The sequence below is a fragment of the Trichosurus vulpecula genome, chromosome 5, assembly GCF_011100635.1.
Source record: "Trichosurus vulpecula isolate mTriVul1 chromosome 5, mTriVul1.pri, whole genome shotgun sequence".
NCBI lineage: Eukaryota > Metazoa > Chordata > Mammalia > Diprotodontia > Phalangeridae > Trichosurus > Trichosurus vulpecula.
Genome location: NC_050577.1, coordinates 209,785,365 through 209,919,157, shown reverse-complemented (window position 1 = coordinate 209,919,157; position 133,793 = coordinate 209,785,365). Strand labels below are relative to the sequence as shown.

Genomic DNA, 133,793 nt, shown 5'->3' with positions numbered 1-133,793 from the left:
GTAGTAATGTAATGAAATAAAAGAAGCCTACGATATCTTTTAATTTTGGGAAAAGTACTCCTTACTACAGAGGAAACTGCTTATTTCTAATATTTACCTTTCTCATATAACAAAGCAAGTATTCTTTAATGACATTAAAATAGAGTGTGTTGTATCATGGCCTACTAGTAAATAAATTGTAAGTTAAGTGACCAAGATACGTGATGACTACCATGACTACCACTAATGGCCTTTCTAATACCAATAAAAAATTAACTAACCCACTCCTTATCTTTTCTAAGACAATAAAATGAAACAGTATTGCTGAGTAGAGATCAGTTGTTACTTTTTCTGGCCAGATGGATGTTAACACATCTCAGCAACTATTATTTGAAATCACAATTCTCCTGATTCATGATCCAATTAATAGTTTTCATGAGTTCTAATGGTAAGAAATATGCCAAATAAGTGTGACAACTGAAAGATAGAATGAGAAATTCTCAAGTGAATTTTTTAAAAAAACTAATGGAATGTAAAATGCTATAGGGTCCTACCCAATAACTGCCAGGAGTGGAGAACCTGCAACCTTAAGGAAGCAAAATAAAAAAGTTATGAAGAACCTGAATATGGAATCCCACCCTTAATGTAGCAGGTGGTATTGTGGTGATAAACTATTAAGGCTAGGAAGTTGCCAATCAGAGGCAGGATCTGATCGCGTTAAAAGTGCTAATAATTTGAAAAGACAAAAAATATTAACATTGTACTTCTCTTTTCAGAAAAAACAGGAAAACCGACAGAAAAAAATAGCAGATAGTGATGAAGAGAATGGCAGGGTCAGAAAACACAAGAGATTCAACAATATAAGAACAAAAACTCAAAAGTTAAAATTCATGAAAGTTAGGACATTAAATCTCTAAAAGCCAAAGCAAATGACACAGACAGCTTGGCATGAAAATGACAATCACCCTCCTGCACCCAAAAGAAAAAAATGAAACCATGCAAGAAAATGAAGTGTTGGAGTTGGAGGTCAAAGTGAAGGTCACAGAACATCATCAGAGAACCCCCATGGAGTAACCAAGCACTAGAGCTTTGGGTGTAGAGCCTTACAACCATGCCAGTGTATACTGCCTGGGATTGCTCATTAACAAAAAAATGTTTACCAAAAAGCCAAGATGGATGATCCCAAGGGATTTAAAATCTGACTGCCAATTATCCCTTCTGAGAAAGACAAGTGTAGGGGTTCTCTAAAACGCAAAACCAATAGGCCATTTCCTCTGGCTGCCAAGAAACAAAAAAGACCATGTGCAATACAGAGAAAACATCGGCCATGACAAGTCCCACCTTTTCTAATAGGGTATTGATGCAAAAGGGTTGAGCTAAGTTCTAGGAGAATGGATGTATCCTAGAGAAAGAAAGAAGATAGGATGAATTAACTTATTACTTCTTAAAACTTGTTTAAAAACTGAGGCACTAGAAGTAAAGATGCTTTAAGGTAGAATCAAGGTATCAGGAGTCAGGGCTGGGTTGAACAAGGAACAGGGCAGATGTGGTCATCATTGTTTCATATAAAACAAGATGTAGGAAGTCAGGGCAGACTGTAAAGAGATCTGAATATGGAATTGGAGTGGAGTGGGGATGTTCACAAAGGGTAAGGCCATCAGGTGTTTCAACTGATCATGAAGAAAAATTAATAAATTGGTAGGTTCAAACTATCAGGAATATTTTTTCATTCAACAAAAAGCTGCCTTCTGTCCAACAATTTTCTCCATCCCAGCTGAAAACAAAGTCAAACCAAATAGGTTCCCTCACTGGCCGTGCCCCCACCAAAAAGTCTCATTCTGCACTGAATCTTTGGTCACTATCAGGAGGCTGAGTAGCGTGTTTCATCATTATCCTTCTGGAATCGTGGCCAGTCATTCTGTTGCTCAGAGTTCCTCATCTTTCCCAATCAGCATTTACAAGACTGTATAAACCACTGTATAAACACTATTCTCACATCACTCTACATCAGTTCATATGAGCCTTCCCAGGTTTCTCTGAAACCATGTTTTTTATTACAACAAAATAGTATTCCATCACATTTATATGGTCAGTCAGTATTTGTTAAGTGCCTACTATGTACTAGACACTGACCGAGTGCTAGAAATACAAAAACAGGCAAAAAACACTCCCTGCCCTCAAGGAGTTCATAACCTAATGGAGGAGATGACAAGCAAATATGTACACACACGCTACATGCTAGAAAAATGGGAAGAGGGAAGCACTACAATTGAGAGGTTGGGAAAAGCTTTCTGTAGATGAGATTTTAGTCAGCCATTACCCAAATGAACGCTCCCTCATTTTCAAATTCTTTGCCACTGCCAAAAAGTTTTGTAAATTCTTCTGAGTTTGTTTTGCTTAGGACTACTTGCTATCATCACCTCTTCTATTTCTCTACTGAGAGGTATTTCTGTACCCAATTACCTATTTTTCTTTGGCCATTTCAGAGGAGTGCAACTCATTCCTCCCACTCCTTTCTTATTTGTATAGACTTCTAACTTCATGCCCTGATTATAATTCCCCCGCCATTCTTCCTCCCCCTCCACCACCACTCCTCCCGTTTCCTTCTCTCCCCATTCTTAAGCCTATCAAAATAGAACTGCTCCCAGATCCTGTGTGTAATTATAGTTACTTTGTGACCCTTTATAGGGTTCTGAGAGGACACATGTATCATCTTCCCAGTTTATCCTTGTCCCTTATGTTTACCATTTTTTATGTTTTTCTTGACACCTGTGTTTGTATTTCAAAGTTCCTATACAGCTCTAGTCTTTTCATCAGTTATGTGAGAAATTCTTTACAGCTGGGTCCCAATTAGTGTGAATAATCCTCTGAAGTGGTCTCCTGTATTTGAATTTATACTGTATAAATAATATAAAATATTGTAATTGGTGCTAGTCTAATGGATATATGCAATGTGAATTCAAGTAATATATACAGCTGCTTCAGGGGACGGTTTGAAGTAATTGGAACCTAACCATATCTCATTAAAGGTTCATTTCCATCACATAGGATTATACTCAGTTGTGTTTATATCCTTTGCCTTTTGAATTATGATGTTCTAAGCTCTAGTTCTTTATATGCTGTCTGCTAAATCATTTGTGATCCTAACTATGGCTCTACTTGATTTTTTTTTAACCTGTTACAAGCTCTTCCATTTCTAATATTTTTTCACTTTTTTGGCTGAAAAACATTTTTAAATTTTTTTAATTTTTATTTTAAGAGTTGCTTCATCTCTCCTAGGAAACTGAACTTCTGCCCAAGCTATGCGTTTCTGAGGCTCAGCTAGTTGATCTTTTTGGAGTCATTCTCTTCAGTATTTGTGTCTTGAGTGTCACGGTCACAATAACAGCTTTTTATGTTTACTCATTCTTTCCAGCCCACTTCTTGACTTTGAACTTGTCGGGGCTAAGTTCTACTCATTTCTGGATAAAATGTCTGGGTTGATCATACTGTTTTCATCTTGGGCTACTGAATGCCGTCTTTTTCTAGCATCTCAGCAGCAGCCTGGGGTAGGGACCGGCACGCTTCCAGTACTCCCAAAGTGATCTGAGCCAGGGCAAAGCCTGTTCTTTGACCGCCTGGTCTGGGCTCCGCAAGTTCTTGGACTGGGTTTAGATCTAACAATATAGTTGTGGACGTGCCCCATTTGGAGTTTCAGTAGACTGCTATTGGACTTAGCTTCTCTTTGATCTAGGATTTTTACCCGTTATTCCTTTAGATGGGGTTAGAAGTTGGAATTGAGTTCCTCCTGTGTGCCCAAGGTCAGAGCCACAAAACTGCTTCCTGTTTCTGAACTTTCTCCTCATAAAGGAGCCTAAGGTCCATGATCACTCTGCACCTGGAATGCTACCCCGAGGTGCAGGTCCCCTCCTCAGTCTGCCTCAGATCTGTGACCCAAGACTGAGTGGTGAGCCCAAGAGAGTTGCTATTTGGTGCATGTTCCTACAGCCTTCAGAAGTTTAGGCCCGTCCGTGCCGGCATCTCCTCTTGCCTAGATATACAGCCTCTATCCAAGATAGATGTCTTCATTCAGCAAGCTTTTGGCTGATGCCTGTCTCCAGTGTCTGCAGACCTCTCTATCTCCCTATGCAGATCTGGGCTGGAAAAATTACTGAAAGACTTTTTCCTGAGTTTCCCAATCATGACTCTGTGTGGTGTGTCTTCTAGATCTGAGTGGAGGAGTTTGACTGCACTTCTACTACTTTACTACCTTCTGTTCTACCAGATTTATACCAAGGACCTATAAGATGGTCATGGCACTTATCATTTGTATTGGCAAAGGACTGGAATAAAAGTGTGCTGTAGCTGTGACTTACAGCAAGTATGTGGAGTTCAGAGAAGCATGAGATGACTAGTATGAAACAACGAAATCAATCACAATAAGCATTTACCATTAACGTGAATAGGGAGAAGATTTTGAACAAGGCAACAAATGCAAAGAACAAGCTGACTAAGTTTTTGCTCATTCATAATTGAAGTATGTGTAATATAAATTATCCAAGGAAACGCATAGTAAGAAAATACACTTTATTAATTTTTTTTTTACAGAAATATCTGACACAAAACTATTCCCAACAAATAGACAAGTGTTGTTTTTGTTTTCCCCCTTAAAAGAACATTCCCCAAAGCCAGGTCACCAAACCTACCTAATGAGAGGAGGGAAGGGTTAGAGTAAACACTTACACATTGTCAACTTTGTGCCAGATTCTGTGCGCTTTACAACGACTGATCGCAGAATCCCATATTTAGAGCTAGAAAGTCATCCACATCCAGTCCTACCCCCAAGTGAAGTCACTTCACCCCACACTGAAGAGAATTTTTTTTAAAAAATGCAGAGGGTGAGAGGAGGAAAGATAAATAGGTAGTATTTGACTTGAGCCTTGAAGGACATTTTAAGCATAGAGAATGCTATCAGAAAAGGCACTGAAGGGGTAATACTATAAAGAGATCTGAAATCATAAGATCAGGACTTAAATCAGTTTGACTTATTGAACAGTTTCCTTTTCTAGAAAATTAAACTAACCCTATATGTCTTCTAAGGTCTCTCTCAGCTCTAAAATTATTTTCTTGTAGTTCAGGGAATGTTTAAGAGACAAAAGTTGTCCAGTTTACCTGGAATACTGAATATATGGAAGGAAAAAGATTCAATGTTTAACTAATACTAAATATTATGCTTATATGCAAGTAAGTGTGCAACATGCTGGGAATGCAAAGGCTAATTAAAACAGTCCCTGCCCACACCAAATTTTACTGAAGTTTTCTGAGCCTTAGGAAGATAGATGAAAGATGGACTGGAGAAGAAAAAGACTGACAACAAGGAAACCAGTTAAGTGATTACAATAGTCTAGGTGGGAAATGGTGAGGGCCTAAACTACGGTGATGGCCGTGACCCCCAAAAGGGACTATATGTGGAGTTAATTCAGCAAGTAATTAGATGAGAAAAAGTGAAAGTTTTAGTCTTAAGAGACTCAACTATGAGTTGACTGTCACCAACTGAAATACAGCAGTTTGTAAAAGTACAAGGTGGGGTGGGTAAGGATTAATTCAGGTGAGGAAAATCTTTGAAGTGCTCTTGAGATCGAGACATAGACATCTAGAAGGTACATGGAAATACGAGGTTGGAACTAAGGGAAGATGAGGGAGTTGTGTGAATAGAGAAGAACGAGATCAGAAAGGCCCAAGAACTTTGGGAATATAAAACGAATAATACAACAAAGGCAACTGAAGTCAGTAATAGTTAGGAAGAGAACAAGGAGAGAGCAGTTTTACAAAACCCAAAGTATGCAAACAGACATCAAAAATTACAGAGGTGAAGCAGGATAAACACTGAGGAAATAATATTTTTCCCCCTTTGGAGAAGCGTAATTGATAGTTTGGAGAAGTCAAGTTGATAGGAATGTAAGCCAGATTGTGAGTAGACAGTTAAGTGGAGTCAACAGGCATAGTTAATTTTTCTGGACATAAAAAGTTTTGGAGACAATCTATAGGTCAAGTTATGTTTTGTTAATTTTTAAAAGAGTTAGGAGCACATGCATAGATAGCAGAGAATGAGGCTTTTTGTTTTTGTTTTTTTGGCAGGGCAATTGGGGTTAAGTGACTTGCCCAAGGTCCCACAGCTACTAGATGTGTCAAGTATGTGAGTCTGGATTTGAACTCAGGTCCTCCTGACTCCAAGGCCGGTGATCTACTCACTGCACCACCTAGCTGCCCCTGAATGAGGCTTTTTGCATAGGGAAAGGGGAAGGAAGACAATGGGGCAAATTACTGAGCTCCAGAGGAGAGAGCTCACCTTTTCCTTAAAGACTGAAGCAGGAAATTCACAAATAGTAATTATAACTTTGAATGAGAATGAGATACTCACAGCAGCTCTCTTAGTGGTGGCAAAGAACTAGAAATTTCAGGAATCCCCACAGGAAATTGATCTCAGAAAGGAATGGGAAAGACTTCCACAAAATGATGAAGAGCAAAGTGCAGAACCAAGAGAATGTTGTATACAGTAAGAACAGTATTGTTTTAAGAACTTTGACTAAGTCGTTTTTACTATTTTAAATATATAAATCAAAAATAAATCTCATGAAAAGAAATGCTACCTGCATCCAGAGAAAGAACTGATAAATAGAAGTATTTTTTGAATAATTTTACACAAAAATACACACATTTGTGTCTATTGGTAGTCATCTCTAGGGTGAGGGGAGTGGGAAAGAAGGGAAGGAAAAAAAGAAATTTGCACAGTAATTTTGTTGTACTTTGTTGTATTTTTGGAGGGGATAGCAAGTTGCACGTCAGATTTGCAATTTCAGGTGCAAGCATCCTTTTTATTGTACTGTTATGCAAATGCTTGTTTTGTTGCCTGAATTGAAAACAAAATGACATTAAAAAAAAAGACTGGAGCAAAGGAGGAGAGATAAAGCTCTGATATACATGGAAGAGAAGGGAGACAGGACATATGCTGAGCCTGGTACTAAACTTATTAAAGCGGGAGTAACCTAGAAGTTGGTAGCTAATAGAGACATAGGTTGACATAAACCCAAAAGGTCCAAAATGGAACTCATTTTTCCTGTTCCGTAAACCCAGCCCTTCTCCAAACACTTTTCTTTCTATTAAGGTGAACACCATTCTTCCAGTCACACAGCATCAAAACCCCAGAGCATCCTCTTTCCTTTCTCAAACCTCCCCTATATATAATCATTACTAATCTTTGTCCTTTCTACCTCCACATATCTCACAGCTGTCAATGTCTCTCCACCCTAACTCAAATCAAAAAACATTAAGCACCTCCTAAGTGCCAGGAGCTGTGGTAAATGTTAGGGATACAAAGAAAGGCAAAAGGCAGCCCCTGCTTTCTAGGAGTCTATCAATCTAATGTGGAGAAAGCATGAAAACAACTATGTTATAAGATAATATACAGGATAAATGATGATCACAGTAAGAAGGCACTAGAATTAAAGGGACTTGGGAAAGGCTTCTTGGAAGAAAGTCAGGAGGTACAGGTGAGGGAGAGAATTCCTGGCATCAGAGGTCAGAGAACATGGACAGGAAGATGGGGAGCACCATCTGTAAAGAACAGCAAGGAGACTTGCATCACTAGATTTTAGGACTACTGACAGGGGAGTAAGGTGTAAGAAGACTGGGAAATGTAGAAAGGGTTATAAGGGTCTTTAAAAGTTAAATATAGGATTTTATATTTGATCCTTAAGGTAGTGAGTCACTGGAGTTGACTGAATATGGGGAGGGACGTGGTCAGTTTAGGAAGAACAACTTGGCAGCTGAGCGGAGGACAGACTGAAGCGACTTGAGACACAGAAATGAACCAAAAGACTATTCTGTCCAGCTTTAAGGTAATGAGGGCCTGAACAAAGGTGGTGGCAGTGTCAGGATGGGCATGTTGTGAAGGTAGAACTGACAGGACTTGGCAACTTTTTGGATACGGGGTGAAAGAGAGCCCAGATGAATGAGAGAATGGTGATGCCCAAAACAGTAATAGGGAAGGCAGGAAACAAGATTTAGGGAGAGAATTCAGTTTTAGACATTTAAAAGGTCTATGGGATACCCATTTCAAAATGCCCAATAAGCAATCGGAGATAGAAGACTAGAACTAGATAAACAGACCCTAGAATCATCTGCATAGAGATGATTGTTGAATCTATGAGAGCTAATGAGATCACCAAGTGAAACAGTATAGAAGGAGAAGAGAACATCAGACAGAACCCTCGGGATAACCATGATCAGGAGGCATGATCTGTGAGATCACCAAGTGAAATAGCATAGAAAGAGAAGAGAACGTCAGACAGAACCCTCGGGATAACCATGATCTGGATGAAATCACCCAGGAAAGGAGACTGAGAAGCAGTCTCAGCAAACAGCAGTATCACATGGAATCCTATGAGGAATAACTCCTTCCCATAAGGAGCTATGTGGAGTTATTTAGGCAAGTTACATATGGATTTAATTCAGCAAGTAATTAGATGAGAAAAAATAAGTATCACTGAAGTTTTAGTCTAAGAGACTCAACTACGAGTTGACTGTCACCAAGCGAAAATAAACAAGTTTGTAAAAAGGCTACCCGCTGTAGGATGTTTGAGTTAGGAGTTCAAAAAATTTCACCATCTGTTATATACATCACTTTCCCTTTACATACTCTGTACTCCAGCCAAACTGGCCTTTGTGTTCTCTATATACAGCATGCTATTTCCTACTCCCCTGCCTTTGCACAGCAGTCCCTTCACACATGGAATTAAGATGTCCTTTCTCACTTCTGCCTCTGAAAGAAGAGCTCCCTTCAAAGCTTACGTAGCTCTAACAACTTTCCAGAATTGACAGTTCCCCTACCCCCCAAAATTACTTTTTATTCATTTCATGAATACACTGTATCTTCCCCCAATAGAATACAAGTTTCTTGAGGAAGCATCCCTTTCCTATCTCAATTTTTAACCCCTACTATATGCTGCCAGATACATAATAAATACTTAATGCTTGATTGCCTGATAAAGATGTGAATGATGCAGATACAGAACTGGCTAAAGGAATGGTACCAAAGTAAGACCAACCTCAACTAATCGGCTGACGTCAGCTTGAATGTTACTAATGGACTGTCCTACGTTCTGTCCACAGTTCTATGCAGCTCAACATTTTAAACAATAAATTGGTTGAACCTGTTGAAGGTACACTTGTTAGATGTGCTGGGGGGGGACAGCTAATACACTGAATAATGGGTAGATATAAAAAAGATCCTGACAAGTCACAATAATGGACTACATTTAATAGGGATAAATATAAAGCTGTAATCTTGTGTTCACAAAAATCAACTCTGAAAATCTAGGAATGAAAAGGGTAAGGCTAAATAATAGTTAACAAAATCTGGACAAAATCTGCAGGATTTTGTGGACTGAAAGCTCAGTGAGCCATGAGTATGACATGAATTGCAACCAAAAAAGCTTACGTTTTCCACTGAGGCATTAATATGCTTCAATCAGAAGTGTTCCTAATGAGGGCTCTCTCAGGACATATTGGCAGTACTGTAATCAGTTCTGAGTGCAATATTTTAGAAAGACACTTACATGCTGCAGCGTACCAAAGACTATTACCATAAACTGCAACTCATTATTTTAAATAATTATCACTTAAGCATCCAACATATTGTGCCAAGTGCTAAAGGAGTAAGAATTACAGTCAGAATTTGGAAAAATCTGATATATGAAATACATGTATTTAGAATGATAACCTTGTTTACCCTGGGTGTTACATGAAAACTTGACCTTAACTATATAGTACCAAAGCATTAAATACATGATCCCAGGTATAAAAAGATAAAGTTTACTAAACTGAGACAAAAAATATTAAAGACAGCATTTATTTTAGTCAAAAGAATTTATTAGAAAATATTATACACTACATAATTTGTTTAAGATAGTACTGTTTTTTAGTAGGCAGCACTCCAGCCATATGCTACAAACAATTTAACACAGACCCTGGGGCAGCCACTGTGATCCTGACAAGACATTCAAGCAGTAGGCACAGTGATCATTTCAAAGAGTATAAGGGGGCAACCCAGTAATTAGCAGAAAGGTACACAAAACCTTTATAATTCCAAAAATTAATGGTCACTGTAACTCTAGTTTCTAAAAATAATTTTCTTCAAAATCTTGGGAACTTTTTGGCCCAGAACACTTCCTAATAAACACTATTACATTTTGTTGTATTTAGACCAAAATTATAAAGATGAAATCTTAATACCAAAAGGAATCAGGAATTAATGGTGATGGGGAATGCACATCAGATATGCGCAACGTAAATTTGAATTTCTGGGAAAATAAAGGGCATATAAGGCAATAGATTTTGTTAAAAATATACATCGTGCATTTTCTGATAAATTCTTAAATATTTCCAAGAAAACAAGGAAAAGCTTACTCAATGCTTTCTAATTTATAAGTCATTCTTAATCAGGAACTACAGATACAGCAGAGCTCCAATGTAACCACTGCCCCAACTAGAGATGGCAGCTACCCTTATTACTTCCCCAGCAGGGTACAAAAACACACACACACACAAAAACAAAAACCCTTCTACCCTAAACCTAAGTTTTATATCCTTACCATACCTGCCCTTCTGTTAAGCCCTTTTACAGGTGTGTAAGAGTCGTCCGGCAAAGAGACTCAAATATATAAAGCAAGAGAGAGGGAAAATGTTATACCAACAACTCCAAAAACTCCTTGAAGGAAAATGCAGGAAAATACGCACAGCGTGTGTTTAATCAGCATAGGCATAGCAATTTGCTACAAATTTCTTCAAAGTGCTAACCAGTTTTAGTTCAAAATAGATTGAAAGTTCACACAACTGCTGCCACAGGTCAAAACTGAATTGGGGGAGAAAGAGGGCACTGTGGAAATCTTCAAAACATGGTTTGAGTGTGCTTTAGGGAAGGAAAAAAATCAGTATCAAACTCCACATCCTGTTATACTTTAGTTATGATGAGCTTTTAAACAAAAAAAAAAAATCAAAAGAATGAAAAAATAAAGCTATCCAAAAAAACAATGCAACAGTCATTATTTTTCAATGCCTCAGGATTTTCCTATTAAAATCTGACAACAGTGACATAGCATTAATTAGATCCTACACATTTCAAATAACTGTTCCTACCAAAGCTAGGACCAGGAACATACTCTACACCTAGAATTGAAGAAATGGAAAACCTTTAGTCTAAGACAGCATAGTAATAAACAGTATTGCTCAAGCTAAAGAATTTAGCAAATAAAAGGGTCATATTTGACTCAGTGAAACACAATCTTGCCTTAGAATATAGGATTGTTTGTCTAAATGCCATTTATGTTGCTTGATTTCTATCCAAAGCTGTTCCTGGTTGGAAGTGGAGGGAAATTTTGCACTGTACCCATATCATCCTTTAAAGAAAGGAAAGAAAACTAGTCTTTAAGCCAGTATTTCCAAATCAGCAGGTTTTATATCATTTTCTAAGACAATAGGTCTATAGTTCCAAAGAACATTATTAAAACTGTACTACTCTCTTCCCTTACCACATAACAAAATTTTACGCCTAGGACTTTACAACATGTCTAAGTATTTCACTCACTGCGAAACACTTTAAAATTCCACAAGAATGACAATAATACCATTTCTTGACCTGTGTAAGCCAAGTTACCAAAAGGTAAATTTATATTATACCCTATTTCCAAGTAAAAGGTCAACACAAAAGTCCTACACACAACTATAGATCTTAGGTGGCACAATCTGCTGCCTCTGGCCAGTAGAGGATGTGAATAAAGAGTGCACGATTTCTAAAGTGTTCTCTGGATTGTCCTTCCAACAAGCGCAGTCAGAGACTATGGACTGCTAAAATACTAGCAATCATAAAATAGTTATGCTATTTCATACTAATAACCCAAAAGTGATGGGGGTGGGGGAGAGCACAAAATAAAAACAAGCAGCAAAATCTTTATTTGGTGTTGAATAGTATCCGAAAACTTGTGGAGTTGAATAGTAGTATTGTTGTCTATGATTTTTCTTTCTAAACATATTATCTGTTTTGACAGTCATGTGCTTTTTAAAAATACATAGGCATATGTATGTGTATGTACACACACACACACACACACACACACACACACACACACACACACACACACAAACATACAATGAATCCAGCAACCAGTCTGTCTAGTTCAGGGGTGGGGAACCTGCAATCTTAAGGCCACATGTGACTCTCTAGGACCTCAAGTGCATGAATTCAAACTTCACAATACAAATTCCTTTAATAAAAGGATTTGTTCTGTAAAACTCGGACTCAGTCAAAAGACTGCACCTGAGGACCTAGAGGCCACATGTGGCCTGGAGGCCACAGGTTCCCCACCCCTGGTCTAGTTAATATTAGAAATATTATCCATGGCAATACATTATTTTAATTTTACCACAATTAAAGGGGGATAGACATAAGGAAGAATATCCTACCTTAATATATTTAGGCTTATAGCCTACATGTACATACCTCCTCCAAAATCAATGTACTTGTTTCTAATTTATGTACTCCACTGTTCAAGTCAAAATGCTGTACATCTTCCAGTATCCACACGATAGCACCTTCCTAATTAAATGCACTCTCCTTCAAACCTTTCACTTTCCTTTCATTTGTTTTTGAAAAAAAGAGATAAAGAAGCTGCAGTGCAGAACTCTATTCATTTAGAACAAACCATTATATTCTACATTGAAAAAATTTTTTTTTATCAAACCAAATTTCAATCACAGTTATGTAATTTTCAGTTAATGGTACATGTTGAAATTGCACTTTGCAGATAATCTTGATAGTGTTCTTAGCATTTCCTATTTCACCCTATTTTTTTCTCAGTCGATGCAGGTTCTTCTGGGTTTTTCTTTTGGCTTCCCTTCCGCGAATGTTTGTATTTGTCTACATAGGCTTTAACCAGATTTGCCACTTTAGCAGAATTCACTTCTCCACTCTTACTATGACAAACCTACAGCAGGAGTGAGGGGGGGGAAAAGATTTTTATTTGTAAAAGGTAGTAACACTTATCTTTGACCTGAACACCTAGAGCCAACCAAGCTTACTGAATGAAAAGTAGAAGGTTTCCTGAAAAATAAATGACTTCAAAGTATTACCTTTATAATTTAACTACAATGCCCCACACTTATCTGGAAAATTAGCTACAAAAGGATCTAGCAGATTTTAATACTTATTTGTTAAACTACAGATGGCTCAATCTTGAATGACATAGAACTACAACAAGGGTATAACTTACTTTATCTACTGCCTTCCGCACAATCTCTTTATATTCTTCCTTGGTAATATCTTTATTTTGGTAAAATGGCTTAATGGCCAGTTTTACCTCCTGTGCTGCTTTTTCTTGAATCTGCAATTTCTAATAAGAGAAAAAAAAATAACTGGTTCAATTATATGTTGCCAAAATTACACTTTTAAAAATATATCTCAAAACACTGCAATCTTACAATATTAAAAGTTCTCTTCAAAAATTAGTTTTAACAAATACAATATTTCTAAAGATCCTAATAAAGCATTAATATTTGTTCATTTTTATTAAGCACTAAAATAACTATCATGTACAAAATAACTTTGAAGGTTCAAGGATAGGAAGTTGACATAGTTTAACCTTTAAAATTTTTAGTATCAAAGAATTAAGTATGCGTTGCTCTCAACTTTGAACTTGCCTTGTCTGTCTTCGAGCTATCTGCGCTGGCTTCCACTGTAACACTTACTTTGCTTTCTGCCAATTTTACAGCAGCATTAGGAGCTTTGCTGTGACTTGATGATGAAGCATTACCAGAACTTGGTCCCTGAAATGGTCCCATATTTCCAGGGGTTGCTGTTGGAGTAGGCAAACTTGGTGTACTCGTGTTATTACCTACATGAGAAGCACTAGGAATACCCTGTTTTAAAGAGTTAACAGCAGTTAATGAATTATTCTTCATATATTTGAAATTTTAAAACATATCTTAAGTTATATAAATATCAACAACATAAAGTGTAATATACATTTAATTTTAGAGTCTCATAGAACTTAGAAAATACATGTTTGAGGACATTTTATTACCTATATGTAAGACTTCCTGAAGACAAATAAGTAACCTTCTGAAACTAGCTCACAGCAAGGCTTTATTTACATTTAAAATGTTCAAAATTATTTTAAAGATGTACCTGCATTGTCATGTTGTAACAACACTAAAACAACTTGCTTAGTATAAAGAACAGTATCTTTTACGCTAACATCTTTTAAGAAAACTAACTCATCACATCTATGAGTGAAAATACTCCTTTTTTTAAATGAAGGAGATGAGGCATCAAGGTCAAATCATCTGAGTAGTCACGAAGATAAAAAAAAAAATCCAATACACTCTGAAACACCTAGTCCTCTTCTTCCCACTAAACTGTGCTGAATTATTGTCAGATTTCTAAAATTTCTAGAATGCAGACATAATATTGAATTTTTATATTATAACATAGTATGAACTATTTTATTCTGTAGAAGCAGCTGCATGAAAATAACAAGAGTACTTATATCCATGCAAACCTTTATACAGGACATTAACTGCAAATTTCTTTTCACCTTCCCCCTTGTTTTCATGTGAACATGAAAGACAGACGTTAATGGATAATGAACATATTTTCCTAGAGTTTGTCCGAACAAGACAACACAAGCTTCATCACATTATTTCATCACCAAATGTTTCCCCATAATGTGGAGACAACATTAGAATAAAATATGGAGAATTTAGCCAACTTGATTGCAATTTTTAATCAAAATAATTGTTATTTTAAAATATGATTATCAAATATCTGTGTGAATAGATTTAAATTTTGGAGCTCATCAATTCATTTTTATATCAAATATTGTGGGAGAGAGGATGGTTGGATTAGTCAAAACAATTTTTGGTATGTCAAGAAGCTGTTTCTTTGACATCTGACACCTTTAGCTAAATTTTGTTTCAAAGTGACTATGCTGATTAAATCTTAGTTGCTAAAAAAACATACCTGTGATTGCTTTCCATCTGTCTGTGAAGCAATGTAGTTGACTTGTTGGGATGGCGGGGGAGGGGGTGGTGGTGGTGGTAATCCCTGAGACACATTGGTAGGAGCAGCTACCTGCATGAGAGGCACTCCTGTATGGAGATGCATGGGTAGCTGAGAATGAATGTTAAATGGATTACGTTGGATGTTCATCAAGGGGGCATGAACACCCACTGGATATGGGAAGATATTCATAGTTTGGTGCTGTGCATTCATTTGTTGTTGCATTACATTCATTTGTTGCGGCATCATAGTTATAGGAAGCTGAGTACCATCACCTTGTTGGTTGGTTTGGTCTTTGAGGTTCTGATCTATCAAAAAAAAGATTCCCTTTTTAAAATGTCGTAGATACATTTTGTTCCACAGATGTATCCCAACACACATATAGTTCCCCCACCCTCCTCCCCCCACCCTTACCAAATACACTCCCTGAATAATAAAGCCTCCCAATAGATCATTTGCAACTGATAAAATTCAAAATTATAACTTCCTTTAGACAGTTAAGAACCACTAAATACTACATTCAAACCTCATTTTAAAAAAAAATTAATCAGGAATCCATTAATGTTGTTAGAGAAATCTAAACTTCAGTCACTACTATGACCACCACCAACAAAAATCCTACTAACATTTGTAATTCCTGCTACAGGATGATTCTCTGACGCCACTTAACAATAACAAACAAAAAACAATATTAAGAAACAGGTTCACGTAGTAGTGGCCCATAAATGCTGGATAAGAATCCAATAAATTTATTTTCTATGAAAATATATGATCTTATTAGGTTTTAGGTTAGAATTCAAAATGATCAATTCTGATTTTAGTCAAGTGTTTTTCTCATATTTCTCACACAAAATACAAAAATGAATGTTTATTAATAAAGGCTTCCTAAGGGGAGAAATGATTTCACAACTGCCTGGCATTTAATAAATGCTTGTTGATTGAAATGACTTCAAAACAGAGAATATATTTTCAACAAACATCAGTTTGAATATAAGCTATAACCAGAAATATTTTTAGTACACCCATCTGAATAACATATAGGTTAAATACTGTTTAATGAATTTCACAAACTTCTCAAATTTCTATTACTTTAAATGGCAAATTCTACAAGAATTAGAATTTAGTATTATTTTGTTGTACTGAATATTGCTAGAATTAGGTAGGCTTTTCAGAAGATCTGGAAAATATTCTGTTAATTAGAAATTTTTAAAAATAGAATTTAAATATTTCCTAAACTATAAATGATGTTCCACTTTAGTTCACCCTCATAAATAAATATGTAGGGGGAAGAGGAATGATGGTAGATCAAATTTTTAATTATCACCTTCTTTTAAAAACTAACAAATTATTAGAGAACAAAAACAAATAATATAAACTACCTTGATCAGGTGTTTCCTCTTCTTGCCTCATCCATCCAGACTGTGGGCCTGAAGAATTCCTCCCTCTTCTTGAATAGTAATTCTGTACATCAGCAGGCAAAGTCTTTCTTACAGCCCAACTAGATGCAGAAGTCCACCCTGATCTATCGGCAGGGGTATCAAATGAAAATTCTTGCTCACTTTTCCGCCTGTAAGGCTGCTGTTCAACAAACTTTGATGACTCATTCCCTGAACTATTTGAATTCCCTGAGAGGGGTTTTCTGTTTTGCCATCTATTTTCATTCTGTTCAACATGTCCAAAACCTGCTCTGAAGGTACCTCTGCCCCGGCTGCCTCTGCCCCGGTTGGACATCCAACCAGAACCAAAATTTTTATTCCAAGATTTCCCCGCATTATCATGTCTGTTTTCTTCCCAATGAGAATCTTTAAATTTCTCTGTATTTCTAGTCCTTGGGTCAGGACCTGAATTTATTCTTTCCATTATCCAATCTGGACAGTCATTTCTATGTTTGTCAGCAGAACCCTGTTCATCAATATCTGGATTAACCTCATTTTTTTCTTTTTTCAAATTTTCATTCTGTTTGTCTTGTTCATTCTTTCTGTACCTATCGTTTCCCCTGGGAAACCTCCAGTTATCATTTGTCCATCTTTCCTTCCATCGAGGAGAATAATTGTCTCTCTCATTTCTACTGAAGGAGGCCTTAGTACTTTTTGTTCTAGATCTTGAACACGATCTAGAACGAGATCTGGACCTGGACCACCTTCTAGCCCTCCTTTCCCTAAGACGATCTCTCCTCTGCCCATCTCTATCATTTTCTCTTTCTCTGCTTCTAGACCTAGATTTCTCTCTTGGGGGGGAGTCTTTTGCTCTTGACTGAGATCGTCTGCTCTCTCTTGAAGTGTCTCTCCTAGGAGACAGGGACTGAGACTTCCTGCCTTCCTCTCTTTTTGGAGACCAAGACTGAGATTGTTTCCTCTCTCTTGCAACATCCCTCTTTGGGGACCGAGACTGCGACCGAGATCGCCTCCGACCTCTGGTAGTTTCCATTTTGGGTGATTGTGAATGAGATTGTCTGCTTTCTTTTCCAACGTCTTTTTTAGGAGACCGAGACTGAGATCGTTTCCTTTCCCGTACGATGTCTTTACTAGGAGACCATGTTGTAGATGGAGAGTGAAATCTAGACCTTCTAGTTCGAGGTTTTTTAGCTTTATCTACTGAAAATGCAGAACTTTCAGTCCCTTGAGTAGGCTTTGTGTTCTTTTCACTTACAAGATCTTGTAACTTATCTTGAGAATTTCCCTCCAGTTTGGTCTCAACGCTGACAGTCAGTTCACTCTCAGATTCATTTTGGTCACCGCAAAATGAGTCACATTCCATAGGTATTGTTTCATTATTGTCTTCGTTAAACTGTTTGGTATCTAAGTTAGACACATCTGTATTTCTGTTCTCTTCAGTAAGAAATTCAGACTTCTCTTCTAAAGACTTGTCTACTTTATCACTGTCTAGTGGAAGGTTTTCTTTTAATAAACTTTCAGTATCGCGAATACTTTTTAAACTCTCATTATTTGAACAAACTGTTGTACTTTCTTCATTTCCAGAGCAAGCCGGCTCAACAGATTCTACATGATCAAGCAATTCAACCTCTGGGCTCTCAAGGGTGTGATCTTCTACTGGTAATGCGTCTTCACACTCAAGGGATTCAGCCTCAGAACTCTCTATACATAGCACTTTTATCTCAGAATCAATATGGCCAAGAGTACTCACTTTTAGACTCTCTCTAGATTGCTCTTCATTTACCTTTGATTCTGTACTCTCAAACAACTCATCTCTGAGACTAGCACTAACCTGGTGTACATCACCCTCAGATTTTGTATGTGCAAACAATTCATTTTGAGGATTTTCTATGGGTGCACTTGCCTTTAACTCAAATTCTAAATGTTCAGGTATTTTAACTGGAGTTTCTATTGGTTCATCTATTTTCTCAGTAATATTCCTAGAAAGCTGATTTTCAAAGTACAAAATATCAGCTTCAGTACCCTTGCTCTCAATTTCCTTTACTTCTTCTTCTTCAATTAGCACAGAAGGTTCTTGGCTACAGGAATCTGAATATGACTTCTCTATGGTATCTAGTTCTTTTCCACAATTTTCTTCAAGTTCCTCACTGCTTGCCTGTTCAATGAAATTTCCCAAGCCATTAGCAGATTCTTGTTCTATGTCTGTTTGCATAATAATACATGAGTTGGAACTTTCTGTATTTGAGATATATTCTTTATCCAACACAGGCAGTGTGTCAGACTCTACAACTTCTTCATCTGCTGAATCACTAGAAGATGACTTTTCAGGGACAGATGATGAACTTCGAAGCTTCTTTTTAACTATAGGTGCCTTTCTAGTTCTTCTCTTAGGCTTCCGTTTTGGGACTGGTCTAATCTGCTTTTTTGAATCTGCTGAAGTGGAAACATTTATAGATGAATTATTGCTACCTGGGGCATCACACTCAGAGTTATTTGAAATCGGTGAATTCTGGGGCTGACTGACAGTTTCGGTTTTCATATTACGTGTAGATCTTCTCCTAGGAGTTGTTTCTGCAGGCTTTCTTCTTGTTCCTCTACTATTTGATGTGCCAGAAGTTTGCTTCTTCTCCTCTCCCCCTTGTGTATGTGCTAGCACATGTTGCTCACAAGAAGACCCTAGTAACAAAATTTTTAAAAATTATGTGCATATATATAATAATATTTACTGAATAATAGATACCTGTAATAAATATACCTAACATAATTTACATAATAGTTACATAAATATTACATAGCAATAGATTTTTTTAAAGTAAAATACTTCAATAGTAATTCATTAGGCATCATATTTTATCCCAAAAGCACAACTATATATGGGAAAACAAATGTTTAGTATGGATCACTGGCTTTATGAGTTATGAAGAAGAGACCATGAACACACAGAAAAAGTTATAACTAATTTACTCAAAAGTAATTAAAAGAAGAAAGTAATCCTGGAGGCCACCACAATTCCTGTTGTGTGAATACTGAAACAATGAAAACAATGAAGGCATTCAATATCCTTTGTCAATAAAAAAGGTAATGGAGGTGGCCTGAAAATTTTGAATTCCAACTTATATTGTTATATTCTTAATGAAGGAACACTCAATCAGAAAAAGTCTACAGTCAATCTTTAAATTTCTTCAGAAGCAAAATTCACTGTCAAAAAATTCAGCAAATGGTGTTTAAGATTCAATGTAACTCCCTAGGACCATTTTCTCTCTCTTCTCCTCTTTCTTTCTTTGTTTCCTTCCCCAGGTCTCCTTCTCTTGCCCAGACTGAAAATACAGTGCCAGCTCACAAGCCAGATCCCACCACTGATCAGCACGGAAGCTTTGAACTTTTCCAACATGGGTTCATTTGCCTTTCCTTAGGCAGCCTGATGGGTCCCTACTTCCCGGGGATCATAATATTGGTGCTAGACTCAGTGCAGACACCTGATTGGCTTTAGCCCTACTACAACTCGAAATCTGCAAACTCAAGTGATCCATCAGCTTTAGCCTTCCCTGTCACAGGGATTACAAGCATGCACCATCACTTCTGGCTATTTTTTCATAATTTATCTATTTTTCCACGCAACTGAAAGTGAAAAGCTTTTTTTTAAAATAAAAATTATTTTAACACTTTACCAAAATCTTCCAAAGAAATAGTATTCATTGGAAAAATTGTTCCTGGTAACATAGGGGAAACAAGAGGAAGGATTTCAGCTCCAGCCATCCAGGGAATGAAACCAATTCTGAAAAAATTGAAATACAAACAAATTGACATTAACATTTCAAAAAATACACCAAAATGTTTTAAAGTAAAATTTATTCAAATCAAGATGACATATATAATTATTCAAATATAAATGCCTGAAATACAAACATACGCCTAATGATAAGTGATCGATAAGCTCTTCATATTTTTAAAGTTATTTGTCAAAAGGCCACAAATAAATTAACTTTAATAGTAATTAATAGATATAGCAGTTTTTGTTTTTAGAAATATTTAAGTTATAATCATCTGTACACATTTTCTATGTGCAAATTACTTGGTACCAAGCAATAAATCCAATATGGCTTCATTCTCTGATGGTAATGGCCATGCATGTGTGCTTCTACTGATACTAAACTTACGAAGAATGTTTGACTGCATGAAACTAGATCCAGCTGAGACTGGATTTAATGTCATGCAAACATGCTTCATTGATCTCTTTTGTTGTGTTTTCTTTGATTTTAAAGAACAGATATTATATCAATAAATAAGGTGGTCCTTCTTAAGGAGCACACTTCATTGACTGTTAAAGTTATTGCAGTGGCTATTGGTGTGAGGAAATCAAATGTTTCAAAAATAATTAAAGCCCATAAAGAAACTGATTGCATTGTACAAACTGAAAAGTGTGGTCAAAAACTAAAACCAATGCCAAGAACTAACAAACCATTGTTTTTTAATAGCCTCAAAATTCTCAGGAAATAAGGAAAGACCTTCAGAATGACCTGGTAGCTACAGAGGTTATTACTGATTCCTATACCCTGAACCACAGATATCTTGAAGTTGGAAGAAAAGTAAGGGCAGTTTTGTCGCTCTTGTTGCTATTGTTTTTAACTGCTTGGAATCAACCAGACAATTTAATAAATTGGAGTTGCAAGGACAAGAAATCGGTAATTTTTACTGATGAAATTCACCCTTCCTCTGAGCCTACACCAAAACAGTTCTCAGAATAAGTACAGGTGACACAGTAAGGTCATCTTTCTCAGACTGTAAAACATTCATACAATAAAATGTTTCTTGGATTTTTTTTTTAATTTCCAATGTGCCTCAAAGTCTTCTCCCCACTGAGGGAATGATGAATTCTGATGAGTATATTTTTGCTGAGGAGAAGAACTGTTTCAGAATTACAGAAATTCTCAAAAGTAGATAATATACATAACCTTGTACCATGCCACACATCGCAAATGGTTAAGAAATTTATCTAAGAGATGGAGATAAAGAGGTTTCAATGGCTTAATAGGGGTGGGGAACCTGCAGCCGCAAGGCCCTCTAGGTCAAGTGTGACCCTTTGATTGAATCCAAACTTCACAGAACAAATCCTTTTATTATGGGGCTACAATCAAAACTAGAAATGGAAAAATGAACTGTTTGTCCAAGACACTGAATATTCCACATGATAAAAGTGTGGTTTCATGATGAAGTATTGAATTTTGAGTGTCAAAAATTATTAAACTCCATACCAAATCACATAAAACAAGTGATAGGAAAAAAGGGATATACTACGTATTAAGTTTTGCAAAGTTATAAAAAGTTCTAAGACTTAATATACATTACTTAATTTCATTATTTCACTTTGTCCCAGTTATTTAGCACCCTTCTATAAATGTTTTGTTTAGCTTATACACCCAAACTATTCACTCACAGGTTGACTAGATCCTCTAATATTCTTCGCATCTTGATTGGACCAACCAAATAATTCACAGTTGTTGACTCCAAACAATCCATTTTGCCTTCTCTTTCTGCTGTATTGTAATGGCTAATTCTGATCTCCTGATTTAAGACTATGTTTCTTTCAGAACATATAGATTTGGTATTTGGAAGGATAGAGAATGGCTCAAAAAACAAATTTTATACAACATTATGTATGTACAGAAATACAAAATGACATATAGAACAGAATTTATTATAAAGAATGTTTTAGCTTCTCTACTTATTTAAATTTAATTCACACCTTCCATAAATGTGCCAATACTTGTAACAAGACTGTCATGGTTCTATGCAGTACTATAAGAAAACTGGCAAATAAAACTAGTTCTTGAGCATATTTCAGATATATAATAAGAAAATAACTGACTTGGAAGCCATTAATTTCATTTGCTTTGGCTTTTAATTCAATATTACTAAAAATTTAAGCACTATGCTTAGACACAAAAAGACAATTTTTTTTCCTTGCTTACGCAAGCATAAAAAAATGATAAAATAAGGACATCAGTGGAAGAAAGAATCAATGTCTATTTTAGTTGGATCTTCATGTATGTCATGTCTATTAATTACGAAAGTTCTCTGACTTGTGCCCTCTACTCTTTATTCTCTATATTCTCCTTATCGGTGATTTTACCAACTCCCATGTGTCCAATTATGACCTTTGCAAATGACTCTCAAACCTATATATCAGGCCCTAGTCTCTGTTTCTCTTGTGCTCCAATCTGACTTCACAAACCTCTCACTAGACATTTGAAAGCAGATGTCCCAGAGGCATATCAAACTCAACATGTCCAAGGACTTAAAAGTGGGTCTTGAAGGATGGATATGTGAACAATGTATTTCAAATAAGGAAACATTGTGGAGAAAGGCATAAAAATAAGAGTACAAACTGTGGTAAGGACAGATTAAACATTGGAGACAAAGGTAGATAGAAAGACTAGAACCAGTGGATAAGTTTGAATTTGGTTCCAGTAACCCAAGAAGAAGCTAAGAATTCCACCTCTGACTCACCCCGTCCCCCAAGTTGGTTCCCTTGCATCCATTTTTTTTTCACTGCCATCACCCTCCTTACCTTGTCTTTTACTCCAATTTCATCCCTTTCCAATTTATCCTCATATTACAGCCACTGTAATGCAGAGGCATGACTAAATTATTCCCCTACTCAAAAACCTTCAACTGCTTCCCACCAAATAAAAGCTCTTTAGCATTTCAGTACCCTCCATGTCTGAATCTCAATCTAATTCTTCAGTCTTATTTCACACTATTCCCCCATTAGCAATTGTATATTTTTCCCAAACTGGATTACTTATAAATACTATTCCCAATGCCTGGAATGGACTCCCCAAATACCTCTGCCTATTGAAATCTGAATTTACTTTTTTTTTTTTAAAGTTGTTACCCCCGGTAGAAAATAAGCCCCTTGAAGGTAGTTCACTTTGGACCTTATCTTATAGCTTTGGAAAGATGAGGGGCACTGAGAGAGTAAGTGACTTGCCCACTCTTATACAACAGGAGAGACAGAACTTGAACCCTGGTCTTCCTGACTCCAAGGCTGGACCTTTATCCACTACACAATGCTGTCTCTCATCTTACATAAAGCAAGCATTTAATAAATATATTTTTAGAAATTATTATTGAAGTGAAATACTTCTCATCCTTTAAGTCCCAGTTCAGTCTCAAAGTCTTCCATAAAACCTTCCTACCCTTTTTAAGGTCTACTTCCAAAGATGATTAGAGAAAAAGGAAAAGAACCCGTATGTTCTAAAATATTTATGACAGCTCTCTTTGTGGTGGAAATTGCAGGGATGTCCACAATTGGGAAACAGTGGAACAATTTGATACATGATCATGATGCAATACTACTGTGCTATAAGAAATGATAAGCTCAATGATTTCAGAAAAACATGGAAAGACCTGCATGAAATAATGAAGAGCAAAATTAGAACCAAGAAAAGACTGATCACAGCAACAGCAAAACTGTTTTAAGAAAAACTTTGGGTAAATAAGTTATTTTGTCCATTATATAGATAGATGCTATCTGCATCCAGAGAAAGAACTGATGATAGAAGTATGTATACAATAATTTTACACGTATTTGTATCTAATGATAGCCATCTCTAGAGTGGGGAGAGGATGTGGGGGTGTGAGGAAAAAAAAAATTTACATGCTTACTTTGTTGTATATTTGAAAGAAAGAGCAAGTTGTGCACAACAGATTGTACAATGTATAATCATCTTTTTTATTGTACTTATTAGAGAAATGTTTGTTTTATTACATAAATTAAAAATAAAATAAGTTTTTGAGAAAAAAAGATCTCTTCCTCTTTGAATCTTTTATGCCACTCTCTTTGATCTTCCTCTATCACATTTCAATATGTATAATTGTTAGTTATGAGCCTTTTCTTTCCATTAATAGACTGTATAGTCCCTGTAGAAGCAGAATTTTTTTTTATGTTTGTATCTCCAGCACACTGTGCCTAAATAAATGTTTGAATTGGATTTAATAGGAAGGCATTATAGGTTCTGAGTAATGAAGATAAAAACTATGTTAAGCAAAATTAGTCTAGAGTTAGTATCTAGAATGGACCAACAAAGCATAGCTCACTAAACAAAAACTAAAGGTAGAAAGTGGGTGGTTTAGAGGCTATTGCAGTAATTATCTATGGGTGAATTTCACCACCCAATTGTATGCCACACCAAAAATCCAAAAATCTTCTTAAACAAATTATTTAGGTGACTAGCAATTGTTAAAAACATCAAAGAGCTTTTTAAGTAACAAAACTAATCACTGGAGTGTTACCTTGAACGGCAATGGTCTTTCCTGCAGTTAAAACTATGATTTATGTATAACTTTTTAAGATTATAGTTGTCTTAAATTCCTTGAGTCACTATCAACATTTAATTACCACAGCAAAATTTTTTATTTTACCTTGCAATTCCAGGTAATGTATCAGGAAACCATGACAACTGCAGTTCCTGTCTCTTTTGCCTAATCAATGAATTAATTTCAGTGACTTCTGTAAATCCTGTACTAAAAGACAAATTTGAGACATTTTAACATTATGAAAAATAAAATTAATTTTGCCAAGCACTACAGAGTAGGAGAAAATTTTTTTTCATTAAAACATTGCCAAAATGAAAGGAAACCTTTAAAGTACAATTGATTATACAAAAAGATTTAAATATTGCATATTAACAGCATATGTCAATAAAAGTTTCTGACAGTTAATGCAAATAATGCAATAAATATAACACTTGTATTTCTATCCACCACAAGACAGAGATAGCAAGAATAAGTTCTGTAAGCAGACAACCTCACAGAGAAGTACAATTGAAAAAAGATACGTAAACCCTCAAGACAACTTATTTTAAGAGAAATGGAATACCCAACTGTTGCCTGTCCCCAAATTCAAAAAATCAAAGTTCAAACAGTAATTTCACCACAATAATTTCCCAGCTCAAATTAAGTAAGGCAAAAGGAGGCATGCAATAGAGTCTACTGTTTATTGTTATGAATTTAGCATAAACTTTTTAAAAGTCACTCAGAATTCTTTGCTTTTGTGACAGTGTCAAAAACCTAGGCAGACATGCCCTATTTTGACACAGTATTTGAATTGGTGCATCCTTGTTTACCACTACAAACAGAACTAAACACTTAATCTCTGACAGAATCCCTCTTGATTTTTATTCTTTTATAGATTAGTCTCTAGAATAAAGCATATAATCTACCTTTCATATCACATGAAAAAAAAATTCCACATGCAACAATAACCCACATTTTTTTTTGCCATTTCTTTAAATTAAAAAAAAAAGTTACAAGCTCAAAAAATGCCTTTTATAACTACATTAGACACAAATAAAAGTGGCTTCAAGATCAATTTAACATGAAACAACAAATGGCAGAGGCAAGTTGTATGCTTTTTTTTTTTAAACTGGAACCCCTAATTTAAAGTTATGCAAAAACTTGTTTAACATTACTGAAACATCACAGGTTATGATCAATGGAAAATACTAACCAGTAACTTCTAAAGGTACAAGAAGATTCTCCAGTGTGATTATCAGAAGAAAATACACTGGAAAAATAATTTCGGAAGCAGTGATTTGGGCAGTTCTGTCTTTGAGGCTAGAAAAGTAAAAAGTTAATATTATAACAGAGTCAAATAATAATATTTATATTAAAATTATTTTATATGCTCAAGAGAAATGTTTCATGTTTTTCAACAGACCTTATTTATCTTAATTGATGTGGCTTTCCTTTTCATTATTTCACCATTTGAAGTGTTTCCTGCATAAAAAACACAATGGGGTTGGTAACCTTTTCTAAATTTTTATTTTAGGACAACGGTGTGGTAATTTACTTAAACTAGCTCCAAAGATGAAAAGTATATATAACTAGGCCAAAGTTACAATTCAATATAAGACCTTCTTATCTGTATTAGGTTTCACGGTTTCCAACCTTTTGACTGACTATGAGACCGAAGGTACAGAAGGAAACACATTTTTCAGACACAATTAATGGATTTGGTTTGTATGGCTATACCAACAGCAGAGGTGCCAGAACAACCATGATAAAATTTAATATATACCTAAAAATTTTTTTTAACATTTTTAAAGTTTTGAGTTCCAAATTCTATCCCTCCTTCTGCCTTCTCTGAGATGGTAAACATCAAATATAGGTTATACATGTGCAATCCTATAAAACATTTTCATATTAGTCATTTGTGTAAGACTTAAATAAAAGGAAAAAAAATGAAAGAGAGAAAGAAAGAAATCAGGAAAGAAAGAAAGAAAAAAGGAAGGAAGAAAGAAAAAAATAGCATGCTTCAGTCTGTATTCAAACAATATCAGCTCTTTCTTTAGAGGGGGAGAGTATGCTTCATCATTAGTCCTTTGGGATTGTCTTGGATCACTGTATTGCTGAGAATTGCAAAGTCATTCACAATTCTTCACAGAATAATATTGCTGTTACTATTTACAGCATTCTCCTAGTTTTGTTCACTTCACTATGCATCAGTTCACGTAAGCCTTTCTAGGTTTTTCTGAAATCATCTTGCTTGCTATTTCTTACAGCACGATAATATTCTATTACAATCATACACTGCAGCTTGTTTAGCCAGTCCCCAATTGATGGGCATCCCTTTGATTTCCAAACCTTAGCCACCACAGAATATTTTTTAAAAGCCTACAAAGCAGTCACCATGTAGCATCCATGCCTCTTTTTCTATTCTTCATTATGTAGGAAACATTCGTGTTGAGGTTAATCAAGTCTACAATAGTAAGCGATTTTCTTGAATGGAAGAAAATAAAATTTTAATAGAACAGAACTGTATTATTAACATATTTAGTTTTTTGGCTAATGTTAGTGAAGTTAGCCCTCCACCCCTTTAAAAAAAACTTTTCCTACAATGTATTATGAGTAGGATAATTAGTGTAATTCCATCACGAATTATTTTTTAAACAAAGGAAGGCAAGGGCCTAATTTTTATCTGTTATTTTTAGAGATATCACTACACAGAACACTCTTAGATTTTTGTAACCTACAGACCAAAGTTACTACTTTTCTATTAAAAGATGGTGTCACTAACATCTCCACTATCCTCAACATGCACAAGGATAACATTACAAACCAACAAGCGACTGCTCAAAACAGGTCACTCTCTTACTGCTAGACTTGTATCCTTTTATTGTTAAAACTACCCACAATAGAAGAGTGTTTCTTCTATCTGACTGGTTGATAATAAAGCTGTGACTACTCAAAAGCACTAACTTTATATCTTTTTGAGCTGATCACACATAGCAGCTGCTTGACTTTCTTTTACCAATTCTGCACAGATACAGTATACAGAACCATTTGTAGAAACATTAAATGTTTGAGTTCCTGAGTTGCAGTTAGTTATGTGATGTTAAATAATGTTTTCAAGTGGTATTGACAAAACTGTTCCAACAACTAGTACGTTAACATCTGTGACCAGTCAAATCTCCAAAGGATTACACTATATGTTTAAAACTTATCTGGTAAATCAAGATTCTCAAGAAAATAAAGAAAAGAGGTAGGAACTATATTAATAAGTAGTCATCATCAGAAATACCTGGTACATTAAAAAAAAAAATTGATCAGTGGAATTCATTAGACCCAGAAGTCAAAAGACTCAAACCACTGGGATAAAAATTCATTATTTGACAAAAACAGAAATTGAAAACTAGTCTAACAGAAATTAGCTTTTGAACACAGGGAGAGCCTGAAATTTATAAAAAATATTTCAACAATTATGCTCCTTTGTACTCCTATTTTTTTTGCATTTGGATTTAAAAGCAAAAGAGAAAAATGATGTATGCATACAAATTGCAGAAAGAACTGGAAATAAAATATGTTCCCATCAACTAGGAAATGGGTCAACCAATTATGCTATTAATATAATGGATCATCACCCTAACGATAAGAAATGATGAAAGACAGACTCCAAAAAAGCCTAGGAGGACTTCCAGGTGGACTGCTAAGAACTGATACAGAGTGAAATGAGCAGAACCAGAGAACAATTTAATGGCTAAAACACTGGAAAGGGAAACAACTCTGAAAGACTTAAGAACTATGAGCAATCATGACTCCAAATGATTAATGCTGAATCATGGTTGTTCTCCTTGGCAAAGAGGTGACTAATGACTCAAAGTACAAAATGACACATTCTCAGTCACAGCCAATATACTGATTTGTTTTGTATGACAAGTGAGGGCTTCTTTTTTTGGAGGAGAAAGAGAAGGATTAGGGAAATAGTGATAGTGTTACTTTTTGTTAAAAAAAAAAAGAAAAGAAAAAGTAAAATAGCACCAACTAATCATTTTAAAAAATAAAACTGGCGAACAAAGGGATGTTCAAAGCGGACAGAGAAAAAACTGGACAGTGTTGAAACTACCATGTTAAATTTAAAGTGCCAGGGGGGAGAAGGGGGATATAAAACCAAGCTGCGATTCATATTTTTCAGCCAGTTGTGTTAAGATATAGATGTGATCCACTATGGAACATGGCTTGTAAAATCCTGCCTATTCCCTAATAAATATTATCATTGAAGCTACCCTTGCTGCATGAGATTATTCCTATATGCAGTGTATGTAGATTTGTAAGTAGGCATATGGGTTGGCATTTATTATGGAATCACAGAGTTTGAGAGTTAGAAGCTTTTTAGCAGCCATCTATTTCAACACATACACAAAGGGAATCTCTAGACCAACATACTTGATAAGTGGTTGTCTCATTTCTTCCTGAAGACCTCCAAGGAGTAGGAACTCACCACCTCTTAAAGCCTGTTCCCTCTTTGGGTGTCTCTAATTGTTAGGAGATTTTTTTGCTGACATCAGGCCTAAATTTGGCAAACAGAATAGAGCTAATCTTTATTCTACATGGAACAGTTATATTTCTTTTTCAGCTCTATGCTTTTTGCTCTTTGTATTGATGGTTACAGAGGGAGCTAATAACCAAACAGTTTTTAGGCTATCTATGAATATTAACTTAGCTGTTGGCAGTATAACTTGGTTTGATACTCCATTGGCCAACTAGTACTTAATTGTGCTTTTTCAAGTGACAATTCTATATATAAGGAACCAAAAGGCAAACATCTAAAGGACTTAAACATTACTAGTTTGCTCACCAAGGAGAATACAGTTTTTGAAGGACCTCTTTATTAGACCTTTAAACTGATCTTGAGAAAATCACCTAGCATATTACTACATGCCAATGATTTCTAGAATTATGGAAGAAACACTTATGAAAAGACTTTGGGACTAAGTTGTAGAGTAAATATAGTACAGTGAGATTCAAATAAACCTTGGGTCTTATTCCAGCCTTTATTGGAGAGATAATTATTTGTTTTCATCCAGAATGGATTCCTAAAAGTTAAAACAATATTATACTAAAATGATAGCAGTATTGTAACATACTATTAGACCAAGAAGTAAATTAATGTTATGTCCATGATAGATATTAAATAAATGCTTATTGAATAAATGTAACTTAAAGGAGAAATCAGTATACCTTTTAGGGGGAGTACCAATATAATGTTAATTCAGTCCTTAAAGGATGATAAATAAGTCATTATCCAACCACAGGACAGCTAAATCAGGCACCTGCAATTGATTTTTCTAAATCAAATTTTCTTTATTATTATCAACTTGACAATCATAAAAAATATGTTCACCAATGTAATGAAGAACAGTAGAAGATTGCTGGCACATCAGGGCATGACTTTTTGTTGCTTTGCCCTTATTTGGATCTAGGTCTCAGGCCTAGGTCTCAGTGCCAAAGAGGGGAAGAGCACCAGAGCTTGCAGCCACAGGGGAATTAGAACCCAGGTCACAGTTTCAAGGCAGAAAAGGATGCTTGTGGTCACTCACAAAGCAGAGAACAGGCAAGGAGAGTAATAAACACACCTCTCCCTAGATCATACCACCTTAGAAGAACTGAAAACTTTCATGTCCGCAGAAATAAAAACAGCTACACAAAAACCTAAAGTTTGGGGCAGTACCCTTCCACTCTGGAAGCAGAGCCCTACCTTACCATAGTCAAGAAAACAGACTCAAAAAGTGAGCAAACAACATAACAAAAGCCTGACTATAGAAAGTTACTATGGTGACAGGGAAAATCAAAACAAAAACTCAGAAGAAGACAACAAAGTCAAAACTGCTACATCCACAGCCTCAAAGAAAAATATGAATTGGTCTTGGGCCATGGAAGATCTCAATTTTAAAAATCAAATTAGAGAGATAGACAAAAAAAATTTGGAAGACAAATGAGAATGATGGAAGAAAATCATGAAAAAAAGAGTCAATGGCTTGATAAAGGAGGTATAGAAAAAAAATACTGAAGAAAACAACACCTTAAAAAAAAAAAAACCAGAATAGGCCAAATGGTAAAATAGGCACAAAAATCCAATGAAGGAAAAGAATGCCTTAAAACGATGAATTGGCTAAACAGAAAAAGACATACAAAAATTCACTAAAGAAAACAATTTCTTAAAAAGTAGAATTGGTCAAATGGAAAAGGATATATATAAGCTCACTGAAGAAAATAAATCCTTAAAAATTGGAATGTTAAGTGGAAGCTGATAACTATGAGACATCAAGAAAAAATGAAAATTAAAAAACCCAAAAGAACAAAAATATAGAAGACAATGTGAAATATCTCATTAGAAAAGCAACTGACCTGGAAAATAGATCCAGGAGAGATAATTTAAGAATTATTGGACTACCTGAAAGCCATGTACAAAAAAGAACCAACATATCATCTTTCAAGACGTTATCAAAGAAAACTGCCCTAAACCAGAGGCTAAAAGAGAAATGGAAAGAATCCATTGATTGCCTCCTGAAAGAGATCCCAAAATAAAAATTCCCAGGAATATTAACCAAACTCCAGAGCTCCCAGGTCAAGGAGAAAATATTGCAAGCAGCTAGAAAGAAACAACTGACATATCATGAAGCCATACCCAGGATTACACAGGACTTTGCAACTGCTATATTAAAGGAACAGGTCACAGAACATGATATTCTGGAAGGTAAAGGAACCAGGACTACAAACAAGAATCACCTACCCAGACAACCTGAGTATAATTCTTTGGGAGAAAAAAATGGACAACAGAAATAGAGAATTTTCACACATTCCTGATGAAAATAACAGAGCTGAATAGAAAATCTGACTTTCGAATACAAGCCTCAAGAGAAGCAAAAAGAGTAAACAGGAAAAAGAAATCATAAGGGACTCAATGAGGTTAAACTGTTTACATTCCTACATGGGAAAATGATCTTTGTAACTTCTAAAAACTTTCTCATTATTAGAGCAGTCATAAGGAATATACTTAGGGGGAACAGATATGAGTTGAATATGATGGGATAATTACCTAAAAAAAAAAATAAGGGTAAGAAAGATAAATACACTGGGAGAAGGGGAATAGGGTATAATAAGGTAGAATAGGGTAAATTATATGACAAAAAAGAAGATTCAAAGAGATTTTATAAAGGAGTGGAATATGAGGAAGTGGGGGGGGGGCGGAGCATGTCAATGTTACTCTCATCGTTAACTGGCTCAAAGAGGGAATAATACACATTCAATTGAGTACAGAAATCTATCTTACCACACAGGAAAGTAGGAGGGGAAGGGGATAAAAGAAGTGGGGAGGAGGATGACAGAAGGGTAGAATGGGAGAGGCCAAAGTTAGAAGAAAAACATTTTTGAGAACAGACAGGGGGAAAGGAGAGAGTAGGATAATCAGGGGAAAATAGAATACAGAGAAATACATAGCAATCATAACTATGAAAAACATTTTATACCAAATTTCTCTAATTAAAACCTATTTCTGGGGGAATGGGGGGGGCGCGGGGGGTGGAAGAAGGATGGCAGCTGGAAAGAAGGGACTTGCTTAAGCTCTCCCCCAAATCCCCCCAAACAACTGTAAAAAATGGCTCTGAACAAATTGTAGAACGGCAGAACCCACGAAACAGCAGAAGGAAGCAGATCTCCAGCCCAGGACGGCCTGGATGGTCGCTTGAAAGGGTCTATCGCAAGGTGATGGGAGTGGAGCACAGCCCAGAGTGGACCCTGCCAGGACAGACCAGACTGGGACTCAATCAGAACAGGCCTTAGGGCCATGAATCATTGAGCTGTGGCAGTTACCAGACTTCTCAACCCGCAAATGCCAAAGACCATGGAGTAGGTTGGTGGGTAAACTGCTAGATCGGGTAAAAGAGTGGTCGGGCCACCAGCCCTGAGGGTGGCGGAGGTGGTGCAGCAGTGGAGCTCCAGTGTCAGCTGCTTTTGGAACCCCTGGTTCACACAGTGGAAGGAATCAAGCAGCAGACTAGAGCAGGAATGCAGGGCTTGCTTTGCCCTACTTGGATCTAGGTCGCAATCCAGGTTAACAGTTCTTGGGGGAAAAGGAGTGCTGCTGTGGCAGAGCTTGCAGTGACAGTGGAGTAGAAGTAGCTCTGAAAACAGCAGTGTAGCCCCTCAAGATTGGGACAAAGCACATTCTATGCTACAAGCAATCATACCCTGACAAAAAGCTCAAAGGTCAAGTAGTTGGCTGGGAACATGAAAGGAAGTGAAAAAGGACGCAAACTCAGACTCAGACACTAGAATCTTTTTTTTGGTAACGAAGAAGATCAAAACATACAGCCAATGAAGTCAACAAAGTCAAAGAGCCTACATCGAAAGGCTCCAAGAAAAACATGAATTAGGCTCAGGCCATGGAAGAGCTTAAAAAGGATTTGGAAAAGCAAGTAAGAGAAGTAGGAGGCAAACTGGGAAGAAAAATGGGAGAGATGCAAGAAAACCATGAAAAACAAATCAATGACTAGCTAAGGAGACCCAAAAAGATACTGAAGAAAATAACACCTTAAAAAATAGACTAGTCCAAATGGCAAAAGAGCTCCAAAAATAAGGAGAAGAATGCCTTGAAAGGCAGAATTAGCCACATGGAAAAGGAGGTCCAAAAGACCACTGAAGAAAATACCACCTTAAAAATTAGATTGGAGCAACTGGAAATTAGTGACTTTATGAGAAATCAAGATATTATAAAACAGAACCAAAGGAATGAAAAAACGAAAGACAATGTGAAACATCTCATTGGAAAAACCACTGACCTGGAGAATAGATTCAGGAGAGATAATTTAAAAATTAGTGGACTACCTGAAAGCCATGATCAAAAAGGAACCTAGGGATATGGCCGTGATCTAGCCCCAGGCCTCTCAGCCCAGGACAGGAGTGTGCTGCAGTACAGAGCCTGGGGCCAGGGGAGCACCTAGCCTGGAGAGACCTCCAACCCCAGAAATGCAAGGGCACCAGACCAAAGCAGTCGTAAACAGCAGAGAAATCTGGTGTTGGTCTGGGACAGCGCTGGGTAAGCAAAACGCCCAGAGCTGGAACAGGCCCAAAGCGGAAGTACCAGCTACCACGGAAATCGAGTCGCAGGCCTCTCAGCCTAAGACAGGAGTCTGTGGGAGCACAGAGCCAGCGACGGTGGGAGCAGCTATCCCGGAGGCCTCCAACATATAGTGTAAATGTTTGAAACTTGCCTTCTTTAACTTCTGGGAGCCATGATGTGCAGGTAAAATAGCTCATATCACTCCCTTGAATAAGCCCAGAGAATAAAACCTCAGGAGAAACAGAGGAGCAAGAAGGATGACTCTATGAGACATCAAGAATCAGTCAAACAAAATCTAAACAACAAAAAAATAGAAGAAACAGTGAAATATTTGATTGGAAAAACAAACGACCTGGAAAATAGATCCAGGAGAGACAATCTAAGAATTATTGGTCTACCTGAAAGCTATGATGAAAAAAAGAGTATCTTCCATGAAATCCTTAAGGAAAACTGCTCAGAGGTCCTAGAACCAGAGGGTAAAATTGTCATCGAAAAGAATCCGTCGAGCATCCCCTGAAAAAGATGCCAAATTAAAAACTTCAAGAAATATTATAGCCAAATAACAGAACTACCAGGTCAAGGAGAAAATCCTGCAAGCAGCTAGAAAGAAAACAATTCAAATACCACCAAACTACAGTCAGGATCATGCAGGCTCTTTCAGCTTCTACATTAAATGACAGGAGAAATTGGAACATGATATTCCAAAAGGCAAAGGAGCTTAGACTACAACCAAGGATCAACTACCCAGCAAGACTGAGTATAATTTTCCAGGCAAGGAGATGGCCATTCAATGAAATAAGGGAATTCCAGACCTTCCTGATGAAAAGGCCAGAGCTCAACAGGAATATATGATCTCTAATTACAAAACTCAAGAGAGACATAAAAAGGTAAATTGGGGGGAAAAAACCCTGATTAATCAATAAGGCTAACTAATTACATCTTATATAGCATTATATACGTATCAATCTTGAGAACAGTATACTCATTAAGACAGTTGAAAGGGATATTCATAGACTGTGGATATCAGTATAAAATAACTGATACAATGATAAAAAATATAATTAAGAGATATAAACGGATGGTTCTGGGAGAAGAGGTAAGGAGGTAGCAGAAAAGGGTAAATTACATCACATGAAGAGGAAGAGAAACATATTGCAGAGGGAAAGAAGGGAAGGAGAAGAGCAATATTTGAGCTTTGCTCCAATCAGATTTGTTTAGGAAGGGAAAAACATACCCTGAGAAGTACAGAAATTTAACTTGTCTACAGAAAGTAGGAGGGGAAAGGGAAAAAAAGGAAGGGGGGGGCGGTCAGAAGGGAGGAAAGAAGTAGCAAGTGGAAAACAGTAAGATGAGAGAGGGGAATCAAGAGGGAGGGTAAACTGAGTAAGGCAGCAATCAAAAGCAAAACTTTGCTGAGGAATGGAAGACAAAAAAAAGAAACAAAAGCATAAACAGGGGGGAAATAGGATGGAGAAAATGACACAGATAGTAATCAAAACTGTGAACGTGAATGGGATGAACTCTCCCATAAAATGGAAGTGGAAAAGCAGAATGGATTAAAAACCATAATCCTACAATATGCTGTTTACAAGAAACACATTTGAAACAGGACTGGAGTACAATATACTGTACTTTACCTAAAGTAAAACAAGCAGGGGTAGCAATCCTAATCTCAGGCAAAGCAAAAACAAAGATAGATCTAATTAAAAGAAATAAGGAAGAAAACTACATCCTGCTAAAAGGCACCATAAACAATGAAGCAATATCATTGTTTAACATGTATGCATCAAGTGGTATGGTATGCAGATTCTTAGAGGAGAGGTCAAAGGAGTTACAAGAAGAAATAGACAGCAAAACTATAATAATGGGAGACCTCAAACTCCCCCTCTCTGTACTTGATAAATCACACTTCAAAATAAACAAGAAAGAAGTTAAGGAGGTGAAGAGAATTTCAGAAAAAGCAGATATGATAGACCTCGGGAGAAAAGTGAATGGGGATAAAAAGGAATATACTTTCTTCTCAGCAGTACATGGCACATACTCAAAAACTGACCATGTACTAGGGAATAAAACCTCACAATCCAGTACAGAAAGGCAGAAGTAGTCAAAGCATCCTTTTCAGATCATGATGCGATAAAAATTATTTGTAATAAAGAACCAAGGAAAGATAAGCTAAAAATTGGAAACTAACTAATCTAATTCTAAAGAATGAGTGGGCCAAAGAAAAAATCAGAGAAACAATTGATAACTTCATTCAAGAGAATGACAACATACCAAAACTTATGGGATGCAGCAAAAGCACTTCTTAGGGGACGTTGTATATCTCTAAATGCTTACATGAATAAAATAGACAAAAACATGATCAATGAATTGGGCATGCAACTAAAAAAGCTAGAAGAAGAACAAATTGAAAATCCCCAATTAAATAGCAAATTAGAAATACTGAAAATCAGGGGCAGCTAGGAGTCAGGGGCCCTGGAGTGAGGAGGACCTGAGTTCAAATCCGGCCTCAGACACTTGACACACTTACTAGCTGTGTGACCTTAGGCCAAGTCACTTAACCCCAATTGCCCTGCCTTCCCCCCTCCAAAAAAAAAATACTGAAAATCAAAGGAGAGATTAATAAAATTAAACTCAAGAAAACTACTGAATTAATAAATAAAACCAAGAACTGGTTTTATGAAAAAAACAATAAAATTGACAAACATTTGGTCAATTTTATTAAAAAAAAGAAAGAAAAGAAATTACCAGGACCAACAATGAAACGGGTGAATTCACCTCCAATGAAGAGGAAATTAAAACAATAATTAGAAATTATTTTGACCAATTATATCCCCATAAATTTGATAATCTTAAGGATATGGATGAATATCTACAAAAATACAAATTGCCCAGGTTAACAGAAGAGGAATTAAAATTCTCAAATAACCCCATCTCAGAAAAAGAAATTGAGCAAGCCATCAATGAATTCCCTAGGAAAAAGCCTGCAGGGCTAGATGGTTTTACATGTGAATTTTATCCAACATTTAAAGAACAATTAATTACTATACTTTATAGACTATTTGGGAAAATATGTGAAGGAGGAGTCCCACCAAATTCTTTTTAGGACACAAATGTGGTACTAATAGCCAAACCAGGAAGATTCAAAACAGAAACAGAAAATTATAGACCAATTTCCCTAATGAATATTGATGCAAAATTTTAAATAAAATATTAGCAAAAAGACTGCAACAACTTATCATGAGAATAATACACCATAACCAGGTAGGATTTATTCCAGTAATGCAAGGTTAGTTCAATATTAGGACAACTATCACCATAATTGATCATATCAACAACAAAACTAGCAGAAACCATATGATCATCTCAATAGATGCAGAAACAGCCTTTTACAAAATACAACACCCATTCCTATGAAAAGCACTGGAAAGCGTAGGAATAAATGCAGCCTTCCTTAAAATTATAAATAGCATCTACCTAAAACCATCAACAAGCATTATTTTTAATGGGGATAAGCTAGATGCATTCCCAATAATATCAGGAATGAAACAAAGATGTCCACTATCACCCCTACTATTCTATTTGTTACTAGAAATGTTAGCTGTAGCAATAAGAGAAGAAAAATAAAATAAAGGAATTAGAATAGGTAAAGAAGAAACTAAATTACCACTTTTTGCAGATGATATGACGATTTACTACTTGAAATAATAAATAACTTTGGCAAAGTTGCAGGATTTAAAATAAAGTCACATAAATCCTTGGCATTCCTACACATCGCTAACAAAGCTCAACAGCAAGAGACAGAAAGAGAAATTCCATTCAAAGTTACTGTAGAAACTATAAAATATTTGGGAGTCTATCTGCCAAGACAAACCCAGGGCCTATATGAACATAATTATGAAACACTTTTCACACAAATAAAGTCAGATTGAAATAAATGGAAAAATACCAGTTGCTCATGGTTAGGCCAAGCTAATATAACAAAAATGACAATTTTACCTAAATTAATTTATATATTCAGTGTGATACCAATCAAACTACCAAAAACTTATTTTACAGAGCTGGATAAAATAATAACAAAATTCATCTGGAAGAACAAGAGGTCTAGAATATCTAGGGAATTAATGAAAAGAAATGCTAGGGAAGGAGGCCTAGCCATACCAGATATTAAACTATAAAGCAGCAGTCATCAAAACTACTTGGTACTGGCTAAGTAACAGGAATGGTGGATCAGTGGAATAGGATAGGTACATAAGACACAGCAGTTAATGACTATAGCAGTCTACTCTTTGATAAATCCAAAGAATCCAACTTCTGGACTAAGATTTCACTATTTCACAAAAACTGCTGGGAAAATTGGAAAATGGTAGGGCAGAAACTGGGCATATACCAATATCTTACACCATATGCCAAAATAAAGTCAAAATGGGTTCATGATTTAGGAATAAAGGCTGATTATATAAGCAATTTGGGAGAGCAAGGAATAGTTTACCTATCAGATTTATGGAAAAGAAAAGAATTCATGACACAACAAGAGATAAAGAGCATTACAAAATGCAAAATACACAATTTTGATTGTGTTAAATTGAAATGTTTTTGTACAAAAAAAGCCAATGCAACAAAGATTAGGAGGGAAGCATAAAATTGGGAGAAAATCTTTAAAACCAGTGTCTCTAATAAAGGCCTTATCTCTAAAATATACAGGGAACTGGGCCAAATTTATAGGAATACAAGTCATTCCCCAATTGAGAAATGGTCAAAGCATATGAACAAGCAGTTTTCAGAGGAAGAAATTAAAGATATCTATAGGCATATGAAAAAATGCTCTAAATCACTACTGATTAGAGAAATGCAAATCAAAACAACTCTTAGGTACCACATCTATCCTGTTAGATTGGCTAAAATGACAAACAGGAAAATGATAAATGCTGGTGAGGATGTAGGAAAATTGGAACATTGTTACATTGCTGGTGGAGTTGTGAACTGATCCAGCCATTCTGGAGAGCAATTTGGAACTATGCCCAAAGGGCTATAAAAACGTTCATACTCTTTGACCCAGCAATACCACTTCTAGAGTTGTATCCCAAAGAGATCACACAAGTGGGAAAAGGATCCATATGTACAAAAATATTTATAGCAGCTCTTTTTGTAGTAGCAAAGAATTGGAAATCAAGTGGATGCCCATCAATTGGGGAATGGCTGAACAAGTTGTGGTATATGAAGGTGATGGAATACTATTGTGCTATAAGAAATGGGGAAGATACAGACTTCATAATAATCTGGAAAAACCTACATGAGATAATGCTGAGTGAACGGAGCAGAATCAGGAGAACATTATACATAACCACAGATATATGGATTCTGTGATGACTAACCATGATAGACCTCACTCTTCTCAGCAATACAAGGTGCAAAGACAACTCCAAAGTGATCGTGATGGAGAGAACTATCTACCTCCAGAGAAAGAACTATGGAGTCTGAATGCAGAATGAGGCACACTGTATGCTCTCCTTTTCTTTTCCCTTTTTTGTCTTTTGTTTTCGTTTTTTTTTTTTTTGGTTTTGTTTGTTCTTTCTCATGATCCATTCCATTGTTCATAGTTCTTCTTTGCAACTTTACTATTGTGTGGATAAGTTCAGTGCAAAATTCTATGTAGAAGATACATCAGATTCGATGCCATCTTGGGGAGGGAGGGTGGAAGAAAATCTGGAATTCAAAATTGTGTGGAGCTGAGTGCTGTAAACTAAAAATAAAAAATCTTGATTATAAAAAAAAAGACTAGACATCATCTTTCAAGAAATTATCAAGCAAAACTGCCCTGATATTCTAGAGCCAGAAGATAAAAGAGAAATGGAAAGAATCCACCAACTGCTTCTTTAAAAAGATCCAAAAAAGAAAACTCCTAAGAATATTGTCGCCAAATTCCAGAATTCCCAGGTCAAGGAGAAAATACTGTAAGTAGCCAGAAAGAAACAATTCAAGTACTGTGGAAACACAATCAGGATAGCACAAGATCTAGCAGCTTCTACATTAAGGCCAGAAGGGCTTGGAATATGACATTTCAGAGGTCAAAGGAGTTAGGATTAAAACCAAGAATCAGGTACCCAGGAAAACTGAGTGTAATATTCCAAGGAAAAACATAGACTCTCAATAAAATGGAGGACCCTCAAGTTTTGTGGGTGAAAAGACCAGAGCTGAATAGAAAATCTGGCTTTCAAACACAGCAATCAAGAGAAGCATATATACATATGTAGATGTAGATGTAGATGTAGATGTAGATGTAGATGTAGATGTAGATGTAGATGTAGATGTAGATGTAGATGTAGATGTAGATGTAGATGTAGATGTAGATATAGATATAGATATAGATATATCTGGACAGAGAGCACAGGGCGAGTTGAATATGTATGAAGAGGTGATATCTAAAAAAATAAAATAAAACTAAGAGATGAGAAATATATTGACAGAGGGAGAAAGGAGAGACAGAATGTGCTTAATTATCTCACACAAAAGGGCAAGAAAAAGCAGTTCTGTCGAAAGGGAAGAGGGGGCAGGTGAGGGAGAATGATGAATCATACTCTCATTCGATTTGACCTGAGGAGGGAATAACATACACATTCAATCGGGTATCTTACCCCACAGGAAAGTAGGGGGAAGGGATTAAAAAGGGGGGATGATAGAAGGGAGAGCAGATAGGGGGAGGAGGTAATCAAAAGTAAACACTTTTGAAAAGGGATGGGGTCAAGGAAGAAAACTGAATAAACGCGGCCAGGACAGGATGGAGGGAAATATAGTTAGTTTTCCATAACATGAGTTATTGTGGAAGTGCTTTACATAATGCATAATGATACATGTGTGGCATGTTGAATTGCTTGCCTTGTTAGGGAAGGTGGATGGGAAGGGAAGAGGGGAGAGAATCTGAAACTCAAAGTTTTAAAAGCAGATGCTCCAAAAAAAAAGTTCTTTTTGCATGCAACTGAGAAATAAGATATATAGGGAATGTGGCATACAAATCTATTCTGCCTTACAATAAGGGGAAAGGGGATGGTGTTGGGGAGTGGAGTGACAGATGGGAGGGCTGACTGGGGAACGGAGCAATAATATATGCCATCTTGGAGTGGGGGGAAGTTAGAAACGGGAAGAAAATCTGTTAACTCAAAATCTTGCGGAAATCATTGTTGAAAACTAAAATATTAAATAATAAGATAATTGTTAAGAGAAAAAAATCCTCATTTCTGAAATACATAGAGAATTCATTCAAATTTATAGAAATAACAGCCCTTCTCCAATTGGTAAATGAGCAAAGGATGAAGTAATGAAAGCTATCTACAGTCATGTGAAAAAATTATTTACATCACTACTGATTAGAGAAATGTTTATTAAAAATAACTTTAAGTTACCAGATTGGCTAATATGACAGAAAAGGAAAATAACAAATATTGGAAGAGGTATGTGGGAAAATTGAGACACTAATATTCTGCTGGTGAAGTGGCTGATTCAACCATTCTGGACAGCAATTTAGAACTATACCCAAAGGGCTAAAATCATGCATACCCTTTGACCAAGAAAAATCATTACTAGGTCTGTATCCCAAAGAGATAAAAAAGAAAAAAAGGAAAAGGACCTATATGTTCAAAAATATTTATAGCAGCTCTAGTGATAGTAAAGAATTGAAATTCAGGGGATGTCCATCAACTAGGAAATGGCTGAACAAACTGTTGCATGATGAAATACTACTCTGCTATAAAAAATGATGAGTACACTTGCTCTCAGGAAAACCTAGAACATTTTACATAAGCGGAAGAAAACAAAATGAGCAAAGCCAGGAAAACATTGTATACAGCAGCAGCAATACTGTATGATGATCAACTGTGAATGACTTAACTATTCTCATCAACACAATGATTCAAGAAAATTCTAAAGGATTTATGATGAAAAATGCTACCCATCTCCAGAGAAAGAACTGATGGAGGCTGAATGCGATTGAAGCATACTTTTTCCTTACTTTCTTTATTTTTCTTAGGTTTTTTGGCTGTATTTTCTTTCACAACATCACTAACATGGAAATATATTTTGCATGACTGCACATGTATAACCTGTATTATAGTCTGCTGGGGGAGGGGGAGAGGAAAAGAATTTGGAATTCAAATTTTAAAACGAATGTTAAAAATTGTTTTTACATGTAATTAGGGGTAAATTAATTATAAAAATTTTAATGAATGTTAAAAAATAGAAATAAATTTTAAAAAAACAAAATTAATTTTTTTAAAAAGGGAAATAATTTACTTTCTCACATAATAAAGTAGCTCAAGGAGGAGAACAGATGATATGAGTGAATGGTCAGGTGAACAGGCAGCACATAAACCTCAATTTTACAGGACAAAAGAAGGTTGAATAGATTCACATGTATTTGAATACACCCAAGGAGTATGGTGTAGAAAGACAAGAAGGTGACAGACTGGGAGGGGGAGATAAGGATTTAGTGGGAAGATAAAGTTGTTGATAAATAAACAAACAATAAATAAACTCCAAAGTGGGAGGGCGTATCATGAGGAGGAGATTAAAAGGAAAATTCAAAAGAGAAGAAAAGGAAAGAGAAAAGGACAGGTAGTGGAGTAGAAACATTCTGCTTTGCTTAGAAATCACTATTATAAAGCACATTCCTCTTTTACCATCTTTTTCTTTCCAAAGAAGAGCACTGTGGGAAAAGGGGGTGGGGCGACGATATGAGACAGGGAAAGAGGAGAAGGAAGAAAGAGTTTAAGAAGTCCAGATGGAAGAAATATACAACTGGTATCAACAATCATGAATATAAATGAGATGGACTCACCTATAAAATGGAAAGGAGAGAAGAATCCAATATGATGTCCTTTACAAGAAACACACTTCAAACATAATGATTCATAAAGACTTAAAAGGAGGAGCTAGAGGAAAGTCTATTGTTTTTCAGCCAAATTCAAAAAATAGGAATAGTTGAGATTGACTAACATGATAGAAAAGGAAAATGATAAATGCTGGAGGGTGTGTGGAAAAACCGGGTCACTAATACACCATGGATGGAGCTGTGATTTAGTCCAACCATTCTAGAGAACTATTTGGAACTGTGCCCAAAGGGCTTTGACCTAGCAATACTACTACTAGGTCTCTTTCCCAAAGAAATCAAAGACAAGGGAAAAGGACCTATTTGTACAGAAATCTTTCTATCAGCTCTTTTTGTGGTGGCAAAGAATTAGAGATCCAGGCGATGCCCATCAATGAGGGAATGGCTAAACAAGTGGCATAAGATTGTGATAAAATACTACTGTGCTATAAGAGAGCAGGATAGTTTCAGAAAAACTTGAGAAGTTATATGAACTGATGCAAATGAAATGAGGAGAACCAGGAGACCACTGTACACAGTAACAGCAATATTGTAACACTGACCAACTGTAAAAGATTTAGCCCCTCTAATCAAGACAATATTCCAAAAGATCCATGATGAAAAATGCTAATTTATCTCCAGAGAATTGATGAGTGCAGATTGATGCATACTCTTTAAATTTTATTTTTCTTGTTTTTGTGCATGTGGATTTTCTTTTACAACATGGCTAATATGGAAGTATCTTTTATATGACTTCACATGCATAGTTGCTATCATACTGCTTGGCTTCTAAATGGGTGGGGGAAAGGCAGGAAAGACAAAAAAAATTTGGAATTCAAAAATTTTTTAAATAACCAAAAAAAAATTTTACATGTAATTGGGAAATATTTAACAAAATACACAAATTTTATGTGTGTGTGTATATATATATATATATATATATATATATATATATATATATATATATATATATATATGTGTGTGTGTGTACACACACACACACACACACACACATCTGCAAGGCAATCAGGGTTAAGTGATTTGTCCAGGGGCACCCATTAAAAATATTTTTTTTTAAAAAAGGAAAAAAGCAAAAACAAAAAAAAGTAGGAGTAGCAACTAAGATCTCAGATGAAGTAACAGTATAAAGAATATTAAAAGAGATAAACAAAGAAACTTTATCTTATGCTTAAAGGCACTATAGATAATCGAACAACATCAATATTATATGTGTGTGTGTATTTATATATACGAGAACCAAATGGCATAGCATTTAAAAATGAACAGGGAATTAAATGACAAGGCGAAATAGAAAAACCCTAGCAGGCAGCTATCTTTACCTTATTCATCTTTCTCTACTTGCTAAGTCCAACCTAAGTGGCTTTTTACTTTCAAGTTGTACCTCTTCCTAGAATTTTAGATTCATTATTCTACCCACCTTGGGAAACAATTCCAAGTAACCTATATGGGAACTCTTGATCTATAATGAGATAATTATTGTCAAAAAAGGTAATTAGCATCATGTGTAATATAAAAACGAAAGCTTAAAGGGCATAAAACTCTAGTTCTTTAGGACTGAAGAGAGGGAGTAAAATTTAGACAGTGTTTAAAAAAGTCAATAAAAAATGAAAAGATTTTACTCAGTCAAAATTCTTAAAGTTCTATTTTGATAAACGGTATGTTCTGAATAAGTTCACTGTGAAAATTCAGTTTATTACAATTAGTGTCTCTGATAAAGGCCTCCTTTCTAAAATATACAGAGACCTGAGTCAAATTAGCAAGAATACAAGTCATTTCCAATTGATAAATGGTCAAAGGATATGAACAGGCAGTTTTCAGAGGAAAAAATTAAAGATATCTAGTCATATGAAAAAATGTTCTAAATCACTATTGATCAGAGAAATACAAATCAAAACAACTCTTAGGTACCACATCTATCCTGTCAGATTGGCTAACATGACAAAACAGGAAAATTATAAATGCTGGGGAAGATGTGGGAAAACTGGAATACGAATGCATTGCTGGTAGAGTTGTGAACTTAACCAACCATTCTGGAGAGCAATTTGGAACTTTGCCCAAAGGGCTATAAAAATGTGCATACCCTTCGACCTGGCAATTCCACTTCTAGGGCTGTATCCCAAAGAGATCATACAAGTGGGAAAAGGACCAGTATATGCAAAAATATTTACAACAGCTCTTTTTGTGGTGGCAAAGAATTGGAAATAAAGGCGATACCCATCAATTGGGGAATGGGTGAACAAGTTGTGGCATAAGAATGTAATGGAATACTATTGTGCTGTAAGAAACGAGGAGCAGATGGACTTCATAATAACTTGGAATGACTTATATGAACTGACGTTGAGTGAGGCGTGCAGAACCAGGAGAACATTATATACAATTATAGACACACTGTATCTGTAATGACTAACTTTGATAGACTTGGCTCTTTTCAGCAATGCAAGGTAATAAAACAACTCCAAAAGATCATGATGGAAAAGGCGATTCACATCCAGAGAAAGAATTATGGAGTCTGAATGCAGAATGAAGCAACCTATTTGCTCTCTTTTTTGTTGTTGTTGTTTTTGTTTCTGTTTCGCTTCTTCTTTCTCATGATTCATTCCATTGGTCATAATTTTTCTTTACAACATGAATATTGTGAAAATATGTTTAGTGTGAAGGTTTATGTACAACCTATATTGGATTGCATGCCATCTTGGGTGGGGAGAGGAGGGGGAGAGGGGAGGAGAGGGAGTGGGAGAAAATTTGAAACTCAAAAACTTGAGGAATTGAATGTTGTAAACTAAAAATAAATTGAAAAGGGAAAAAAAAAATCAAATGTACAAGTGCAAAAAAAGTCCAAATATATCTTTGTTAATGCAAAGTAATTGTGGCTTATCTGTGTACTAAGCAGAGAGCAGACATTGCTAGAGATATTTAGTACATAACAAAAGTTATTTTGACTTCACAAGACAATTTAATATGAAAAAACATATCTTAAGAACAAAAGCATCTTCAAAACAAACAGCATCAGAAAATGCAAATAGTACCTTAAGTTTAAAAGATTATAGATGACACCAAGTCCAGAAAATTAAGGGAGACAAAAATTACTGGCATCTTTATTTGTCTCCATTTTATAAGATTCATATACTAATAAAAGAGTGGACTGGGAGGGTCCAACCCCTCAAGAACATATAGTCATCTCTGCTTGACAGCGGCCCATCTTGATGCTTGGAGGGGCCTAGCTCCAAAATACTGGAATGGAGCCTGCCCTCCATTTCATATTACTGTATAATGACCGAAATACTAATTATTGGCGAGAATTGAATGGATACTCAAAAGGAATCAATAAGCCAAATTTCTCTTTCTTTCTTGTTGGCCACTAGATACAAGCACTACTTTCTGCGCTCGACAGAGTTGCTGGTGTCGGGGAATAAGTACTCTTCTACCTAGTGGCTGACCCAGGAGCACATGGATTCCCAAGCAAGCCTGTGTCTAAGATAGAGCTGCCTCCTCTTTATTCTTCTTTCCTACTATATATAGCCAAATGGGATCTCAAAAAAAAAAATAAAATAAAACACCTCCCAGAATGGGACGGTCCTTGAGAAATGACTTCTTTCACCTAGCCTAGCAGTGGACTGGTCTGGCAATCAAGATACTGTTGTCAGGCAGTCAGGTGGCACAGGGAATAGAGCACCAGCTCTGAAGTCAGGAGGACCTGATTTCAAATCCAACCTCAGACACTTGGGCAAGTCACTTAATCCCAATTGCCCTGCCTTCCCTCCTCCAAAAAAAAAAAAGATATTGTTGTCATGTAAGCAAAGCAGCAATGTGTGCAAGTTATATCATACCCAGAAATGAACTTGATGATAAGAATATTCATAACTACCTTAAATTTCAAGTTTGAGCCTAATCTCCCCAAAGATTTGTGGATAGTAGAGTTTGCTCCAGTTCAAGGGGGAAAGTTTTGTAGTTTGGTTCTTCATATACTTTTAGAATAAATATCTTTATAAAACTAACTGATGTTAATTGGTCAACTGATATTCTGAAGATATTAGCTGGGTAAAATGATAGTAAGGCGATAATCAGTACTGGGTGATGTCAGAGGCCAGAGTAGAATAGGGAGCCAATATTATTAGAAAGACACCAACAGCCCCTCAGGGGCAGGTACTGAGAAGTTTAAGGTTGATTCTGCTTCATTTTCTTATTGATTCTATTATAATTAATTGATTTTATCCTATAACTACTTAAGTCACAATTCTTTGTTTCTGAACTTAATTTAGAGTTCAGCTGGCTTGTAACAAGTTACATTTAAAAATCCAGCTTTCTTGCCTCAAGGAATTTAACTGACCTTGGAGTTGGGCCTGATATCTTTACTCCACCAAGCTACCCTTCAATGTGGTCTGGTTCACTGTCCAAAAGTCTGGGCTGCTATCTCGCATCTGGACTCAAACAATGAGCACTTCTTAGTTTCATGAGAGAAGAAGGGGGATCATTGCTAGCACCCATTACCAAACTTTCAACCAATGATGTCATACCCTGTGCCTCAGCTCTGTAACCAATCATGTTGTTCTCAATCCCATGATGTCATCTACCCTGTTCTGTTCTTTATTCTGTACTCCCCAAAACCTACATAAGATGAACTGTCCTCTTGCTTGGGATCTTTGGCATAAATGGAGGCAAACTACTGACCCATTTATTGACAGGTAGGCTGCCCAGCTAATAAATGTATCTTGCTGTTAAATTCCAATTGCAACAGTACCTCTAGTATGACCTTGATGGGGAGATATCTGCTACATGGAGACCTGACTTGTCAGTGTAAGAAAAATTTAGAATAAGAGTCCTATAGTATGGTAACCAAGCATAGGTCACAAGTTTAAAACTTGTATGGTCCATTTAGCTTCACCTTGTTTTATGGCCACAAGTAATTCACAATCATTTTCTAAGTACATAATAGATTCAAGGTAAAGTAACTGATAAAGATGCTGCCCCCAGAAGGAAATGATAATCTAGTTGAGAAAGCTAGATATACGCAAGAAAAAAATAAGAAATGCTAAGTGTCTTTACAAATAAGTGGTACAGATAGTAATTCTTTTAAGAATTTGAGCAAAGGAATCACTTCAGGGTAGGCTGGTCAGTTATAGATCCACAAAGGAAGTAAGACTGTGACCAGAATGGCCTTTGTTTTCTTTGGATGGCTCAGTTTATCTCATTGGGCCTTGCTGGGTGCTGGGCCTGCTGCACCTCTTTCGGGGCAGGAAGCCCACAGACCATGCCTGGGAGCAGAGAACTTCCTGTGTGATGATTCATGGGGCTGGCTGAGGGGAGGTGTGAACTCCAGAGCCATGCCCTATTGGGTGTTAACCTAGTCTACAGATGTGAACCTCCCAGGGTCCTAGCGGGAGGGACCAACTCAAGAACCAATCAGCCCTGGTCATTCAGGAGGCGTTTGATGACATCAAAAAACTCTGTAAGAGGGGAGAAGACGGCTTGAAGATTTCTCTTTCCTTTTCCAGTTGGCACGGGAGCAGTGGCGAGCGTGACTCTGGGCCAGCCCTTGCTCTCGGGCTGAGCCCAGATGTTGGTAACTATGAATTGTATTGGGTCTGTTGAATTTGTAATTTGGTTGTGTTTTGTTCTGAAGTTTGGGGTGCTGGTTTTGTTTTCCCCCAAACTAAATGAATGTTCTGAACTTCAGGGTGCTGGCTTTTTCCCCTGAAGTAAGTGAATGAATCTGTGTTTGGTCTGTCTGTTGATGCTTGTCTGTATGCTCCCCTGAACTAACTGAATGCTGAATTAAAGAAAGCTGGTCAACCCCTTCACCGTGCTTTCCTTGTTTAAGCAGATAAAAAGAACCTGTGCTATCCCGGCGTGCTGGCAGCCTCCTGGGTGCATCTTACGCCCCCACAGAAGCTGCTAGCCAGATTGTTAAAACAAAGATCTAAAGTGAGCCTTGAAGAATGGGTTCAATATTGAGGGGAAGAAAAGAGGACATTTTAAGTGGAGGCCATCAGTGTAAGCAAAGGTAATGAAAAAGGTTCATGTAGGATAAAAGAGGAAGGTGATAAGGAAATTTAGATGCATAAGGATCTTGACCATATAACTAAGGAATTTATGGGGAGTTAGTGGGGAGTCACTGAACATTCTGAGCAAGGGAAAGATATGAAAAAAAATTATTATACAAGATGAAAATGAAGTTTTGGAAATATTCATGAGTCAAAACTGGTAAAGAAAAATCAGTTATGAGGCTACTTAAAGAGCCACAGCATAAAATGCATAAGGACCTGAATTAAGAAAACCAAAGCAGGAATGATAAAGCAAGAACAGAACACACAAAAATTACTTACTATGCATTATCTTCGTATCTTTATAAAACTTTGCACTTAACAGATCTCTTTTTACATCGGTTCTTTTTCTGTGAATATCAAGAAAGAAATAAAAACTATGAAAAACTAATAGTTTATTTTTTTCATATTAACTAACTTTCTGTGACAGGATAGCCATGTTGGAAAAATTCTGTGTATTCAGTCTCATTAATGCTCCACATAATACTCAAAATTTAAAATAGTTTTTGATCACAAAAAATGTAAAATAATTAAGTTTCTAAATATCTCTGCTGAAAGAATAGCTTTGTGTTTAAATAACATATTTCAATTTAACCATCAGATTATATAGCACACTAGGGTTTACAATATATAGACAGACAGATGTAGACATATAGATATATACAGTGGAGCCTGTTCAGGAATGCACTCTCATTTCAACTTGAACACAAGAAAAAAGTAATTATGTGCATGGGACATATGAAGAAAATTATATACCAAAGGAGAACATGGAATAGAGTAGCTCACATTGTAGTCCCTAATATAAAAAAGAAAACTTTACTTAAGTAAAATTCAGGACTGATTAGAATAAATGGTATCTAGTCCATTATCACTAAAAGAAAGAAAATGTAGTAGTACTCCCTAAATTTGGGCACAAATATCCCTGTGGAACACCCTCAGTTTATTACCTTGGGTTATCATTATCTTTTGTTGCCAAAGAGATAGAGGATATTTCTACCCACCTGTTAAGGTCATAAGTAATGTGCCTTTAAAATATCAAGGGCTTAAAAACATCTTTCTCTACTCATTGAAGAGATGGGATAATACCTAAACCAAGCTTTTCTGAACAAACTTACTTATGAAACCATGCGAACTTGGTTTTTATTTCTGGAATTTATCACTGACCTCATCCAACTTTTAATATATACGGAACAGGAATCCTGTTTCTTAAAGGAGCATTCATTTTTCTTATCATCTGTTACTTTTAATTGTCTCTCTACTTGAACCTATAAAGAAAACCAAATTCATAGCATTAGAATTCAACACGATAAAAAAAAATTGCTAACGTTGTCTATCCCAAAATGATAAGAGACACGAGAACTAGTGTTTTCATTGAAAAAAGTTGTCCAAATATTGACTTTTAATGATATGATTTGTATATTAAAAGTCAGGAGATACGAATAGGTTTTAGAGGATTCAGTCATTGTCCCTATATGAAATATGCTTTTGGAACATGAGTTACCAATCTAAAAATGGAAAATATTTGGCTTAAGTACTTAGAAAAATGTCTTTGATGTCTTTGAAAGACTGATTATTTGTGCTAAGATAGCTTTAGCAATATCATATGACCTAAAGGAATATAAAACCTCTACCAAACTAATCACATTTCAATTTTTATTTCAAACCCAGGGTTAAACCAATATGTACGAGTGACCTGTTAAATAAAGAAAAAATATTAATATTTTTACCTTTAATTTGATAAGATCATTAATTTGCATTTACGCTTGCAATTTAAGTGTTTAAGGAAGTCTCCACTCCCTTTTATCAAGACATTTCTCAACTTACACACATCCAAATTATGGACATCAAATATAAATGAGAAGACATTAGCACATTGTCTCCCTGGCCCCCAGAACATTAGTGACAGCAAATATTGTAAACCATCCATCTAGTACAGGAGTTCTTAAGCTTTTTTATGTCATGGAACCCTTTGGCCATCTGGTGAAACCTATGGACCCCTTCTCTGAATAAAGTTTTAAAATAAATGAATGTATACTAATACAAAGAAAATCAACCATAATTAGTTATCAAAATATATTTTTTTAAAAGTTCAGATGCCCTATGTCAAGAACTCCTGAACGACTATTCTTTAATAAACCATACTAAAGAGTTTCTAATGGTCAGATGACACTCTATACTTCCTTTTTCAAACACTGCCATCAAGATCTACCTTCCTTTGGAGAAGAGAAGGAGAGGGAGAGGATAAGTTGAGTTACCCAAGTGGCTGAGTGCCCATTCAGGGAGCTTGGACTACTCAGAGAGTAGCTGTGCAAGGACACAGAAGAAGAGTGCTGTTTATCAGTAGCAATAAAAACTATGATGAGACTAGGACAACTGATGGATTTAAATGTGAACAAATTAGTTGTTAAATTGGTTCTCTATGACTAAGGGATTATTTCTGTGGTATGTGATATTTGAGTTGAGGCATTTATTTCCCTCTGGATGAGAGTACACTTTTTCCTGCAGGTATATCCTCTTTACCTCAACTCAAAGGCAGATCAAGATCAGGCCAAAAAGCTACCTACAGAAGTCAATATGTAAGACTGAATTTATTTTATTCATGTTCTAACTGACCACATGTTACACAACCTATCCATCACAGGAGCCCCTACCTGCAAATAGGAACTTATCCTTGAATGCATCAGGAGACAGAAGAAACAAAGAGCTTCATATGCATTCACAAGAAATTATGTCAATCTTTGGGATTCTCTGATGATTAGAAACTGTCAAGAGTCACATACTTAATGAGCAAAGAAAAAAGTCATAAATCAGACCTATTTGATGCTGCTGCTCCCCAAACTAAAACAAAAGGTCAGATCATATAAAATGAAGCAACACCTCTTTTCCCCATTGTGTCTAATGTATTGTTCTTCAACTGCATTGATTTCTGATTTGTTTTCAAATCTTAACCAAGATTTATTTTATGTGTCTGTACACACAGAAGTATTTATGCCCTATACATGTACAAAAATTAGTAAAAATGGTATGGGTGATAGCTTTTGATCCATGAGTAAATTGGATTTAAGTGAGGCAGAGCTGCACGAAATTGTTGGCCTCACTCTCTCCTCCAGGGTTATCACAGTCTAGTTGCACTATCGGTGATGACTCAAGATACACTGGATGACCTTGATGTCTTTGATGTCTAACCAAGCTCTAAATGCTCCACAGCACCTGCTTCAGCTGCCTTCATGACCATGGTAATGGACTGCCCTCAGCCAACCATTCCATCAAAGAAGTCTTCACATGCTTGGGGTAGACACCTCCCTAACTCACCAATGGGTTTGAGACCCCTTGGTTACCCCCTCAACCTGGTTTAGCCTATCTGCCGAAACAGTTTACTGGGGTATGGCCGCTGCGCATGCTACAGCTTCTTGGAGCCACAGGTGAGAGTGGAACACTAAAGTTGGAAAGCAGCCCTGAAAAGGGCTCAGCAACCTTCACGCCAGAGGTACTAGTTTTCCCTGAACGCACCCTACACCCTCTATGTGCAAGAATATGAATTTCTTGGGGGAGTGTGAGGGAGATGGTTGATCTGAAGGCAGAAATAAATAGTAGACATTTGTTAAAATATTAAAATAAAGGAAAATAAAATAAAGTATTACTAAATAGGCTCTGTGCTAAACACAGAAAGTGTTGATGGATAAATTGAAGCTGATTGAATACTGCCATCTAGCACATTGCCTGGCACATAAGTGGATACTAAATAAATACTATTTTATCATTATTATTAGGATTATTTCTTACACTTACAGCTTTTTATGGTTATTTCAGTCTTATACTATAAACAAAGAGAACAACAGCTCAGTTTCTGGCACACCGTACATACTGAAATGTTTACTGATTAAAGTATACTTTAGTTAAAGTTCATTTTTACTACTAAAAATACCTTGAACATTGGAGACTCTTGATGTTATAATGCACTGAATGAAATGTGGTTACAATTTACATTATAGTTTTTGTGAATAGACTAGAAATCAAAACATTATTTATAACATTGTTTCCATGAGGAAATGCATGCCAAGTTACTGTCAGAGCCACCCTTTCAGCAGCAGGGGAAAAAATGACAGCAATATCTTCTAGCTTGCTTCCACTGAATTCATTTCAGCTAAAGTTTGCTAAAGTTATAAAATGTTAATTAAATGTATTCAAACTTAAGAAAATAAAATGAATCTCCCTATGAGAAAACTAGGTGGAAGAGTAGATTGTAATGCTGGATCTGGACACACAGAAAATCTCGAACTAAAGCCTCAGAAATTAAACTTCTGACTCAAACTAGTTTCTTCATCTGTAAAATGGGAATAATAACAGCACCTACTTCCCATAGTATCTGTGAGGATAAAATAAGATCAAAGAACTTTACAAACCCTAAGTACTATATAAATGCCAGGCTACAATTAAGACTACTCTGTTTGGAATAAAATATACATATGTACATATCGCGTGCGCACAACATACATGTATTCTCAAACTTACCTTAACACAACCTTCCAATACGCTGAATTTACATACTGCCTGAAAAGGTTTTCGATCAATTGGACATGAAGGAAGAGTCTGAAATGGAATTTTTAGCAAATTAAAATTTTTACATTTTTTTAACTCTCTTAGAATTAAGTTTCCTACAAAAAAAGGAAATGAAACATTGTTTTCCTTCGCATATCATCAATTTGAAATCTATTATTAGCTTCATTTCCTGCTGATAATGTGGTAAAAAATGTGGCACGATGTATAACCACTTTTGATACATACAAATCTATCAACTACACAGTGCTCCAAACAACTCTTTAAGACTTTAAATTACAGTAAAGTTGCTGACCTGAGGGAGTTTCCTCACAGGGAACTCACTGTAACTAATAAAATCCCAAGTCTGGACCCAAAAGAATTTTTTTTAAAGATCTCTTTGGTTGATAAGGAGCAAAAGTTAAGTTTCCACTCTGTGAACTGAACCATGGGACACTGACCTAGGCATCAAAACTATGACTCTGGTAAATCATTTCAGCGTTTGGGGCCTTAGTTTCCTCATTAGCAAAATGAGGTTAGGCTAGATGACCACTTAAGAATGAACCTTCCAGCTCTACAATTCTATCACACAGTCTATGACAAAACACTATAAAGAAAATGTTCAGCAGGAGATAATATATATGTACGTATATCTGTGTGGCATGTCTGTATGTGTGTATATATTACACATAAACACACACATATATATGCATATATCCTACTTAATTTCCTGATGTCTTTTATTTTCCATCATTTGTGTGTGTGTGTGTATGTATGTATGTATGTATGTACATATGCATATTAAGCTGGCCCTAACCCCCCTTGTGGTTGACATGTAACTTCACAGGCATAGCAAAATCCCAGTCAGTAAACTCCTTCCATCAATGGAGATAGGCAACCAAATCTTTATAAAGTCCCACAGTAACCTAAAGTACTGAGTAATTATTTAATTTGCCTATGTACATTCAGATACATAGTGTCTGTCAAAAGTCAGGACTTGAACACCAACCATCTAGATACTATGCTACACTGCCTCTCATTTGCTTTAAAAAGATTAAATTTTATTCAAAGGAACCTGAGAAGGAATCCAAAAAAAAACTAGATTCAAGACAGCATACAAAACAGTATTTTTCTGAATAAATATACTTTACTTACAATTTGATAAAATTATTTTCAGTAATATGGTAAAAATTCTTCAAGAATTTATTCAATGTGTGTGCTCCCTCCATCATTACAACCTTTTTACAACTAAGTAGCTGATTTTCTAAAGCTACAGTAATCCCAAAATTTATGACTTCAGTAAACCTGATAACTAACTCCCTCTCCCCACTAAAACTTCTTTGGCCTGGGGCGGAGCCAAGATGGCGGCTAGAAAGCAGGGATTTGCATGAGCTCCCCTCCAGGTCCTTCCAAAAACCTATAAAAATGGCTCAGAACAAATTCTAGAACTGCAGAACCCACAAAATAGTAGAGAGAAGCAGGGATCCAGCCCAGGACAGCCTGGATGGTCGCTGGATGAGGTCTATCGCGCATGGAGGGGAGGAGAGCGGAGCCCAGCGGGCAGCAGCAGGGCTAACTGGACAAGGAGCCAGGCAGAACAGGCCCTAGCACCCTGAATCAGTAAGCTGTGGCTGTTACCAGACTTCTCAACTCACAAACACCAAAGACAACAGAGAAGGTTAGTGGTAAAAGCTGCGGAGGAAAGAGTGAAAGTCCCCATTCGGCCACCGCCCCAGGGAAGCGGGGGTGGTGCAGCTACAGAACTACAGCTGCAGTTGCTTCCTGCCCCAGGCCCACCTGGTGGGAGGAATTAAGTGGCAGATTAGAGCAGGAGTGCAGAGCCTGCTTAAGATTTTCCTCAGGTCTGGACTGGTGGTATTTGGGGAAGGAGGAGTGCTGGTGTGGCAGAGCTGGCTGTATAAAAATAGCACTGAAATCAACAGCGCATCCCCTCAAGCTTGGAACAAAATATTCTTTACTCTACAAGCAGCCATACCCTGCTGAAAAACTCAAGGGTCAAGTAAGTTGACTGGGAACATGGCGAGGCAGCGAAAACGCACTCAGATTCAGTTTCAGACTTTGGAATCTTTCTTTGGTGACAAAGAAGACCAAAACATACAGACAGAAGAAGGCAATAAAGTCAAAGAGCCTACATCAAAAGCCTCCAAGAAAAACATGAACTGCTCTCAGGCCACGGAAGAGCTCAAAAAGGAGTTGGAAAAGGAAGTTAGAGAAGTAGAGGAAAAATTGGGAAGAGAAATGAGAAGGATGCGAGAAAACCATGAAAAACAAGTCAATGACTTGCTAAAGGAGACCCAAAAAAATACTGAAAAATATACTGAAGAAAACAACACCTTAAAAAATAGACTAACTCAAATGGCAAAAGAGCTCCAAAAAGCCAATGAGGAGAAGAATGCCTTGAAAGGCAGAATTAGCCAAATGGAAAAGGAGGTCCAAAAGACCACTGAAGAAAATACTACCTTAAAAATGAGACTGGAGCAAGTGGAAGCTAGTGACTTGATGAGAAATGAAGTTATTATAAAACAGAACCAAAGGAATGAAAAAATGGAAGATAACATGAAATATCTCATTGGAAAAACCACTGACCTGGAAAATAGATCCAGGAGAGATAATTTAAAAATTATTGGACTACCTGAAAGCCATGATCAAAAAAAGAGCCTAGATATCATCTTCCAAGAAATTGTCAAGAAGAACTGCCCTGATATTCTGGAGCCAGAAGGCAAAATATAAATTGAAAGAATCCACAGATCGCCTCCTAAAAAAGATCCCCCCCAAAAAAACTCCTAGCAATATTGTTGCCAAATTCCAGAGCTCCCAGGTCAAGGAGAAAATACTGCAAGCAGCCAGAAAGAAACAATTTGAGTATTGTGGAAAAACAATCAGGATACACAGGATCTAGCAGCTTCCACATTAAGGGACCGAAGGGCGTGTAATATGGTATTCCGGAGGTCAATGGAGCTAGGATTAAAACCAAGAATCACCTACCCAGCAAAACTGAGTATCATGCTCCAAGGCAAAATATGGACTTTCAACAAAATAGAGGACTTTCAAGCTTTCTCAGTGAAAAGACCAGAGCTGAATAGAAAATCTGACTTTCAAACACAAGAATCGAGAGAAGCATGAAAAGGTAAACAAGAAAGAGAAATCATAAGGGATGTACTGAAGTTGAACTGTTTTGTTTACATTCCTACATGGAAAGATGATGTGTATGATTCATGAGACCTCAGTAACATAGCAGCTGAAAGGAATATGCATATATAGATATATATATATGTGTATGTATATATACACGTGTGTGTCTACGTATGTGTAGGTGTGTGTGCGTGTGTGTATGTATCTATATATATGCATATATAGATACATATATATATATATATACAGAGAGAGAGAGAGAGAGAGAGAGACAGAGACAGAGAGAGACAGAGGCAGAGGGGCATAGGGTGAGCTGAATATGAAGGGATGATATCTAAAAAAGTAAAATCAAATTAAGGGATAAGAGAGGAATATATTGAGAGAGGGAGAAAGGGAGAGATAGAATGGAATAAATTATTTCACATAAAAGTGGCAAGAAAAAGCAGTTCTGTAGGAAGGGAAGAGGGGGCAGGTGAGGAGGAGGAATGAGTAAATCTTGCTCTCATCGGATTTGACCTGAGGAGGGAATACCATACACACTCAATTGGGTATCTTACCCCACAGGAAAGAAGGAGGAAGAAGATAAAAAAGGGGAGACGATAAAAGGGAGGGCAGACGGGGAGGAGGTAATCAAAAACAAACACTTTGAAAAAGTGACAGGGTCAAGGGAGAAAATTGAATAAAGGGGGATAGGTTAGGAAGGAGCAAAACATAGTTAATCTTTGACAACATGAGTATTGTGGAAGGGTTTTACATAATGATACACATGTGGCCTATGTTGAATTGCTTGCCTTCTTAGGGAGGGTGGGCAGGGAGGGAAGAGGGGAGAGAATTTGGAATTGAAAGTTTTAAAAACAGACATTTAAAAACAAAAAAAAAGTTTTTGCATGCAACTAGGAAATAAGATACACAGGAAATGCGGTGTAGAAATTTATCTTGCCCTACAAGAGAAGAAGGGAATGGGGGATGGGAGGGGAGTGGGGTGACAGAAGAGAGGGCTGACTGGGGAACGGGGCAACCAGAATATACGCCATCTTGGAGTGGGCGGGAGGGTAGAAATGGGGAGAAAATTCGTAATTCAAACTCTTGTGAAAATCAATGCTGAAAACTAAATATATTAAATAAATTAATTTTTAAAAAGTGGAAGATATCAAAAAAAAAAAAAAAACTTCTTTGGCCTAACATTCAAGGTCCACATAAAGGTAAGGCTGAAATATTATACACATATATCATAATCTATATTACACACATATACTTATAGTCATATATGGATAGAGAAAGAGAGAGAGAGAGAGCATAACACCAGGTTTTGAACTGAATTTGGAAGTAAATAAAAAATGTGAAGGCAGTGGTGAAGAGGGAGAACATTTCACGCATTATGTTAGTGCCAATGCATGAAGATGGGAGATGGTGAATAGTGTGTGTCAGAACCAGCAACCAGGGCTTTATTGCTAGATCTTAGTATATGTGGAGGGCAGTCAAATGTTAGAAGAGTAGGATGTGGGAAGGGACCAGGTTGAGAAGGGCCTTAGATGATAAACAGAGGATTTTATATTTGATTCTAGATATTAAAGAAGCCACTGGGATTTACAGAGTAGAGAGTGATAAAATGAGACATTTTTTAGGAAAATCACCAAAGTAGCTCTGTGAAAGGATTGGAGTAGGAAAAGAAATGTGAGACAGATAACAATGAGAAGGCTTTTGCAATAATCCAGCCAAAAAGAAAGGAGGGTGGGAACTAGGAGACATGTAGGAGATAAAATAGGAAATGATAAAATGGCAACTGATTGGATATGGGGTTTATGAGAGTAAAGAGTAAACGACAACACCAAGGTTGTTAACATGGGTGACTGTGAAGATGGTAGTTCTCTTAGCAGCAATACAGGAAAAGAATGGAATCAAAACAGCAGAGTAAAAGGAAGCAGTACAACTCAGTACTCCATTAAAGCTCCTCCAATAAAGATCTAAAGAATAAACTAGACCAAATTCTGATCAGAAAATACAAAGGAAATATCACAGTGAGTCACTTTTCCAGCCTAGGGTGGCTGAAGGAGATGAAGAAAAGTGCATAGAAGAATCTAGCACTCAGGGACCCAAAGAGGGCAGAAAGGATAAAGGCAAAGAGAGATCCTAGGGAAACCATATACTAGCACAGGGTGCAAGAACAAGTGCCATGTGGCAGCTCTGTAGTTTATTACCCATTTCTAGGTCACAGGTCCAGTGCAGAGAGAAGCAGGCAGAAGTGTGGGCCCTGGTTGTGTATGGAGAAAGGAAAAAGTTCTGGAAGCAACAGTAGCTGTATGGTTCTAATTACAGGAAGTGACTCAAGTTCCTCCAGTCCCACATGGAATCTTGCAGTGGAATAACCCAGGCAAAAGTCCCAGAGGAAAGGGAAGCCCGATATCAGTCACTCTGAACCTATAGTCTCACAGTAGGATAACAGTGGAGGATTCCAACAGCAATCTACTGAAACTGAATAGCAGGAACAAGTCGTTAAACCCAAATATGGGTCAGAAAATTGCAAAGTTCATACCAGGAGGACAACAAAAACATTTCACCATGGATGACATGACTTTGGGAGCACTGCAAGCCTTACAGGCCCCAGGCCTGAGTTGTGAAAGCAGCAGCAGCAAGACAAAAGAAGATATAAACTCAAATTAGCTATCCCACTAGAAATGGACAGAGTTCAGTAATAACATAAAAATCTAAAGTCAAGAATTAGGCTGGAAGAATGATCAAATAAAAATGAACCCCACCATAAAGAACTACCCATCTCCCTTCTATATTACAACAAGGTACTGTAAACAACCCATAAAAGAAAAAAAAAATTCAGACTTCTTATCTGATATGAAAGGAGGACCAAAAATTTAACACAGATTTTCCAGAGCAAGGCGGGACCATGCCACAAACAGCCTGCAATGTGGAAGGGATAACTGTATTGTGGCAAAGGGAAGGTTAAGACATAAAACCAGAAGAGAACGACTGCAAAACATCTACAAGCAAAGTCTCAAAGGAAAATGCAGCTTATACACAAGTCTAACAAGAATTTTAGAAGAGTTAAAACAGGAATTGGAAAGAAAGAGGGCTAAATAGTGATTGAAAAACTAGATGAGAACAGTAGAGGAAAAAGTGCAAAAAGAAGTGAGAGTTAGGGAAGAAATAAATGAAAAGTAATTTAGGAGCTTGAAAAAAGAGGTATAAATCCTTACTCAAGAAAATAATTCCTGGAAAATTAGAATTGGCCAAATAGAAGCTAAATGGAAGAGGGGGATGGTATGGGGGGGGCAGTGTAGGATTCGAAATAAGGACCATCTCCTAAGAAAAACAACTGACCTGGAAAACAGATTGAGAGATAATGTAAGAATCAATTAGATTATCTGAAAGCCACAAACAAAAAGAGCCAAGATATCATACTTGAAGAAATCATAAAAGAAAACTGTGTAGAAACTGAAAGAATCTACCAATCACCTCCTGAAAGAAATGACAAAAATGAAAATTCCCAGGATTACAGCTAAAATCCAGAGCTGGCAGGTCAAAAAAGAAATATTGAAAGAGGCTAGAAAGAATTTAAGTGCAAAAGAGCCACAATCAGGATCACCTAAGATTTAGCAGCCACCATTAAAAGGAGAAGGGAGCTTGGTATACAAATAGTTTACACTTTATACAAATTAGACTCCCTGGCAGGTGGGTGGCAGAACCCTGCATGGGCTCAGGCTCTGACTCCCAACAGGTGGAACAAAAGCAGAGCCAGTGTACCCCCTCACTAGGGACCCTCTGCTCTAGGCATTGAAACCACTCTGACTGTGGGAACCCCAAGCAATTCAGCCATACCAGTTGTAGAAATGGCACAGCTGCATAGGAGGCAGAACCCCACGAGGGGAGGGGAGGTCAGCAGAATAGTGTGAATTAAGTAAGAACCAGCTATATTTCAAAACAGTGGTGAAAAACTCAAACAGAAACAAAGCCTTAAGGGGTACATATTTTTATCTCAGTGGGGACCCACTCAGAAGTTTTGTAGGCTACTTGGCCTATAGACATAAGTTTTAAGTCTCTGCTGCAGAATTTCACCCTCTCATCAGAACTGGTCAATGGAAGGAGGAGTAAATACATACAGACAGAGTTGTGTACAAAAATGAAACTTACCAACAGGGAATAGGAGGAAAAGGAATTCAGGCAAAAGCAATAATCAGAGGAAGGTTAGATTAGGAGAAAAACTAGACAGAAGCGAAATAAAGAAGGATCTTAAAGAAGGATTAGGGAAAAAGAGATGGTTAAGTATAAATTTAGGTATAAAATGGAAGAGGACAGGAAAATGAATTAGAAATCAGCATCCAATAAAAAGTTATCTACACGAAACATACCTGAACTAGATTCACACGAATGGGATTTTTTGTTTGTTTGTTTTTAAAGAGAGAAAAATGAACATACAGTCAGGCACAGAAATTTATCTTACCCACTAGGAAAATAGGGAAAGGCATTAAGAGCAAAAAGAGAAGGGAGGGGAAATAGGAAGGAAAGAGAGTACATTAAAGGAGACCGTATTCAGACATACAACAGACTTCTGAAGAGGAGATAGGATAAAAAAAAAGAGAATAAAAAGCTTAAGAAATTAGGATGGAGTGAAATAAACAACTCACTCATCACTGCAAATGCGAATGAGAGGAACTCACTCACAAACCAGAAGACGACAACAGAATTGATTAGAAACCAGAATCCAAGAATATGTTGTTTAGAAGAAACACACTTAAAACAGAAAGACACACAAAGAATATTTAAAATAAGAGATTGATGTATGATCTATTATTTTTTAGCTGAAGTTAAAAGAAATGGAGAGGTAGCAATTATGCAAAAGGAAAACAGATTTAGTTAAAAGAGAAAAATAGGGAAACAGAAAGCTAGGTGCTACAGTGGATAGATGGCAGGGCCTAGAGTCAGGAAAATCTGATTTCAAATCCAGCCCCAGGAATTTACTAGCTACATGACCCTGGGCAATTCACTTAACCCTATCTGCCTCTGTTTCCCATCTGTAAAATGAGCTGGAGAAGGAAATGGCAAACCACTCCAGTATCTGTGCCACAAAAACCCCAAAAGGGGTGACAAAGAGTGAAACATGACTGCAACAACTGAACAACAAATAAACAATATATTCCTAAAAGGTACCACAGGCAATGAATGAATACCAACACTGAATATATTTGTACCCAATGGCATAGCATCAAAATTCTTGAAGAAGTTAAATGAATTACAGGAGGAAAAGGTAAAACTATACTAGTGAGGGACATTACAGGACTAGGCAACTACTGTTGTTCAGTTGTAATTTTAGTCATAAAATAAAATAGATGTTAAGAAAATGAGTAGAATTTTAGAAAAGTTAGATATGCACAGCCGTGCTGTGACTGATTTTGATAGAATTAGCCCTTCTCAGCAATGTAAGGACATAAAACAATTCCAAAGGACTCATGATGGAAAATGCTATCCAGAGAAAGAACTATGGAGCCCGAATGCAGAGGGAAGCAGACTATTTTCCTTTTTTGTTTATTTATTTTTGTTTTTGTTTTGTTTTGTTTTTTTCTTTCTCATGGTTTCTGCCATTCATTATAGTTCTTCTATACAACCTGATGATTGTGAAAATATGTTTAATAGGAAATGTATATGGAGAGCCTATATCAGATTGCAGGGCCTCTTGGAGAGAGAGTGGAGGTAGGGGGAGAAAATTTAAAACTTATGGAAGTGAACGTTGAAAACTAAAAATAAATAAACTGATTTTTAAAAACCCTAAATAAATAAATTAGAAATGATAGATCTCTGGAGAATACTGAAAGAGAAGAGAAAGGCGTATACTGATTTTGCAACTTTGCATGGCATGTTCATAAAAATAAGCCTTGCATTAGAGCATTAAAAACCCCAAAAGCAAATGCAGAAAGGCAAAAATAGAAAATTCATTTAATTCCTGAGCAGGAAATAAAATGAAAATTAAATAAAAATTACATGTAACAAAGGACTTTTGAAGCAAAGATTAAAACTTAATTGGAAATTAAATAAGCTAATTCTAAAGAATAAGTGAGTAAAAGAACAAATCATTTAAAAATGATTAATTTCATTAAAGATAATAACAACAATAAGGCAACATACCAAAATTTGGGGGATGCAGCCAAAATAGTACTTAAGGGAAAATTTACATCTATAAATGCTTACATCGATAAAAGAAATTAAGAGCAGAACAACTCATGCATTCAATTAAAAAGCTAGAAAAAGAACAAATTAAAAACCTCCAGTTAAACATCAAAATAAAAGACTCATAAAATTAAAAGTAAAAAATAAAACAATGAACTAATAAATAAAACTGGAAACTGGATTTACGAGGTGAAAAAATAGATAAATCACTGGCTAATTTAATGAAAAATAAAAAAAACCAAATTGTAATTATCAAAAATGGAAAGGGTAAATACACCACCAATAAAGATGAAATTAAATTATTATCATTAGGAGCTATATCGCCCAAGGACATTACAATAAAACTGTTAGAAAAAATAAAAGAACTACTAGATTTTAAAATTTTTGTCACAGCATTTTGATAAAAACTTACAGATAAACTTTTGAGGGGTACTAGAAACTCAAAGGAATGATCAGAGAAATCATTCAAATATCTAACAGAATAATTTTTTTTTAAAGTATCAGCCAAATAGCCCTCCTAGGCAAATTTACAAATAGGTTTAAAAAAATAAATCCATGGAGGGGGTGGAGTCAAAATGGCAGAGTAAAAGCGGGGACTGCCTTGAGCTCTCTTCCAAACCCCTCCAAATACCTGTAAAAAATGACTCTAAACAAATTCTAGTGCAGCAGAACCCACAAAATGAGAGAATTAAACAAATTTCCAGCCCAAGACAACTTGGAAAGTCGAGAGGAAAGGTCTATTCCACCAGTCTGACAGAAGAGCACAGTCCAGTGTGGGCCACGCTGGCACAGATGGGGCCAGAACAGGCCTTGAGGGACTGAATCACTGGCAGCTGTGGTAGTATCCAGACTTATCAACCCACAAACATCACAGACAACTTAGAAAGTCAATAGGAAAAGTCTGTGAGACCTGGGTGAGAGAGGAGCAAGGTCTGGCCAGCCCCACAGAGGCTGTGGCTGCTTCCAGTGGTCTCAGGCCTCAGACAGTGGCGGGGGGGCAGAATCCAGTGGCTGATCAGAGGTGTATTGCAGGGATCTCTTTGGTGGCGCTGAGGCAGGATTCTCTTGCTTTGCCTGTGCTTGGAGCTAGGTCACAGCCGTGGATGGTGGTAGCGGGGCAGCTTGTGGCAGCAGCAGCGAAGAGGGAATCCTCCTCACAGTTCCAAGGCAGAAAAGAGTGCTTATGGTCATTCAGACCAGAACACAGACCAGGAGAGGAATAAACACCTCTCCTTTCATCATACCATCTTGGAAGAACTGAAAATTTACAGGTCCTTAGAAATATCTCTGAAAACAGCTACACAAAACCCTTGAAGCTTGAGACAGTACACCCTCCACACTGGAAGCACAGCTTGATCTTAACAAAGAGCTAAAAAGTTGTATAATTGGCTGGAAAAAAATGAAAGAACAGCGGGGGGGAGGGGGGAATCAGACTATAGAATCTTATTTTGATGACAAGGAAGATCAAAACATACAAGCAGAAAAAGACAACAAAGTCAAAGCTCCTACATCTAAAGCCACCAATAAAAATATGAATTGGTTACAGGCCAAGGAAGAGTTCAAAAAGAAACTTAAAATCAAGTAAGTAGAGGAAAAACTGGGAAGAGAAATGAGATGCAAAAAAATCATGAAAAACAAGTCAACAACTTGCTAAGAGACACAACAGAATGCTGAAGAAAATAACACCTTAAAAAATAGACTAATGGCAAAAGAGGAGCCAATGGGGAGAATGCCTTAAAAAGCAGAATCTAAAAAAAAAAAGTCAAAAGGAAAAGGAGTTCAAAAGCTCACTGAAGAAAATAATTCTTTAAAAATTAGAATGGAGCAAATAGAAGCTAAAGACAATGTAAAATATCTCATTGGAAAAACACTAACCTGGACAACAGATCCAGGAGAGATAATTTTAAAGTTATTGGAATATCTGAAAAGCCATTATCAAAAAGAGCCAAAGAACCACCTACCCAGCAAAACTGAGTATAATATTTTAGGGGGGGAAAATAGACATTCAGTGAAAGAGGACTTTCTAGCATTCTTGACGGAAAGACCAGAGCTGAATGGATAATCTGAATTTCAAATACAAGAATCAAGAGAAGCATAAAAAGGTAACAGGAAAGAGAAATCATAAGTTGAACTGTTTACATTCCTACATGGAAAGATGGTATTTGTAACTCATGAAACCTTTCTCAGCATTAGGGTAGTTGGAGGGGAAAAAAAATACACACACACACACACAGGGCACAGGGTGACTTGAATATGAAGGGATAATACCTAAAAAATAAAATTAAGGGGTAAGAGAGGAATGTACTGGGAGAAGGAGAAAGGAAAAGGTACAGTAGGGTAAATTATCTCACATAAAAGAGGCAAGAAGAAGCTTTTACAGTGGAGAGGGAAGAGAGGGGAGTTCAGAGAGAATGAGTGAACCTTACTCTCATCTGATTTGGCTTAAAGAGGCAATAACATTCACACTGAATTGGGTATGGAAATCTATCTTACCCTATCGGAAAGCAGGGGGGAAGTGACTAAGAGAGGGGTAGATGATAGAAGGGAGGGCAAATGGGAGGAGGGGGTAGTCAGAAACAAACACTTTTGAGGAAGGACAATATCAAATGAGAGAAGAGAGTAAATGAGGGGTGGGATAGGATGAAAGGAAATATAGTTAGCCTTTCACAACATGACTGTCATGGAAGTATTTTGCATGACTACACATGTGTACCCTATATCTACATGCTTGCTTTCTCAATGAAGGTGGTTGGGGAGGGAGGAAGAGAGAGAACATGGAACTCAAAGTTTTTAAAACAAATATTAAAAATTGTTTTTACATGCAATTGGGAAAAAAGATATACAGGCAATGGGGTATAGAAATCTACCTTGCCCTATAGGAAAATAGAAGGTAAAGGGATAAGGGGTGTGTGTGTGGTGGTGGCAGGGCAGCGGGGAGGGTGACAGGAAGGAGGGCAAATTGAGGGAAGAGGTAATCAGAATGCATGCTCTCTTGGGGTGGGGGTGGGGAGAGACGGGGAGAAAAAATTTTGAATTAAAAATCTTGGGGAACTGAATGCTGAAAATTAAAAATTAATTACTTAATTTTTGAAAAGGGAAAAAATGCATGAACTATAGGGAACCTTACAATATTTCCAGAGACTCCTCTATAATTATTTAGCAAAATTAAAGGAAAACACTAATCAATAGGTGCCAGTGCTGTTAAGATTCCACTATCAGAGGAGGGAAGGAGGGAATAAGAAAGCACTTTACAAGTATTTTCTCATTTAGTCACCACAGTAACTCTGAGGTGTTATTAACCTCAATTAACCTCATTTTACAGTTGAGGAAACTGAGGCAAAGAAAGGTTAAGTGACTTGCCCCTGGTCACACAGCTAATACGTGTCTGAGGCCAAATTTGAACTCAAGTCTTCCCAAGTTGAGGCCCAGTGCTCTTGCCACTACGTCATCTAGATACCTATCAAAAAGATTTTTAAAGTTGAAGTTTTTTCTTATGGATAGTATCTACAGAAAATAATTATTTTTCAAAACTTTTTAGTTTTTCTGTATGGGTTTTAATTTTAATTTAATGTTAAAATACTGAAAAATTTTAAAATACTATAGTTAAAATGTTAGCAAACATGTTAGTTATTGGAGAAAACTACCTCTATCACTTAAGCTTATTGTTTCACAAAACAATTTTAAGTCTATGCCCTGCAGAATGACAATAGTGCACATCTCAATAGTTTCACACATATAACAATTTAAATTAGCTTTGGTAAATAACTCAATTATTACCTGTTTTTTGATACAGATGCAAAGTCCATATAAAAAAGTGAATTAATCACTACTTTAAAATGTATAAACATAAATCTGTTTACATATATGTACCTATATATACACACACATACATACATATTTAGATTTCAATTTAGATTTTATCACACAAACCCTTTTCATTAAATGCTACATGTTACATAGATAAAAATATGTGCCACTTTAACTATCAACCATACCCCCACAATGAGACGTTTGGGGGAAAAAATATTTAGTTTTAATATTGAAAAATAACACCAGTTCATACGGGTCAGGTTCAGAGATTTTCGAGAATTCAGGTTTGGGGAACAGACAAAGACTTTATTCAGATATTCTTGGGCTTATCTGTTAAAGGTTTTCAGAACCTTTACTCATGGAAAGGGGAAAGTATCCTGTACAAAAAAAAAATGTATTTCAAAATAAAAAGGAAATGTCTGGAAATCAATACCACTGTTACCCTACTTCAAAGTACTCCAATGTTTCTTTGTTCAATTCAATCCACAATTTATCCGCGTTTTCCTACCATATGCTACTTTTGAAGTTCTAAGTTAGCTTAGCCTGACTTACTCCCTTAATCTCTCCCCAACCACTCCAACTCCCTCTCTCTCCCTCTCCCTCTCTCTCTCTCTCTATATATATGTATTTATATATATATAGTATATGTATTTATATATGTATATATATGTATTTATAAACATATATAGTATATGTATATATATATGTATGTATGCGTGTGTATAAAAATAGATACATAGATGGATTTATTTTCCGTTTTCAACATTCACTTTCACAAGACTCTGAATTCCAAATTTTCTCCCCATCTCTCCCCTCCCCCCACCCCAGGACAGCATGCATTTTGATTACCCCTTCCTCCAATCTGACTGCCTTTCTATCACCCCTCAACCCTGTTCTCTTATACTTTTCCCCTCTATTTTCCTATAGGGCAAGATAGATTTCTATACCCCACTGTCTGTATATCTTATTTCATAGCTGCATATAAAAAAAATTCTTTAACATTCATTTTTAAAATCTTGAGTTCCACATTCTCTCCCTTCCTCCCCGCCCCCCCCTTCATTGAGAAAGCAAGCAATTAGATATAGGTTGTACATGTGTAGTCATGCAAAACACTTACATGACAGCCATACTGTGAAAGACTAACTACATTACCCTCTATCCTGTCCAGTCCTCTATTTATTTTATTCACTCCTTTGAATTGTCCCTCCACAAAAGTGTTTGCTTCTGATTACCACTTTCTCCAATCTGCAATCCCTTCTATTATCTCCTCTCTCTTATCCCCTGCCCCCCCTGCTTTCCTGTAGGTAAGATAGATTTCCATACCAAATTACTGTGTATGTTATTGCCTCCTTAAGCCAAATCCCATGAGAGTAAGGCTCACTCATTCCCTCTCACCTCTCCCACCTTCTCCTCCATTGTAAAAGCTCTTTCTTGCTCTTTTATGTGAGATGATTTACCACATTTTACCACTCCCTTTCTCTTTCTCCCAACACTTAATTTTATTTTTTAGTTATCATCCCTCCATATTCAGCTAACCCTGTGCCTACCGCAAGCACGTGCGCACCTCACACACACACACACACATACTCCCTCTAACTACCCTAATACTGAGAAAGGTCTCTTGAGTTACAAATGTCATCTTTCCATGTAGGAATGTAAACAAAATGGTTCAACCTTAGTTAAGTCTCTTATGATTTCTCTTTCTTGTTTACCTTTTCATGCTTTTCTTGATTCTTGGATTTCAAAGTCAAATTTTCTACTTAGCTCTGGTCTTTTCAACAAAAATGCTTGAAAGCCCTCTATTTCATTGAATGAACCGTTTTCCCCCTAAAATATTACACTCAGTTTTGTTGGGTAGGTGATTCTTGGTTTTAATCCTAGCTCCTTTACCTCTGGAATATCATATTCTAAGTCCTCTGATCCCTTAGTGTAGAAGCTGCTAGATCTTGTGTTATCCTGCTTGTGTTTCCACAATACTTAAATTGTTTCTTTCTGTCCGCTTGTAATACTTTCTCTTTGACCTAGGAACCCTGGAATTTGGCTACAGTATTCCTAGGAGTTTTCCTTTTGGAATCTTTCAGGAGGTGATCGGTGGATTCTTTCCATCTCTCTCTTTTTTTGGGGGGGGGGGGGGTTCCTAGGATATTAGAGCAGTTTTCCTTGATTATTTCTTGAAAGATGATATCTAGGCTCTTTTTTGGATCATGGCTTTCAGGTAGTCCAATAATTTTTAAACTCTCTCTCCTGGATCTATTTTCCAGGTCAGCTGTTTTTCCAATGAGATATTTCACATTGTCTTCTATTTTTTTCATTCTTTTGGTTTTGATTTTATAATTTCTTGATTTCTCATAAAATCATTAGCTTCCATTTGTTCCATTCCAATTTTTCAGGAATTATTTTCTTCAGTGGTCTTTTGGTCCTCCTTTTCCATTTGGCCAATTCTGCCTTTCAAGGCATTCTTCTCCTCACTGGCTTTTTGGAGCTCTTTTGCCATTTGGGTTAGTCTACTTCTAAAAGTATTGGTTTTTTTCAGCATTTTTTTGGATCTCTTTTACCAAGTTGTCAACTCATTTCTCATGACTTTCTTGCATCACTCTTGTTTCTCTTCCCAATTTTTCCTCCACGTCTCTTACTTGATTTTCAAAATCCTTTTTGAGTTCTTCCATGGCCTGAGACCATTTTATATTTTTCTTGGACTTTCTGATATAGGAGCCTTGACCTTGTTCTCTTCCTCTGGCTGCATGCCTTCATCTTCCTGATTTCTAAAACATCACATAACCTCACATCCATTTACATATAGCAAGACATAAATATACAAAACTGTACTCAGAAATGGATTTTAAGTGGATTGTGGACATTTGGAAACTTATTTATTCTGAGCAATAATGCCTTCAATTAATTCTGAATGAACTATTTACTTTCTAGTACATAAGCTTCACCTTTATGTAATGAACGCTACAATTTCGACATTCTTATCTGACTTCTTGAAGTACTGCTTCGCTGTGGTAAATGTTTTTTTAATGCGAATCACCACTTTCTATTTTATAAATTAAGATGTCCTTAAAACCAGCACCCACTTGTATATTCTGACCAGGAAATTCAAAGCATTTTTAAAAAATCACAAATTTGTGAGTTTAAATCATTAACAATAATCTCATATTCAAACACAATGCCAAAATTAAAATTTATTTCTTACAACTATGCAGAGTGCTTCTTGTGCAAGTATACAACACTGAGATTTCAGTTGTGTTATAAAAAGTATTAAGAATTATTATAATAGTGTCCTATAACACAAAGTAATTCCCTCCAAAAAGGCAGAATCAGCTAGCAGATAATTAGAGGCAATTTAGGGAGACCACACTAAGAATAGGACTTCTCTTACACTGTGCAGATGAAAAACCTCCCTTTTTGTTTACTATGGAGTCATTAGGTGGAACAGTTTTCTCAAAAGGGTAATGATATCGACACTGATCTCTTTGGGGTCTGCAACATCAATATTGGTCTCTGTTTAGTAATTACATAAACCCTAATTTTAACTACAGTACTTCTGTCTTAGCATTGCTATCAATTTTCATGGTTTATTTCATAACTACAAATGTGACTTAGGAAGGTCAAGTGCCAGTTAGAACCTCTCTCCAAACAGATGCTCATATATTTATTGTCTCTGGAGATGTGGCTAAAATGTGAATGTGGGGTATTTTTTTTTAATCCACATTCTTAAAAAGAAACTAAATTTCCCTCTAGTTTAATTCTTTGATAAATTAAATCACATACAAATGAAAACTCACTAACACTACCGTTAACTTGCCATGAAAATGAGACACAGTCCCAGGAATCTCCATAATTTTTTTAATGTATGATTTAAAGTTTCTGCATGCAGTTAAGTAATTGAAAAATATCGAATTCAAAACTTTTCCCTAAAGATCTTGATCTACCTTCATGCTAAAAATTAATTTATATTTAGTTGACATGCAAAAAAACTACGCTATGTTTAACACCTCTTCTCTCCAAATTCAATCATGCATTCTATGTACTATTACTCTCTAAAACTGAAACAAACATTGAACTCTAAATATATCCCAATAGACAGAACATTATTAGTTTCACTGAAGCTTACAGTTCATGAACATTTCTTTAACATGGCTAATATTTATCAATTATTTGAGAGAAAGAAGTTGACATATGCCAAGTTACCTTTATTAGAAGGTATATGCTGGTGGTATAGCAAACATTATGGTACTATTCGATGTAATGGCATAATTAATTCATATATATACGATAGAGTCCTTTTAAAAATAACATTGTAGAGATAAATTTTAGTTTATTTAAACTTTCTATAGAATTGAGTGTTTTGTTAATAAGCTATTTCTAAGATTCCAAGCTAAGAATTAGGCTGATGTATTGTTATCTGAAAGTACTTTCTCAATAAAGTAACAAACTAGATTGCTTCCATAGGCTCAAATATAAAGGTGGATGCCAAAACAAAATCTACAAGAATCTATGTTAATGGACCTATTACTCCTCAAAAAAACAAAAGTAGTTTTAAATTAGGTAGGTCTAGAATAAGAAACATACATATCAGTCAAACTTCTATTTCTTCAATCTTGATTACCAAAGAATAACCTCTGAAAGGTCTCTATTTCATCTTACATTAAGTAGTTGACTAATAATTGAAGAACGGAACTGGAAGAAATAGCATAACACCATGCTCAACTTTATGCTACAAATTTGTGTGAGCTAAAATCAAATAGGTTTTCACTAACAAATTGCTTTCCTAGTCCATTCACTACAGAAGCTCTTCCAAACCTCTTCTACTTTCTCTAACTCTACTCTTTCTGCATTCTGCTCTTTGCTGAAAACACTGCTTCATATTTTGACAAAAAAAAATTAAGGCCATTCAATGAGCATTTCCTCTTTTTACCTCCTCATCTCACATTCCTCTGACATAACCCTGAAAATTGAGAAAATAAAAATGATTCTATTCTGTAACCGATTTCATTTTGTATCACGACCAACATTTTGTATAAATCATGTTTCATTTGTCTCCGAACTAAGTTTGGAGGTTCCGCTTTTCCGTAAATGATTCATTGTCTTTGAGTTAAGTTTAGTTCAGTTTTCCTGCTAATCGCTGTTCTATTCTTCTTTCAAGGAAATCTGTTATCCTTGAAGATTACGAGTGAATGCCAGGGAGTCTGGTCTGCTATCTCTGCAACCTGGCTGTCCTTCCTTTGTGACACTAACTAGTCATGCAGGTGGACATCACCAAAGAGCTTTTCCAGCAACAAAATGAAAGGAGGAGCTATTGCTAGCGCTGCATTCCAAATTTCCAGCCAAATATATTGTCCTCCACATCTACGGTGCTGTAGCTTTGTAACCAATCGTACTGTTTTCCCCATCTACGATGTGCCTTCTAGTTTTGGGATACTCCTACTTTTGTCCATAAAAATGATCTGTCAGCCGTCGTTCAGGATTTTTTTTAGCTTGCTGAGGATCTAAAGATCCCTATTATTGATAACTGCTGGCCTTACCAATAGTTTGAATGTGCTCAGAGCTTTATACCTCACTTTACCTTAATTTCTATCATGACAACCTCCACTACTCCGCCACTCCTGTCTCAGATGAAGAGGCGGCATTTTTCCTCACCAGGGAGAACAAGGACTGGGCTTGCCTTTCCTTGAATCCTCTGCACTTGGCACAGAGTTTGGTACCTATCAGGTGCTTTAATAAGCGCTTCCTGACTGATTCTTAAGTCTATCTTCTCCCATTTTTTCCAGCAAATTTTCCCCACTTCCTCCATAATCTCTCCCTATCTACTTGCTCCAACACTCACTGCCACGCAGCTTCCATCCTTAAAAGGCTCTCACTGAAGCCCGCTGAACGAACATTTCTCTAACATAGCTAATATTTACCAATTATTTGAGAGAAAGAAGTTGACAAAAGCTAAGCTGTTTTATTAGAAGACAGCTACGTCTCCTCCCCTTGTCTGCAAAAGAAAAGGTCCTCTACGCTCAGGGCCTCCACGTCCTCTCTCAGGCTCTTCCAAACCCTCTGCAATCTGGCTTTTGACCACATTCAACTGAAACTGCTTTCTCTAAAAGTTACCAATCTCTACCAATCTCTTAAATGCCAAATTTAATGGCTTCTTCTTCTTTCTCATTCTCCTTGACCTTTCTGCAGCATCTGAGATTGTTGAACACTTTTTCCTCCTTGATATTCTCTCCTTTCTGGGATCTCATAACTCTGCTCTCCTTGGTTTTCCTCCCACCTCTCAAACTACTCTTTCTCAGTGTGTTTTGCCCTCCATTTCTGCCCTGAGCCCTCTTTCTTATTTACAATCTCTGACATAGAAATCTCATCAACTCCCTTTGGGCTCAATTAATATGTCCGTGCCGATGAAGACGAGATCTATGTGTCCAGCCCTAGGTTCTTTCCTAAACTCTGGTCATGCATCAGGACTGCCTTTTAGACATTTCTAAATGGATGGCCCATAAGCATCTCAAATTTACCATATGCCAAACAGTACTCATTATCTCTCCTCTAAAAGCCAAAACTCTTAACTTTTCTATTATTGTTAAGAGTACCACCATCCTTCAAAACTCACCAAACTCTTACTTTCTCTTTCTCTTCATATATTTAATCAACTGCTAAATCTTGCACTGCATATAACCTCTCAACAATACAGCCATCATTCTAGTTCATTCTCATATCACTGCTTATTTGTGAGTAGTCTTCTAAATCTATCCTCCATTCAAAATGATTTTCCCAAAGCATAAGTCATATTGTGCCCTACTCAATAAACTTTAGTGTCTCCCTATTACCTCAGAATCTAAATATAGAGTTCTTTGGCCTTTAAAGCTCTTCACAACCTGGCTCCTTTGTATTTTTCCTGTATATTTCCTGTATTTTCCTTTTCTTACATTCTTCTGCTTTCTACACTATGACCTAGCCATTCTGGCTACTTGTTATTCCTCAAAAATAGCTCTCCATGCCCCATCTATCTGCATTTGCACTAGCTATTCACCATATCTGGTATGTCATCTTTCCCAACCTTCAACCCTAGAACTTCCCTTAAGACTCAGCCCAAATACAGCTGCTATAGAATCTTTCCTGGTTCCACTAATTAGAACCATACCCATTAAGGCTGCCTTCCATCTCCTCTGGATTTATATTGTATCCTATTATTTAGAACATGCATTATTTAATTCTCCTTGAGGACAGAGACTGATTTTGCTTCTTTGTGTACAACCCCAAGGCCTATATCTAGCACATAGTAAGTACTTAGTGAATGCTTTTTTGATCAACAGAATGATGGAAACAGGAAGCAAAAGACCCTGGAACAATCCTATTTTCTAACTATGTATACTTAGAAAAGACATTTAACTACTCTGAACCTCAGTTTTCTCATCTGTAAAATGGCTATAACAATACCTACTGTGCCAACTTCAGTGAATTGTTGAAACATAAAATAATGCAACGGAAAGTACTTTTAAAACTGTAAGTTTTATATACTTTTATACAAGTCCACTGAAGATTTACACAGTCAATCAAAAAACATAAAAAGTTTTGGGAGCAAAAGAAAATTTGGAGGAAACATGCAAACACTGTCATTTGAAAAATCACATTCAAACAATGAAAAAAAGATGTAAAAAAAAAAAAAAACCTGAAAGGTAGCATCTCCTTTTGTGAATGTAGATAAATATCTGATATTCAGAAATTTATTACAATACATAGTTTATTTTGTACATAGACCTACCATCAAAAGCATTAAGAAAAATAAAATTACTTTTTAAAACAAATTAATAACAAGAGAATAATTGTCTAACTAATTTATAACTTTGATTAATATAAGAGCATTCAGGGTTTTAAGCTTTTTTCTCAGACTTACCTCTGCCCATTTAAGAATACAGGTAATGCAGAAGATATGATTACAGTTTTCAGGAAAACCAACTTCCTTCTCTAACAGGCAGGAAAGACATATTGGGCATCTATCAGCTTCTTCATATGGAATAACAAGGGAATGAGGACACACTCTATTTTCTTCACCTAATAATAAGAACACTGATGTGATCTCAAATTTCATATTTATTTAACATCTAAATCTTTTAAAAAGTCATATAAAAAGAATGCAGTTTTGAGGACAGCAACATCTTGGAAAAACTATTACATAAGCAACCTTACCTTGATTTTGTAACCTAGATTTTGCTGCTAAGTAGGATGGAAATAAAAAAAAAAAACATACCTTCAATGTCTTCATGCTCCTCATCCCTCACATTTGAAATATTGTTACTTTTCTTCTTCATCTCTTCTTGGAAAGGAGATCCTAAAAGATCAATCAGGAGAGATAATTTCACGAATGCTTTCTCACATTTACAATTTTTTTGCCTCTACCATTAGTGGGATGGTAATCAGAAAATTTCTAGTAGGAATAGTACAGTATGTATGTATTTCTGCACATACAGAAAAACTGGTCCTTGTATTCACAGTTTTTATAACCTAGTGGCAATAAGGAACACACAAATTAAAAAATTTAAGAGAGTATCAATCAAATATTTGTTAATCACCTACTAAGTACAATCCCTACTCATAAGCTCCTAAGTTGAGAGAGAGAGAAGAGAAAAATAAAGGTTAATACAAGGTAATTTGGGGGAGAGGAAAAGGAAGGAAAAGGAGAAAGGGGGAAGCGAGAAAGAGAAGAGTAGAAATTATGTGAGAAAAAGAAGACCCAGATGAAGGGGAGCATATCACAAAGTATCAAACTATAGAATATCAACACTAAATACAATAATGGTTTAGAGAAAAGAAAAATATGTGTACAGAGAGGAAAAGAAATAGAGGGACAGGGAATAGAGAGGGAGAAGAGAAGAGGACCCTGGAAAGAATCTGGGAGAACACCCACAGTCAGAGAAAAAGATGTGGATAATGCAGCCAGACAAGGAGAGTGAGGAGGGGTCAAACAGGTAGGAGTTAAACTAGAAGTACTGTCTTAAAAACACAAGTGGTATACAGGAGGAAGAGGGTGGCCAACAATATCAAACATAGCAGATAAGGTCAAAAAACATTAGAATTAAGACCATCAAATCTGGCAATTAAGAGATCACAGGTATCTTTTGAGAGAACAGTTTCAATTAAGTGATGGGCTAGAATTCTAGTTGCAAAGAGTTGAAGAGTTAAAGAAGTGGAGGCAACGAGGACAGAGAACGCTTTCACGGCATTTGAATGAAAAAGGGGGAAAGACAGAGTCAGAGGGGATCACAGGGTCTTGTAAAGACTCTAAGTATGGGGGAGACCTGGGCATGTTTTAAAGCAGTAGATTAGGAACCAGCTAATAGGGGAAGGTTGTAGATTCAAAAGAGAAGGAATTATTGAGAATACAATTCACTAGAGAAGACAAAAAAAGGATGGGGATCAAATGTTTATGTAGAAGGACTGGCCTTAGAAAGGAGAAGAGACAGGCCTTTAGCAGAGAAAGACTAGGAAAAAGGAGTCAAAGAGTTTTGAGATGAATAGTATGGCAAAAGAGTGAGTTCATGTAACATGGCCTCAATGTTTTCAGTAAAAGAAGGGGTTAGGTAAGTAAAGGAGGTTTGAGGAGGGAAGAGAAGATAAGGAACCAGGGAGATATTAAAGAATTGCCCTGCTTCAGTGGGGCCCAGTTGAAATTGGATAACATGAATTTGTAAGGTACCAGACAGCACAAGTGTGAGATTTTCTCTAGCTTCATTCAGAAATTTGTGAATAAAAATGGAAGATGGAAAAAGGAAGGCAAGGGATTTAGGAGCTAAAAAGAATGTACAACTGAAAAAGTAGAAGTGAAAGGAATGAAAGTCTCACTAAGGGAACAGGTATAAGAGAAGCACACAAAGAAGTATAAAAATAGAAGGTTTTGGTCAGATAGTATGTCAGTGTATCTAAAGTGGAACATCTGTGGGTAACAGTAAGCTCAAGAGTGACTATCCCCATGTGTGTCTGAAGTGGAATGAAAGTGGTACTCATGGGAACTTTAATAGCTTGAGGAGGTTGGGGAGTTGGCGAAGCTACATGAATATTTAAAGTTCCTCAGAATAAAGGCAAGAGTTGGGAAACAGAGGAAAATGTTGATTCAGGTGCTAAAAAAGGAAGAAGAATGATCTGAGTCATAAAATTTTGATTATATGCAAAATTTTCAATTTCGCTTTTTAAAAATTTAAAAACATTTTAAATTTTAATTGCATTTAAAACAAGGAATGGTTACTGGGTAAAAGGTGATAAGGGAAGAGTCTACAAATAAAGTTGGGAAAAAAGGAATATTACACAATTCCCCCTCCAGTACCGATGAAGTGGGGGAGAGGAGGTATGAGATGCTGATGTCAGAGAAGCTATAGCCAGGGAAAGGAAAGCAAAGGATGTAGGGGCAGAGGGGAGCCAGGTCTCTATGAGGACTTAAAAGATGAAAAGTGTATGACAGAGAAGTTTCAGATGAAGGGAAACTTATCATAACGTATTAAACTATAGGTTATCAATAGTAAATACAGTAAGAGAAAAGGCTGGAGCTATCAGGGAAGGAATTTAAACTGAGCCTACAAGAGCTGGTAGAATTTAAAGTAGAGATGGAAGATGCAAAGGCTGGAATGAGCACAGTGTTTCAGGGTCAAATCCCAGAAATGAGGATCACTGGACAACTCTATGTTGAATAGAGGGGAAGGATAGTTAGGTAAGTGAGAACCAAACGATGAGGGAATGTGAATCCCAGATTAAGGATTTTGGACCTGATTCCATGCCCTAACACTATGGGTTCTAGAAATGATTAGCATGATAAAGGCAGATATTTTAAGAAATCTACTCTGATGGGAGATGAACTGGAAGAAACTAATGATCTCCCGGGGCAGGTGCAATCTGTACCTTAGCTGTGAGATGAAAGGGGACTAAACTAGGGTGGTAGTGGGAGAAATGAAGAAAGATATTAAAAAAAAAACTACAGAACTTCATGACTAAGGAAGAGGTTTTTTTGTTTTTTTTTTTTAAATGATATAAACTGAAAGAACTGGTACCATAAACAGAAAGGGAGAAAATAAAAAGGGGAATGGATTTGGAGGGCAAGAAATGCATTCTTCTTAACTACTTTGGACATTTTGTAGTTAATACTTACATTCATTAACAACTCCTGGTGTTGATTCTGAAATCTTTACAAGGCACGTAATTTAAATGAATTATTTGGATACTTCTTGAAATAGAAAAGTCCTCATTCTACCACTCCTCTCCTAGACCACTTCCCTGTCATATCAGAGGGGCTTGCACTATGATATATGCCACTCAGGGTTATGACAGATGGGTTGCTGCCTGTACACTGCCATCTTTGCTCCAACTCCCATATATACATATGTTTAAGAGTGTATGTGGGAGGTGGAGCAAAGATGGCAGAGTATAAGCAGCAACCCATCTGTGTGTGTGTATATGTATGTATATACATATGCATAGATTCAAATGTATATGTAGTATATACTCTAGTAGGCATACACACACACTATATATATATAATTACATACATACCTAATTACATGTATACATATATTATGTATAAAAATACACACACATGTCAATTAAACGAAAAATTAACACTGCACTAGGAAACAAAATACCTGGATTCTGATCCATTATCTAGCACTTAATAGCTATGTCAATTTGGAAAAATAATCTATCATCTCTGGGTCTGTTCTCAAAGAAAATTTAGAAAATGTGGCTGCCTGGAAGTGTGATATGATCCCTTGAGGTCCTTTCCAGTTTTTATACCTACAATTCTGTTTTATAATTAACATCACTAAGCCATTTTAAGACATTCGCAGGAAGGCCTATGGAAAAGTTGATGGGTTTTTTTTTGGAGGGGGGAAGGCAGGGCAATTGGAGTTAAGTGACTTGCCCAAGGTCACACAGCTAGTGTGGCAAGTGTCTGAGGCTGGATTTGAACTCAGGTCCTCCTGACTCCAGGGCCAGTGCTCTACTCACTGTGCCACCTAGCTCCCCTACGGAAAAGTTTAAATAAGAACTCAGGCAATCCAAGAAAGCCATTTTCTGTCTTCTATATTCCATCTTTTGAAAACTTTTCTAACTTTCTGCACCACACTCCCAATGAAGCAATTCTATCCATTGACAAATGGATTCACTACCAAAGGGCAAATTCATTAATGACTTCATCTAGTGATATTCTAACATCCTTTATTTGGTCACTCCAAAAAAAAAAAATAAATGCTAAAGCACTGCCTGAGAGCTCCCCCTTCTCCTCATCTCACCTTACCTGGGTATCCATCTTTCCCAACTTACTCCTCCTTCACTCTGGTCTCACATAAAGATGTGGCACTTTGTGTTGTGGACAATTCCTTTACATGCCCTCTTGATTCTATCACCCTTCCCATCTCCTCCAGCAGACTGCCCCCACTATGATCCCCACCATCTCTCTAAATTTTCACCTCTTGCTAACTATTGGCTCTTTTCCTACTACCTACACAATGCCCGTATGTTCCCTCCAACCTTAAAAAAAAAGGCCTAACTAGATCCCTTACAGGCCTCTCTCCAGATGTCTCTCCTCTCCTTCTTTGTTAAGAAGCCTTTCCACAAGTAAGCCATCTACATTTAGTGCCTCTACTTCCTTTCCTCACACCCTCTTCTAAATCCTTTACAACCTGACTTCTGACCTCATCTTTCAAGTCAAACAACTTTCTCCAAAATTATCAATACATCTTATATCAAATCTAATGGCCTCTTCTTGATCTCTCATTCTTTTTTCCCTCAGCAGCATCTGACACAGCTAATTACTTTCTTTTGAATATTCTCTCTTCTCTGGGTTTTCCCAGCATTGCTCTCTCCTGGTACTCCTCCTAATTTGTCCAAGGACTCCTTTTCCATTTCTTCTGATGATTCTTCATTTATGTCACATCCACTATTACTTTAGGAATACCAGGATTCTTCCAATCTCCCAAACTTGGTATCAACTTCACCTCTATCACCTATCCTTATACCCTAAAATGAAGACTGAGCCCAAGAGCCTTGGAAATAGTTTCTTTCTAACCCCTGCAACCTTTCAACCTGGAACTTCAAGACATAATCTAGGAAAGCCATCCATATGGAGAATGGACCCTTCCTACCACCACCATGCCAACTGCTCACCAACTAACATCAATAATAAGGTAAAGCTCAAGAGACCCAGTAGCAAAACCTGCCCCCTCCCAGACCACTAGCCCTACTTCCAGACCAGCCATCAAAGCAACCCTTTTGGAAAAAGAGACCAGCCAACCCCATCAACTGCCACCCACAGGGAAGACAAGTCAGTATAACTGAAGCAGCCAATGTACCCTAATGGAAGCAAGCAGGAGGCAGGAGGCAGAATTCACCAGGCAAGGCAAACTATCTCAATAACTATCTCCCTTTATATACCACTGGAGACACCCAGAAATTTAAGTTCAAAAGCTCCTGGAATACCATTGCTCCCGGAACAAAAGCCCTACTCCTTCACCAGCCTCTGCTGTAATAATTAAAGTAATCAGTTCTTGTTGATGCACGTAGCAAATGAATCTGAAGAGGCTGGAGCCACTGATTACTCAGCAGACACAGCTACAGAAGACCTAGAAAAAAAGTTTTCAACAAAATCCTGGGCACTGTCAAATGGTTCAACATCAGAAAGGGATAATGTTTTTAATCAATGGAAGTGACATGAAAGAAGATGCACTGCCAATAAGCTTTGCCACTATATCTTAAGGTCTTTAAACTGTCTTGCAAGTGAGACCTCTTATTAGTTACCTACCCCAATTAGAAAGTGAACTCCTTAATAGTGGGGACTCTTATTTGTATCCTCAATGTTTAATAAATGTTTTTCCATTGATGCATTAATTTACAAAAGCTAACTCAATGACTGCTTGAAAAATCTTACTCAAACAAAAAACCTGGTTAACTCTTTCAAGAAATCATAAAAAAAAAATTGACCACAAATATTAAAATCAGAATGTCAAGTTGTGCGTGCACACACACATACACACACACACACACATGCAAGCATGCACGCTCACTGATTATCTCCTGAAATAAACTCCAAAATGAAATCTCTCAGGAATGCTTTAGTCAAAATCTCAAGTTTCCAGGTCAAAGAAAAAATACTGCGAGCTGAATAAAAGAGTTCAAGTAGCAAGGAACATACACCACTATGCTATTACTACACTAAAAGTGATAAAATTTTAGAATACTAAATTTCAAAAGGCAAAAGATAAAGGTTTACAGTCAACAACCTGCCCAGCAAAACTGAATGTAATCCTAAATGGGAAAAAGAAAAATGACTATTGATGTAATAGGGGACATTCTAGTAATCCTGATGAAAGAACAGAACTGAGGGTTCTGTCCTGGGCCCTCTTCTCCCACTATACTATGTTACTTGATGATCTCATCAGCTCCCATGAATTCAATTATTACTTATTTAGTCTGAAACCTCTCTGCTGATCTCCAGTCTCATATGTCTAAATGCATACTGTACTTCTTGAACTATATGTTCTATTGACATCTTAAATTTACCATGTCCAAAACTTAATTATCTTTCTCCCCAATTTTCCTTCCTTCCAAACTTTACTATTACTGTCAAGTACCTGCCCCACCATCCTCCCAGTTACCTAGACTCACAACCTAGGTGTGACTGTGAAATCTTCATTCCTCTCCACTACCCCCCCTTCCCCCCCATATCCAAACTGTTGCCAAGGTCTTTCAATTTTAGCTTATTACCATCTCTCACATGCACACCCTTCTCTCCTCTGACACTGTCACCACCCTAGTGCAATTCCTTATCATCTTACATCTGAGACTACTGTAATAGCAATAGCTTGCCACAAGTTCCTCCTCACGCCAGTCTATGCTCTCCACTTAGTTATCAAAGTGCAATTCTGACCACGTCACCCACCTATTTAATAAGCCCCAGGTACTCCCTTATCACTTTTAGGATCAATTATAAAATCTATTTGACTTTCAAACACCTTCACAGCCTATTCCCTACCTTTCTAGTCTTTTATACCTTACAACCCCCTTCTGCCCCCACATACTCTTCAATCCATTGATAATGGCCTCTTTTTTCTTCTTTGAACAAGACTTCATTTCCTGACTCAGGGTATCTTCTCTGGCTAGCCCTCAGGGCTAGAATAATTCCCAAATTCTCTCCCTCCTTATCTTCACCTCCAGACTTTGCTGGTTTCCTTCAAGTTCCAGCCAAAATCCCACCTCCTACACAGAAGTCTTTCCTGAGTCTTCTTAATTCTAGTGCCTTCCCTCTGCTGATTATTACAAATTTGTCCCATAATATAACTTGTTTGCATACAGTTATTTCTTATAGTTTTCTCACTCATTAGATCATGAGATCCTTAAGAGTAAAAACGGTCTTTTGTGCCTTTCTTTTTATCTCTAGCCTTAGTACAATGTCTGGGACACAGCCACTGTTGTTGTTGCTCTGTTGTTTTTCAGTTGTGTCTGACTCTTCGTGACCTCATTTGGGATTTTCTTGGCAGAGATGGTTTGCCATATCCTTCTCCAGCTAATTTACATTTGCGGAAAGTGAGGCAGCCCAGGGTTACACAGCTAGTAAATTGCTAAGGCTGGAATTGAAATCAGGAAGATGAATCTTCCTGATTCCTCACCTGGTGCTTGACCTACTGCAACACCTAGCTGTCCTGCCTGGTACATTAATAAATGTTTATTGACTGATGAGGGAATACTTTGTAATGTGAACACAGAAACCAAAAGAAACAAAGAAAAGCACTGCATTTCAGCAATCAGAGAGTTTGTTAAACCGTGAAGTGCTTACATTCTGAGAGAGAAAAGAGGCAAATATCCCCTAATGTCTTCAAGAATCACAGAGCTAAACAGAACAATCACAGGATCTTTATGTGCATTTATGTACATTAAAGGGAAATAAAAGGAACACAGAAGAGGAATATACTAGAAGACAGAGAAAGGAAGGGTACAATTTAATAAGTCTCACATTTGGAGCATAGAAGAGTAATATATAAACATAGAAGAGGAAGAGAAAGAATGGCATGCATGCTTGCAGTCTGAGAAAACATAATAGTAAAATCTGCAAATAAACTAGCTGGGACAGAGAGAGGAGAGAAAAGGATTTAAGTAGGATAGGAGATCCAAGAAAATAATCACAAGCCAAACAAGCTACAACTTCAGAACCTGGATCATAAGTGGGGACTGAAAGGAAAAGAAAGAAACTAACAAGTACCAGAGAACAGTCTGGGATGCGGAAAAACAGAAGGGCAATAACATGGAAGCAGATCACTAGCACTGATCACCTATTTTTACCTATTTTATCTGTTATCAATTCTTCTAAATGATAAAAGAGAGTAAATAGAGAAATATAAGAGGATACGATGAGGGAAAACACACCATCATAAGTGAAGGTTAATGAGATCAACTCACGAGTAAAATGGAAGAGTAACCGGAAGGATTAGAAAGGAAAGCCTAACAATATGCTGTTTGTTTATATGAAACACATTTGAAACATGATGATTCACATAGTTAAGAGGATAGAGTAAAATTTAATAAGTTTCAGGCAACCTCCAAAAAGCAAAGAATGGGTTCCAGAAAGAATATACCAAATCATTTCCTTAAACTCCAAAAGGAAAAGTCACAAGGAATGGCACAGCCATAATCCAATTCTTGTGTATCAAAGAAAAAAAATACTGCATCCAAAGCATCCAAGCATCCAAAAAGCTACACTTAGGATTACACAAGACATCTACACTTCTACTTACAGACTCAGAGAACATGAAATATAATATTTCAAAATGCAAGAGATATGACCTTATAACCAATAATAACTTACATAATAATAACTTGTTGACTATACTCCTACAAGGGGAAAAAATGGACTTCTAGTGGAAGAAAGGACTTTCAAGAATTTCCAATGAAAAAACAAGAGTTAAAGGAATTTTGAGATGAAAACATGCAAAGGGTTAAGAGAAACTTGGAAAGATATGTGTGAGAAATTGAAAGGGGCTGAATGATGATGCAGTACTAATATTTTAATAGGAGAAGAAACTAGTGTCCCTAAATGCCTTTGAAGGTTATTCAGAGAGTTAAGTAAAACAGAGAATCCAGGAATGAACTAGTTCTGTTCTGAGAAGGAAAGTAAAAGAGAAATATATCATTGTAAAAAAAATAAAAAGGGGATGAAATTTGCTATTTCTTATAATTGGGATGTGTAATAAACCTTACTTTTATCTTAAACAAAGGAGAATTACATGCGCATACACACACACACACACACACACACACACACACACTAAATTTGGGATTGAAATACATTAAACTCAAATGATAAAAAATGAGGGTGGGGAGGTTACGGGCCAGAACAATACCAGAGATAAGCCAAAAGTCTTGATTCTTAAGGATGGAATAAGAGAAAAAAATAAGCACAGAATTATAATGTAAAGGGAGACCCTTAAATCAGGAAACAGCTGTACAAATCATGGTATATGAATATAACAAAATATTATTATACTGAAAGAAATGAAGAAAAATGATGTTAGATAAACCTGGGAAATATGAATACAAAGTGAAGTAAGCAAAAGGAAAGAACAATTTAAGAACTGATAAACATACATAGTTACTGAGAGGATTCTGGGAAGATGATGGACTAAGGCAGGAAATTACTTGGCTCTCCCAAATTCTCCCACAAATAATTTAAAATGATACCTCAAAATGAACTTTAGAGCAACAGAAGTAAGTAAAAGTCAGGGCAAAGCAGCTATCTAGCCTAAAACAACTTGGGAGGACATTAGGAAAGACCTGACCTCCAGGGTAATATTCCGGCCTGATTAAAGTGTAGCTTCCTCAAGGCAGATAATCACTGAAATATGTACAGTATGAGGGTTAGAGGCTAATCCAAGGAAGATTGCAGGGGCCCTCCAGGGGCCAAGAGGTAGCCAAAGTAAGATGACCAGACTTCACTTCTAGGTTGTGGCTGTGGGCAAGGAAAAACAAGTATATGCTAGTGAATATGTGAGATCACAGAGAAACAGGGACCCAGCAGTCTGTGGTGACTCGCAGGAGAGTGGAGTCCCTGGTTTCAGTTCCAGGGTAGAGGGGTAAACTGAGGCTTATAGCTGCTCCAGGAACTGCAGGGAATAAAATAGTTGGTGGTGACAGCATTGCTGGGTGCCCTAGTCTTGGCTCAGGAACAAAGAGGAGTATTTAAGGTCAGGTCACTTAGAGAGAGAGAGAGAGACAGACACAGACACACACACAGACACACAGACACACACACACACACACACACACACACACACACATATGGGGGAGGGAGGGACGGACGAAGGGAGGGGGAGAGGGAGAGAGAAAGAGAGAGAGAGAGAGAGAGAGAGAGAGAGAGCGCACAAAAGATAAAGAGAAAGAATATGACCACAAACAGCTACTACAGTGACAGAGAAAATCTGGATTCAATCTCAGAAAAACACAGTGAAGTCAAAACAGTTCCACTTCAAAGAAAAATGTAAAATGGTCACAAGAACAAAAAGAATTCTTGAAAGAGTTCAAAAAGGACTTAAAAATCAAAAAGAGAAGTCAAGGAAAAACTGGGGGAAAAATAAGAGCAATAAAAAAAAAACAAGAAAATTATGAAAAGAAACTCAATGAATTGGAAAAAGATCCAAAAACTTACTGAAGAAAATAACCCCTTAAAAATTAGAATTGGACAAGGGGAAGCTAATGACTTCATACAATACAAGAAATAATAAAATCAAAAGGATGAAAAAATAGAAGAGAATGTGAAATATCTTATTGGAAAAACAACTGAGAGAACAGATCAAAGTGAGACAATAAAAGAATTATCAGACTATCTAAAATTTATGATCAAAAAAATCTAGATACTTTACTTCAAGAAATTGAGGAAAACTGCACTGAAGTTTTAGAAATAGAGGGTAAAATAGATATTTTTTAAAAGCCACCTATCACCACCTAAGAGATGCCAAAATGGAAACCCACAGGACATTATTATAGCTAAGCTTCAAAGCTCCCACCCAGTCAAGAAGAAAATGCTATAAGCAGCTGGGGGTGGGGGTAGGGGAAGAGGGGAACTGAATGGAGCTACAGCCAAGATAACACAAGATTTAGTAGCTCCTACATTAAAAGACGGAACAGCATGGAACATGATATTCCAAATAACAAAGGAGCTGGGTTTGCAACCAAAAGTAACCTACCCTGCAAAGCTAAGTGTAATCCTGCAAGGGAAACAAACAAACAAACAAAAAAGATATTTAATGAATTAAAGGACTTTCAGGTATTTGTGAGGAAAAGACATAATAAGGTAAACATTTAAGACTAATTATAAGGGATTTAATAAGGTCAAATTGTTACTTTTTAGATGGGAAAATATTATCTGTAACTCCTAAGAATGTTATCATTACTAGGGTAGCTTGAAAGAGCACACCTAGATTGAAGGCTTGGAGTTGAGTTGAGTATGACAGAATGATCCTAAAATATAAACTTGGGTAGGGAGAAGTAAAATGGAACAATTATCTCATACAAATGAGACATGAATGGAAGAACTGTTACAGTGGAGGGCAGAAGGGGGTGGAGGGCTGGTAGTGCTAGAAGCTTATTCTTATCAGAACTGGGTTACATATGGAAGGGTATAAAAGTCTTCTTAATTTACAATGAAATAGGAGAGTGAGGGGATAGGATAAGGGAGGGATTCAGAAGAAGGTACAGATCAAGAAATAGAAGGGTAAAGGGAAAAGTGGTGGGGAGGGATTCTTAGAAAATATGCAAATTAGGAAAGCAGTGGTCACAACTAAATTAGCCCTCTGAGGAGGGATGGAGTAAAAAAAAGAGGGAGAGAAGGATAAACAGTGAGGGGGAAAACAGGATGGAGGGAAATACACAAGTAGTAACTATAACTTTGAATGCAAATGGAAATGGACAGCAGAATGGATTGAAAACCAGAATCAAACAACACACTGTTTACAGGAAACACATTTAAAAATGAGAGATACAGAGTAAAAATAAAGGGCTGGAGCAAAATTTATTAAGCTTCAGCTGATGCAGAAAAAGAAGAGGTAACAATTATGATCTCAAAGTTAAAACTAAAATAGATTTCAAGAAATAAACAGGGAAACACATTAAGGTAAAAGCTACCATGGATAATAAAGTAATATCAATACTAAACCTATACACACCAAAAGCTATAGAATACACATTTTAAAGAAAAAGCCACATTTTAAAAGAAACAGCAAAACTAAAATGGAGGGAGGGGAAGGGAATTCAATTTTCCCCTCTCGGAACTAGATAAACCCAACCACAAAGTAAAAAAAAGTCAAGGACATTAACAGAATCTTAGATAATAACTTAGATATGATATATCTCTGGAGATAATCGAATAGAAATAGAAAGGGAATATAGCTTTATCTCCGTGACACATGGCACCTTTACAAAAACTAAGCATGTTAGGCCATAAAAATTTGATAAGTAAATACAGAAATATTAAATGCATCCTTTTCAGATCATAATGCAATAAAAAATTATGTAAAGGACCATGGAAACACAGATTAAAAATTATTTGGAAACTAAATAACATAATCTTAAAGAATGAGTGGGTTAAAGAACAAGTTATAGAAATAATAATTTTATTAAATAGAATAATAATGAGACAATACACCAAAATTTATGGGATGCAGCAAGAGCAATAATCAGGGGAAAATGTATATCTATAAATGTCTATATCAATAAGAGAAAATTAATGAACTGGGTATACAATTAAAAAAAAACTAGAAAAACAAATAAAAAATCTCCAATTAAACACAAAATTCCTGAAAATTATAGACCAATTTCACTAATGCAAAAATCTTAAATTAAATACTGGCTAGGAGGCTACAACAATATATCTCAAAGATTATACACTGGTGACCAAGAGGGAGTTACACCAGGAATGCAGGGATGGTTTACCATAAGGAAAACTATTAACAGAACTGATTACATCAATAACAAAGCTAGCAAAAATCATATGCTATCAACAGATGGCAAAAAAAAAAAGCTTTTTACAAAATACAACACTCATTCCTATTAAAAACACTTGAAAGCATAGGTATAAATGGATTTTTTTTCTTAAAATGATAAGAACTATCTACCTAAAATCATCAGCAAGCATTATTTGTAATAAGGATAAGCTACAAACCTTCCCAATAAGATCAGGGTGAAACAAGGATGCCTATTATTACAAGTATTATTCAATAATGTGCTAAAAATGCTAGCAAGAACAATAAAGAAGAAAAAGAAATTGAAGGAATCACAATGAGCAATGAGGTAATAAACTATCTCTTTTTAGAGATGATATGACATACTTAGAAATTTTAGAGATTAAACTAAAAAGCTAGATGAAACAATAATTTTAGCAAAGTAGCAGGATATGAAATAAACCCACATTTATCAGCAGCACTTCTATATATCACCAACAAAGCCCTATAAGAAGTAAGAGGTACCACATTTAAAATAACTATAGACAACATAAAACAGCTGGGAGTATACCTGCCAAGACAAACCCAGGAACTACATGGACATAATTGTAAAACATGTTTTATACAAATATAGTCAGATTTAAATAACTGGAGAAATGGTAATTGTTCATGAATGTGCAGGGCCAATATAATAAAAATAACAATTCTATCTAAACAAATTTACTTATTCAATGCCATCTCAAATTATCAAAAAAAAATTTATTGAATAGAAGAAATATTAACAAAATTAATTTGGAAGAACAAAAGGCCAGGAATATCAAAGGAATTAATGGGAAAAATGTATAAAGGAAAGAGTTTGGCAGTACCAGCTCTGAAACTATATTATAAGGTAGTAATTATCAAAACTATCTGGTACTGGCTAAGAAATAGAAAGTGGATCAGTGGAACTAAGCAAACATACAATACAGAATAGCAAATAATTATTAGTAACCTTGCATTTGACAAATCTAAAGATTTAAGTTTGTGGAATAAGAATTCACTATTTGATAAACATTGCTGGGAAAACTGGAAAGCAGTCTGGCAGAAATTGAGTATATAGGTCAATACCTGTTGCAACAATTCGGCTAGCAGATGCTGTGGAGGTGAAAGACCAACATAAGCCCAATAACAAGAATGCTGCCAGCACAGCAGTTCTTTTGATCTGCTTTACTAAGGAAAGTAACATTAGGGGGTTAACAATCTTATTTCAATCCAACATATAAATATCATTCACTTAGTTCAGGGCTGAAAAAGCCAGCACCCTGATCTTCAGAGCAAATACAAACAAATTACAAACATCAACAGACAGACCTTGTCTGAGTCAAATCTCAATATATAGTTACCAGGGTTTAACAAAGTCCCAACATCCGCATTTACAAGTTGGGGGACTCTTAACAGCTGCCCAGTTTCTTCTAGTCACAAGCCACTTTTCCAGTGAGTGAGAGTCCTTGCAAATAGCTCTGTTCTCTCTTTTTATACACTCTTTAGCCATCATCAAACATCATGGGAGTGACCAGAACTTAGGCTCCTTCTATTGGCTCTAGTCTTAGCAACTCAACTCTTAGGACCCTGAGAGCTTCACACCCACATAGGCTTAGCACCTAGTAGATAGGGGTTTGGGCCTGGGGCTTTGCACCTAGTAAGGCTCAATCAAAGACAATTAATTTATCATTTTAACACAGTAAAAAAAGTCCCAACTTAATTGATATTACAAGACCTTACACCATTTACCAAGAAAAGATCAAAATGGATACATGATTTAGATAAAGAGTAATATCACAAGCAAGTTAGAAGAACATGGAACATATTTATCAAACTTAAGTAAAGGAGAAAAATTCATAAATAAACAAGAGATAAAGAGCACTGTAAGATTTAAAATGGATAATTTTGATTACATTAAAAAGTTTTTGTACAAATGAAACCAATGTAGCCAAGATTAGAAGGAAAGGAGAAAACTGGGGGAGCTGGGAGTTTATAGACAGTTTCTTGGATAAAGGGCTCTTATCTCAAATATATAGAGAATCTTATCAAATTTTATAAGAATACGAGTCATTTCCAATTAATAAATGGTCAAAGGATATGAACAGGCAGCTTTTGGAGGAAGAAATCAAAGTTACATATAGTCATACAAAAAAATGCTCTAAATCATTATTCTTCAGAGAAATTCAAATTTAAAACCACTTTGAGTATCATCTCACACCTATAAGTTTGCCTAAAATGATAGAAGGTGGAAATGACAAGATGTTGGAGGAGATGGGGGAAAATTGGGACACTAATACACTGTTGGTAGAATCATGAATTGATTCAACCATTTTAGAGAACAATCTAGACATTATGCCAAAAAGGTTATAAAATTGTGCCTACCCTTTGATCCAGCAGTATCACTGTTAGATCTATTTCCCAAGGTGATCAATGAAAAACGAAAAGAACCTACATGCTCTAAAATATTTATACCATCTCACTTTGTAGTGGCAAAGAACTGGAAAGTGAAGGGATGCCCATCAATTGGGGAATGCCTAAACAAGTTGTGGTATATGATTGTGAAGCAATACTATTGTGCTGTAAGAAATGATGAGTTGGCTGATTTTAGAAAAACATGGGAAAACCTGCATGAAATAATGAAAAACAAAATGAATAGAACCAAGAGAATACTGTGTACAGTAACAGCAATATTGTTCAAATGACTGTGAATGATTAAGTTATTTTGATTATAAACACACAAATTAGCTACAATAAAAAGAAGGAAGATGCTATCCACCTCCAGAGAAAGAACTGATAAATATAAGTATAAACAGCATGATTACATACACACACACACATACACACACACACACACCCACCACCACCACCCCCACTTCCCCCCCATTCCCCCCACCCTCATGTCAAATGGTGGTCAAGACAGCTCAGAACTTAGAATATAACCCAAAAGAAATTTTAATTAAATTAAAAAACAAACAACTAACCATAATTTCTACCTGTGGGCCCTCAGCTGCAACCAACGACCCGCTTTAGATTTTTCCTAGATTACCTGGATCATTCCTCAGTCTGGTACTCTTTTTTTAAATTGTGGGAGGAGCTATACTTCCTACTACTTTGTACTTCCTGCTATTCTGTTCTCTTTACTATTCCTCTCTTTTTTACTGTTTTTAACAAAAATGGGTGCTGCATTTTGTCATAATGCTTTTTTCTTTATCTACTGAAATAATCTTGGTATTTGTTGGTTTTGTTATTGATATTGTTTTGTTTATAGTTTTCCTAATATTTAATCAACCCTTGAGCTTTTTGTTATAAATCCAACCTAACAATTATGAATAATTGTTTTCATATGTTGCTTGTTAGTCCATTTGTTAATATTTCAGACAATATTCTTTGCCAAAATTTATTGGGGAAATGGCCTCTGGTTTAAGAACACATTTATTTCCTAGATGGTATCTGGTAGGATCCATTTTTCTATTTTTGAGTTTTGTGTAACATTATAATTATTCTTTGAATGTTGGTAGAATTCACTTGCAAATCTATCTGGTCCTACTTTTTCCCCCCTTTTTTTCCTCTGACAGATCTTTTATGTCTTGTTCAATTTCTTTTTAGAGATTCAGTTATTTTAGTTATCTATTTCTAATTCAGTTGTCTCCCCATTAGATTATAAGTTCAATGGGGGCAAGGACTGTCCTCTGCCTTTTCTTGTATTCTCAACACTTAGCACAGCACATAGCACGTATCAGGTACATAATAAATGTTTACTGGTTAGTTGTCAACGTAGATATATTTCCTTAAATATTTTTCCATTTCATTTAAGTTCCCTATTATTGTCCATATAACTAGACAAAACAAATTCTAATGGTTTCTTTTATTTTCTCCTCATTTGTTGTGAATTCTCATTTTTGATACTCATAATTTGGTTTTTCTCCTTTTAAATAACAGATTGGCTTATGGTTCAATCCTTATGTTTCTTACTTTCAATTTTGTTAATCTTCAGGCTTCCCTGGCTTCTTTTAAGTCCCAGATAAAATTCTACCTTTTAAAGGAAGCGCTTCCAATCATTTTTAATTCTATGTTGCTTACTTCAAATTTATCCTGCATATAACTTCCTCATACACATTTGTTTGCATGTTAGCTCTCCTCTTAAGGAGGGAGAGCATTCCAGACATAGAGGATAGCCAGAGAAAATATTCAGAATCAAGACATGGAGTGTCTTGTTCAAAAAACCTCTAGGAGACAAATGTCACTGGTGTGAAGAATATGTAGGGGGTAGTAGAGGAGAGAATAGCACAGAAAGATGAGGGGGAAGAAGGCAGTTTATAAAGGCCTTGAACACCAAAGAGAGGATATTGTATTTTATCTTTGGGGTAATAGGCAGCATTGGAGCTTATTGAGTACAAAGATAGCTACATGGTCAGATCTGTACTTTAGGAAAATCACTTTGGCAACAGACTTTAAGGACCTGAATAGAATTTTAGAAAAGTTATTAAGTGCTAGATCATTTGTAACAGCAATGCTGCCTGCAGCTACTGCGGCTGTGTAAGGCCAATAACACCAGCACACAGGAGAGCTGCTAGCACAGGTTCTTTGATCTGCTTTTCTAAGAAAAGCAACTTTAAGGGGTTAACAATCTTACTTTAATTAAACATACATATACCATTCACTTAGTTAAGGGGGAAAAGCCAGCACCATGAACTTCAGAGCAAATACAAACAGAAATTACAGAGACAATAAAAACAGATCAACATTTGGGTTTTTGAAGGGGGAGAGGTGCACTTCAACAGCTTACCCAGAATCTTGTCACCAACAGTCTTTCATTGAGTGTGCCCCCAAAGGCAAAACTAACTTCTGAGTTTATATACCCTTCTTCAGAGTCAAAGGGTGTCACAACCATGCAAATCAAACCCATGTGACTTGGGCCTTCTTGTGACTTAAATGCTTGCTCAGCGTCAGAGTGGGGAACTAGGCCTTCTCTTGATGGAAGCAGGTCATCAAAGGCGCCTGATTCAAAGATTCCTTAATGCTGAGAAGCACTCAAAAGACAAAAAGTCCACTTTGCTTGCTATTACATTTCAAAGGCAAGAAGCAAATGTACTTGATTACCTCAGCATTCCAAAAGAGAAAACAGTTAAAAAAAAAAGTCCCACCTTGATTATTATAACATCATTTAATGTTATTAAGTAGAAATAGAAAGGAGTACACATATTTCTCAGCTATGTATAGTAGCTGAGAAACTGATCATAAATTAGGGAAAATCTCACAAACCAATGACTAAATGCCATAAAATTGTAATCTACAAAGGGCGATTGAAAAATATGATTAAAAATTAAATGAGAGGATTCTGGGAAGATGGAGGAATGGGTCAGAAAATTCCAAGCTCTCAAGATTTTCCCCCACAAAGAGAGAAAATACCACCTTAGGGCAAACAAAGTGCTGACAAAAATAAGTAAGAATAGGGGCACAACAGGGGTCTTCCTGGGACAATTTGAGAAGATCAGAAGAAAAATCCCAGGAAGATATTTGGTGAAGAGTAAACACCTCTAGGCTATGGTCCCCTTTAACAACAAACAGTAAGCCCTGGAGCTGGCTGGTTTGAGAGGCTGCCTCTGCCCCAGCCATAGGAACTTTTACCACCCCTCCCACCATAGGGAGGGGAGTTGGACAGCCAAGTCGTGGTACAAAGAGTGGTAGAGCCAATAAGGAACCAGCACACATCCAGTGCATGCAGAAGCAGTGTGGCAGAAAGCCCCTGGCTGTGGCCACTTGCAGGAGGTTGGAGGTTTAGCTTTGGTTCCAGGCTAGAGGGGAGAACTGAAGATCTGAGGTAAAAGGCACCATCCCTCATATCCAGGGCTTGAGGTGATTACAAAAATTAAGCTATTAACACTAAAAATGCACAGGCAAAGGAGAAAGAATCCAACCATAAAAAGCTATTACAGGAATACAGAACACCAGGGTTCATCTTCAAAGGAGGATACTGAAGTAATGTCAAATGGTCACCTGCCCAAAAAGAATTCATAGAAGATCTTTAAAAAGACTTTAAAAATCAAATGACAGAGATGGAGAAAAAACCGAAATAAGAATAACCTTGGAAAAACAATTAGATTATCAAGGGAAAGTCAACCAATTAGAAAAGGAGATCCAGAATCTTAAGGAAGAAAATGACACGTTGAAAATCAGAAGTGGGCAAGGTGAAGCCAGTGAAATTATAAGAGATCAGGAAATAATTAAATAAAATATGAATAATGAAAAAATAAGAGAAATTAAAACATCTTAAAAGAAAAACAACAGATTTGGAAAACAGGTCAAGAAGAGAAAACATAAAAATAAATGAACTGAAATTATAATAAAAAAAGAATCTTGATACAATCATACAAGAAATAATTGAAGAAAATTGTCCTGAAACATTAGAACAAGATGGGAAAGTGGAAATAGAAAAAAACATCTATCACCACTTAAAAGAGATCCTATGAGGAAAAGTCATAGGAATATTATAGTCAAATTCTGAAACCCCCAGCTCAAGGATAAAATATTAAAAGTAACAAAAATAAAACAATTTAAATATGGTGCCACAATTAGAATCACACAAGACCTAGCAGTGAAAACATTAAAGGACCCCAGGTCTTGGAACACTATATAACGAAGAACAAAAGAGCTAGGTCTCTGGCTAAAAACAGCACATCCAGCAAAGTTAAGCATAATCCTGAATGAAAATAAAATGGCCTTTTCCGGGGGGAGGGACATTTGATCAACTCTCAGATTCTCAAGACTTTGTTAAAAATAAACCTTAACTTAATAGAAGATTTGACATACAAGAGCCAAGAGAAATATAAGGTACATATCAAAGACTGATTATAAGGGATTCGTAAGGACAGACCATTTACTTTTAAAAATGTAAAATATAAAACATATGTCTAAGATTCTTATTAATAACTGGCTAACTCGTAAGAAAGATTGGGGTAAACCTAAGTATGATATGAATTTAAAAAGTAAAACCATTTAGAAACAGCTAAAAAGTAATTATTTTATGGGCAGCTAGGTGGCTCAGTGAGTAGAGCACCGGCCCTGGAGACAGGAGGACCTGAGTTCAAATCCACCCTCAGACACTTGACACACTTACTAGCTGTGTGACCTTGGGCAAGTCACTTAACCCCAATTGCCCTGCCTTCCCCCCCTCAAAAGAAAGTAATTATTTTATACAAATGAGGTGTGAGAAGAAGAATCAACACAGAAGAATTAGATGGGGTAGGAGGACAGGCAGTTCTGGTAACCTACTTTTCATCAGGAATGGGTGTGAGAGGGAACAATACATATATATCTGGAAGAGTATAAAAAGTCTTCTAAATTCAGAAGAAATAAAATGGTAGGGGCATAGGGAGGGGGAAGAGGACAGGGGAGGGTGAGGGAATAGGTAAAAGGAGGGGTACAGAATGGTGTTTAGATCAATGGGAATGGGAGGATAGGGGAGGGATCCTTGGGGGGGGGGGGGCGGCAAGTAATAGGAGGGCAATCTAGCAGGTAGCAGTAAAGTAGAGGAGGCAGGAGGGATAGGAAACAAGATATGCACCAATACAAAAACAAAGATCAGGAATAGAATTTGTTTGGGAAAGTGTATGTCTATATATGTATGTATTTATGTATATGTATATATCTACAGCTATAGAGAAACATATCCAAACTCAATTGTAGCCTTCCACATGGGGGGGGGGGGGGAAGAGAAAAAAAAAGAACAAAGTAAAAAAGTGCACAGCAGAGAACAAAAGAAAATTTAAAAGAAAGCAAAGATTGACAGTTCTCAACACAAGATATATTATTTATCATATGGGCTTTCTTGAAAATTTATTGTTACATATTTTGAATCCTCTTGTTCTGCTATGCTTTTTATTTCTTTCTTGCTCTGTATTTAAGATCCAATATTTAAGTTTATGATATGTTTTTGTTTCTTTTCTCTGTTTGGCATTTGTATTCTGGCATTTGAGTCTAAAATAAAATTTTTTTAAAAAATTAAATGAAGATTAAATAACTTAATTCTAAAGAATTATCAAAGAACAAATTATAGAAACAATAAATAATTTCATTAAAGGCAATTCAATATATCAAAATGTATATGATGCAGGAAATGGACTATGGAATCAGTTCTTACAGGGATGGTTCATAACCCTGAAAACTCTCATCAATAAAAGAGTGGAAAGGAGGAAGGGAGAAAGAAAAGAAGAAAGGGCCACCAAAGTGCCACTTTCCCAAACAAATTCCAATTAAATACCAAAACAGGCATTCTGAAAAATTAAATAAAATAACAAAAATGAAAGCATAAAAATAAATAAAATTAGGAGCTGGTTTCTGAAGGAACAATCAGTAAAACAGTCAAACAGTTAGCCAGCAATTTTTTTTGAAAGGAAAGTGAAATTACCAGCATGAAAAATGAAAATTCACAACAAAAGAAATAGAAGAAATAATTAGAAACTACGTTGCCGAACCTTATAGCAAGTCATGAATATATTCCAAAAAGCTAGGATACAGGATTTGTTCAATATTATGAAAACAATAAACAAAATATATTTTATAAATAACAAGAACAAATATCATGACTATATAAGCAGATAGACGCAAAGAAAATTTTTTGACAAAAATATAACATCTATTTCTACTAAAAACACTAGAATACACCAGACGAAATGGACCTTTCCTTAAAAAGGTAAATAGCAAATGTATAAAAACAAGAGGCAACATTATACACTCACAAAGGGTAAACCAGATCTTTATACAATGTCAGGTGCAAAGCAATGATGTTCAGTATCATTACAAATTAAAACAGCATTAGAAATTCTGCTTATAGTGATAAAACAAGAAAAAGTAATTAAGAGATAAATATAGGTAAAGAGGAAACAAAATTATCACATTTTGAAGATATGAAGGTTTAATTAGAGTACACTAAGAGAGTCAACTAAAAATTATTTGAAACAGTAACTTTAGCAATGTTTCAGGATAAACAGCAAAGAAAAAAATAATGAAGAAATTCATCTGGAGAAACAAAAAGTGAAGAATCTCAAGAGGAATAATCAAAAAGAGGAACAAAGGGTCCTGGCAGTACAAGATCTCAAACTGTTCAAAGCAATAATCATGGAAATGATTTGGTACTGGTTTAAAAATAAGAGGTTGCCTAGTGGAACAGACTATGTACACAACATACACAAACAAATCCACCAGGCTAGTATTTCATAAACCCAAAGATCCCAGCTATTAAGGCAAGGATTATTATTTAACAAAACTCATCCAAAAAACCAGAAAGTAGTCTGGTAGGAATTAGGTTTAGATAAGTGCCTCATACAGTATTTCAAAATGATCAAGGGGAAATCACAACAGAACCAGAAGAAATGAAAAAATTAACATAAGCTTACGGAATCCTAATAAAGCTGCCCCCCAGCCCCAATATTCTAACTTCCTTATAGGCCCCACTGAACAGCAGGCCCACTGCCCCTACCTAGCCACTCCTTACCCTTGGATCCCACCCCTGCCCCGCCACACACACTTAATATCCTAACTTCTTCAAAAATGCCTCACTGCTCACTAGAACAACAGGTGTGACCATGAACTCATTATTTCTCACAAAATAGCAGGCATGTCCATGTGATAGAATCCTAACCACTACCTCTAGCTAGCCCCTACCCCCGACCCATTCCTCATTATTTCCCACAGAAACAACAGGTGTGTCCATGCAATCAACTGCAAACACATCCATCTAGCCTTAGAAAGGACCACAATACTTAGCCAATCAGAAAGCAGCACCACCAGGATGCCCAAGCAGGATGTGGACCCCAAAACAATAGAACAGACTTTCCCTAAATAGGCACCTGTACACTAATAGTAAAGAACTGACCTAGAGTAAACTTATGATGTAGAGAGGCTTATTATAATGCCATTTTCATACATAGGTACCCCCCCATGGGTTTTTCTATATGCATTATGAATAATCGCATGCACAGTTCCACTGTAGCTGAGACCCCTTCTCCATTACCTAATCCCTCAACAAAGTCCTCCTGACTTTATAATATTAATCATTTTCCCATATTCTATGTAAATTTTGATTCTGTAATCAGCATCTTTACTCTATAAAAATCCATTTTACTCTCTCTGAAGTTGCTGGTTCCTCTTGGAACACAGACCGCTTCATGAGAGGCATCAATCTCAATAAATGCCTATACTTGGATTAGAGGTGGTCTGACTGAAATCTTTTGAGACAGTTCCACCATAACACATCATGAAACTGCCACAGTTTTTGGCATCCCTGGGTGGGCAGAGCCTAAACCCCAACATAAGCTACTGTAAACAACTATATGCTTTAAAAAAAAAAACCAAAAACAAAATAGAATATTAACTTCAAAAATATAAAATACCCAAAGAGAAGAGCACAGAGAGGTCTTAAACATTCCAATCTAAGAAACAGAATTAGTAAGAAGAGTGAAGAGGGGGTTAAATGGAACTGGTCCTGATGGAATCATAAGTGATTTTCTATCAATCATTTAAAGAACTAATACCAATACTATACAAATTATTCTCAAAAAATGAAGAAAGCAATCTACCAGACTTCTGTCACAAGACAAAAATAGTCCTAAACTGGGGAAGGATAAAGCAAAGGAGAACTACAAAACAATTATCATCCCTGAGTATCGATTAAAATTTTTAAATAAAATCTTGCTAAACAGACTACAAAAATTCATGCAAGAAATTGTTGATTATAAGAAGCAGAGTTAACTATTATTGGTCGGGTGATGTAAGAGGGACCACTTCCAGCAAGATAGAGCAAAGGAAATTCTATTAATAAATGGAAATTATACATCAGAAATCACACTTGCTTAGGTCCCTCTGGTGTCTGTGCTTTCATAAAAAGGTGCTGACTACTCTAAGGACTGAGGCTTCCAGTCCAGACCTGAAAACTCTGCCTCCTCTCTTGGTCTAGGACCTATAAGACCCTGGCTCCATTCAATACATATGCAACTGCTGCAACAATCACTAATCTTTTAAGAGGAATTATCCCAGAGAGTAGGGGTACTAGCAAGTCCTTCCAGTTGGCTGAGCTCAAGGCCTCATGGCTGGCATTTGAGGGATGGGACAGAGAAGAGCTTCACCTACATAAGTTCCTGGGCAGTGTCCTTGAATCAGGTGAAGTGGTCTGGGGCCTGGATAGCCCAAGACTCAACAATTAAAGGCTTTCCTTCAATGCCCAGACCAACGGAGGAATCTGTTAATGTCACTCTCTGCATATAGTTATTTGTGGGGGCGTAGTAGCAATTTAGATTTGAAGATCTTTCCCACCCATTAATAGGCCATGTGACCCGCTTACATCACAGGAAGCCTAAGACACATGTAGTAGAAGGGGCTTCCTGACAGGAAAGGAAGTTATGTCATGGGAAATGCAGAGAGAGAGAGACAGAGAGAGAGAAAGTGAGAGCGAGCGCGCGTACAGTTATGGCTGCTAATGGTCGCCCTCGTGATGGTTAGAAGTGAATAGGCTGACTTAGCTGTACTCTGAGTTTGTTTTGGGGAAGAACCCAGCAGCAGGGGTCAGAGAGGTTTGGGGATGGCAAGGCTCCAGGCTATGATATGGTGTTTTAATTTCCTTGCTGTTATGATAAGGTGGGCTAAATCACTGTGGGAGCTGAACATCTGGTTATGGGATATGATTCTCTGGTGTCTGAATAAATGTTATACTTCTTTTACCTTCTAAATGGAGAGTCTCTCATACTTTGCAATACAGAACTACACAGGTATAATATCAATTAAGTTGGGACTTTTTTACTGTTTTAGAATGATAAATTAATTAAATATCTTTGATTGAGTCTTCCTAGGTACAAAGCCCCAGGCCCAAATCCCTATCTACTAGGTGCTAAGCCTATCTGGGTATGAAGCCCTCAGGATCCTAAGGTGAGTTGCTAAGACCAGAGCCAATAGTAGGAGCCCGAGTTCTGGTTGCTCTAAAGACTGTATAAAAAGAGAGAACAGAGCTATTTGCTTGAGGCTGTCACTCCTGGAGGGGTGGGGCTCTGGGCAGCTGCTCTAAGAGCCTCCCAGCTCACCCACATGTTGATGGTTTCTTGTAACTATGAATTGTATTTGGTCTGTTTATAATGTATGTTGTAATTTGTATTTGCTCTGCAGTTCAGGGTGCTGGCTTTTTCCCCTAAACTAAGTAAATGATATTTGTGTGTTGGATTGAAATAAGATTGTTAACCCCTTAAAGTTGCCTTCCCTAGTAAAGCAGATCAAAAGAACCTGTGCTGGCAGCATTTTTGTTGTTGGGCTTGTGTTGGTCTTTCACCCCCACAACAGCTGCTAGCCGAATTGTTGCAACAATAGGTATATTCACGATTATTGTTGATGTTGTGTTTATTGCCTTACTGATATAGGGGGATATCAGCAACCATTAGAGACATGCTAAACCAGGCTGGAGCTGTTACAAGAATAGTGTAGGTTAGGAATTAGGTCGAGTGTCCATGTGAATACTGAAGTGGTAATATTGTATTATACTAGGCACAGGACCATATGATCCCCCTCATTAAGGACAAGGTAGCTACTAACTATTTTCTTAGCCCAAGTAGCCCCCAACCTGTCTCCAACTGGCAAAATGAAACTCTTCCCATCTCAAGGTAAGAGGGTTACTAGCACTGACAGCTGTATCATTATGCATCTGACTATGCATCTGACACTATCAGTGGGCAACCTCCCACGGGTCAATGCTTCCCTGGAAAGGAGAAAGGAAATACCTCCTCTGGTGATTTCTGGGATCTAGTTTCCAAGAAGATTTATCTGATAAGAATGGAGTGTTTTTGGTCATAGTTCTAGCTAATCCTTCCCACAACAAGCACTGGCATTGTTGAGAAGTATCTTTCTTTCTAATAGTATGGAAGAGGGTCTTGCTATATATTGTGATGGATATGTATTTACCTATAAGAAAGTAGAACCCTTTACTGAGTTGGTGAGCTGACGTTCTGCGACGATGGATGAGGGTGAGGAAGAGTACTTACTTAGCCACTGTGGAGGCCTCTAAACTGCAGTTTAAGAAGTAATGAAAGGGTCGTGAGTGGAAAAAATTTAAGAATTTAAGAAGCCCTGTTTTAAAGAAGCAAAGATTTTCTATTATCCTCCTGATATAGCTCTCAAACAGTGGGAGGTTTTGGCCAGGGAATACTGAGTGGGTAATGGTATAGGGAGACCCTCAGTATCAACTGAGATACCAAGATAGATTGGGTACAAGAGGCTGTTAGGACTTGCTGATCACTTTACTACCAAAGAACCCGATGCAGAATAAAGAACTGTTGACTATCCTAAGGGTCTATGCAGAGGCCCTGATATTGCTGGAGCTGCTCCTAATCATCATCACCACTTTACCTCAGAAGAAATCTTCAACTACACTGGGGTGTCACCATCTGTACTATGGCTCTAATGTTCTTGGTGTTGCTCTTGCCCATCATCACTTTGCATTAGGCAACCCACTGTGAACTTCAAAGATATGGCATCATTCATCACATGGACCAGACTATGAAACTTTGAGACTTAGTCCTTATGAAGAAAGAAGGAAAAGCATAGAACCTCCAGCTTTTATATGCCTCCACATTTTTCTTTCGCTTTGTTTTGTTAATGCTGCGCCCTGCCCACCCCACCCCCACACACCTTTTTTTTTCCCCTCAGTACTGCCCATGTATTGTCCGGTAAAGGTGTCAAATTCAATTAGAAACAGGGGTCCCTTAACTGTACACAAGGATCCCTGCAAGCCACATGCTGATTTTTTTTTATTACTGAAATCTAAATATACATTAAGAAAAGAAAAAGAAACATATCATAAATTTAAATACTGCAACTTAGACACAATATAAAATGGAAAAAAGCATGTCATGTGCACAGAAGAATGTGCAAGGATTCAAAATATACAGCAATAAATTTCCATTTCAAAAAAGCCTATATAATAAATACTGCACATTGTATTGAGAGCTATCTTTTCTTTGCTTCCTCGTTAAGTTTTCTTTTGTTCTCTGCTGTATACTTTTTACTTTGTTCTTTTTTCCCCCTTCTCCCCACCTAGACTACAAGTAAGCGTGGCTATATATAGATATTACATACACACACACACACATACACACACACATATACACACATACACATATACATACATACATATATAGACATATACTTTCCCCAACAAATTCTTTCTGATCTTTGTTTTTATGTTTGTGAGCATCTCTCTCTCTCCTAACTTCTCTACTTTATTTCTACCCACTGCCTTGCCCTCCTATTACTTAACCTACTCCCCTCCCCAGGATCCCTCTCTTATCCTCCCATTCCCATAAATCTAAACACCCTTCTATACCCCCTTAACCTATTCCCTCAGCCTCCCCACTAGAGATTCCTCCCTTATCTTCTCCCCCCACCCTATCCCCTTAGCATTTTATTTCTTTCTGAATTTAGAAGACTTTTATATTCTTCTAGGTATATATATGTATTGTTCCCTCTTGAACCTATTCCTGATGAAAGCAGGTTTCTAGAACTAACAGCCTTACCCCTCCACTCTCATTTAATATCTCTGTGTCAATTCTTCCTCTCGTATCTCGTTTGTATAAAATGATTACTTTTTAGCTGTTCCTAAATGGTTTTATTTTTTAAAGTCATATCATACTCAGGTCTACCTCAATCTTTCCTATGAACTACTCAATTACTAATAACAATCTTAGACATACATTTTACATATATAAAAGGTAAGCAGTCTGCCTTATTAAGTCCCTTGTAATTAATCTTTGATATGTACCTTATATTTCTCTTGGTTCCTGCATGTCAAATCTTCTGTAGGTTCAGGTTATTGGTTTGTTTTTTTTTAACAAAGTCCTAAAAGTCTGACAGTTCATTAAATGTCCATTTTTTTTCATTCAGTTTTATGCTTAGCTTTGCTGTGTATGATATTTTTGGCTGCAACCCCAGTTTTTTTGTTCTTCGATATATAGTGTTCCAAAACCTCCTGTCTTTAAATGTCAGTGCTGCTAGGTATCGTGTGATTCTAATTGTGACACTATCATATTTAAATTGCTTTTTTCTTATTGCTCTTAATATTTTATACTTGAGCTAGGGGTTTCAGAATTTGACCATAATATTCCTATGAATGAGTTTTCCTCATAGGATCTCTTTCAGGTGGTGACTGGTGGATTTTTGTCTATTTCTACTTTCCCCTCTTGTTGTAATGCTTCAGGACAATTTTCTTTAATTATTTCTTGTATAGTTGTATCAAGATTCTTTTTTTGATCATAGCTTTCTTATTATAGAAAAATAAACGTTCTCCTTTATTAAATGCTCAGTGACTTCCAAGTGTCTCATTTTACCCCAATATCAAACCTGAACTAAGAGGCCACTGGCTTTAAGGTCATACCAACAGTGCCTAAACTATCCATATCCTTTTATCCATTATTGGACATATACACTTTATGGAAGTAAAAAACAGAAACAAAGGTCCTTGTGAACTCTTTGTGATAACAAAGAACTGAAAACAAGTAAGTTGTCCCATAATTTGAGAACAGCTGAAAAAATAATGAATACTGAAGCTAAAGCTTAAATACTTTGGCTACATAATGAGAAGACAGGACTTATTAGAAAAGACCCTGATTTGTGGAAAGAACTGAAGGCAAAAGGGAAAGGGGATAGCAGAGGATCAGATGAATAGTGTCATGGAAACAATGAACATGAACTTGGACAGACTTCAAAAAAGGAGAGCTAGAAAAGCCTGGCATGTTACGATCCATGGGGTCACAAAGAGCTGGACATGACTGAACAAGAAGGAAAAAACTATTGTACAGGAACCCACACAATGTGACTTTGAAGTAAAAAATAACAAGATAAGAGACAACACATAAAGAACTGATCTCAGAGCAATAAAGTCTTATTCACTAAAACTACATACTGATACATACTAGCTATATGCCCCTGGGCAGGTCATTTAATCTGAGTGCTCCAAGCAACTCTGTAATTACTACAAACTGCAGAGAAGGTACTAATCTGTATTTGGAGTGGGAGGTGTCACAGCAGTACTTCCATATCCCAATTAAATCAAAGTAAAAAAATACTGTGCAGTCTATCAGATATGGTTACTATATAAAATTTCTTGTTTACCTATGTGTCTTTGTCACAAAGGCAAGTTCAATTTGGGCAAAAACAGTTGAAATGACTGATACAGAGAGGAAAGACTTCAAGCCTTAAAAAAAGGAATATTCAGATGGATCTGTGATCACATCAATTTCCCTTCAAAAATACAGATCCCTGGGGCAGCTAGGTGGCGCAGTGAGCAGAGCATAGGCCCTGGAGTCAGGAGGACCTGAGTTCAAATCCAGACTCGGACACTTGACATACATGCTAGCTGTGTGATCTTGGGCAAGTCACTTAACCCCAACTGCCCTACTTTCCCCCTTGCAAAAAAAAAAATACTTAAAAAATAAAAAAAAATTACATACACAAAAAAATCCGTTAAAAAAAAAATACAGATCCCAACCTATGTAAGTCTGACCATTCTGTGTAATTCTTATTCATATATTCCAAGAGTTCACTAGGGGGAGGCTATACAACATGCTTGACTGCATTTCTTTTTACACAATGAGAAAAAAAAGGAACATCCTTCCTTTACAGGTAGGTCATAATTAACTGTGAGTTCAAATAAAATGTAAAATGCAACTTAGTATAAATTAAAAGATGATATACCAGGTCACATTTAGAAACAGGATGAGATACCAGAATGCCTAAATCTACTCTACAGAGAATTATTAAAATGCCAATGAAATTAAAGAAAAAGGCAAAGTTATATCAGCTTGCAGTTGCAAACAACTACAAAAAGAAGCATTACAATGATAGAAAGGGAGCTTTTTCTAGTTGTATTGGATTGAACACTGCAATCAAAGAATAGCATTCCTTTTAGAGCAGCCCTTCTGATAAAAGTTTCAAATTTACAATACTTAAGGCAGTGGAAATGAGGTGGCTAATAAAGAAACTGATTGCAAGCTTTGGTTGGTTCAACTACTTTAAAAATTAACTTCAATTTCATAACATTAAAATTACCAGAAAAGTGGCCAGTGCAAATGAGAACAAAGCAGCTAAATATCCTGAAGTTTTGGAGAAAATAATTCAGGAAGGCAGAGACACTAATCAACACAATATTAATGTGGATGAAATAGGCTCATTCTGGAAAGAATGCCTTCCAAAATTTAACATTTCTAAGAAAGTAAAAACTCAACTTAGATGTAAAGTATCTAAGGATCATCCAACACTTTTAATGGGAACTCATGCCGAAGAAAAAATGCTTGTTTATTGGCTTCAAAATCCTTATCATCTGAGAGGATACAACCAATCACTTCCAGTTCTTCAGTGGTCAAATAACACAAAATTTCAAAAATTTTAAAAATTACCGAATATCGTACTCAAAGATAAACCCATGCTGACGATATGTGAAAATGTCATCATCATTCAAAACTTTTTAGCAATATAGACTGAACAGTCTTTTCTTTCATTCTTCATACATTTGCTTTAAATATAGTCTCTGCAATTTGAGTGTTCACATTTTTACACAGTGAACTAAGTGTGGTTGGATGACCCGGGGGAGCACATAAAATCAGCAATGTTTTAAATAAGACACTGTTGTCCTTGAAATATTTCCCAAGAGTTGGGCTAAAGTAACTTGAAAACAAGTTCAGTCACCCATGCTTTCTCATTAGACCAACAAAGAATTAGAAGCGATTGATGACTGTATCCTCTCAGAATAAGAGTATTTTGAGAATAATAAAGTAATAAGAGTTATTTGCAATAAACCTGAATAAAAAAATACATTTTTCTTATTCTTTTGGGGTATATAACATTATTTAAACAGAAAAAACCAACTGATTTTTTAAAATTTTCACTCTATATCTCCAAAGACCACATTTTACACATATAATTATAATTTCAAATAGAGCAAATTGAAATGTAACTTCATGGGATTCATTATTCAGATTAATAGGGACCTAACTGTACATTCTATTCACACCCACCATCTATCTTTCCATTGTCTTCTATGTAATAATGACTTAATAAGAATTATACAAAGAGGAAGCTGCTATCACCTTACCGCCACAATAGCTATAGCAGTAGAATGTTAGTATTAAACATAGAGGCTTTTGCTTTTATGGGAGGTTTGGCATCAGTAAATGAGCTATACAATTTCCCAGAGACAATTTAGCCACTCTCCTCTCCCTTTCATCTCTCCTGTTCAATTTCGGGCCCAACTCATCCAGTCCATCTATACTATCTGTCTCAGACACCTAAGTACTATAAGATGTTTGTCCCAAAGCATGTTAAAATCTCGGAAACGCACTTCAACACTTGGTCATTCCTGTGTGGATGATCAGGTCAAATTTCTTTCATCGATTACAGATCTCTCATAGGAGGCACTGCAATTTTGTAGGGCTTAAAGTTATTAGAACAAAGTCATCTATACACAGAATTATTTGGAGGACCTCACCACCCACAAAAAATTCTTTCTTCAACCCCGACATTGCAACAGATCTCCTACATGACACAAGCATACATCTCCCTATTTTATGCCTTACCTAATGTGTATTATCAGAAGTTTGTTGGATAGGGTTATCTCTGTTGCCATATCTTCCAAGGAATCTACTAATACCTTTGAGGATGTCCTTTATTCATACAGAGATATCTAAAAAATTTTGTGTAGATGGAAGAGTAGACATACAGGTTGGGAGTTATTTACTGCTCTTTTGGTCACCTTTTTTGGTACTCATAGTGTATGAGTTTTTTCTACACTTTTGGTATCTTCTCATTTTTCAAATACCTTAAACATGCTCACAAACAAATGACTTCTAAGCATCAGATCTCCGTATTTACTTGGTTCAAACAAACTGCTTTCCTTATATTTGATCTCTTTAGTACCTTTTGTACGTCTTCAATAAGCACCTCAAGGACACCACCAAATGTGGGAATTCCAGTCTCCTTAACAGAGAAAACAATCTGTTACAATGATTTTTATAAATCTTTTTTTTCCAGTTGTCTTATATTTCTAGTCTTCCTTACATTTTTATTCTTGAATGCCCTTGAGATGAAAACATTGCTTAATTGGATATCATGCCAACCTATTTCCTAACTAGATTATCCTCCATTGGTTTGTTCATTAATTGTCCACTCTAGACTTTATAAAAAAGTTTATTTCTAACCTAGAGTTGCCCAGGACCATCACCTCTCTCCACTTGACTGTATATCAGATATCTGCTAACTACACCTCTTGGGTTCTTTTGCTCCAGGAAGCTAGGTGGTACAGTAAATAGTGTTGGGCCTTAAGATGATCTGAGTTCAAAATCAACTTCAGACACTTTCTAGCTGTGTGACCTAGGGCAGGTCATTTAACCTTTGCCTCCATTTCCTCAATAGTAAAATAGTGTGGTGCTAATCATGATTAATGATCTTCACCCCCATTCATCACCTTAATAGGCCTCAAGTGGAGCTAGTTAAGGGAAGCTTGTTGGGGGGGAGAGGGTGTGTGTGGCTTGCTTGTAGGAAGGGCCTTCTGCTAAGTAGGCGTGAAGCCCTCAGGCCCTGAACAGGGTATATACATATATCCTGAGGGTTGCCATTAAGCTCAGAGTAGAGAGAGCTACAAAGAAGACAGAACTGGAAGAGAGTGAACTGAGAGAGAGAGAGGAGGAGAACTGGAAGAAATGGAGAGACAGAAAACTGGAAGGGCTCTGAGAACTGTAAGGGCTTTCACAAGTGCAGGAGGAAAGGATGCAGGCAAGCAAAATTAGTTAGGATTCCTGAGTGAGTGTTTACAGGAAGGCCACAGCAGAGGGAAGGTTACATGATGGCTTGGCTCCTTGCTGTGATACTGTGTTTTAATTTCCTTGTTGTTACATTTTAGTGAACTTAGTGGTTTGGGAATACAATTGTTGCTATGTCTAATTGGAATTATTGGTTTGGGGATTTGATCCTCTGGTATATGAATAAATGCTTTACTACTTCTGCCTTCTATATAGAAAGTCTCTTATATTTTGCGATACTGAACTATACAGGCATATTCATAGTCACCATCGATATTGTGAATCTTGCCTTACTGATATAAATGGGGATATGATAGCACCTACCTCCCAGGGTTGCTATGAGTCTTGTAATAAGTAAAGTGTTTAGCACAGTGTCTGGCACATAGTAGGCACTATATAAATGTTAGCTATTATTATGTTAGTGTCCTTCCTCAAAAACTACTTCATAGTTAACTGATTTGTATTTATTTTCTTTATATTTTTTCTATATGTACTTCCATAGGTTCTTGTCTGTGCTTCATTAGAACTTAAGATCTTTGGAAGCAGGAATTGTTTCATTTACTGTTCATGTAATCCCAGCACTTAGAGCAGTGCCTGGCACATATCAAGAGCTATACAAATGCTGCTATTATTATTATTATAACTTATTTATAAATTAACTTCTGAATAAATTATGGTCAGTGTCAATGTTATTTTTGAGATCCATTTAAAAATTTCAATTACTTGCTTAAATAGTTCAAGGTTTACATGTTTCAATTGTACATCACATCCTTTTCTCATTATTGTCCTTGTTTTAAAAGAATTCTAATCTTACCTCTGACAAGTCAATGGTCTGATTGTCCACAACTGCTGACTCAGGGCTAATTCTCAAACAAATAAGTCTTTTCCTGTTGGTTAATACATAACGTTTTATTTCTTATGGTGTTATTTGGTACTCACCATGTGTAGCACCAACCAATTCTTTTCTCCAAGAATGTGTTCTTGATATAGAGCAAGCCTGACATAAAGGAATGAGGTCTCTGTGAAATCAATAAGACTTTGGAGTCTCTCATTCCTTTTTCCTTGAAGCATTCTTTCCCATATTCCCATCCTCGACATTTTTTCCACCTTCGAATTAAAATAACCAAGTATCAGAGCATATATGGATTTAATTTGGCACTTCTGCCTCAGCAACCAATGTTGGTACAAAAGCTGCAGATTGTGGTCTTTTTGCAAATACTACTACAATATTATTACTAAAATACAAATACTAACTACAATGTTATTACTAAAATATGACAAATATTCTAAGAAATAATGTTTCTTGTTGCCATTGAGTATACAATGAAAACCATTCTAACAATACCTTTCTTTGTCTAAGTTGCACTCATGATCCATACTTTGGGAGCAGCTTCTTTCTTCTGCTTTTACTTATTCCAAGAATGACAAGATATGGTTCAGTTCCTCTAGCATATATTCCCTCACTGCTCATTAGACAAGATGTTCATATTCAGAATACCAACAGTCAAATTAAAGTTTACTGATGATCTAAAAACTATGTAATTCTTACCATCCTCTACCCTCTTTGCAACTACCCTGACAACCTCACTATAGAAATTCTTTGTTCAATAGGTGGGGAGAAAAAAAAAAAAAAAGAAAGAAAGAGAAAAAAAAAGCCAGTGATTTTCATCTACCCCAAACTAAAAATCATTTTTCTCTACAGTCACAAAACTGCTCCATCAAAAATAAAATTCTCAAGCATAATAAAGGGAAAACAAAAACCTCCCTATAGTCAAGATCTTTAAAAAAACTATAATGGGCTTCCAACTAATAACAAAATTAATTAGCCCCAGTTTTACCTTTTATTTTCCCTGTTGGTCAGCTAAAAGAAATATTAATGGGTATCAAAATAGCAAAAAGTACAGGCACCAAAGAGGCTTGGATACACAACTCTTTTTCTTTTCTGAAAACTGGAATCCTATAGTTACATCCTATAAATAATGACAAATTCCAAGTAATAATTTTTACATATTCCATACCAGTTTCATTCAGATCAATTACTAAATTCTTTGCCATTTTACTATTTTCCTTTGAAAGTCTGATGTCCCCAAATTCTATTAATCAATGAATGTTTCTAATCAACATTGGAGGTTGAGGATGGGGAATATTTACTTGCAACATTGACAACACATCAGTCTCAATCACAAAGAGAACAGCTCAAAATCCAAGATAACTCAGGTTACATAACAAAGCAAAAATCATTTGATCTTTCTCCTTCTGAAGAGAGAATCAAGCAAACAAGAGAAAAGAGAAACAAGACAACTGAGAAAACCCTCAGGCCAACATAGTAAGTAGGAGTAAACTGAAACGGTAAGTAAAAGATATTTACAAAAACATAAGGATGATTTAGTATATGTTCTAATTCATGTTGATTCTTCTCTGTTTTTTTACAAGGAAACAAACAATTCTAAGCAAAGATCTACCCACATGGTATTTAGCTGTTACATATACATGGTATCTATGGTGGGAAAATCTAAGAAAAAGCCAAGATTTGTAGCTTTCTGCATTTTCTATTGATTTTAATTCATTTGGTTCTGAATAAGTAAAAGGACTATTCACCTACTTTAACAAATTTAGCATAGTTACCTTATCTTTAATTTTAATAATTATTAAACCCAGAAAGTTATTCTATTGCACTTATTCGCATGCTGCTTTTAATGACCAACAGTGATTTCCAGGAATCTTCCCACATTCAACTTTTCCAGCCCGCCACCAAATTCCAGAGCAAAACACAGAATGCCTCACCTAGCAAACACCATTCTTGGCTGTAGAAAGAATGCAACATCTTGACTGAGTAACTGAAAATTAGCAAATTTAACTCAGCCATGCCTTACAACAAAACCAACTTCTCCAAAGGGGAAATGTACTTCAAATATCCTCAAAGAACATTACCATATTGAAAAACTTAAGATTGAAAATCCTCAGGCATAAAGCAGCCTTTGGAGATTTGACTAATACTGTACCCCTTTCTTCAAAGTATTACTTTGTTAATAACTATAAGCTATAAAAGCTATATTCTGAAAGTAAATTTTTCCAATCCTTAGGTACTAGAAAATATTTCTTCAATTATGCCATTATCTCTCTTTCATATAGTACACGTGTACTGAAGCATTTGCTTAAAGATTTTACTAACTAAATTGTAAACATAAAACTTTCAAATTTCTAGTATATTCTAAAGGGTAAAAAAGGCAGCAAGACTAATAGAAAAATCAAGTCCTAGATTAAAATTAAAAAAAAAAAACTAAAAAATTTCATAGCTTTTTTCTGCCTGATAAAGGTGGGCAGCAACTCTATGGTCCCAAGCTACTTCAGGATCAGAGAATAAATCTATTAATTCTATATTGCTACCACTATTTCCCAGTGCCTCTAAGATGACACAGCAACCAAGAACTGGCCCTGATATATGCCACATTCAACCCCTGGTTCTTAAGGTTCAAAAAAAGTAAAGACCAAAAGCAAAGCAAGAGGCAAGGAGAAGTCTGATGAGTAAAGCTGTCTCCCCAATAAAATATAAATTCCTTAAAGACAGAGACATTTTCATTTTTGTCTTTGTATTCCCAGCACCAAGCACAGAACCTGGCAAATAGCAGGCACTTAATAAAAGACTACTGATTAATGGACTGGTACAAGTTAGCCATAACCAGGGCATTGCCTCTGTGCCATGATAAAACATCAGAATAGGACTTACAAAAGGTTGTTCCTTTGTAAAATGGAATACTTACACTGTCTAGTTTAAAGAGTTGTTGAAATGAAATTGGTCTATAAATCAACCACAAACACAATAAAATAATTAATCTCGGCTACACACACACATATTTGAACTTTCTAACAGTTAAAGCACTCCAAAATTTGAAATGTGCTGTATTGTGTGAGAGTTAGGTTCTTTGTCACTGAGAGTGTTCAATCAGAGGCTAAAGAATCTGACTCGAATGTTGTAGACCAGATTTTAGATTGGGTATGGCAACTAGCATTTATTACGCTCCTATTTTGTGCCAGGCACTGTGTACACTAAGCAATGGGGATACAAAGAAAGGCCAAAAAAAGGAAAAAAGCTCCTGCTCTCAAGGAGCCTAATGGGGGAGATAACATGAAAACAACTATATACAATGTATAAAATAAATTTGAGAAATTTTCAGGGGGAAGACAGAGAAAGTCTGATTGAAAAAAGTAGGACTTTACTAAGAATTGAAGAAGGTCAAGGAAACCTGTAGGCAGAGATGAGGAAGGAGAGAGTTCTAGGCATGAGAGACAGGAGCGAAAATGCCCAGAGTTGAGAGACACAACGTGATGTGGAAGAAACAGCAATGCCATTTGATGACAGATTACGCGGAAAGAAGTAAGGTCTAAGAAAACTGGAAAGGTAAGAAGGAGCCAGGTTACGTGGGGGTTTAAAATAAGTCGGAAATTTTTATGTTTAATCCAAGAGGTAGAAGAGAATCACTGGAGTTTAACGAACAGGAGGCATGACAAGGTCAGATCTGTCCTTTAGGAAGATCAATGTTAACAGCTGAGTAGAGGACAGACTAGAGTGGGGAAGAGACTTGAGACAGGGAAATGAACGAGCAGCAAGAGTCCAAGCATGAGTTACTGAGGGCCTGAAAATGGTGACAGCAGTTGTCAGAGAGAAGGGGACATAGGGTGAAAAGAACAGATGTTACAAAGGTAGAACCAACAGGACTTGACAACTGGATATGGGAGAGTGAGGAGTTGTGGTCACTTAGGTTGCAAGCCTGGGTAATGGAAGACTGAGGTGTCCTCCACTGAACCAGAAATTTAAAAGGGAGAACAGTTTTGGGGAAAAGACAATAAATTTAGTTTTACACATGCTGAGTTCAAGAAGTCTACAATTTAAGATATCTAATAGACAATTGGAGATGTGAGAATGGAGGTCACGAGAGAAGTTAAGAAACAGACAAGCAGATGAGGATATTGGACAAAGTCACCTCCAACACTAGGACACTAAAGAACAGGGGTTCTTAACTTTTGTGTGTCATAAACACCTTTGGCAGTGCGATAAAAATAGAATCCTATATTACAGAACTAGAAGTAAACTGAGAAATCATCTAGTTTAACCCTTTCATTTCACGAACAAGGGATTTGTTCATGGTCACCCGTCTAGTTAAATGTCAGAGGTGGGATGTGAACCCACCTTGTAGCCTCTAAATCCAGCACTCTATCCAATTGTAATAGCAATTTAGATTTGAACATCTTTCCCACCCATTAATAGGCCATAGGATCTGCTTACATCACAGGAAGACCAAGCCACATGTGGTGGGAGGAGCTTGCTGAGAGGAAAAGGAAATTGTGTCACAGGAAATGCGGAGAGACTAGTTATGCCAGTTAGACCTGAGGGAAAGAGCAGATCTGTGACAGCTGTGCTGTAATTTTTGCTTGTTGGTGGCCAAGCCCCAGCAGGGGGCAGATGGTTTCGGGATAGCAAGGCTCTATGCTGAGATACTGTGTATTGAATTCTTTGCTGCTGTGATGGATTGGGAGGATGGCTTATGGGATCTAATCATCCGGTGTCTGAATAAATGGTTTATTTCTTCTACCTTCTATGTGGAAGAGTCTCGTATATTTTGCCATACAGAACCACATAGGCATATTGACGATTACCATCTATATTGTGATGGCTGCCTTGCTGACAAATGGTTCCCTCTCCCTTTTAGTTTAACACTTCCCAATATTCAGTATCTTCTATGTAATGAGGTAATGTAATATATTTTTAAAAGATGATTAGTTACAATGACTGTGAGAGTTCCAGATGGGAGTTTTATTTTTATTATGCATTTTATATATGGACCTGCCCCTCACATTATGGACAAAATACATCTGACAAAACTGTCCATAACATTAAAACCCTTGTAGCAGATAGTTGCCATTTTGCCTAAGCCTGGGAGCCAGCAGGATTAAAATGGAATGGCTTGTTACTACCATCTCCGACCTCAATCCAGTCCAGCCTTGCCTCTCATTAAGCCCTAATGAGAAAAACCTATCCACCACGAGTAAGGTTGAAGAGAACAATTTCAAAAGAGAGACAGTTTCAGTCTAAGTTAAAATTTCCAGCAAGGAGTTTTACTCAAGTACAATCTAAGAAAAGATCAGGATCTCATCGTCCACCAAAGGCTTCAAAATATTCCAAATCATCCTCTCAATTAAGATCAAAATCCTGGTAGAGGTCAAGGAGACACTCTCATAGATGCTACATTTGAACCAGGACTCTCATTCTCATGGGAGACAACCAAAAATAGGTCATAGGCAAAAAAAAGTATCACCCGTCTAAAAGCCATGGTCACTATCCACTGCCTAACAGAAGAAGACATAGAGGCAATAGCACAAGATCCCAAAATACGTTCAAGGTGTTTAGTCTCAGTTTATATAAAAGGAAGTAAAGTCTTTGGAAAGCATTTTCCTGTTCTGGTCCTTTGAATGGTGTCAATGTGGTATACAATCAACAAACTGGATGATCCCAAGAATTTGCCTTTATTTTGTGAGAACAGATGATTTCCAAAGAGGCTTATAGAAAAGGCGAATGGAAAACAACTGGATAGTAGAAGGATACATGCGAGTTATTCCATCACTAAGAGAGCATATCACCATCACCACACCCCCAACCACACAATGGGGTTAAAGAGGTGATAGCAAACAACACTCATTAAGATCAAGTATGATAGATATGAAGAAAATAACGGAGAATATGATTACCAATACAAAAGATTACTTCCATATTACAGTTGATAGAGATCTGACATCTCATTCATATAGCCCAAGACAATACTGAAAAATTGAAAAGTGACTGAGGACTTGGATTTTTAAAATTCTCCTGGATTTCCCCAACTTTCTCATTTTCTCTTTCTTTTAAGAACTCTTAAAAAAGATCTTTCATTTATTTAGAATCTCTATTTTATCAATTAATATGGGTCTTCCCCTCCCAGCTTGATTTTTTTTTCTCTTTTTTTCTAATTAAAGGGGCCACCCCTTGACTCACTCCTTAAAGAGGCCTATTCACTGAATGGGCATAACCTCACTCTAAGTGAGTACATGAAAAGGCCTTAGCCTAAAAAGGCCAGTCTCCCGTTGCATCCTGGGTCATCTCCAGTCATCCTGATAAATATCTGGTCACTGGATCCAGATGGCTCTGAAGGAGAGTGAGGCTGGTGACCCTGCACTGCACTCCCTCACTAAAATCAAAGTCAACTGCAAGTCATGAGAAAAGTAGCTGTTTAGTAATGACAAATTTCAATATGGGGGTGGTATAGAACAAATATTTTAGTGTAGAAAGTTTGAAGCTGCAAAAGAAAAATGGTTGTTGACCATTTCTTTTGAAAGGAAACAAAAATTGAACTCTAAAAATTAGGTATAAATTAAAAAGCTTGTATATTTCTGCATACCTTATCACATTCAGTTAAGCTTTTCAAATTTAAAGTACATTTTGTGTGTTTTTCTTAATTTTTAATAAATCTTATTCATTTTTTATGTCCCTTATTTATTGAACATAGTAGCTTACTTACAGAATTTGCTGTTCATGGACATTTTAATATTGAGATACAGGCTAAGAAGATTGCAGTTTACAATCTTTGAAGTGACATCTGTGGAAGTAATTTACTATAAGGCTGCTCTCATTTCAAATAAAAGTTAATTCTACTGAAAAAAAATCCATAGCAAAGCTTTATTTCCACTCATTTTAATTGAAGAAAATGATGGAACATTGAAGATGATAAAATGGTGATGGGTTTGGAATCAGAGGTCTTGAGTTGAGATTTGTGTAACCAAGCCAATGAATTTCTTTGGACTTCAGGTTGTCTATCTGTAAAATGAGAGGGTAGGACTTTGAGGTGCTTTCCAGCATTAGATCTATGATGCTATGATTTGCTATCATGCTATCGTTTTATGTTGTATTTGTTTGGCCATGTTTGTTTTGCCCTACTAAATTTTGTGCTCCATGAAAGCTTTAAATCTACTTTAATCTTTTTTCTCTTCATCAGCACCCACTACAGTTCTCTTGCATAATACGTACACAGTTTGTTAAAGTTATTGAAAATGAGCAAATAGTGGATAAAGACATTAAATGTTAACTTTTAAGGTCTTTAACTCTTCTTTCTTCCTAACCTCCCATTTCCACATAGCTGCCAAGTCCCATTCAAAAAAAGAACTTTTTTCAGGGGAGTGGAATGGAGAGAAGGTATAGAGAAGATGTGGGAGGGGAGGTTGTCACATGAAAAGAATATTTCACAGAATGAAATGATCTACCTTTTGGGTCTCTCAGCTCTCTATCTATGATCATATATAATCCTGGATGTTTGGAAAGCTGCATTTTCATTAGGGGAGAACGTCCACAATTTGGTAGAGACAAAAGAGGCAGAGAGTTAGGGAATTCACAAGAGGGAAGCCAATAACCGAGGAGCAAGCAGCTTTGCTTTCTATAGAATGAAAGCAATAGGTTCTAATGTTAAGTCTGGCAGTGTGGATAGAGATGATTAAGAGGCCTGGTTATAGCAAACAGGAGCTGACATGGTTGCAAAGTTGTGGCTTCAAACCTGAGCGCGCGCGCGCGCGCGTGTGTGTGTGTGTGTGTGTGTGTAATGGTTTGGAGTTGGGGGGGCGGGGGAAGAGTGAGAGAGTGAGAGTGAGAGAGAGAGAGAGAGAAGCAAAATACTAAGTATTCATTATGTCAAAACCAGAATTCATCTTTTCCCTAAAATCTTCCCCTCTCGTAGAGTTACCACAATCCTCCCAGTCACCCATGCTGTTATCCTCAACTCTTCACTCTCTCTCATCCCTCCATATCCAATCAGTTGTCCAGATTGATGTCTCTAGCTCTGTAACATCTCTCCTATATACTCCATGCCCTCTTCCAACCTCAGACAATGCCATGACCCTATGCAGCCCCTCACCACCTTACTTCTGGACTATTAAGGTAGCCTGCTAGTTGACTACCTTTTCTCAAGTTACTCCAAGGAACCAGCTAGGAGCACACAAGATTTCACAGCTACTTCAGGGAGCATGGAATATGATATTCCAAAACACAAAAGATCTAGGCTTGTTGGCTTAACACCAAGAATAATTTCCCCAGCCAAACTAAGGATAATCCTATTGGAGAAAAACATGGATCTTTAGTGAAATTGAGGATTTCCTAACATTCCTGTTGAAAAGATCAGAACAGTAAATAAGCAATCATAAAAGACTTAAGTTGAATAAAGTGTTTGTATCCTAATGGGGGGAGGGGTGAAACAATTATCCCCTAAGAACCTAAAGTTGGAGAGATCATATAAGAGTCAGTCAAACTGGAGAGCCTAAGAGTGATTTTTGTTACATTTTGATGATCTTAAAAGAAGAAAAGAAAGGTAGGTAGGAAAAGGAAATACTAGAGATGAAAATGAGAAGGATGCAGTAGGAGAACTTATCTCAGATAATCAGAGGTGCAAGTATAAATGAGGAGGGGTGAGAAGGCTGGAAGTCACTTGAACCTCAATTTCATCTTAACTGGTAAAAGGAGGGTAGAACATACCAATGCACATACACAAAATGCTTGATGGAGAAAGGCATTCAACCCAATAAGATAACAAGAAGAAACAGAGAGAAATAAGGGAAGAATAAAAGGGAGAGTAAATCTAGAGAGGGACTAGGCATAATCAAAACAAACACTGAATTCAAAGAGAGAATAGGGAAAAGGGGTTCAAAAGGAAAGAAAGGATAAGAATCTAAAATACAGATCTGGATGAGGGGATGAGAAAAGAAAGAAGTAGAAACCATGTTTCTGGAGGACAGATGGGGAAGAATGCTACCAACCCGCTATGGAGAGGTAATAGACCTAAGTGTAAAATGTAGAGAGAAGTTGCAGTTGAGTGAGTTTGGAAGCCAGGCTGAAAAGAGCTGAAGAGATAAGAGAATTAAAATGCTTAACAAATTATGCTAGCATCAACCCCTATGAAAATATTAGTTAATATGCTGCCCTTTTATTAATACCACCTTATTGATAACTACCCTTTGAAGTACTAGCCTTCAAGGCAGCTGATCACTCCCTTAACTAGAACATACTTCCTCTGAATACTAAGTGGGAGAAAGAATCAGAATTTTCTCCAAAATCAAGAAAAATGTAAATTTAATAATCTATATGATGATGCAAAATGGATAATTTTGATTATACTAAATTGAAAAGTTTTTGTACAAACAAACCCAATGCAACCAAGATTAGGAAAGAAGCAGAAAACTGGGAAAGAATTTTTTTCACCCAGTGTCTGATAAAGGCCTCACTTCTAAAACATATAAAGAACTGAGTCAAATTTATAAGAATACAAGTCATTCTCCAATTGATAAATGGTCAAAGGATATGAACAGAAATTAAAGATCTCTATAGCCATATGAAAAAGTGTTCTAAATCACTATTGATTACAGAAAGCAAATTAAAACAACTCTTAGGTACCACATCTCTCCTGTCAGATTGACTAACATGACAAAACAGGAAAATTATAAATGCTGGAGAAGATGTGGGAAAATTGGAACATTAATGCATTGTTGGTAGAGTTGTGAACTGATCGAACCATTCTGGAGAGCAATTTGGAACTAAGTCCAAAGGGCTACAAAAATGTGCATACCCTTTGACCTGGCAATACCACTTCTAGGGATGTATCCCAAAGAGATCATACAAATGAGAAAAGGACCCACATGCACAAAAATATTTATAGCAGCTCTTTCTGTGGTGTCAAGGAACTGGAAATTGAGGGGATGCCCATCAATTGGGGAATGGCTGAATAAGTTGTGGTATGTGAATGTAATGGAATACTATTATGCTATAAGAAATGATGAGCAGGCAGACTTCAGAAAAACCTGGAAAGACTTATATGATCTGATTCTGAGTAAGGGGAGCAGAACCAGAACACTGTACACAGTTATAGCCACACTGTACGATGACTAACTTTGATGTACTTGGCTCTTCTCAGCAATGCACGGTTCCAAGACAACTGCAAAAGTCTCATGATAAAAATGCTATCCATATCCAGAGAAAGAACTACAGAGTCTGGATGTAGATCAAAGCATACCATTTGCTCTCTCTCTTTTTTGTTTTGTTTTGTTTCTTCTTTCTGGTGGTTCATTCCATTGGTTGTAATTCTTCTTTGCAACAAGATTAATGTGAAAATGTTTAATGTGAATGTATATGTAGAGCCTATATCAGATTGCATGCTGCCTTGGGGAGGAGGGAGAGCAAGAAAATTTAAAACTCAAAAGCTTGTGGAACTGAATGTTGCAAACTAAAAATTAATAAATAATTTTTAAAAATAATCTATATGATGTCATTTTATTATAAAAGCAAATTAAATAGACTGCACGATTTTCTCCTCATAAAACCAAATTTAATATATCTGCCTAGATAAAACCTAGCTAGTCTAATTATAAGGCTCCTTTTTTCTCCTTAAATTTCACTAACCAAACAAGTCAGTACAGATCTATAGCAAAAGAAATACGCATATTAAAAAAGTCTACATTTTAATTTTAATTCTACATTTATCACCCAAGTATTTAGTAATATCTTTGACTGTAATCCATCAGTATTAACACAGAACCACACAGTCTTAGGCTTGGAAGGGAACTCAGGGGTCACTTAATCCAAGCTCCTTCTCAATGTGGGAAATATTTAGATATCTTTGACAAATTAGTTATCTACCTGCTTGCCTAATTCTAGCAGCTCACTTCTTCCATATTTCAGTCAAAGGCACTACCTTCCTTCCAATTTCCTAGCATTGTCTTGGATTCTTTAATCTTCCTCTTGACACACAGGTGCCAGATATGGCCATTTTGAGTTCTACAACATCTCTTGCATAACCCTTTCTTTCCACTCACAGAGCTTAGTTCAATCAAGCCCTCACCACTTGTCACCTAGATTATTACAAGAGTTTGTAATTGGTCTTCCAACCCCAAAGTTTCTCTCTACTGCAATCCAACCTACATACTACTGAAAAGGTAATTTTGCTAAAACATAGATCTCATCTTGCGACTCCACTACTCAAATCGACTCCAGTGGTTTCCTATTATCTATAGGATAAAATATAAACTTCTGTGTTTAGTTTTTAAACCCCTACCCAAACCAACCCCAAGCTCTCTTTTCAACCTCACTGGACATTTCTCCTACTTCTACCCTGAGATCAGCCTTTTCTCTGTTCCACACAAGACACTCCATCTCCTCTCTCAAAGCGTGTGTACTGGACATCCCCGATGTGTAGCGTGCATGCCCTCCTTACTGCTACCTTCTACCTCTCCTCCTTTAAGACATAGTTGAAGCACCTTTTTCTGTATGTTTTTCCACATCCCACAACTGATAGTGCCATCTTTCTCAAACTACACTATATTTAGCTACTCCATATTTGTATTTTTTCACTTTAATTCTTGTTTCCCCCTGGCACAGAGTAGTTTTAATAAATGCTTTATTGAGACATGTTGACTCATCCTGTTGTTGGAGAACTCAGAAACTGAGCCTAAATCTATCTCCCTCTAACTTTCATTGAACTTCAAAACCGAAAGTAACCTCAGAGAGCCAAATCAGAGAAAAAAGGAACCTGATCCACAAATTCAAAACATCTACGTATAGTTTTAAGCCAAATTTTTGTACTTTACATTTGAATAAAAACACATCTAATGTTTTGGCAATCTTCCATCAATAAACATCTATAAAGCACCTACTATGTGTAAAGCACTGAAGATACACAAAAATAAAAGCCCCTTCCGTCAAGGAGCTGACATTCTATTGAGGGGATAAAATGTGTACTTTTTGTGAGGGGAGTCCAAATCTAACTTCATTCACATTGGGAACTGCCATGTTGGAAATTCTTTCCACCAAAGCAGATCAGTGCCTCTGTAATTGACCATTTTCAATTGCCAGGAAATATGGACAGACACCATTGAACCTAATTCCCTTTTAAACATTTAATAAAGAATCAGAGTTGACATGAATTCTTGATGCTTACTACATTTTGGTCATGATTAACTTACTTATGGATGAAATCGTTTGGAGATTACTGATTTGCTCTATTCAGAACACAGTAACATAAAACAGTTTTTTGCATTCAAAAAACTTATTACCAGAAATTTATAACTGAACCATAAGGTCTTTAGGGTGTTTACAACCTCCAAAAGAGATCGATTTAATTTTGCTCTTATGTTTTTTGTTTGTAATGCTGTTGGCTTTAACAAATTAATGTCATATTTCAAAAACTTTCTCCAATCCAACTGCATAACATAAATAATGGCTTGGTCACAACCTTGAAAAATAAATTATACTGATTTAGATACAAACTGATGAGCTTTAAAATTAATTTTGTATATGTATTCAGAAATTAATCCAATTCAGAAATTTACATTTAAAAGGCTATTTTAAAGGAAATTTATGATGGCAAAAAAAAAGGAGAGGTTCCTTTTTTCTTTCATAAAAAAAGGATAAGGCTTCCAGTTTGGAGGGGGAGCGGGGGTACAGGGATCCCACTAAGTTTAGCAATCTGGACCTTTTGTTATCACAGCAATGAATCAGCTAGGCAGCAGTTGGGGTGGGGGTGGAGGGGAGAATGAAAGGACGGGAAATACGCACTGATGCTCAAAAGTTCCTTACCCACATGGAAAGGTCACAGCTTAAAGTTTGGTTTCTCAAGAAAACTGGGAAAATATCGAAAAATGCAGCCTTCAAAGACTCAAAGTTAAACAAGCACAGAACCAGGGTCGGTTTCCATGAAAAGGGAAGAAATGAAGGGAGTCTGCCTTTGCACCCGCTTCTTCTTCATCCCGCCCCTCCCGCCCCCAGCTACTAAGGCTGCAAGCTTGGGGAGGCGGTGGGGGAGAGTAGGCCACAAGAAGGAAATGGAACTGGGGTGCCAGGACTCCGCGTACCCGCAGGGGAGCCTACAAGCCTCCCAGGTGGGGGGGAGAGATAAAACGTCCAACTTTTCTCTCCACTACTAGCAAGGTGCCCCGTGGGCCGCGCGTGGTGCCGAAACTTTGCCCCCGCCCCCCAATCAGCTTTCTAATTCCTCGCTCCCTCCCCCTCGGCCGAGCACCCGCGGATCCGAGGGCCTTCCGAGAGGTTCAGACTCTTCCTCTCCCCTCCCTCTCCCCCCCCCCCCCCCGCCCCAGGAGCGCGATGTTTACCTCAGGCTGCAGATGGGGCTCCCGCTCACAGCGGGGTGGCTGAGGTGCTTCCTCCACACAAGTCTCCCGGTCACCGTCACTCGTTCACCAAGTTCCCCAACATGGACTCCTCCACTTCCACCGCCGTGAGGTATTCCGGGGACCGCCGAGTCTCCTGTACTAAAGGCTGGGCCGCGCCGGAAGGAGGCGGCAGCGGGGTTAACAGGGACAAGAGCAGGGCTAAATCTCTCTGTTCGCGGGGGCCGCTGCTGCTGCTTCCCCACCTCGTCTTCCCTGCTTTCCTTTTCTTCTTCTTCTTTCACTCCCCCCCGCCGATCCCCTCCGACTCCCCTCCGCTCAACTACGCGACCACATGTCGGCACGCGGTAGCAACCACAGCTCGCTACTGCCCAGTCCGCGTTTGCTCTCGGCCTGTCTCCCCTTTCGGGCTGCTCTACTACACCCAAGGAGACCGCAGGGCGGCGCTGCGGCCTCGACTAAAGGATAGCGTGGCGAGGTAACGTCGTCGCGTCACACAAGCTGAGAGCGGAAGAGAAGGAGCGGCTGAGTGGAGACTTCTGGGAACCGTACTCTAGAGAAAGGGAGGGGGGAGGAGAGAGGAGGGAGAAGCTGCGCTTGCTAAATGATCTTCTGCCGCCGCTGCTGGGCCTTCTGCAAATTCTGCGCGTCTGTCCCTGGCCCAGGCAGAGGACTGGTTGGCTTAGGTCTTCGCGACAAAAAGAAGATGGTCCCTGGAGCTAGGGAAGAGTTTGGGGAAATATAAAACTGCAGGAAGACTCTGAAAATGGGGAAAGTTAACTTCAGGCGGCTTAGTAGTGACTTGGAAGGAGGAGCTCGACAAAGTGTGGTTTCTTGTCTTCATGCAAAATACAGCAAGTAGGGTGTCAGCAGCCTCTAAGAGGCGCGCGTTCTGTCCACAGCATTCGGTTTCCTCTTATGTGTTTTTGCACAGACTGCCCCCATGCCTGGAGTGGAATCCCTTCTTACCACCAAATCTTAAAACACTTAGTGATTTTTTATTCCTTACAAAAATTCACTTCAAGCCTTACCTGTTACATGAGGGCTTTTCTAATTCCCCTACTCCCCATTATCTTTTATTTACTTTAATCTTTGTAGGAGACACAATGCAGTGAAAGTGAATCTAGAGCACAGTGAAAAGAGGACTGGATTCAAGTGTGACCCTAAGCAAGTCTGCATGCACTAGCAACTCCAAGAAGCCAGTTTCCTGAAATTATAGTTTTCTCTTCCAGCAATTCCCTATGCCACTAAAATAACAGGTTCAGTCCCTCTCCCTGTGTTTGTAATTTTATATGCGCAGTGTTCCCACTATTAGTGGTTAGCAAATTGATACCAGGGACTGTTATGTGCCTGATGCATATGGAGCTTAATAAATGCTTGTTGGTTAATAGATGCTCTTAAATTTGTAAAACTCTTAACTAGGGGGAAAAATCTTTGAAGCAACTCTTTCATAAAGGTGTGATATTCAATAAGATATGTAGGGAATTAATATAAATGTGTGAGGTGCATTAGGGATGTGAACAGATAGGTCTCAAAAGTATGAAGGCAAGTTAATGCTTCAAATATGTTTATGTGTTCAACGTGTTCACTGATGAGTAAATGCAGGATACAACTACCATCTCTATATGATGATTCTGAAATCTAACTTTCCTGCCCCAAACTCTGCTGAGATGTACTCTCACATCTCTAAACATTTCAAATTGGATGCCCTCTAGTTATCTAAAACTCAGTATGTCCAAAACTGAATTAATTATCTTACCCCCTAAAACTCTTCTCCTCCTAACTTCCCCATTAATGTAGAGGACAGTGCCATCTTCCCAGTTTCTCAAGCTAGCAACCTAGGAGACCTCCCAGACTCTTCACCATTCCCCCCTACCCTGCCCCCTTCATAGCCAAGCTGTTTCCAAGGTCTGTCAATTTCAACTTTGTAGCAGGCTCTCACCACCTCAAACAGGCAATAGTCAACTTTGTGGGTCAGCCCGCCACAAATCTCTCCTCACTCCAATCCATCCTCCAGCCACAAAAGTAATTTTACGGACTTCCCAGAGCCAAGATGATTGAGTAAACAGTAAATCACCCTCACTCTCCCTTATTGACCTCTAAAAACCAAGAAAATATTGCCCCAGGAAAAATCCTCAAACAGCTGAGCCAACAGAAAGACAGGGTACAACAGACTTTTAGCCCGGGAGGCTTGGGAGTTCAACAGGAAAGGTCCCTCTTGCTCTGGTAGAAGGGGAGCAGTACAGGACAGAAAGTGTCCTGGCAAGCCCCATATGAACAAACCAGGAGCAGATCCTGAGCCCCAGGGTGGTACAGCAGGCAAGGGCCAATACCAGGACCCCTGCATGTCTTACACAGCCAGAGGAACCAGCAGACTCCAGCTTGGAGAACCACCACATGCTCTGGTAGTCAGGCAGCCAAAACTTCCAGCAGCCAAACCTCCCCATGCTTCAGCCCAGCCCTAGTGAGCAGATATCCTCCAGTGGCCAGACCCTCCCACCCCAAGAATTTCAGTGCAGCCCTAGGGAAACACAGAAAAATCCCACTGAGCCTCAGCACACACAAGCCAGCACCAGTAGGACCACAGCTCAACACCAGGTAGGCTGCCAGACTCCTACAGCCTCTAGTTGCCAGGACCTGAGGCCCCAGTACACAAAACCAATGACCAGGCCCTTGACCCCCAGGACAAAAAGCTTGGGACAGTGGCCGCTGTGCTCCAGCAGAAGAGCTCAACTTTAAAAACCAGGAAATAGGCAAATATCATGAGCAAAAAGTAGAAACAGAAAATGACTGTAGATTCTTTGGGAACAGAAAAGATCAAAACACAAATTCAGAAGAGGACAATGTTGTCAATATACCTACATCTGAAAGCTCAAAGGGGAATATGAACTGATCTCAAGCCCAGAAAGCCTTCTTGGGAAAGCTCAAAAAGAATTTTAAAAGTGAAATAAGAGAGATAGCAAAAAATTGGGGAAAGAAATGAGAGGTATGCAAGAGAGAGTCAACACCTTGAAAAAGGAAGGACAAAAATTGACTGTAAAAAAACTTCTTAAAAAGTAGAATTGGCCAAATGAAAAAGGAGGCACAAAAACTCACTGAAGAGAAGAACTCCTTAAAAAGTAGAATTGCACAGATGGAAAAGGAGGTACAAAAGCTAATTGAAGAAAACAATTCATTAAAAATTAGAATTGGGCAAGTGGAAGCTAATGACTCCATGAGACATCATGAATCAGTCAAACAAAATTAAAAGAATGAAAAAATAGAAGAAAACATAAAATACCTCATTGGAAAAACAACTGACCCGGAAAATCAATCCAGGAGAGATAATTTAAGAATAATTGGTCTACCTGAAAGCAATGATCAAAAAAAGAGCCTGGACAGTATCTTTCAAGAAATTATCAAAGAAAGCTACCTTTACAGAGGGTAAAATAGACATCTAAATAATTCACCAATCACCACCTGAAAGAGATCCAGAAATGAAAATGCCAAGGAATATTGTAGCCAAATTCCAGAGTTATCATGTCAAGGAGAAAATATTGCAAGCTGGTAGAAAGTAACAATTTAAATATCATGGAAGCACAGTCAGGGTTATGCAGGACCTTGCAGCTTCTACGTTAAAAGATCAGAGTGTTTGGAATATGATACTGCATAAGGCAAAGAAACTTGGACTACAACCAAGGATCAGCTACCCAGCAAAATTGAGCATAATCTTTCAGGAAAGGAGATAAACATTCAATGAAATAGGGGACTTCCAAATTTTCCTGATGAAAAGACCAGAGCTCAACAGAAAATTTGATCTTCAAATGCAAGACTCAAAAGAGGCATAAAAAGGTAAACAGGAAAGAAAAAAAAATGTTATTCAATAAGGGCAAACTCTTGAGATCCCTACGTGAGAAGATGATACTTGTGACTCTTGAAAACTGTATCTTTATTATGACAGACAGGGTATATATAGATGGAGGGCATGGGCATAAGTTGAATTTGATATAATGATAAAAAAAATCTAACAAGCGAAAAGGGATTGTACTGGGGAAAGAGGAAAGGAGGAGGGAGAAAAGGGTAGATTACACTACATGAAGAGGTGCAAAGGCTTATTACAATAAAGAGAAAGAAGGGAGAGAGATGAGCATTATTTGAATCTTACTCTCATCAGAACATACTCAGGTATAGAAATCTATCTTGCCCTATGGGAAGTAGGAGGGGAAAGGGGGAAGAAAAGGGAGAGGGCTGATCGAAGGGAGGGTAAATTGAGGGATGAGGTTGTCAGAAGCAAAACACTAGTAAGGAGGGGAAGGGAGAAAGGACAGAAACATAAACTGGGGGTGGAGGAGATAGGATGAAGAGAAAGACACAGTAATTATAAATGTGAATGTGAATGGGATGAACTCTTCCATAAAACAGAAGTGGATAGCAGAATGAATTAAAAACCATAATCCTACAATATGTTTTTACAAGAAACACATTTGAAGCAGATGGATACATACAGAATAAAGGTAAAAAGCTGGAACAGAACATATTACGCATCAGCTGAAGTAAAAAAAAGCAGGGGTAGCAATCCTGATCCCAGACAAAGCAAAACCAAAAATAGATCTAATTAAAAGAGATAAGAAAGGAAACTGCATCCTGCTAAAAGGTACCATAGACAGTGAAGTAATATCATTGCTAAATATATATGCATCAAGAGGTGCATCCAAATTTTAGAGGAGAAGTTAAGGGAGCTATAGGAAGAAACAGACAGCAAAACTATACTAGTGGGGAACTTCAACCTCCCCCCTTTCAAAACTAGATAAATCTAACCAAAAAATAAACAAGAAAGAAGTTAAGGAGGTGAATTGAGTTTTAGAAAAATTAGATATGGTAGCCCTCTGGAGAAAATTGAATGGGGATAGAAAGGAATATACCTTTTCCTGAGTGGTACATGGCACCTAAACAAAAATTGGCCATCTATTAGGGCATAAAAACCTTGCAATTCAATGCAGAAAGGCAGAAATATTAAATGCATCCTTTTCAGATCATGATGTAATAAAAATTACATATAATAAAGGTCCATGCAAAGATAGACTAAAAATGAATTGGAAACTAAATAATGTATTCCTAAAGAATGAGTGGGTCAGGAGGTGGAGCCAGCATGGTGTCTGGAAAACAGGGACTCACTTAAGCTCTCCCCCAAATCCCCCCAAACACCTGTAAAAATGGCTCTGAACAAATTCTAGAGCTACAGAACCCACAAAATAACAGAGGGAAGCAGGTCTCCAGCCCAGAACTGCCTGAATGGTCACTGGGAAGGGTCTATTGCACTGCACAGTGAGCGGAGTGCAGCCCAGCATGGGCCATGCCAGGACAGATCAGGTGCTGAGGAAATGGAGTGGAGCAGGCCTTGGGGCCACGAGTCACTGAGCTGTAGCAGTTACCAGACTTCCCAACCTACAAAAGCCAAAGACAACTTAGCAGGTCATTGGGAAAACTGCTGGATCTGGATGAGAGAGGTGCACAATCCAGCCCCAGCCCTGGGTGGGGGGGGGTGAGGTGGTACAGCAGCAGGAAGCTCCAGTGGCTGTTTCCAGAGCTCCAGCTGGGGTTGCTTCCGGCCCCAGGCCCACCCTGAGGGAGGAATCAAGCGGTGGATCAGAGCTGGAGTACAGGGAGTGCTTTGCTGGCACAGAGCTTTTCCCTGCTTGGATCTGGGTCACAGTCCTGGTTGGCGGTTCTTGGGGGAGGAGGAGCGCTGGTGTGGCAGAGCTTGCAGTGTAGAAGTAGCGCTGAAAACAGCAGTGCAAGACCCCTGAAACTTGGGACAAAGCACTCACCACTCTGAAGGCAGTCATACCCTGACAAAAAGCTTAAAGGTCAAGTAGTTGACTGGGAACATGAGCAAGCAGCATAAGAGGACTCAGACTATAGAATCCTTTTTGGTAACAAAGAAGATCAAAACATACAGCCAGAAGAAGTCAACAAAGTCAAAGATCCTACATCAAAAGCCTCCAAAAGAATATGAATTGTTCTCAGGCCATGGAAGAGCTCAAAAGGATTCTGAAAATCAAGTAAGAGAAGTAGAGGAAAAATTGGGAAGAGAAATGAGGGTGATGCAAGAAAATCATGAAAAACAAGTCAATGACTTGCTAAAGGAGACCCAAAAAATACGGTGGAAAATAACACCTTAAAAAATAGACTAACCCAAATGGCAAAAAAGCTCCAAAAAGCCAATGAGGAGAAGAATGCCTTCAAAGGCAGAATTTTTTTAAAATTTATTTAATGTATTTAGTTTTCAGCATTGATTTTCACAAGAGTTTGAATCACGAATTTTCTCCCCATTTCTACCCTCCCCCCCACTCCAAGATGGCATATATTCTGGTTGCCCTCTTCCCCAGTCAGCCCTCCATTCTGTCACCCCACTCCCCTCCCATCCCGTCTTCCCTTCCCTTCAAGATAAATTTCTACGCCCCATTGCCTGTGCACCTCACCTCCCAGTTGCTTATGAAAACTTTTTTTGTTTTTGAACATCTGTTTTTAAAAGCTTTGAGTTCCAGGTTCTCTCCCCTCCTCCCTTCCCACCCACCCTCCCCAAGAAGTCAAGCAACTCAACATAGGCCACATGCGCATCACTACGCAAAACCCTTCCACAACACTCACGTTGTAAAAGACTAACTATATTTTGCTCCTTCCTAAACTATCCCCCTTTATTGAATTTTCTCTCTTGACCCTGTCCCTTTTCAAAAGTGTTTGTTTTTGATTACCTCCTCCCCCATCTGCCCTCCCTTCTATCATCCACCCTTTTTTATCTTCTTCCTCCTTCTTTCCTATGGGGTATGATACCCCATTGAGTGTGTATGGTATTCCCTCCTCAGGTCAAATCTGATGAGAGCAAGATTCACTCATTCCCCCTCACCTGCCTCCTCTTCCCTTCCTACAGAATTGCTTTTTCTTGCCACTTTTATGTGAGATAATTTACCCCATTCTATCTCTCCCTTTCTCCCTCTCTCAATATATATATATACACATATACATATATGCATACATACACATATGATGGTATACTTAGAGATTCATAAAGAATCAAGTAAAAAACTACTTGAAATAACAAACAACTTCAGAAATGTTGCAGGATATAAAATAAACCCACATGAATCATCAGCATTTCTATAGATCACTAACAAAGCCCAACAACAAGAGATACAAAGAGAAATTTCATTTAAAGTTACTGTAGACAATATAAAATATTTAGCAATTTACCTGCCAATACAAACCCAGAAACTATATGAACACCATTACAAAACACTTTTTCACCCAAATAAAGTCAGAGCTAAATAATTGGAAAAATATCAGTTGCCCGTGGGTAGGCTGAGCTAAAAAATAAAAATAACAATTCTACCTAAATTAATTTACTTAGTGCCATACCAATCTAACTACCAAAAATCATTTTCTAGAGCTAGAAAAAATAATAACAAAATTTATCTGGAAGAGCAAAAGGTCCAGCATATCAAGGGAATTAATGAAAAGAAATACAAGGGAAGGTGGCCTAGCCATACCAGATCTTAAATTGTATTATAAAGTAGCAATCATCAAAACTCCTTGGTACTGGCTAAGAAACAGAGTGGTGGATCAGTGGAATAGGTTAGGTACACAAGATGCAGTAGTCAATGAGTATATTAAATCTACTGTTTGAGAAACCCAAAGACTGTAGCTTCAGGGATAAGAATTCACTATTTAACAAAAACTGCTGGGAAAACTGGAATATAGTAAGTCAGAAAGTAAGCATAGACCAACATCTTATACTATATACAAAGATAAAGTCAAAATGGGTACACAATGTAGATATAAAGCCTGATATTATAAGCAAACTAGAAGAGCAAGGAATAGTTTACCTGTCAGATTTATGGAGAATGGAAGAATTTATGACCAAACAAGAGATAGGGAACATTATGAAATGCAAAATGGATAATTTTGATTATGTTAAATTGAAAAGGCTTTGCACAAACAAAGCCAATGCAACTAAGATTAGAAAGGAAGGAGAAAGCTGGGAAACAATATTTACCACCAATGTCTCTGATAAAGGACTCATTCCTAAAATATACAGAGAACTGAGTCATATTTATAAGAATACAAGTCACTCCTCTATTGATAAATGGTCAAAGGATGTGAACGGGCAGTTTTCAGAGGAAGAAATTAAAGATATCTATAGTCATATGAAAAAACACTCTAAATCACTGTTCCTACTGACTACACCATTTGTTGCAACAATTTGGCTAGCAGCTGCTGTGGGGGTGAAAAACCCGCACAGGCCCAACAACAAGAATGCTGCAAGCACAAGTTGTTTTGATCTACTTTACTAAGGAAAATAGTGTTAAGAGTGTTAACAATCTCAATTTAATCGAACATACAAATATCATTCACTTAGTTCAGGGGGAAAAGCCAGCACCCTGAACTTCAGAGCAAATGCAAACAAATTACAAACATCAACAGACAGACCTTGTCTGATTCAGATTTCAATGCATAGTTACCCAGGTTTAACAAAGTCTTAAAATCTGGGTTTACAAGCTGGAGGGCTCTTAACGGCAGCTTCCCAGAGTCTCCACATCAACACACCTCCAAGAGTGAGAGCCCCAAGCAAATAGCTCTGTTCTCTCTTTTTATCCACTCTTTAGCCATCATCAAACATCATCTGAGTGACCAGAACCCAGGCTCCTACTATTTGCTGTAGTCTTAGCAACTCCCCTTAGGACCCTAAGGGCTCCACGCCCACATAGGCTTAGCACCTAGTAGATAGGTGTTTGGGCCTGGGGCTTTCCACCTAGTAAGGTTCAATCAAAGACACTTAATTAATCATTCTAAAACAGTAAGAAAGTCCCAATCTAATTGCCAATACAGTTACTTATCACAGGGCTTATTTTATGGTGAGCCCTTCAGGGTACCAGAATCGCTCATTATTGCTCTTGAAAAAAAGTGTAGTATGTTCTCCGGGCTCACTTTCCCAACTCCACTTGCACTGGCAGGTCAGGTCCTCAGAATGCAGCTGTTTACATAACCCCTCAGGATTCTAGGAGTAGCCTTGATAAGTTGAAGGTATCTTTCTAATGCTATTGCTCACGAGTCCCCATATCTATATCAATTGCTAGTCAATATTTCCCCATTATCAATTTGACTATTTGATCCCTCATCAGTATAAATGAACCACATTTATATCGATTTACTTTTACAAAGGTGTATTTACTAAGGAAACATATGAAGAAAAGAAATATGGAAATATTCCCCTGAAATGAGGGAAGCAAGTGCTGAACCATAGAGGGAAGGGCCTCTCCGTTACCAATTTATGGAGCTATCAAGCCTACACATGAGTTGCTATCAAGCAGAGTATATTGGGAATACCCCTGTTCAAAAAACTGTCATCCCTAGAAAATCATCTGAGGAATATATTATCCTTATAACCTTAATTCAGAACAGTTCTTTGGGTGTCCAAGGGATTCCTGGGATATATGGAATGTAGCTGGAGGTCTGGATAGTATCTTCAGTGTCCTTTGCTATATGAGACATATGAGACAGGCAGATCGAAGATCAGGAGTAAAGGCAGAGACTAACCTCAGCTCTTCCCCCAAACCCTCCAAATACCTTTAAATCAGAAGTTCCCAAACTTATTTGGCCTACCACTACCTTTTGAAAAGAAAAATGATTCAGCATCCCCATGGGAATCTATTTTACTTAACCCTTTAATGTTTTTTTAAAATTTATAACATTTTTAAAAAGTATTTTTTTAAATGATGCATCTTAAATTTAACAATTTATTGTAAATTTGTGGAGGTTTTTCCATGCATTGAAATTTTGATGACACAATATTGCATCACAAAACCACATAGCATTGTATTGTAAATAAGTCATTACATGTACATATTCCTGCTGATGCATGCTGGACATCCTGACAATGACTGACATGTGTACCTGCCAACATTTGCTTGTTAAGACCTATCAGCAGACTTGATCAGTTATAACTTGCATTTTGTGCTCTTATTTGGAAAATAATGTAATCACTACAAATTTAATTGTGTTATAAAACAGAAGAAACATGTATGAATGGTTTTTCAAAATTCTCTTCTCTTCTTTCCTTATGTTTCCACCACCCCCTTATTTTTATTCAACACCCCCCCAATTGCATCCAAGGCTACTACTGCCCCCCTAGGTTGTTCCAGCACCCCCTAGGAATTATTATCACCAGCTTTGGAAACCTCTGTTTTAAATAATAACTAAACAAATTCCACAGTGGCAGAACTCACAAAAGAAGGAGGGAAACTATTTTCTAGCCCACAACAACTTAGAAGGTCAACAAGAAAGATCTGTGCACCAGGGTGAGAAAGGAGTGCAGTTTATCTAAGGCCGTGACAGTGCAGACTGGCCCCCAGTAAACCAGGAGCAGGCCTTAGGGTGACTGAACCAGTGGTAGCAGTGGTGGTTTCCAGACCTCTCAGCCCACAGGTGCCAAAGACAACTTAGGAGATCAGCAGGAAAGGTCTGATGCACCTGGGTGAGAGTGGAGCACAGTTCAGTACAGGACATGCCAGGGCAGCCCTGGCCCCAGCAAACCAGGATCAGTCCTTATCAGTGACTGAATCAGCAGCAGCAGCAGCAGTGGCTGCCCCTGAAGTTCTCAGTCCACAGACAATAAGAAAGAGATTACAAGAGTCTCTTTGCCAGCACTGAGGCAGGACTCTGCTGCTTTGCCCATACTCAGATCTGGGTCACAGTCTTTGGTGGCAGTCCCAGGGCAAGGAGGAACACTAGCATAGCAGAACTTGTGGCCACAGTGGATCAGGGGCATTCTTCACAGTTTCATGGCAGAAAAGAGTGCTTGTGGTCACTCACAGATCAGAGCACAGGACAGGAGAGGAGTAAACACCTCTCCTTTGATCCTACCACCTTGGAATAATGGAAAACATGTAAGTCCCTAAAAATACCTCTGAAAACAGCTGAACAAAACACCTGAAGCTTGGGACCGTGCATCTCCCCTTCCACCCTCACACCCAACCACCCCAGAAGGAGAGCCCCACTTTAACCAAGAGTTAAAAGTCAATTAACATGCTGGGAAACTGAGAAAACAACAGAAAAAAAAATTCTGACCATAGAAAATCCCTATGGTGACAAGGAAGATCAAAACACACACTTTGACACAAAGTCAAAGCTCCTATAATTCAAAGCCTCCAAGAAAAATATGAATTGTTCTTAGGCCATGGAAGAACTCAAAAAGGATTCTGAAAATCAAGTAAATGAGGTAGAGAAAAACTTGGGAAGAGAAATGAGAGTGATGCAAGAAAATCATGAAAAAAAGAGTCAATGGCTTGGTAAAGGAGGCATAAAAAATACTGAACAAAATGACACCTCAAAAAATAGAATAGGCCAAATGTACAAGAAAAGAATGCCTAAAAGCAGAATAGACCAAATGGGAAAAGAGGCACAAAAATTCAATGAAGAAGACAACTCCTTAAGAAGTAGAATTGATCAAATGAAAAAGGAGATACAAAAGCTCACTGAAGAAAATAATTCCTTGAAAATTAAAATGGAGCAAATGGAAGCTAATGACTTTATGAGAAATAAAGAAATTATAAAACAGAGCCAAAATAGAAGACAATGTGAAATATCTCATTGAAAAAACCACTGACCTGGAAACAGATCCAGGAGGAACAATTTTAAAATTATTGGCCTTCCTGAAAGCCATGATCAAAAAAAGAGCCTAGACATCATCTTTCAAGAAATTATCAAGGAAAACTATCTGATATTATAGAACCAGAGGATGAAATAGAAATAAAAGAATCCACCAATTGCCTCTTGGAAAAGATCCCAAAAGGAAAACTCCTAGTGTTGAGAGAGAGACGAAACCCAGGGATGTAGGAATCCCAAACCAAAGTTCCCAGGTGGCCTGGAATAAATTCATGGACCCAAACATTCTTTGAGTCAAGGAGGCAAGGATTTATTATGCTTTTCAGCAGGCAAGAGTTCTTAGGGAACCTACAACCATAAAGAAGTGCAGGGGGAATTTTCACAGAAGCTAATAGGGGATTAAAGGAGGGGACATGTCAGGTGTTTGGGGGTGGGATTAGGGAGTGGTTCTTAAAGAAACATGCACATTTAGTATCTACTGCGCAGGCATATTACTGAGAGTTCTCTAGGAAATAGCCCACAGGGAGTTACTGGGGGTATGGTTTTTACTGTGAAACATCACTGGGTTCACTATTGGTCAGGGCTAAAGGGAATAGTTTCTCATCTAGTGTCCTGTTAGACAAAATACTATGTCTAAGATACATGTTAGAAAGGTCAGTAAAGGGAGAGAAGATGGCAGCTGGAAAGCAGGGACTTGCCTAAAGCTCT

At 37.1% G+C, this 133,793-nt stretch overlaps 1 protein-coding gene across 2 annotated transcripts; it reads right to left on the bottom strand.

The window, feature by feature from the left end:
- Positions 1 to 12,340: 12,340 nt before the first annotated feature.
- On the bottom strand, positions 12,341 to 121,877 carry SCAF11 (SR-related CTD associated factor 11). Of its 2 annotated transcripts, none has more exons than XM_036759624.1 (15): positions 121,428 to 121,877; positions 74,700 to 74,780; positions 74,346 to 74,503; positions 53,300 to 53,377; positions 49,952 to 50,052; positions 49,070 to 49,137; positions 26,186 to 26,244; positions 25,976 to 26,082; positions 24,889 to 24,990; positions 20,133 to 20,239; positions 16,450 to 19,140; positions 15,032 to 15,378; positions 13,711 to 13,929; positions 13,284 to 13,403; positions 12,341 to 12,998 (listed from the first exon to the last, which is right to left on the bottom strand). In XM_036759624.1, exons 2-15 carry the CDS (start codon positions 74,758 to 74,760, stop codon positions 12,852 to 12,854), a joined length of 4,365 nt encoding a protein of 1,454 aa, XP_036615519.1. In that variant the 5' UTR covers positions 74,761 to 74,780; positions 121,428 to 121,877; the 3' UTR covers positions 12,341 to 12,851. The 2 variants fall into 2 exon arrangements, with proteins under 2 accessions (XP_036615519.1, XP_036615520.1); XM_036759625.1 differs by having other exon boundaries at positions 13,759 to 13,929.
- Between the last annotated feature and the right edge of the window lie 11,916 nt (positions 121,878 to 133,793).

Coding starts and splice junctions, on each gene's coding strand:
- SCAF11 (XM_036759624.1), bottom strand. CDS start 74,760: ATGAAGAAGAAAAGTAACAATATTTCAAATGTGAGGGATGAGGAGCAT. Junction 26,083..26,185: donor CATCAATTAAGATAAATAAG/GTCTGTTGAAAA, acceptor TTACTTTTCTAG/CCTCAAAGACAGAACTGCCC. Junction 13,930..15,031: donor CAGATGGAAAGCAATCACAG/GTATGTTTTTTT, acceptor TCTTTAAAACAG/GGTATTCCTAGTGCTTCTCA.